At 35.9% G+C, this 130,160-nt stretch overlaps 5 protein-coding genes across 7 annotated transcripts; all 5 read left to right on the top strand.

Moving 5' to 3' along the window:
* Positions 1 to 23,371: 23,371 nt before the first annotated feature.
* Positions 23,372 to 27,976, top strand: LOC135651807 (UDP-xylose transporter 1-like). 2 transcript variants are annotated; one of them, XM_065172260.1, is made up of 8 exons: positions 23,372 to 23,603; positions 24,722 to 24,865; positions 25,147 to 25,331; positions 25,466 to 25,533; positions 25,848 to 25,980; positions 26,123 to 26,284; positions 27,107 to 27,379; positions 27,707 to 27,976. In XM_065172260.1, exons 2-8 carry the CDS (start codon positions 24,742 to 24,744, stop codon positions 27,815 to 27,817), a joined length of 1,056 nt encoding a protein of 351 aa, XP_065028332.1. In that variant the 5' UTR covers positions 23,372 to 23,603; positions 24,722 to 24,741; the 3' UTR covers positions 27,818 to 27,976. The 2 variants fall into 2 exon arrangements, with proteins under 2 accessions (XP_065028332.1, XP_065028325.1); XM_065172253.1 differs by having other exon boundaries at positions 23,373 to 23,603; positions 24,716 to 24,865.
* Positions 27,977 to 28,635: 659 nt separating this feature from the next.
* On the top strand, positions 28,636 to 32,197 carry LOC103981925 (glutamyl-tRNA reductase 2). Its single transcript, XM_009398691.3, has 3 exons — positions 28,636 to 29,271; positions 30,428 to 30,669; positions 30,764 to 32,197. Exons 1-3 carry the CDS (start codon positions 29,013 to 29,015, stop codon positions 31,898 to 31,900), a joined length of 1,638 nt encoding a protein of 545 aa, XP_009396966.2. The 5' UTR covers positions 28,636 to 29,012; the 3' UTR covers positions 31,901 to 32,197.
* Positions 32,198 to 34,964: 2,767 nt separating this feature from the next.
* Positions 34,965 to 106,679, top strand: LOC103981926 (fatty acid amide hydrolase). Of its 2 annotated transcripts, XM_009398692.3 has the most exons (21): positions 34,965 to 35,016; positions 35,104 to 35,216; positions 35,330 to 35,439; positions 35,576 to 35,636; positions 35,996 to 36,186; positions 36,273 to 36,402; positions 36,495 to 36,572; positions 36,651 to 36,798; positions 39,908 to 40,020; positions 40,108 to 40,183; positions 40,506 to 40,577; positions 50,761 to 50,812; positions 58,052 to 58,132; positions 58,211 to 58,294; positions 58,472 to 58,575; positions 73,398 to 73,490; positions 79,790 to 79,858; positions 82,093 to 82,157; positions 91,231 to 91,292; positions 93,655 to 93,750; positions 106,358 to 106,679. In XM_009398692.3, the coding sequence occupies exons 2-21, from the start codon at positions 35,135 to 35,137 to the stop codon at positions 106,418 to 106,420; spliced, it is 1,830 nt and encodes a 609-aa protein (XP_009396967.2). In that variant the 5' UTR covers positions 34,965 to 35,016; positions 35,104 to 35,134; the 3' UTR covers positions 106,421 to 106,679. The 2 variants fall into 2 exon arrangements, 1 of the variants encoding a protein (XP_009396967.2); XR_010501936.1 differs by lacking the exon at positions 82,093 to 82,157 and having other exon boundaries at positions 34,997 to 35,016; positions 106,358 to 106,501.
* On the top strand, positions 47,444 to 49,318 carry LOC135651798 (uncharacterized). Its single transcript, XM_065172226.1, has 2 exons — positions 47,444 to 48,929; positions 49,035 to 49,318. Exon 1 carries the CDS (start codon positions 47,496 to 47,498, stop codon positions 48,606 to 48,608), a length of 1,113 nt encoding a protein of 370 aa, XP_065028298.1. The 5' UTR covers positions 47,444 to 47,495; the 3' UTR covers positions 48,609 to 48,929; positions 49,035 to 49,318.
* An 11,798-nt stretch (positions 106,680 to 118,477) lies between the features above and the next one.
* Positions 118,478 to 120,417, top strand: LOC135672499 (uncharacterized protein At5g65660-like). Its single transcript, XM_065180976.1, has 2 exons — positions 118,478 to 118,998; positions 120,178 to 120,417. The coding sequence occupies exons 1-2, from the start codon at positions 118,723 to 118,725 to the stop codon at positions 120,310 to 120,312; spliced, it is 411 nt and encodes a 136-aa protein (XP_065037048.1). The 5' UTR covers positions 118,478 to 118,722; the 3' UTR covers positions 120,313 to 120,417.
* Positions 120,418 to 130,160: the final 9,743 nt, after the last annotated feature.

Below are 130,160 nucleotides of genomic sequence, written 5' to 3'. Positions count from 1 at the left end.
GGTGTCTCATCGGGTCAACAGAGGCGTGAGGCATCATCTGGGGCAGCTGACGTCACGCAAGTCTTATCGCAGTTATTACCCTCATCAGGTAGGCTTTGTCGATGAAGCGTTTGTGGAAGGTTTTGTCGACGAAGCATTCGTGGAAGGAAGGCTTCACCAGTGCATTGTCAAATCCTTTGTTGTGTCACTTTGATGAATCCTTCATCGCATCCTCCCTATTTGTTTGCTGCATCAACGTGCAGAGAGCTTCACTATGTTCGTGGAAAGCTTTGCTACCATCGTCGAAGGCTTCTTTACTACTATGTTGGTGATGCGTTGATGGGCGTTGCCACTTTGTTGTCAACCCGTTGAAGAAAGACATGGCCGCTACATCGTTGGATCCTTTGTTGTATTGTCGAAGCATTTGGTGCACCAACATCTCAAGCCGAAGAGTGGATTCTTGGTGTGGCGATCGTGGAAGCTGTCTTCACCGTGACCGAGCTATGTCACCAAGTGTAATTAGTCGTCAAAGCCTTCACTAGGTCACCCTACCCTAGCATTCATCGGACAACATTGATCGTTGAAGCTTGGATCCCTAGCGCAGCATTCATGGAACTCATCTTCATTACGATCGAGCAACTCATTCATTGATGTAAATGTTCATCATTCATCGTCCAAGTCATCGTTTTAGGTGTTCATTGGGTTTTCTAACCAAATTGATGCATTAATCCTGTATTCGTTGCATAGTTTTGTAAAGCTAGCAGATGAGAGCATGTAAAGTTAATATCAACTACTATTATCATAGGGGAACTTGTTATATAATCTTTTTTTAATGTTACATTAGTTATATATTTGATGCTATTGTGTTGAAACAATCTACAATATTAGATGAATACATCTTTGTCTTATTCGTATTTGTTTGCTATTATAATTTTCCAATGTCATTTGAACACAAATACTAGGCTACTTTTACATGGATGATCCTCTTACAAATGAAATGAAATATTCAGTATTCTAAATGAGATGAAGATTTTCAATCAAATACAACCATTGTCAATCCTGAAATAAAAAAAAAAATACTTTCGAAAAATAGTCATGAGATATGAGACTAAAATTGAAGAATCTACTTTCGAATAACTTCAAGCTTCAAACTTTGTTTTGAAAGCAGTCATGAGATACAAGACCAAATTGAAGGATCTACTTCCATACAATTTCAAACTTATAATTTTAATTTAAATGAGACATTTATAATGGATGACAATGAAGATAGTTATGAGACATTTAAACAAGACTAGGTTGAGCAAATAATAGCAGATGAAGTCAAATAAGATATAGATAATAATATACATATACATACATACATATATATATATATCTATATGTTGTGTATAATATTGTTGGTGAGCATATCAATTTCAATCTGGATATTTATGGAAACCTCTCATAAATAAGTTATAGAAAAAAATAACTTTACCTTTAAAGCTTTGGCTCTATATCAAACTAAAGATGGACTTATCTATACATTACAATTATGAATTTATGAAATCTAAATTTTTTTGATGTGAAATGAAGATTATTGTTTGTAGAAGTTACAAGCACAAAGCACAATATAAAGTTAGTTATTATGGATGGAAAATAATTGCTTATGAAGGTTTTACATGTTGAATTACAAAATTTATCAAAAAGCACCAATGCATTAATGCCTAGAGAAAATTGAGATCATCCATCTTGCTTTAGCAAATTTATAACTGAATAAATCAAAGAATAAGATCTTACAAATGAACAATAAACTTTTAAGATAATCATTACAAATATTTTAAAAAAAATTAGAGTAGTTGTTTCATATAGAAAAGTATATTTGGCATATGAAATTACATTGAAAAATAAAGTTCATGGAGACTTTGATGGGTCGTATAGTGAGTTAATACCTTTCCAACGAAAGTTAAAAGTTCATGTTTAATTAATATAGAGCATGGACATTTTCTTCAGGTTTTTTTTTTGGTATTCGAAGCATGTTTGCATGATTTATGCATTACATTCATCCAATTATCAACATAGATGCAGCATATTTATTTGGAAAATACCTTAATGTTTTGATGACAGTGATTGGTGTTGATAGTTCTAATAAGTTAATTTTTTGTTATATTTGGAGTAGCAGAGACTCATAAGAATAATTTTATTTTGAGTTGAGAAAATGCATTAGTGTGCATTGTGAATCTTTATTTATTTTGTTAATGATAAAATTTCAAGAATTCTTACAATAGATAAAAAAATATTTTCAAAAACACATTATGGTTATTTTATGGTATATCTTTTAAAGAATTTACAAAGTGATGCATTAGATAGGAAAACAACTAGAGTTTTTTAGGCTACCACAAGAGTACTTATTGAGATCAAGTCAAACTGATGAAAAAAGTCATTTCAAAAGTTATTATTGGATTTAAGAATTAGATAAAGAGAAGTGAGCTAGTGCTTTTTTTAATGCAATGTTAACAATGAATGAATGGTTTGAAAAATGTATGTAGACTTTCAATAATATATATGATCGAGATAAAAAAGAAATATCAAGTGATTTTTTTTTTATCGTTATACTACCAATGTTATTACTAGTATATTGACACCTTTAATGAAAAAAAAGTTTCTAGGTCACAAGATAAGGCTCGATTCTATATTGTTCACCTGTAATTAAGTAACATGTTCCAAGTTCAAACAACTATAAAGACAATTATAGTAGATATGAAAAAAAGAATATATTCATGTTAGTGATTTAATATATTTAGTATTGAATGCTTTTATGCAATGGTTGCTATTGGGTTTATGAATTCTAATTCATATCGATATTATGATGATTATTTTTTAGCATAATATTTATAAAATCCATATAATGACATAATCTTTCTAACAAGAAGCAATTAATCTCTGATTAAAAAAGCTAATAAGAAAATTATCTTACCTCTAAAGAGTGCAAAACAATTAAGTAAAAAGAAAAAGATGAATAAAATCAAGACAATGGCAAGATCTCTAGAAGGTTTACCATGTGTCAACAATTAGATCACAATGGATGCTTATATAAATTTTCACTAGTTGTATAAGTCAATATTATCAATTGTAAAGTAATATGGTATCTTTAGTCTTTTTGTATAATCTAATTTTGATCTTAGTTTTTTCTTGTCTATATTGGGTATAGGAGGTGATTTTTTTATATATAGTCTACTTATACAAATTGTCCATAAATATGCCACAACATTATAAAATATTATGAATTATTATTAATTGTGAATATAAAATTACCATTGTGCAATTAATCTAACAATCCTTGTATAATTATATTTTAATTGAGTTGTTAAAGTAAATTTTAGTTAAGTTAGAATCATGCTTTGGTTAAGGTATCATTGGGATAGGATTTTACAATCCTACCACAATGTGTCAAATTCTATCAATTATCCTAAAATATTTTAAAAATTAAAAGTCTTATTAATTATCTTACCAATATGTTCTAGTAGTTCTATCAAAGTTTAGATGGTTTTCGTGAAGTTTGACTGAATTGTGCTCGATTTTAAACTAAATTACACTTGATCATAACACATATTCAAAAAAAATTAATTTTGATAATTAATCATCACAAAATATTCAAAAAATAGAAATGACCTAGTAATCATCTAATTAGTACTATCATATCTTAGGATTTCTGTAGAAGTTTAGATAAGTTTCATGGAGGTTCACCTGAGTTACACTCATTCTTGAATTAAAGTATATTTGCTCATAGTATTTAGCTAAAAAAAAATCTAATTTTGATAACTAATCATCCTAAAATTATTAAAAAATAAAAAATCTGAAGAATCATTTTACCATGTTTTAGTAGTTTTGTAGAAGTTCACCTTGTTTTTTTAACTAAGTTATACTATATTACAATATTTATTTATACAACCTCAATTTTTATAATTAACCACCCTAAAATAATTAAAAAATAAAATATCTTACTTAAAAATTTTAAAAATAAAAACTCATATTAATAATTCTGAAACATATACTAGTATTTCTATAAAAGTTTGGGTTGCTTTAGTGGAAGTTCACCAAGTTACATTGGTTTTTGAACTAAGTTACACTCTATCGATATTATTTAGTCAAAAAAAATCTAATTTTGATAATAATCACTCTAAAATATTTTTTAAAAGGTATTAATCATCTTAAGATTATGTGTTAATACTTTTATGAAGGTTTAAATAGGTTTCACATGAATGAGTTATTCTTAATTTTGAACTAAGTTACACTCGATCATACTACCTATCGAAAACATCTCTAACTTTAATATTTAGTAATCTTAAAATTCTCAAAAAATAAAAAAAGATGTTAATCGTCTTGAAATTATGTTTTGGTACTTCTATGAAAATTTGGATATGTTTCGTGAAAGTTGACCAAGTTATACTTAGATGTTGAACTAAGTTACACTCAATTACACTACATACCTATTAAAAAAATCTTCAATTTTGATATTTAGTCATCCTAAAATCCTAACAAAATAGAAAAGAATTATATTAATTATTTTATAATCATTTGCTAGTACTTCCATAGATCTTTGATTAGGTTTCGTAAAGGTTGATCCAGTTATATTTGATTTTGAACTAAGTTGCACTCCATCAAAATATCCATCCAAAAAATCTCCAATTTTGATATTTAGTTATCAAAAAAATTAAAAAAATAAATAAAAAAGCAATAATCATCTTAGAATCATGTTTTAGTACTTATGTGAAAGTTTGTATAGGTTTCATGAAAATTGATCAAATCACACTTGATCATAATACATATTTAAAAAATCTCTAATTTTGATATTTAATCATTCTAAAATTTTTAAAAATAAAAATGGTATTAATTATCTTAGAATCATGATATCCTAATATCTCTATGGAAGTTTGGGTTGCTTGATGGAAGTTGACTAAGTTATACTCAGATCTTGAACTATGTTACACTCAATCACAACATATTTCTAAAAAATCTCCAATTTTGATTCTTAATCACCCTAAAATTAAGAAAAAAAATTAAAACTCCTATAAATCATCATCTTAGCACGTAACAAAGACATATCATTCAACTTTCATGACAATAATACATGATACAAATAATATTCACACCACAGTAAATATATACAACATTCACAATAGTATTATTCACAACAATAAAAATCAGATTATTCATAACAATGATACATGATAGTTGACACATCATAGTAAACATAAACACGTACCAAATCAAGTAAAACAATAGTGTTCACAATAGTAAACATCATAATATTGATTATAGTTTATGATACGAAAATGCATTTACATCATAGTAAACATATACACACCAAATATGAGTGAAACAAGAAATATTTATATAGTACTGATTACAATGTTTAAATGTCAAATAACATGTTACAACACATCCCAAATACAATCATTATCATTGTCAATTCTCTTCTTGAATCGCGAAACAATAAACATTAGCCAATATAGCATTTGCTATTTTCATCCAAAACAACATATCACTTTGTGTGAAATTTATTTCTTTGTTCATCAAAAAGTGATCCATATATTTTATCATGAATATGGTAAAATTATTCCTGTAAAACATGTCAATCAATTAGTACAATCACCACCATCATAAATCATCCAAGTGAATCAATCAGACACTTATGATTTGTCTTGCTGAGGGCATTTCACAACTTTAGTTTTCCACCCTTTACTAAAAATTAGCAGCTGGTATTTTCTTAAAAATCTATACCTGTTTTCAAACTAATAAACAATTAATGTTAGAAAAAAATATAATTCACTAACTAATTACAAGTTACACTTACTACTAATCTAAAAATGTTTGAATGTGATTTTTTAGGGAGAGAGTTATAATGAAAATAGAACTTCTCCTCCTGAAGGTCTATGACCATTAGATGTCAATGGTCTTTACTAAAAAGTGAAACAAAAAAATATATATCATATGGAGCCATTGAGAGTGGTTTTGCAACTGATCTTGAATTCTTCAACCTAAATGCACGATTTGCCTCCCACATTTAAAAATAAAAGAAAAAAACATATTAGTTGTTGATTTATCACAAAGTAATCATCATTAATGAACAAAATATAAATATATATATTAAAAAACCTCTCCATATAAACAATGATAGTCAAAATTCTTATTCTTTCAACAAAACATGACTGCAAGTTATAAATCCATACACATCAATCACCACTCTATCAGTAAATTCGCCCGCCTTCAAAATGTCCTAATACAAGTGTATTCATAAACGAATTTACATCTCTCCAAAATGTTGAACAACTTAAACTACGATTAACAAATGATATATATTTGAATACTTATTATAAATTCTTCAAATTTGAAGCTAATTAGCATCCTCTTATTTGTTGTTGTTCATCTTCTTATAAATCTGCAAAATGAAATATATTAGTTAACATAATAAAACTAATTATGTTAGAAGTAGAATTAAAGAGTAACCTTCACTAATTTATCTCTTTCATATTTCTATAGTGCTAAACGTGCATCCATCTTTCAGATTTCATATGACTCAGAAATATCAAATTTTCACCACTTAACTCAAATATCATATATCCCTTTAGGGAATACTTTACTCTTCCTAAAGATAGTCTGTGTTTTAGAGCTCAATAAATTTTCAACCTATACAGCTTATAGACATATGACTGTGCAGTCCTTTATCTATCCTTCCTCATGCTAATTTAGCATAATGTAGTAAGGATGATTATTGATGATCTTTGCATCTATCAACTTCATCGAGGTTTGATGTGACAAAATGGCTAAGTCCACGATATTAAGGGATCTTCAATAATTTCTTAATTTCATCTCAATACTTTTGACACTTGGCTCATACTTGTTCTATAACTATAGAAGTATTCTGAAAATAACATAATCCGATAAACGAACTATTAATGTTAAATACACCGAATGCGAAATACCAAGACACCGTACCTTAGTGTTTATATGACTAACCAATATTACAAAGCTTTCAGGAGGAAGAGAGATAAGCAATTGACATATCTATGTAACAATCATATAAAAGATAATAAAACATGTTTTGGAACTCCTAATTATAAATAAATAGTTACCTTATGAATAGTTATTGACTTTAATCCTAAGTTGCCAATTTTATAATTATTAATACTCACATGATTCCACCTCTCTAAAAAAGATGGAATAAAAAGATGGAATAAAAAGATGGACATGTTTACATAGCCATCTCTAAAAAAAAAAAATTAGCAAACATAAGATTAAAAATTATTCTATAACTATGTGATATATATCGAAATGAAATTTAGCTTACCATCAATACTAGTACACAACCTCTAAGATATCTAATAATCTTCATGTTATTATCCCATTTTATATTCTTTATCTGATCTCCGAAATCTTCTTGATGAGATAACAATGCATAGTTATTGTTAGGATCAAGAGCACTAAGAGGGGGGGGGGGGTGAATTAGTGTAGCGGAAATCTTTCAACGATAAAGATTACTTCAACTTAAGATCAAGCGAGATGACTTTAAAATCAATCTATGAAGGCAGTTTATAGTTATGATGAAAACCAGAATATAAGCGCAAACTGAAATACGACGTTCGTACGAAGAAGCTTATTTACGTCTAAAAGCTGATTCGTAAATCACTTGATTAGGCGAGATGCAGTTTAAGCAAGGATATAAAGGTAGTTTGCAGTTATGATAGAAATCAAAACGTAAACGCAAACTGAAATATGATGATCGTACGAAAAAACAGATTTACGTTTAAACGCTGATTCGGAAAGTGCAAAGCTTGAAACCCGATCGTATATGCGCAGAAAGCAGTAAGCTTTAGAGGACGTTTGCAGTAAAGATAATATGCTCAAAGTAAATGCAAACCAGGATTTAGAGTGGTTCGGTCAATCTTGACCTACTCCACTTTTGGCTTCCTCCACCGACGAGGTCACCGACGTCAACTAGAGGCCTTCCTTCAATAGGTAAAGGCCAACCACCCTTTTACAGTTTCACTCCTTTTGACGGGCTTAGGAGACAACCCTTACAGAATTTTCTCTCCTCTCTTTACAACTCAGAACTTGGAAGAAAAGAGGGAGAAGAACTTTTGGCTTTTACAATAATTTTGAGCTCTAAGAATCATAGAAAAAGATCAAGATTTCGGTGTGTATTCTGTGCTTTCTTAGTGCTGAATGGGTGGGGTATTTATAGGCCCCAACCCAGTTCAAATTTCGAGCTCAAAACAGTCAATTCCCGGAATTCCGGGATCAAGCGGTTGCACCGCTTGGCAGAGCTCGAAGACTGAGCCTCTGGGCAGTGCCACCTCCTGTCAGGGGCGGTTGCACCTCCTGCCAAAGCTCGAAGACCGAGCTAAGGCGGTGCCACCGCCTGACTGAGGCGGTTGCACCTCTTGCCAGAGCTCGAAGACCGAGCTCAGGCGGTGCCACCTCTTGTCAGGGGAGGTTGCACCGCCCAGTCTCGCTCGGAGACTGAGCCCAAGCGGTGCTACCTCCTGGCTGGGGCGGTTGCACCTCCCAACAGAAATCAGGGTCCGAATGGGTTGATTCATTCGGCCCAATTTGGGTTTTTCAGGGGCCCAATTGCCCCAAGATTAAGTTAATGGGATCACCTTCCATTTCCAACTTAATCATTATGCTAACTACGATATTTCCTAAGACATTTACTGCAACTTGCTTCGGTGCGTCAATCGCTTCTTCCGGTGAGCTTCCGACGAACTTCCGTCGATCATCCGATGAACCCTCGGTGATGCTCCTGCGGACTTCCGGCAAACTCCTGGACTTGCAACGATTCACTTGGCGAGTTCCGATGAGCTTCTTTGGCAAGCTTATGGACTTTTCGGATTTGTTCCCGCAGAACCTCCGACGACTGTCCGAACTTCCGTCGAACTCTCGAACTCCCAACGTGATCATTGTCTTGACTCCGGCGCAACTCCTGCTGCATGTCTTTCTTCCATCGTAGTTAATCCTGCACACTTAAAACAAAACTTCGATCGAGACAATTAATCCTAAGTAATTAACCAAGTTGTCCAGCATGTTATTGGTCCCTCGACGCTTCGTCCGATTCTTCGGCGCATGGTCCTCTCCTGTAGCCTATTGCCCAATCGGCCAGTTGACTATGCAACTCCGATATCCTTGGCACAATACCCGCTCTTCTTGTCCCGATGTCCGAGTCCACGGCCCGAAGCCTTCTGTCGATACGTCGATCGATCCACCGGCCCGACGTCCAATCTTCTGACATGTTCCTCCGGCACAACATGATTTTCCTGCTTTAATTGTCTCATCCTGATCGAAGCATCCTGCGTCACTCAAAACGCAGATTAAATCATAAACATATATCAAGTAGTTTCATCATCAAAATACGAGATTCAACAATCTCCCCCTTTTTGATGATAACAACCACTTGATGACGGAGTTAAACTTAACTCCCGGAGTTTAAACAAACTCCCCCTATCAATATGCCATATTGATAGAACCTTGAATTCAAACTGAATTCAAGTCATTGCAATATTCATCATGAATACTTGCAACTCGTCATCATGAACTTATGCATAAACTTATGCATAACATCATACTTCTCCCCCTTTGTCATCAACAAAAAGGAGAAGTATCACAATCAAGCGTTTGTGATATTGGTTCAACTCATTGCATGAAAAACATAATATCAAGTTTTATCATCATGCAAGTTTGCTATTATCAAATATCAACATGTAAAACTACGATGTAAGCTTTTGATATCATAACGCAAACATTTCAAGTGTTTATCAATTGTAGCATTTCATCACATGGTAAGATATCAACGCGTAAAATTACGATACAAGTTCTTGACATCTTAACACATGATGCAAACATGGCATAATGCAAATTTGGCAATCATAGCATCAGTGTTCATAGCATCAATTCATATATTTCTCCCCCTTTGTCGTCAACAAAAAGGAGAACGATATAAGCAAATTTTAAATATAAGTGCGATGCGTTCATGTCATTTTTCAACAAAGAGTGATAAGATACCAAATATTCAAACATTTCAAGGAAAACATGACATGGAGATAGCTTTGAAAACTTCTTCCATTTTATTTGTTATTTTCTTTTTGCATAAAGGAGGAAAGCTATTTCTGAGCTTACTCGAATGAAGTTAAAATCGATAAGATATTAAAGCACGCTTCATTTTTACAAGTATCAAGATATGTATCAAATCCTTGTATGTAAAAATGACTTCCTTTTTCAAGAAGGAATTTATAAGCAGGAATCATTTCATCAAATCCATTTCTCAAAACAAAATATTGTTCACATGATAAGTGTATGAGAGATGTATTTGCTAGTTGATTCCATATGTCAAAAATCAATGATATGAATTAAACTTGATATGACATATGCTTATTAAGTCTGGAAGAGGATAATTCGAAAATCTAATTGTTAGGATACCAATAGTTAAGAGAATCTGAAAATAAAATTAACACTTTCATGCATTCGGACAAGGCTGTGCTATTGATTTTCAAATACAATCATGAGGAAAAAACATGCTTATTGTCATGGAAATTTTTGTATCCAAAGCACATAATTTCCAACCTGTTATTAGGGCATGTAATTGTGTAAAATCATCATGGCAATCGAGTGATTTGATCATTCAATTAAGAAAGTCCGAAAAACATGTTCAATCATTCAGACATATTTTTGTCATAGTTTTTCAAATACAATCATGAAGATAAGACATGCTCATCATCATGGTAGTACGATAGCAAGTTTACAATATACAAGCTAGCAAAAAATTTTCAACATTTTAAGACACGCAAGCTAGCAATTTTCTCTTTGAGATATGCACATTAGCAACTCTTTCTCCCCCTATGTCATTGGCAAAAAGAAGGGAAGACCCTTTACATTAATTTCTAAATCATGACAAAGGTAGGTTTCAATCTTATTTGTGCATCATTATATTTTCAAATTCGAACATGCACAATTTCAAAAACCTTATATTTCATTCATGCATGATACTGAATAAATCAATCAATATTATGAGCATATTATACATGATACTTAAATTTTTAACTATTTATCAACATTTTGATCATGATACCAAACATTCATCATTTAGAGTATTCATGACATTAAATCAACATTTATAATACATCATTTTAGTAACAACTCATAGCATTTTAAATCATGATTTACATCATATGCAATACATCACATCATAATTAAAAAGCTCAAGTATTGCATGCATCATTGCAAATCATAAATGCTTCATATCATGATGGTATCAATTTTGTCAAATTATATCCTACCATGCATGATCATAACTTTTCATTTGTATACATCAAAATAAATTAATGAATATTTCATGTATTCATATCATCACATAAGGAATATCAAGAAGAATTGGTAATGAGATTTACGAATCACGTAGACAAATTATGAATATTAAGAGACATATTATGATTCTTTTTAGATAACTCAAATAGCAAAAAGAAAGAATCATCGTAAGTTATTTTGATTTATAAAAAGAATTCTCAAGTTATAATTCCAAGAAATTACGATTCATTTCAATAAATTTCAATAAGAACACAAAGTAGGAGATCTTGATTCATAAATGATTTCAAGTTATAAATCATGGGAAATTAAGATCATGATTTCGATAAAACCCATTAAATTCAAATCATCAAAATCTCAACATTACTTTCAAGAGATTCAAAATGGCATAGATAATTTTATTGATCTCTTAGTGAAAAAGTCAATAAGGTAGAGAAAAATAAATTTTCAAGAAAAATACTTTTCTCTTTTTAGTTGTTTTAATTCATATGATTTTATTTCATCTATGCTTAACATGTAGCATGTTTTAAAATCGAAAGTGCAAGTTTTATTATGATAAAGATCAATAAGGCACTTTCATTACCGTGAAAATTGAAAATCGCAAGATTTATCATCCATAATTATAAAACCAATAAACACGATTTTTAAAATCTCATGCATAGAATAAAATCATGGTATCAAAACATCATTATATCATCAAGCATGATTTCATATTTTCAATTAAAATTATTTTGTTTGGTTATCATAAAATATGTATTTTTTATGATTATTTTCAAAACTACTAGCATGATCATAAATTTTGCATTTTCATCATTTTTTTAAACATGTAATTTTCAAGAAAATTAATTCTATATTAAAAAAGAAAATACATTATGAAGAGCATCATGTAATTTCGAAATAGTTCAAGAGAGTTGAGTTACTTACCTTGTAGTCGAAGCCCATCAAAGCCCAATTCGTCGTTTCACCTTTGGAAGTTCTTGATTCATCCTTGGTTGCCTTCCTCTTCTTTGGCCTCTTCCTTCGTTCAAGTTCATTGTCTATTTTAGATTTTTGTTTAATAAACTTATTAAGATTTAGTGTTCGAAGTTCAAGTTCATCATTGTCCTCATCACTTGAGTCATTGCTCAAGTGGTATTCATTTGTCCGGAGTTCCAAATCCTTCCTGTTCTTTGGAAGGTGATTGTGTTCAACATGTTCATCATATGCATTGTGCACCATTTCATATGTCATCAACGAACCAACTAGTTCTTCAAGTGGTAAGTTGTTTAGGTTTTTAGCTTCTTGTATTGCAGTTACTTTTGAATCCCACTTCTTAGAAAGAGAACGCAAAATCTTGTTTATGAGTTCAAAATCTGAAAAACATTTTCCAAGAGCTCTTAAACTATTGACGACATCCGTGAAACGGGTGTACATGTCGCCTATAGTCTCACTTGATTGCATTCGAAAAAGCTCAAAATCATGCAATAAAATGTTAACTTTCGAGTCTTTGACTCTACTAGTTCCCTCGTGCGTGATTTCAAGTGTTCGCCAAATGTCAAAAGCCGTTTCGCACGTAGAAATCCGATTGAACTCATTTTTGTCCAAAGCGCAAAAAAAGGCATTCATAGCCTTTGCGTTAAAAGAAAAATACTTCTTCTCCAAATCTGACCATTCGTTCATCGGTTTAGAGGGAAGTTGAAAACTGTTTTCAACGATATTCCACAAATCCAAATTCATAGAAATCAAGAAAACTCTCATTCGAGTTTTCTAATAAGTGTAGTCCAATCCGTTAAACAACGGTGGACGAACAACCGATAAGCCCTCTTGGTTTCCGGCGTATGCCATCTCTCTTGGGTTTTAATCCGTTTGAGAGTTAACCCTGCTCTGATACCAATTGTTAGGATCAAGAGCACTAAGAGGGGGGGGGGGGGGGGGGGGGGTTTGAATTAGTGCAGCGAAAATCTTTCAACGATAAAACACGTTCGAACGATAAAAATGATTTCGGTGTGAAAGCCGATTCTAAGATTACTTCAACTTAAGATCAATCGAAATGACTTTAAAATCAATCTATGAAGGCAGTTTGCAGTTATGATGAAAACCAGAATATAAGCGCAAACTGAAATACGACATTCGTACGAAGAAGCTGATTTACGTCTAAAAGCTGATTCGTAAATCACTTGATTAGGCAAGATGCAGTTTAAGCAAGGATATAAAGGCAGTTTGCAGTTCTGATAGAAATCAAAACGTAAACGCAAACTGAAATATGATGATCGTACGAAAAAACAGATTTACGTTTAAACGCTGATTCGGAAAGTGCAAAGCTTGAAACCCGATCGTATATGCGCAGAAAGCAGTAAGATTTAGAGGAGGTTTACAGTAAAGATAATATGCTCAAAGTAAATGCAAACCAAGATTTAGAGTGGTTCGGTCAATCTTGACCTACTCCACTTTTGGCTTCCTCCACCGACGAGGTCACCGACGTCAACTAGAGGCCTTCCTTCAATAGGTGAAGGCCAACCACCCTTTTACAGTTTCACTCCTTTTGACGGGCTTAGGAGACAACCCTTACAGAATTTTCTCTCCTCTCTTTACAACTCATAACTTGGAAGAAAAGAGGGAGAAGAACTTTTGGCTTTTACAACAATTTTGAGCTCTAAGAATTACAAAAAAAGATCAAGATTTCAGTGTGTATTCTGTGCTTTCTTAGCGCTGAATGGGTGGGGTATTTATAGGCCCCAACCCAGTTCAAATTTGGAGCTCAAAACTGTCAATTCCCGAAATTCCGAGATCAGGCGGTTGCACCTCCTGATTGGAGCGGTTGCACCGCCTAGCAGAGCTCGAAGACTGAGCCTCTGGGCGGTGCCACCTCCTGTCAAGGGCGGTTGCACCTCCTGCCAAAGCTCGAAGACCGAGCTCAGGCGGTGCCACTGCCAGACTGAGGCGGTTGCACCTCCTGCCAGAGCTCGAAGACCGAGCTCAGGCGGTGCCACCTCTTGTCAAGGGAGGTTGCACCGCCCAGTCTCGCTCGGAGACTGAGCCCAGGCGGTGCTACCTCCTGGCTGGGGCGGTTGCACCGCCCAGTCTCGCTCGGAGACTTAGTCTAGGCGGTGCTACCTCCTGACTGGGGCGGTTGCACCTCCCAACAGAAATCAGGGTCCGAATGGGTTGATCCATTCGGCCCAATTTGGGTTTTTCAGGGGCCCAATTACCCCAAGATTAAGTTAATGAGATCACCTCCCATTTCCAACTTAATCATTGTGCTAACTATGATTTTTCCTAAGACATTTACTGCAACTTGCTCCGGTGCATCAATCACTTCTTCTGGCGAGCTTCCGGCGAACTTCCGTCGATCATCCGATGAACCCTCGGTGATGCTCCTGCGGACTTCCGGCAAACTCCTGGACTTGCGACATTTCACTTGGCGAGTTCCGACGAGCTTCTTTGGCAAGCTTATGGACTTTTCGGATTTGTTCCCGCAAAACCTCCGACGATTGTCCGAACTTCCGTCGAACTCTCGAACTCCCAACGTGATCATTGTCTTGACTCCGGCGCAACTCCTGCTGCATGTCTTTCTTCCATCGTAGTTAATCCTGCACAATTAAAACAAAACTTCGATCGAGACAATTAATCCTAAGCAATTAACCAAGTTGTCCGGCATGTCATTGGTCCCTCGACGCTTCGTCCGATTCTTCGGCGCATGGTCCTCTCCTACAGCCTATTGCCCAATCGGCCAGTTGACTATGCAACTCCGATATCCTTGGCACAATACCCGCTCTTCTTGGCCCGATGTCCGAGTCCACGGCCCGAAGCCTTCTGTCGATACGTCGACCGATCCACCGGCCCGACGTCCAATCTTCTGAAATGTTCCTCCGGCACAACATGATTTTCCTGCTTTAATTATCTCATCCTTATCGAAGCATCCTACGTCACTCAAAACGCAGATTAAATCATAAACATATATCAAGTAGTTTCATCATCAAAATACGATATTCAACGGTTATCACTCAATTATAATTTATCAATAAATCAAAATCATGGACAATATAAAGTAAAGCATGTGATGAAGTGTCTAGTTCATTTGATAAAAATAGAGTTCAAACAAAAATATACAAAATATACAATTGACAAAAATTAACGATGTATACAGTATCATCATTAGAAACAAGGCTACTCACGAGATTTTCTATATTTTTTCTATTTGTCAGCTTCTCTATAAAGTATTTCTAATACATGTATCCTGAAATTGTTCCTTAGATTGACAACTTCTCACAGTTTGGTACACTCAAAACAAGAGCAACATCAGTGAGATTAAAGTCAAATGGGACACTAGTGAATATAAAAGTGCATCCCTCCATCAAGTATTCCATAATAGAGTAGCTTAATAAGTCAAAATGTTAAGAATATCTCTAATATGATTAAATGGAGTCCTCATAAGTAATTTACATAATACTGCTTAAGATAAATGGAGAGCATATGACCTCTACTCCTAGAACTTGGTTCACATAGAAACCATTAACTACAACCATTAACTATATAGAATTGGTAGATGAGGTAGTGGGTGATGAAGGCATCATCCACTTCACATCTAGCAAAAAATCATAATTAATTAGTTGTATATAACAATAATAATACTTATTTTTGGTCAAAATAGAAACTCAAAACTAATGCATGCACATAGTTCTTTACTGATACAATGCAATGAATTTAAAAAAATATTTATTTTATGCAAGACCTGAGCCTTAGAAACATACACTCATAAAGAACACATTTTAATTGTTGGGGGTTTATTTGAAAGTACCCAGAAATACAGAATTGAATTTGTGCTACAAATGATATCCAAAATTGACCATAATTTGTAGGTAAGGTCTTTGTATAAGGTGCTTATGATTGTTCTTAGCCAAAGAACTTAAAACTAATGCATGCACACCAATTTTACTAAATAGCATAATGACTAGAAATCTTAGTCTTATTATGAGAAACTTGAGCCTCGCAACCTTACCACTCATTAAGAAACGTGGCCATGTTTTACAGAAAATGTATTTATCACATGAATCTTCTTTGATATGGTTCTTGGACTCAAAATCACAATATTAATGCATTTAGAAATCACAATATTCTGGTTTGCCAAAATAGTGTAATAGAAGCCCACCAATTATAAAGCACTCAACATGGAATAACAAATATGAACGTATTTGCATTTACTTGATACATTCATTTTTTAAATCACAAAACATTTCAGTATATACAGATTCTTTAGAGAAACCACAAAATGTATCAGTATAAATGCATTCATATAAAGGTTACACATTTTAAATGTCTATTGACATTCTTGTAACATCCATCATCCAAGTGTCTTTACTATAAATTAAGCTAAAACACATTTGGAACAGCTCATCAGTGAAGAAGTCATTGCATATTTGCAATCAAAATTTTATCGTATCTTCTTGGTTGAGATTCAAAGGTATGATTTATAATATTATTATTTAGTGGAAGTTGTAGGACCAATGAAATTACGAGAAAATAAATGGAATAGATTGAAGGATAGATAAGAAAAATTATCACGCACTTAAAATACTCGAGGGATATCGTACATTCAAGGAGTCTAACTAGAGATACAAGACTTAAAAGAACTCATCACTCCGAGGAATCCACCTAAAAGATACAAGTTGTATAAGAGGACAACATTTATTGAAAAAACAAGACTTGAATTTAAAATACTCTATGCCCTTAACGATTGCAAACATAAGATATGATGATGAGCTTGGAATAATATTTTCACCATTTTCATGATTAAAATAAATAAAAATTAATTACAAAAGTTATAAAATTATTAAAAGTCATCTAGGGACTCCAATGGTGAGAAGAACTTTCTTCTAATCTCAATCTCAGTAGAGCACTCATCAGGATCTTTGTAGAGAGAACTAAGCATAACTTTTTCTAGAAAATTTGAAATCAAATTCTGTAAAATGATTTTGACTCCTAACTCAATAAGCTTTTCAATGGTATATAATTCATCTTATCTTGACTATTGTTCTCATCATGGTAAGGTGAAATTATTTGAGATGCCAACATCTATAAGGAAGATCAACCTTGTATGCATTTTTATTAATTCGTTGTAGAAATTTGAAAGGTCCATTAGCTCTAAGATGAAGTTTACCATACTTTGTTTGAAGAGACCATTCCTTTCGAAGATGAACCCGAACTAAACCTCCTTGAAATTCAACATGCTTTTGATGCTTGTTAGCATTCTTCATATACTTCTCATTTTTCTTAAGAATCTTACTTTGAACTTGTTCATGCAACCATTTGATGATCTTTACTCGTTAATCTGCATCTTCACTAAAATGATGAGTATCAAGAAGAGGAGTCAAGTCCAAAGGAGTTATGAGGACTAGTAGTTTAGCTAGTAGACCGATTATATGTAAATATGAGCCAAAATAAGATCTCATTGACAAATATTTTTGCCCACATAACTTTTTAAAAGATTTTTGAAACTTCAATTAACAACATCAGATTGACCAGTAAGATGAAATGAAAAAAATATATATTATTCCCAATTTCCTCCAACGAGTATGCCAAAAATGACTCAAAAATTTTAAATCTATCAAAAAATAATAGATTTAGAAATACTATGGAGTTTCACAATTTCATGAAAATATAAGTTAGCAATTTAAGATGCATATGATGTTTTGTTGCATGCAACAAGATGTGTCAATTTAGAAAATTGATCCACCACAACCATAAATAATCTTTATTTCTCTGGGTTGGGTTCTAAGCAAACCTACATCAAAATCTAGACTAATATCCTTCCAAGGAGCATTAGAAATAGGTAGTGGATTGTATAAATCTGAATTGTGGTCATGACTTTTTATAATATAACAAATTTTACCACCTCACATCTTTGTTCATTTTTTGCTAATAATTATTTTTTTGCATGTGTTAAGTTTGGCAAATGAAGTGTATGAGCTTCCATAATGATAGATTTTCTTAAAGAACATTGAGAAATAAAAAAAATAATTAGCTTTAAAAAGATAACCATCGTAAGTAGGAAGATGGCCACTTTCACACTTTTTGAAATATCCTTGAAATAACTCTTTTAGAATTTCAAACCCCATAATCTTTCCTTTTAATTGAATAAGTAAGGAGTATTTTTGCTTAAAGCATCAACAATAATATTTTCAACATCAAACTTATGATTAATAGTAAAATTATAGACTTGCAAAAACTTAATCCATCTAGTATGTCATCTATTGAGTTTTTGTTGATTATTGTTGATTATTGAGATATTTCAAAGTTTCATAAATAAAGTAAAGGTAGTAAAACACAAATGGTTTTGGTAGTAGGTAATGATTCCAATAATTTAAAGTTTAATTTCTAGAATTCCTTAGTACAAGTAGAGTAATTCTATTCATTCTAACTTTTCACTAAGAAAAGCAATTAGGTTACCTCCTTGCTTATATTGCAAACATCACATTCAACTTAAGAACTTTGTCAAAAGGTGAGAATATTAGGATAGGAGCTTTCAGTACCTTACTTTTTAGAATCTCAAAACTCTTGGACCAATTTGTTAATTTAAAACAAACGAAATCAGAACCAAATATTTTTATAAATTGATTATAAAAAGAGTCAAGACCATGAAAACTTCGGATATCATATAGTGTCATTGGTGTAGGCCAATTCAAGATAACTTCCACTTTGCTTGGATCTATATAGATTCCATCTCTAGATTTAACATTGGCTAAAAAAATGAGACTATCAATGAAAAAATATATATTTCTTAAGTTAGCATATAACTTTTGTTCTAAAAAAGTATTAGAAACCTTACAAAGATGCTATAGATATGGCTTCTCGTTATTGCTATAGGTGAAAATATCAGCAAAGTATACAGCAATAAATTTTTCGAAAAGAAAATATAATTCATGAGGCACATAAATGTACTAAGAGCATTAGAGAGAACAAATAACATTATCATCCATTCACAAAGATAATCTAATATTTTGAATGCTATTTTTCATTCATCTTCAGGTCACATACAGATTTGATGATAGCCATTATAAAGATCAATCTTAGAAAATATAATTACCTTATGAAGTCAAGAAGATCATCTAAATGCAGAATAGGAAGGTGATAATATTAATCTTATTTATAGCTCTACTATCCTTAAACATTCACTATGATCCATCTTTTTTTGGAATAAGAAAAGCTAGCACATCATATGAGATGAAACTTTCTTTTTATCAAACCCTTGGTCAAAAGTTTACCCACTTATCTTTGTATCTCTTCATTTCATACTTACAGTATAAGTTATTTTTTTTTATAAAATAGTACTACATATAAGATTAATATTATATTTAATATCTTTCATAAGTGGAAGACCACATGAAATCTTTTCGGAGATAACATCATGAAAATTATGAGAGGGGATCTCCACTATTCTCATTCTTCTCTAAAACAATAGGTGCATATGTTTCATTGTTTATCTCAAGCTCCCTTTTGAGTCTATAAAGAGAAAGAAAATTATTTTCCTCTTTCTTTAAGGGTAAGTTTAGTTTAGAATATCCTAAAATAATCTTAACATCATCTTTGATGAAAGAATAATTATTTTTAAGGTTGCCATGAAATGTTTTGCTATCATACTACCAACAACACGGAAGAAGTATGTGACAAGCATCCGTGCAAATAACATTACACTATACTTTCTATACTTTATAGTTGTTTCCAATTGAAAATAAAATAAAATAATAATTATTTACCTTGATTCCATTATCTTTTCATAGCCATAAAAGATTATACGGTGGAGGATGCTTTGCCATCTTTAACTTTGATTGGTTCACTATCTCGGTAGACACCATATTTTTGAAGCTACCATAATCAATTATTACATATCAAACTTTTCCTTCTATTTCTTCCTAAATAATATTTAATTTTCTTTGAATCATAAGAGATTTGTCCATTTGCATATGCAATTTCTTTATCTTCTGTTAGAGTATCTGGATTAGTATGAGCCTCCTCATCCATTGTATCATCACCCACTTCCTCAATTAGGATAATAATTCTGTGATTAAGACATCATGAAGCAATATGTCCATAGCTGTGACACTTGAAACATTGATGAAAACTCCCACCAAAAGAGCTCGAGGGTAGCTTGGAATTAGCCCCACCATTACCCTTTGAGATCACATTTACTGTAGATTTTATAGTTAGGCTAAACTTAGATCGAAATCCACTCCCTTGAGCCTTTTTTTTTCGTCAACCTTAGCAAATATCATTATAATCAAGTTTCGTCATACCGTACCATACCAGCATTTCGACTCAGGCTCGGTATGATATGATACCGGTATATTGGGCGGTACATCAGGGCGTACTGAGCGGTACTTTTTTTTATACTGTAACAGTGCTACGGTATAGTACTGTAGCACTGTGGTAGTACTACGGTATAGTACTATAGCACTGTAGCGATACCGGACGGTCTGCATATCGGTAACCTATCGGACCGGTACGTACCGCCCGATACGAGCGGTACGCTTCGGTATGACAAACCTTGATTATAACTCCAATAAGATTGTAGTTGGATATTACCAATCTTGAGCCTTAGACCTCAAGATATCTTACCATAATTTGCTTCTTTGGTTCACTAAGATCACATTTTATCATAAGAATATTAAATTATAAAAGATCATTTTGTTTGAAGTTTTGGAACTCGAGAAAAGCATCTTCCTTGTAGATGTTAGGAAGATATTTCTTCTTTTAATTTTTCTTTTTCATATTCATGTTAAAAACTTCCTTCCAATCTTGTTTGAGCACCCATCAAGACGTTTGTAGGAGAGAATTGAGCATACTTCAACTTCCTTGTAAATCAATTCTAGATTTCTAAATCTGGAATTGATAAATGTCTAATTAATGTGATAAATATATTATAAATCATCTCAAAATTAGTATGAAATGAGTATTCTTGATTTATTTAAAAAATAAAAAATTAGTGTGTTTATCATGATTTCTCCGAATTCAAAGTCTAAAAACACTTATCTTTCTCAAAAGTCAAAGTATATATATATATATATATATATATATATATATATATATATATATATATATATATATATATATATATATATATATATATATATATATATATATATATATATATATATATATATATATATATATATACTGGCTTTATAGAAAATGATATAATCTGAAAAAGATGGTATCATCTTTTTGAAATTTTATATAAATAAGATGTATAATATGAAAAAACACACAAAATATGAGACCTTTTCCTAAGAAATTACTAAATCTCGAATGTCTTAAGATAATTTATTAGAGTATGAATTTCTTTTGAATTCATATAATTAGAAAAAGTATAAATCAGTATCCTTTAGCCTTCCTAAAATGAGGAATAAAAAAAATTTGCTCGGGGGTACGAGAAAGATCTTTAATCTCGAGTGAAAAAGGAGAAAAAAATATTGTTACACCCATGGAAAACCATGGTTGCTGAGAGGCGACAGAACATTGCTTAGAAGTCGAATAGATGGAAGGTGTGGAGGTAATCTTCATGGTTAATAATATTAGGTAAAAGATTTGAGGTTTATGCTAATTATAAAGTAACTACAATTGACTATTATAATTACCAAACATGAAAAAGGATATAACGCCATCATCATCTGGTGTGATTTAAATGGAAATATATATATCGTCTTTCATCAAAGTTTAAACCTTTTCTGATTTGGCATCTTTCACCTTTATGGAATGATCAAACGTTATTCAAGTTGGTTCATTCGCATGGAGAAATTTCTGGGAAGATATATTTCTTGTAGGCCCGTTGTGATGTTAGAGCAGTTTAATTATAGAAAGAAATTTTGTAATGACCTACTGGATCATTCATTGGTCATGGCTCATTTATGGAATCAGAGAGAATGAATATTGCACATTGGATTGAATTTTCATTTATGTTCATGTTAATTAAAGTTGAAAAAGATAGATAAAATAATACATTGATAACATCTCCAGCCTGTATCACGCCGCCGGCCGATCGGTCTTTGGAACCGTAAAAGACTACCGTGACGGACAGTTTTCAGGGCGATTCGGTCGTACTTGCCTAAACGACTTGGATATGGGTTTCAAGAATCTCAAGGGGACAGTGGTTGTCTGACTTTAGTTGATCTCGTGCAGCCACAAGAAGGGACATACAAAGACTTGAGATGCTCTCAGGATTCTCCTTGATTTCTAAGGAATAATGAACCAGAAAAGAGATCCTTACGTTGGGTGTTCGCTTTCGAGTAAGATCTAAGATTCACCAAATAAATTATTCGCTTCGGCTGTGGAAGACCCATCATGGCCTTTGCTTGCATTCCCAGCAAATCCACACTAAGCTACCGGCAGACGTAAACCACTTCTTAATTGCGAGCTGATGTTTGGTGCTACGAGTGGTCCTTCGTCCTTACTCTGAAAGAGTAAAGATCGCCTGCATGAAACTACATAAACTCTCTCTCATCCGAGGAACAGGAACGAATAAAGTGGCTAGCTGAATTATCTATCTAAATAGCAACAAAAAATTCGTTGGTCTTTAAAGATTAATGTCATTTACATGTTGGATAGGAACTAAGTGGTGTGGCAAGTTTTTGCAGTAAAAAAGCTGTGAGAGGTGTGTTTATGAACATCATGTACATCAATCAATCACGCCAGAATTGTGGTGAGGGAGTAGCAATCCTCACTCGAATCCATCAGATACACCCAACAATCAATTCGAGTTGCTCCTCCGGATTCGAAGATCGAGTGTTTCCGTGATCTCGAGCTTGAATTCCACTCTCTCTGTTGACTCGATTGATCCATCTTGACTTCCTCCTCGATCCTTGTGGCTCTGGTTTTGTCACAATGGGTAGTAGATTAATAGTGATCGGAGGCCGACGGGGATACAAGTGTCACTTTAGGCGTTAAAGAATACCATAACGACCGCGTGAGCTGTTGTTGCTTGCCGTCGCCGTCAACTCCCTCGCACTATCGGCGAACTGACTAACGGCGACTTAATGGCGTCAAAGACGTAAAATATAACCCCCAAGCTCCTCCCTCTCTCCATTTCAATAAGCGAGAGAGAGATCCAGAGAGAGAGAGAGAGAGAGAGAGAGTCGTCTGCCTCCTCTCTTTCTCCAGTACAGTTAGGATCAGAGTTGCGATCTTTCTTCACGCCATCCATCGATCGATCAATTTACTCAGTTCCTAGAATCGGATCGCGCGGCAGCCATCAGGAGGGGTGGACGCTAGTGGCGAGATCGTAAACGGAGAGAGGCTTACCACCTGTCGTTTGTTACAAGGTACGCCTTCTTTCCGCTCGTCCTTTCGGTGATGGATGGTTCAAACTTTTTGGCCTTACGGAGGGATTTTACCTTCGTATATATATGTATATACATCATGATATGCTATTTTGCTATTCTTACTCAATAGAAGAAATAGCACATAATAGCAGGGATTTTTAGATGGTCAATTTTTTGGTTTCGTGATTACTGAAATTTATGCTAACAATCAAACTCCCTCCCGTCGATGGACTGTGGGGCAGTTTGTTCCCTGCGTTGTTGTGTCTAAGTCATGTAGACGAAGATGAGGGTACGGCGTAGAAATGGGGCAGTTATGCATCTGGTGGAGCTCCTTGGTTTCGATAAAGACAAATATAGTATAACACGATCAAGCTGTCTGTGTGATTAGCGTTCGGTTAGTGGATCCCTCGATGGGACATGGGTTTGGAAAATATTTCTATTATTGTACCATAAGATGCCCATCGAATTGAACGAGCGACATTTTCTCTTTTTTTTTATTGGTGATGCTCAGGAACAAGTGGCTTACCATGCTAAGGCTTGCTTGGCATCGTTTACTTTCTGTGCCCGTCGAATATTGTAAGGAAATCGAGATGGGAAACACGTTCGCTAGTCCTAAAAATATCTATTTCAACAGTATGTTTTTGATTCTAATAGAAATTGGAACTACCAACATCATACAGATATATAGTATTTTCATTGACCAAAACTATTGCTAATCTTTAATGAAATAGATATAAGACTGTAATTGCGTGTTGGAAACAAATTATAATTTTTTGTCCAAAGAAAATAGAATCAGTGATGATCGCGTCATGATTATGATTGGGGTGGTTACTAAGAACTTGTTTCGCATAGTTGTGTTAAAAAAATACAACTGTTCATAGGAAATATTTGGTCTATCAGTCATGCAAGTCTGACCTAACTTGGTCTACAATACTTTTCATGGTATATTTGAGCAGGCAACTGTCTCCCATCATGTCTCTTTCTGTACCTGACCTGACTTGGTTTTAGTGTAATGTATATACTGATAGAAAAGCATGATAAAATGCATGAACAGAGCAGCGTTTACTGAACCATGTTATTCTGATTTCAATGGCTAAATCTCCTCCTTTCAGAAACAGGAAAAGCATCAGCAGTAGGAATGTCGGAGGGTACTACCGGCTTTCAGCTTGGCGTGATCGGGTCGCTGGCTCTCTCTGTTGCATCTTCCGTTTCAATCGTCATATGCAACAAAGCTCTCATCAGCTCGCTTGGCTTCCCTTTTGGTTTGTCCTTCGTTTCGTTTCCCACTTTGCATCCTCTTCTCTCTCTCTCTAGGGTCTGAAAAGCCTGACATAGTTAGAGAAACTGGTTCTTTTGCATCAAACTATGGAAGTTGTGAGAAATAAAATAAATTCACTACACCACTCAACAAGCATATTGTTCATGTGAACAGTAAGCTAGAGATGAATGCAGATGGGGGCAAAATAAATTCTGAACGATAGTATTCGTTAGTTATCAAAGCAAATTTAAGTCTCAATTAGTGTGGATTTTGAATTACGAGCAGCCTCGACCCTGACAAGCTGGCATCTAATGATGACCTTCTGCACGCTGCATGTGGCGCAGCGTTTCCACTTCTTCGACCCAAAATCTATCGACGCAAGGACCGTTGTCCTCTTTGGGCTTCTCAATGGCACGTCCATTGGCTTCCTCAACCTTAGCCTTGGTTTCAACTCCATTGGATTCTATCAGGCTAGTAATTTGTTTTACATCCCTAATATTGCTTTTATCATTCAGAAGATTATATATGATTTTTTCTTCTAGTTATATTTAATATCTAAATCCATTTAACTATATTCACACATTCCTATTACTGATAATGGCAGATGACGAAGCTTGCCATCATACCTTTCACGGTGCTGCTGGAGACCGTCTTCCTGAAGAAAAATTTCAGGTTCAATCACAGGAAAAATACTATAAATGCATTATTGTGCTTTGACATTATAACACTTGCTACATTTCCAACCAGTAGGGTAGACTCATCCTCAAGATAAGATATTACAAATATTATAACCTCATCCTAAGTAACTCAACTTAGAACCAATCCGTAAATAAAGCTAGACCCGAATGTAGCAATAAAATGACAGGTGAATAGGTCTGACTTGAGGATCAGTTGGTATAATCCAAGATATCTTGAAATTAAATATGGGTGTTAATTAGTCACAAATTCATGCTCTTAATGGAAAACTAACAAGGGCTTATTTGCAGCAAGGGTATCAAGCTCTCTCTGCTTGTGTTGCTCATTGGAGTTGGCATTGCATCTGTTACGGATCTGAAGCTAAATCTACTTGGCTCCATTCTCTCTGGTCTTGCTATTGCTACTACATGCGTTGGCCAAATTGTATCCTTGGTTTTAGATCTGATATTTAGCTGCTCGATCCGCTTGCTCACTCAGCTACAACAAGTAGACCAATGCTTACTTTTGGTGTCCGGATCGATCAGGTTGAAGACAATGTTTCCTTGACCATAAATTTGAATGGTAGATGACGAACACAATTCAGAGGAGGTTGAAAGTTTCATCTACACAGCTTCTGTACCAGTCATCACCGTATCAGGCGGCTATACTATTTGTTGCCGGCCCATTTGTGGACCAGTTGCTCACCAAGCGAAGTGTGTTTGCCTATAGCTACTCCCTTCTGGTTCTGGTATATTCTCCACCACATTCTTAAATATCTCACTTGCCTACCACTTTTAGTGGTATTTCATATATATATATATATATATATATAATTTTTTTTGGCAAAATAAAAGATGAAAGCAGGATTCGAGCCTAAGATCTTATAATAAACAGTTCAAAGCCTTTACTAGCGAGGCTAATTGACAACTTGAAACTAGAGACTATACTTATCCAAGCATACTGTCCACATTGAGAATAGTGTGCATCATAAGTTAGCTTAGCAAGTTAACAGTGATCTAATTTGAACCTGTCTAGATAGGTGTAACATATTTTTGGAAAATAATGTTGTTCACACTTAACAAAAGAACATTGGATTAATGCTATTCCATACTTGGTAATTTTCTTACGTGTTAACTTGGACATCACATAATTTTGTATTCTTTCTCTTGCTTCATATATAGGACTCTCGCATTACTAAACAGACATGTTTCATTCAGTCATGTAATCAATAAAAATCTATTAGAAAAATATTCAAGATAAAGATAGTCCAACACCGGTAACGAGATTAAATGTGTGGTTAGATGATATATACTCAAACTTTTCTAACTAAAATTTGTGTCTTAACACTCCATTACATCTCCTTTCCTTTTGGTATGTTCCAAATGATCAACTAGAAATAATAAAGAAGTAGAAATAAATTAATTATGCCCCACCATTCTGTTTCTAATAATTAAAAAATGTTTCCCCATATTTTTTTTCCTAATGCTTGACATGAATGTGAACATGTACTTTAGTAGGGACGTATGGTTGGATCTTGTTCTGATATGGATGTGAACATGTGCTTAAATAGGGATTTATCATCCTATCCTGTTTGATCGCGGTGTCCGTGAACTTCAGCACATTTCTGGTTATTGGGACAACATCACCGGTGACATATCAAGTTCTTGGCCACCTCAAGACATGCCTTGTTCTTTCATTTGGCTACATTATATTGCATGACCCTTTCACTTCCAGGAACATTATGGGAATCCTGGTTGCCATGTTTGGAATGGGTCTTTATTCATACTTTTCTGTGAAAGAGAGCAAGAAAAAATCAGCAAATGACGTTTTGCCCATTTCCCAGGTTTGTTTGACTTGAATTCTCTATGCTGACCTTGTTAACATAATCTTATTCTTTTGTGATTTAAGCTTCTAATTCCTCTAACAAATATTTTTGGTACGAACTTTATGATTCTTCACCCAGTCTTTCTGGAAAATCTCTAAACAGCATTTGGTTCTTAGTTAGAATATGCCAAGACATTATACACGATGCTCTATTATTTTGCTCTTTTATATGCATCACACTCGGATAAATGATGAAAATAAGTCATATGAGCCATAATGGTACAAAAATGAACGTTGAGCTCTTTCTCTTATGCACTTTGACATCTTCTGCATTTTGTTTTGGCAGATGACACACAAGGAGACGACGCCACTATTGACAACCAGAACCAATGACAAGGAAGGCAACGAGAGCAAGAAAGTGAATGGAGTACCTACAGCTGCCAAGGACTCCGAGTAGGACAGGTCATCCATAGCGATTAACAAGAAGAATAGGCTTATATTGTTCTACTGTAAAAGGCGATTGAGCTGAGCATTATAGTTGATTCATTTAGAGAAAGTATAAATCTCTCTTGTTATTGCCCATATATTATAAAATAAAAGTGATTTTGTTACATTATGCTGTTATGTAAACAATTTTAATTGGGATTGAAATATAAATTATTATAAATCAAGAATAGTATCATATATTTTTTGATAATATTATTAAATGAATATCTCGAATATCATGAAGGTTTGATAGATCTGCACATAAAATACTATGCCCTTCACTTTTCTTATGCACCATTATAATTGATATAATTAAAGAATGATTATGCAAATCCAAAGAACAAAGTACTTGGATAGAGATAAATTGAGAGAGCCACTCATCAAAATAATCTTCCAAGATTATGACTCTTTTTATTTTAAAAATAATTTTTAAAAATAAATTATTATTTTTTAAAGAGTATTATATATATATATATATATATATATATATATATATATATATATATATATATATATATATATATATATATATATATATATATATATATATATATATATATATATATGAATTTAAAAAAAAAATCTTTAGCTCAGGGCACAACCGTTATTAATGGCTTCTCATCTAAGTTGATATTCTTTTCATATATAATATCAAACGGGCTACAGGGTAATAATATTTTAAATATCCATCTATTTGACACACGTCCAATCAGAGAAACGGTGGAATCCCGAAAGAACAAACGGAGGCAGTGGAAGCGAGGGGAACGGAGGGATAAAGCGTGCCGGGGGCAACCAATCAGAAGCCCCAAATCTCCGATATCCCCATCTCCTCCTCCCCTCCCCGCCACAACCAAATCACCGTCAATCCAAGCGCCACACGCGTCTCCCTCCTCCGCCACAAGCACGGCGGTCGACCCAAGCACACCACACGCTCGTCTCTCCGGGTCCCCACTCGCCCAGCCAACACTTTCATTTTACCTCTCTCCTCTAGTATCTATCTATCTCCTCCCTCCTCTAGTGTTTGAACAAATCTGTAGTGTTCGCCCTCCGCAAAGGGATATTTAAGAAAGAAGGGTCGACAAAGGAGACGTTCTGCTTAGATTTCAGTTATTCAAAGAGGAAGAAGAAGTTGCATTTGCGAGCTCTCAATCCGCTTCTATTCTACAATGGCAGCTGCGAACAGTCTCGCCACAGCATTTCTAGGTGCGGCGGCGGCGAAGGCGGAGCCTTTCCGTGCAAACAGGTCATCCAAGTCCACCGCGTCTCCTGCTTTTAGCTTTAGGGTTTGCCAGAGAGGTGTGGCCTTCTTTGGGAGCCGGAGAGGCGCTGTCCGAAGGAGCCCGCGGTGCGAGGTTCAGGTTGATATCAAAGAGAAGGCAGCAGCCAGCATCTCTGCCATCGAGCAGTTCAAGATCTCTGCCGACCGTAAGTTTAAGATCTTTTCTCTTTGCTTTGACCCAGGAAATCTGATTTGCAGTAATAAAAAAAAGAAAAAAAAAAACCAACTTTCTTCATATTTTATTGATTTATTTACCTGCAGGTACTGTTAAGTAGCAGTCAAACATTTGGTCACTCTCTAAAGGCATAGGTGTTGCCTTGGGCAACAACTGGTAGAACTAGGGACCATGTTACTCTTGTGGATCCAGATGATGTTAATTAGAAAGGCTTGTTCATGAATTCATTTACTGTTATGGGAACTCGTCAGTTAACTAGCTTATTTATTTCGTAAGTTGCGACGATTGTCCATGCTGAAATGTTTATTCATTCATCATCATTTTGGAAGGCTTCTTCGAGTTATTTTAGCTATACTTTCTAATTTTTATATTCATTAATGTAAAGCATTAGTATGTCCATATTGTTTCTTGATGTGAAGTTTCCTAATAGGTTCATGCGTCGGTGGCATTTCATTTCATCATTGTGATTAGGAATTCTAGTTTGCTGAGTGAGGGATCTTGGAATTCTAGTTAGCCTGTCTCCCATGTAATTTTGCAGAAATCGTCTTTTGCAGTACTGATGCCCTTCTGCTTCTTAAGCTTGTCATTCAGTCGAGTCATCATGTGCAACATAAAATTTTCTGGTTTCGTGACTCTTCACTCACTGTTTCCTGGAACTCGTATTTGCTTGTACATCAACATAAGTGTAATTTAGCTTCAGTATGCCTTGATGTAGAACAAATATGCCCCATGCTCTAAGTGAATCCTCAGGCAACTTTCAGGATGAACTTTGTCTTATCCCTTGGATCATCACACCCCCATCTCTTTGTCCATATATACTGGCGTTCTACCGAGCTCTGATGTCTCCAGCCTTAGAGGTAGTCTTGAGGTCCTGTCTACACAACATTAATTTGTCTCATTTCTGTTCTCTGGATCTATTAGGATGTATGGAGGAGCAGCAAATTTATGACAAGTTTTATTAGAGAGCTAGCTGCACATTTTTAGAGATTTATTTATTTATTTAATCTCATCGTATGTTCTGGATGCTTCCATGGCTTCCTAATTAGAAACGCTACTTTCTGCTCCAGCACAATTGGAGGAGACATTGGTGTATCTTCTGACTCTCCTGAATTCTCACTCTTTTTCAGGTTACATGAAGGAAAGGAGCAGCATAGCTGTTATTGGCCTAAGTGTCCACACTGCTCCAGTGGAGATGCGAGAAAAGCTTGCTGTTCCAGAGGCACAATGGCCCCGTGCTGTTGGAGATCTGTGCGGTTTGAATCACATAGAAGAAGCTGCAGTTCTCAGTACCTGCAACAGAATGGAAATATATGTGGTTGCCCTTTCCTGGCATCGTGGAATCAGAGAAGTAACGGAGTGGATGTCTAAGGTAGGTAGCTAATGTTTTGGCCTTATGATTAATATGACATAAAAATGGGAACATAAACAGCGTGCCGATGCTTTCCGTATGGTGTCACTTACAGGCCAGTGGCATTCCAGTTTCAGAGCTTAGACAACATCTCTTCATGCTTCGCGAAGGTGATGCCACGAGGCATTTGTTTGAGGTATCAGCTGGGCTTGATTCTCTAGTCCTGGGAGAAGGACAGATCCTTGCACAAGTTAAACAGGTGGTAAGAGTTGGTCAAGTTAGTGGAGGGTTGGGGAAAAACATCGACAGGATGTTTAAGGACGCCATAACAACTGGAAAGCGGGTTCGTAGTGAGACCAACATAGCATCTGGTGCAGTCTCCGTAAGCTCCGCGGCTGTTGAATTGGCTCTTATGAAGCTCCCAAAGCCCCACTGTGGATCTGCCCGAATGCTGGTGATTGGGGCCGGCAAGATGGGTAAGCTTGTGATCAAACATTTGGCTGCAAAAGGATGCAAAAAGGTCGTGGTTGTAAATAGGTCGGTGGAAAGAGTAGAAGCCATTCGTGAGGAGCTGAAAGATATTGAAATAATTTACAGACCTTTCTCCCAGATGCACTCATGTGCTGCTGAAGCTGATGTCGTGTTCACAAACACAGCATCTGAGACACCATTGTTCTTGAAAGAACATGTCCAAGTTCTTCCTACTGTGAGCGAGGATGTGGGGGGTGTAAGGCTCTTCGTCGATATATCAGTCCCTCGGAATGTGGGATCCTGTGTTGCAAGTCATGAGCATGCACGGGTTTACAACGTTGATGATCTTAAGGAGGTTGTCGAGGCTAACAAAGAAGACAGGTTGAGGAAGGCAATGGAAGCTCAGACAATAATCACTCAAGAGTTGAAGAGGTTCGAAGCATGGAGGGATTCTTTGGAGACTGTCCCTACCATCAAGAACTTAAGGTCGTATGCTGATAGAATCAGGGCATCGGAGCTTGAGAAATGCTTGCAGAAAGTTGGTGAAGATGCTCTGACGAAGAAAATGAGAAAGGCAATTGACGAGCTCAGCACCGGTATAGTTAACAAGCTTCTCCATGGGCCACTGCAGCATTTGAGATGTGATGGCAACGATAGCAGGACTCTCGATGAGACCCTTGAAAATATGCATGCACTTAATAGGATGTTTAACCTACACACTGATCAGAAAGCAATCTTGGAGCAGAAGATCAAAGCCAAGCTGGGAAAAACTCAGGGTTGAGTCACCTAACTTCTTGTTGGATGGGCAACTCAATACATTTCTTCGAGACTCCTCTGTGTTTCTACATATTTTTGACATCTTTTCGTTCATGATCTCAGCACATTCGCCCAGTCGATCAATAAGAGAAGAACCTTCTCATAGACAAGCCAGATCGATGCTTTGGCAGTCCCACTGCTGTAGTTTCTTATATGATGGCAGCCTTTGTAGTTACTGATTGTGCATGACACATCAACTAGTTGTACATATATTACATGCTTCAACTGCTAAAATTGATCGAATATTAGGTTGCTTGATTCATTAATTATTTTCCCGCTAACATATTCATATATATTAGGTAGATAAGTCCTAAGTTTTATGTGTCCTAGTTGGGAAGCTAACTTTTATATATATATATATATATATATATATATATATATATATATATATATATATATATATATATAACTAGAATGGGTGTTAGTATCCTATTTGATGATAAATGTGAAAGTTTTGCATGGTTTGTAGGAACTTAACGAGGCCAAATTAGGGTAAAAATAGTCCAAAAATCCCGAATTTGATATGTTTTGAAGTTAATTATAATATTAAAAGTATTTTAGTTCATTTTCAAATATAACAAGATTTAGATTTTCTAAACCAACTAAAATTTTCATATTATTAGTCAAATATGACACAGACACTTGCTCCAATATTTTTTTATTTAGGAGGATTTTAGAATTATTATTTTTATTTTGACATATATTTAAGTTGATTTTGTAGTCTAATGTATCGTAGTTTATTTTCAAGTGTAGTGACAAAGTTATTCGAACCACTTGAAACTTTCCTAGATATTATTGAAATATGATACTAATATCCATTCTAGTGTTTTTTTTTTTTTCTATTTTAAGGGTATTTAAGAATTATTATTTCTCAATCATCACATATTTTTAGGTTGATCTCCTAATCGAGTATATTTTAGTTCACTTTGGTGTCTAATGATATGAAGTTCCTCCAAACCATTTGCAGCTTTCCAGTCAAATGTCATACTAATTCTCATCCCATTATGTTTTTCATTTTATGAGGATTTTATTATTATTATTTTTTATTTTGGCATATTTTAAGTTAATTCTGAATGTATTTTTTTTTATTTTGAGTGTAACAAGATATAATTTTTCCAAATGACTTCAAACTTTTCAAATATTAGTGTAATATAATAATAACATCCATTCTATTAATTTTTTTCATTTTAGAGGTATTATATAATTATTATTTCTTGATTTTGGTATGATTTTAATGTTGTTCTACAGTCAAGTGGATTTGAGTTTATTTTTTAGTGTAACGAGACAAAGTTTGTTCGAGCTTACATCATATAAAGCAAATATGACATAGATTATGCATCCATTATTTTTTAATTCATGGTTGACTTTATATTTTTTTTTTTAATTACTATGCTTGAGGCCGCTCTAAAGCATTTTGTCAACATTGAATTATGTAGTTATAGAGAAATATGTGAAGAATGATGGTAGAAGAGGAGGAGGGAAAGAAAAATGAATGGCTGAAGGGTCGACAAAGGAGGTGGAAAATTATGAAGAAAGAAGAATCAATAGAGGGTGGAGGAGGAAAAAAAAGGCGGAGGGTGGCATAAGAGGAAAAGGAAAAAATAAAGAAGGATCGATAATTAATAAGAAGAATGAGAAGAAAGAATAAATAAAAATAATAAGTGAAGGGGAAACCAAGAAAGAAAGGAGGAGAAAGAAGAAAGGAGAAGGGGTGAGGATGTAGAAGGAGAAGAAGGAAAAAAAAAGAAAGAATGAGCTGTTGGGGACTTCAGAAAAAACATATAACAGGATATATTAATTAGACTAAATATAAATTTTAATTTTTTGATTAAAAATACTCAAATAAGGAAGGGATTGTGATTTTTTTTGGACATTGATGAGTATATTTGTAATATATTTTGAATTGTTCTTTAGTTGATATTAAATAAGAGAAAGAATTTATGAGATCGAGTGATCCAATGGTCAAATTAAAAGTGTTAAAAAAGTGTTTAAGGTTAAATAGACATTCAAATAGATTCAATGGTCAAATTAAGCATCGGAACTAATTTAATTTTGGGCCTCGATTGATTTTGATAAAAATTTGATTATTATCGATCGATACAAATTGATAACGATTAAATTTTGATTATTTTGTTTGAAACAAAGGATGTCACGTTTGATTATGGATCGATACAAATAGATAATTATTTTGTTTGATTATTTTGATTATTTGGTGATTTACGTTTTCATAGAAGAGATGAGGAAGGAGGAGAAGGAGTAAATAAGTGGGGGTGAAGTGATCATGAATTGGGAAGAGAATAAAGAAAAAAGAAAGTGTAAAGGGATGATAACTTTTTACGATAGAGGATAGAGGTGCACGAAGAAAGATGAAAAGTGGAAAGAATATTAAGACGAACTGGATTGAATGAGACAAAACTGTTGTAGGTTTTTCATCAAAATTATATTATAATCCATAATGGGTAAGGGCATGTTTGTCCTCTTTCGTAAATTTTGGATAGAGGAATATATTTTTTTAAATCTTGGGTTGTTTGAATATTCAAAGTGGACAAACCAATGCTGCATCAATTCTCAACGCTGTCACAACGATCAAGTCAGCCAAAAGCCACAATAATATTTGACTGCAGACCGTGGCATCCCAACCACTGGGACGGCTAATTAACTTTTGACGATCGAAAGAGGGATGAAGGCTACTGTCCAGTTGTAAATAGTCTCATAATTGAGATAGACTTCGAGTGGATTGTAGAAGCTATTAATAAGGAAGTCTTCTTCTTACTCGTACTCTCTGATATTTTTGTTCTACTCAATCTATTCATAAAGTAGAGGTTGACTCAATTAGTGTTCTCACTGGTTTAATATTTTTATTAGAACGTCTATGAAGGGTCGGGATCCTAATCTTTTATTTTATGCTTGGATGAGTAAGTAAACTGTTAGCTGTAATCGTGTTTTGAGTTAATACATAGCTTTTATCGTTAAAAAAACCTTTTGTCGCACGTATAAGTTAAAATTACTATCCGTCGGTTCCTCGTCTTTCCTCTCCCCCGGCCCGCATCCGTCCGTCGGATCTTCATCTCCATCTGATCGGTTCTCAACTGCCTCCTCCCTAATCTCATTTAATCTGTTCTCAACTGCCTCCTGTCTCATCTCATTTAATCTGTTCTCGACTGCCAGGCAAGAGGTGGAAGAAGAAGGGCTTCAGGAGATGTCTCGGAAGAAGCGCGTGATGTTGCCGGTGGCGGAGGTCGATATCTCCAACATCAAATACACGCCGCAACACATACAAGGTTTCAAATAGTTTCCTCGATCTCTTCCACCGTCACGGTCGATCTCCCGATGGTGATTATGTGATCTATCGTTTGTTTATCTTCTTGTGATTTTATTGTTGGGTGGCTCGCAGCTCCACATTTGACTGGCTTTGGATTTATGCTTTTCACTTGGCTGATGGAAGCCCCGCTTATCGGTTCTCTCATCACGTCTTTCTTGAAGCACAAGAACGGAGTCACCGAGGTTCGTATCTTTCTGTATCCACCAAGTTTTTGATGCAACAATTCTCGCACCTTTTTCGTTCATCTCTGTAGTATAAAAAGGGTAAAGAAAAGAGGGAGATATTACTAATTTGGACATTGCTCGTTTTGTTACGCAGATGTTGAGGAATACTGTGATTCCCGAGCGACCAATGTTTCGGCCTGAGTTCCCACCTCAAGGTGCTCTTGTAAAAATTTCAGATGGAAATTATTGCTAAGTGCCTATCTTTTCCTTTATGATAAAAAAGGACTCATCGTTTTCCTAAGCTTATTCATGCTAAAAAAATGATTGACACTCTACTCTCATATCATGCAATTAATAGGTTATTTTTCTAGTTCCTATCCTATGGTTTCATAGTATTCAAGTGAGCTGCTGGAAAGCAACATGCTTAGTATAGTTACTGTACCTTTTCGTGTTCGATAGACTGAAAACTACACGAGTAATGGCTGTAATAGGCAAATTATGCTTGATATCTGCCTCATTAGCCATGTGACTTGGCCCAGATAAATGATTGAGTTCTGAATGTGATAAATTTCAGACCCAGAGACAGGTGTAGTTGTCTTGGATGAAGACAGACATCCTATTGCTCGTCTTGAGGCAGCCATGGAGTGCCTTCCATTATATGATCCCTCTCGCCACTGGAATCCTGACCGCCCTTCTAATTTTTTGTATTGGACAATTCGTGATTATGCACATGCTTATCGATCTGATATCACAACTCCATTAATTGTAAGTTGCTAAGAGATTTTGAAATTTTACTGTTTTATTTAGACGGGTGGACAGTCCATCATGGACTCAACTTGCATGTAATCTAGGTTGCGGAGCGCATCATTTCTGCTGTGGATGAATTTAATGGCAAGAAGCCACCTGTGCCACTTCTGATCTCTTTTAATGCAGATGAAGTGAGGAAGCAAGCTGCAGATTCCACAGAAAGATTTAGAGCAGGTGACACTAATGCATACATCTTCTTAGAGTGTTGAACTCTTGTCTCCCATGAATTCTCTGGTCTTAGAAGAGACTTAATGTGGACCATGCAGGAAATCCCTTATCCATCATAGATGGTGTCTTTATTGCCATTAAAGATGATATAGACTGCTATCCACACCCAACTAAAGGTCAGATTGGCAAGCATTTACTTATTTGTTAATGAAATCTTTAGAGATGAATTTATTTGTCGAATGCTTCACATTCAGGTGCTACAACATGGTTTCACGAGGTTCGCACTGTCAAGCAAGATGCGGTATGCGTTTCTAGATTACGAAGTTGTGGTGTGATACTTGTAGGAAAGGCGAACATGCATGAGCTGGGGCTTGGAACAACTGGGAACAATCCCAATTATGGGTATTTATTGCTCTAATGCTATTGGTTGTGGCAAAGATGGCTTCATGTATCACACTATATTGACTTTATTCACAGTACTGTGCCAGTTTGATATCACAATATTAGTATTTAGAAGTTTGGTGTCAGATATTGTTCTCCCATAACTGGAAATTCAGCTTCTTTTGCAGAAATTTAGCCTGAATATTTTTTGTTCATTTGGAACCAAAATTTAGGAATTTACTGAGCATTCTAGTTGTAATGCTTGTCATCAAGGATGTTACTTTTGGGTTTAAAGGGAATTACATCTAGATTTAATTCTTTGATATGGTTAAGAATCCCATGTTTGAGTAGGCATTGTTAATAAATTTAAATCACATTGTAATTACAAGGGAATTTGTTATGCTTAGTGAAAGACAATTAATGGGGATATAATTTTTGCATAATGTGATTTGTTCCTGGTGTCGTCTTTGTATTTCAAAGTAGTGAGATCATTTTGTTGTTTTGTTATCTCTGAACTGAATTTTTATGCTTTCATATTGAAGAATACTTATTTGTCCATAGAGTAAAAATCATGTCCATATATACATTCCAACAAATGGTTTCTGCTGTTCCATGCAGTATAGAGGATACATAATTGACAGACATGTTGGCATGTGCCGGGATTGATGGCATGGTGGTTGCATAATTCTTGTTGCCACCATTGTTACCATGCTAAATTGATAAGTCTCAAATGTTGAATCTTGAGTGAGAATGAATACCAGGCGGAAGCTTTATTTTGTGAATGTGATCATTGATTCTCTTGAGAACTCGACAAGAACCAATCTTCTTCTTTTAAGTTTGTTATAAGCTCTTGTTGGGAAATGCCCCTTTTGGAAAAACCCGTACAAGATTTCCTTCAAGGATATGATGATGTTTGTTGAAATTTTCTTTGTAATCTTGATTACTGCTTACTAATTTCTTTACTTTTTTGTGAATATTTCCCATGGTGATTGCAAAATCTTCTCCTTTTTGCTTGATAGGTGATTCAAATAGAGTAGCAAGTAAGGATTGCAATATTGTATTGAACCCCCATATCAATTTGAGGTCGGACCAGTATGGATCAATCTGTATTAGTGTCCTTGGTGTCGGTACATTGGTATGGATCGATATTTGGAAATCAGATAAAAATAGAAAAAACACATTATTTTAGAGTTCTTTTACCAAAGGATTTTAACTTCGAATAATACCGCCCGTACCAGGCGGTACGTACCAGTTCGTCAACAGATTGGTACGCGGACAGCTCGTTACCGGGCGGTAGCGTCGATTGGGGCTGTTTCCGCTCCGTTATCATCCTAAATTGATCACTGTATTAGCAGAGAGAGAAGAAAGGGAAGAGAGAGAAGAAAAGAGAAAACTTGAAGATCTGGAGCCGCTCTCTCTCGACGATCCCGATCCGTCATCGCCCTCCTTCGCTGGACGCTGCAGATGATGTCACCTCCTTGTCTTTGACGACGAGGCCTCAATGACTTCTCTTATCCGTGCGGGGAGAGAAGAAGCCTCGGCGAAGTCTCGGTGATGCTGCGGGGAGAAGTGATTTTTTCTCCCCATGCAGGTAGAAGAAACGAGGCATTTTTTTTTTACTTTTTTGCGCGGGGAGAAGGAACCCTCGGCTTCTTCTCCCCACGAGGGTAGAAATCGAGCGATGTTGCCTTTTTTTTTTTTTTCGCATGGGGAGAAGGAAATGGTTTCTTCTCTCCACGCGGGCAGAAACCGAGTGACGTCGCCCTTTCTCTTTTTTATTTTTTTTTCGTGTGGGGAAACCAAGCGATATTGCCTTTCTCTCTCTCTCTCTCTCTTTTTTGCACGGGGAAACCGGGCAATGTTGCCTTTCTTTTCTTTTTTTCGCGCAGGGAGAAGGAAACGATTTCTTCTCCCCATGTGAGCAAAAATCGAGCGTCGTCGAAACTCTGGTACGGTACGAAATTATGAACTTTGCTTTTACCTACTTTCTTGGATTTTAAGATCAAATTCTAAAGTAAATCTAATCTATAAAATAATAGAATACAAAATCGAATTGCTTAGGCTGAGGCTTGAAGGCAGGAATTCTTATCTTTAAGGATCCATCTAAGAACTCTATTGCACATTTTCCTCTTGGTTCTCCATCAAATAAAGATTGCTTCCTTCGGTTGAAGTGCTTTTCACCTAAAAAAAGAATAGAGGGGTTTTCTTAGGTGTGGAAACTCTAAGATGTGAGCCTTATTGTTATTAAATCTTAGAAAAATTATTTATAAATTGGTATAGGTAATATGTATCTTATGATTAATTTTTTATAAATCATAGGATCTCATGATCTTACGATCCTATCCTATGATCCGAGTGTGTGAAACCCTTTATAATCCTAGGTAGGAAAGTGAATTTGACAACCTTGGTTGAGTATCAAGACATGGTGGAAACTTTAACTTGTAAGCATTACCATTGATTCTCTCGAGAACTTATTAAGGATCACTCTTCTTTTCTATAAGTTTGTTATAGGCTCTTGATTGGAAATCACTCCTTTTTAAGAATAACCCATACAAAATCTCCTTCTTTAAAGATCTTTATATGATGATGCTTGTTGGCATTTTCTTTGTAAAGTTGCTTATTGGCTTCTAATTTCTTCTTCATGAATCTTCACCATGGTGATCACAAAATCTTCTCCTTTTTTTGCTTGATAATGATGATTCAAGTAGAGTAACAAGGATTAGATAATGAGATGGAACATGACCATAAATGATCTCAAATTGACTCTTGGTAGTAGAACAATTAACCACCAAAATATTGGCAAGGTCAGTTCTAAGCAGCATGACCCATTGTTTTTTGTCATCCTTAATGTTTATGAACTCTTTTAAGTTTTTGCTAAATTTTATAGTGGGTAGGAACTCAAATTCTTAACACATCTTATAACTAAGCTGATTAGTGACTGTAGTATACTTTTCTGTCTTGAATCCCAAATATTCCTTATTTTATGCACCATAAGTTGGTGACAGTCATTGTGGTTGTGGTTGTGGGTTTGTCCCTCAGAAATTTTATACGTATGTCATCCATTTTTTCCCTTTCTGCTCTCTCTCTTAGTCTTATGTTAATATACTAATTTATATTCTATTTTGTGTAGAACGACAAGAAATCCATATTCATTTGAAAGATACACAGGTGGTTCTTCCTCTGGTCCTGCAGCACTTGTTGCATCTGGAATATGTTCTGCAGCTGTAGGGACAGATGGTGGAGGTTGTGTGAATGCATTCTTTGAGTTGCTAGATACTAATGTTTCATAATGCTCGCACATATTCAGATTCATTTACTTTCTGAAGGCAGGTTCAGTTAGAATTCCGTCTTCACTTTGTGGCATTGTGGGACTGAAAACAACATTTGCACGAACAGACATGACAGGGTATTACTTTTTTGGACCCCTCCATCTAGTTATTTAATATCATAACTTCATCATTAAAGATTTTGTGGATGGAACTGGAAACTAGATATTATTCCTGCTGAAGTTCTTAGTTAAAAATCATTGTACTTTCCTTCTGCTACGAATCCAAGTGCCAATGTCAAATTCTTAGATTACTAAACATTTTATGTTTTCTACTAACAGAAGATCAAATTTAACGAAGATGTTTTTATATATTGTTGCCTCCAAGTTATTCTATTTATCACATATCAGTCCAACAACCCTTGTGAAAGATTGTGTACTAGAATCTGTGACTTTTGTATAGGTCATTATGCGATTATGGAACTGTTGAAGTTGTTTCTCCTCTTGCTGCCACAGTTGAGGATGCTATGCTGGTGTAAGAAGTTCCCCACACTGAATATGATATATACTTGAAATTATCTGCACTGTTTCATTCCTTTTTCTTCAGAACTATGTTGTTTCTTGTGTTTTGCAGCTATTGTGTCAATGTAGTCCGGTAACCCAAAAACTGCATCAAAATTTTGGTTATCTTTAATTTTTGGATATGGACCCATTATTACTGGATAATGTGCATGAATCTGATTTCGGATCCAAATTTTATAGTTATCAGATATGCATCCATACTTGAACCTTAGGGTTTCTTTATTTATGTCATTCAGATCGAATTTGTGATCCTAGGTGGATCTGGCCCGACAAGGCGACAACACCACAATTTTTTGGCAACTAGACTGGAAAATGCAAAGACAGACTAAATTGATCTTATAGTTGAAAATAAATTGTGTGCTTTAGTTTACTTCCTGCCTTTTAGAAAACATAACACATGAAGTGTTGGAGTTCTGGACTGGATTGCAAGGATATGAGACTAAAGTAAGTTGGTTTGAGAACTTTTTGTCGGCAAGGCAATGGATGCCTTCCTTTTTTGTCCCTGAAAATTTAGGTAAGGAGATCTTACAAAATGACCTGCCACAGTACCAGCAGTGCTAATTTTGGAGGAATTACAACTTGTTTTAGATGTAGTAGCAAAACTATGCACCACGTGGTTAAACTCTCCCTGTATACAAGTGAAATCTACGACATTTGACTACACTAAATGTCTGATATCTGGAACAAAACCAAGGAATCGGACCAGTTCCTTTCTCAAAATTTATGACAGATTCTGCATCCATCTCCACAAGAACATTTCTTAAGTTATTCTGTTTGATTCTCCTCAGCCTTTCCAACAGTGAAATGCACTCTGTCATGGAAGGTCTAGCTGCTCTACAAGGTCCTCCTATCACCCAAAGGTCACCATCAGCCTTCCTGATTGCATATCCAAAACCTGCAAGAACATCAAAACCCTTATAAGAGCCATCAGATTCCTGTATAAAATTGCATCTGGGAGCCAACACTCCCTTGAATACTCTCTTGAAAGCTGTTTTGCCTCCCTGAAGTCCCCTCAGATTCAATATATCTAGTGAAGCAAGCTTCTGAAATAGACATCACCTTGCATAGCAAGAAGGGGCTGGTGCCGTGGTTGCTAAATTTGACCTCATTTATGTTTGCCATATGGACCACAAGGAATTGGCAATAAGACGGTTTCCAATTAGTAGAAAATCATGTCCAAGGAGTGTTTGGTAATATAAAATGAAAAACAAATCGATGAAATTACCATGAAAATTGAGATTAATTTCTTATAACATTTATTTCCTTAAAAATTATGGGCTCTTGTCCTTCCTTTTCTTCTCATAATAACAGTTTCTCTCTATTTCACTGATGATCAATGATCAACATCATAATAGTGGTGGCCAAAGAAAACTAAGTCGGTTAGTAGCAGCATCTCCTATCTTTCAGACTTTCACAGTTATAACTGTAGATTTTTCACCTTTCATTCACCTCAACTTCACTCTTTTTCTCCTTTTCTACTGTTCTTTTTTTCATTTTCTCCTTCTGAGGTCATCAAATCACTTAAAACTAACCAAAACGATTTATTTTAGTTGAGTCTGATTGATTCCAACCAATGGCTATACAGCCAAGAAATTAGCCACAATCAGAGTGATCATTGATCATGGACATAAAAGGTGCTTATCATGTTGGAGTTAGTCGATACCATAATATGTGTTACAAAAGACATTGTTTGCATGTGAGAAAAGGGAGAAGTCAAGGGAACCAAGTTGTATTTGCATGAGTTGTCTTTTACAATACTGGGAACCATGAGACAGCTACATATTGTCATCAATAACATGGGATCTCTATAGTGGGTACAATTGAATTCACACTGACACTTCCCCAAAAATCATTCACATCCACTCTAATAAAGACTATTTCTTCAGGAACTACATCAATTTAACATATACTATAAAATTTCTAGAACTTCATACTCTTGTTTTGGAACCTCTTGGATAGTTCTTTTCCATAGTGGCTTAATCTAGTCTTAAGCCTAATCGACATCTATTTCCCTGAGTAGAATTTGATGTTTTTTATCAACTACTTGTTCTATGCTGATATCATGGATCTCCAAATTTTAAGTTGATAAGTGGTGTTATTCTGCATCCTAAATTTGAAATGGATGATGAGGTAATCAAAATTTTAGTTGTCTTCATATATATATGGGCAGAAAAAAAGTGTTATTTCTTGATATTCAAAGTTGAATGGTGTAAATCGTGCCCATGATGCTGCAAACCTTACAAAACGAATTCCTGTCACTCACGTCCATAATTCACTTAGTTGGCGTTTACGAAATGTAACTGTAAGTCTATAAGTAACTCTACGGGCTTAGTTACAAAGTGTGGAATACTTATATAACAAATGTAGTTTGAGTTTGACAAGCCAAAAAGTTTTCAAGGATTGTACATTGGAATCTTCACCTGGTGGTTAGCAGATAATGATCTGTTGTTGGATCTTTGTGGCCTAGATTAGAGGTCAGAAATTGTACAACATGATGGCTAATGCATAGTGCTGTATACCTAGTAGGCAGCATTTGGTTTGGAGTAAAGCATTAAAAGGTAGGTTCTATTTGGTTTTCCATATAGCACCACAGGGCAAGATTGGTTCATTTCTTGTTTCTATTCTTTATTTCAGCAACGAGTCATAGTTTCAATCTTATTAATTGTTTTTGGTACAAGTTCCTATTTTTATTTTGTAAGAAAAAGGAGTCTCTGAATACCTATGATGCTAGAAACTTAGGGATTTCTACTAAACATAATGCCTTATCTATAGTTTAAGAATTGCCATATGATTGTTCCAACATTATCTCAATACCAGATTATGTGATTTTGAAAATGCTATGGTTTTGACTTTTGAGTGGCTTACCCTTTTCTGCAAGAACTGTTAGTGTCCAAGATCCCATAGAAATTAGGTGGGTAATAGTAGTCTTTCAATCTAAGGTATGTCCTTTTCTATATCAGTTAATGGCTTTTTCTGTGCCATAGTAGATTACTTCAGGGAATGCAGGTGGCAAATCAAATATCTATATGGTCATGAGTTCATGATACCCTATTCTGCTAGTTACAAGCGAAAGCTAAATAATTCTGGGCAGCAAAAGAGAAAAAAAAAAGAATTATAAAGAAAACAAGGTCGCTTTAGTTTAATACTCAAAATCTGGTACAATCACTTCATGATCCTTGCTAAAAGAAGATTTATAGGATTTTAGTTACTAAATAATGGCCCTTCTAAATTTTGATAGTTTGAAGCATGTTTCAGAAACTCCACCATGTGAAGTCCAATAAAATGATCCAAAGAGAAGGGTAGTTTCATTATTTTCAAAAATCAAAATCATTCCTTGATCGACCAATTTTTAGGTTTCACTCAATGCTAGGACTTTGTTCTTTTGTAAAAATTGTACTCTAATGATAATTCTTAAAGTTCATATAAAGTTAGTGTAGTCAAAACTCAAAAGCACTAGGCACTAAGGTGCCAATACTAAAGGCCGAGTGAAGCGAGGTGCTTGCAAGCAAGGTCTGCCATACCGAATCGTACTGCCCGTACCGGTCCGATAGGCTACCGGGCGGTACGCTAAAAAAAACCTCATATTGGACGATACTGGGTAATATCGGGCGGTAACGGTCGAAATTTCGATCGTTACTGCCCGGGACAACTCTGTAACGGTCGATTTGGACCGTTATCGCCTGGTACCACTCGGTAACGGTCGAGGGCCGCTACCGGGCGGTACACTTAAAAAAACCCCGTATCGGATGATACGAGGTAATATCAGGCGGTGACGATCGAAATTTCGATCGTTACCGCCCGACACAACTCTGTAACGGTCGATTTCGACCGTTATCGCCCGGTACCACTCGGTAACGGTCGAAATCGACCGTTACCGCACTGTAGCAGTGCTACAGTGCTCCAACGGTCAATTTCACCGTTGGAGCCCTTTCTCCTTCTATTTAAGCCATTCTTCTCTCCCTTATTTCATTATACTCTCTTAAACTCTCTCTCAAACTTTTTTTTCTCTCCTAAACTCTATAAAACAACGATTTGTGAATTCAATCGAGGCTAATTTGGGAAGATTAAGAGGAAGAACTTTTTAATCAAGAGGTATGTATTCGTTTTCTTTAATTAGAGAGTAATTAAGATTATGATTAGTGTGTTTCATGCATATTAAATATTGAATAATATTTATGATATTAAAATAAGTTTAATTATGTTTTATTGAAGTTATTTAATACTGCAATTAGTCATTTTAATGATGATTTAATAGAAATTTATTCGATTTTATATCAATTCAATGCCTTTAATACCTATTAGGGTATTTGTCATGTTTATAGTGGTGAAAGAGAAGTAATTAGTGAAAAATTAGCTATGTTAATCGTATAATTAATGTAAATAAATGATTATTTTATCATAATTTGACTCATATTGGATTAAAATTACATATTTAATATTTTTTTTATGTGTTTAACATATATATGATGGTAAAATAAGTTTAATTATGTTTTATTAAAGTTATTTAATACTGTGATTAGTTATTTTAATGATGATTTAATCGAAATTTGTTCGATTTTATGTCAGTCCAATATCTTTAATACCTATTAGGGTATTTACCATGTTTATAGTGTTGAAAGAGAAGTAATTAGTGAAAAATTAACTATGTTAATCGTGTAATTAGTGTATTTAATGATTTTAATACTTCTTTTATGCATGTAACATATTTATGATGATAAAATATGATTAGTTATGTTTTAATAAAATTATTTAATGTTACGATTAGTGATTTATGATCGATATTTACTCAATTTAATATGTTTATACTTTATAGTTTATTTGATTTAAATTTGGTAGGATCATGGCACCAAAGGAACATCCATATGATGATACATGGGTTGATGCCCGAAAGCTAGATGGAAACCGTCATCATTGACAATGTATTTATTGTGACTACATTGGCAGGGGTGGAGGAATAACTCGGGTGAAAATGCATTTGGCTGGTGGGTATCCTGATGTTGCAAAATGCAAGAATGTTCCAACAGAGATCCGTAAATTATTTGAAAGCAAGCTTAAACAAGCAAAGGAAGATACATTAAAAAAGAAGGCAAGAGTTGAGGAAGAATATCATAGGGCTACACAGGAACCAGTTTATGATCAATATGAGGGTTGCAGCGATGAAGTCGACCCGGATCTCACAGTTGGGATTCGTGCATCATTGGAGCATCAGTATATGGTCGATGAAGCAATGAGACATCGACGACCTGACTCACAATTGGAGCATGGCAGTGGTAGTGGAATCCAGAGGTCAACCAGCATAAGGCAACTAACTGCTCCTTCTTAGTTAGGCCGAACTAGTAGCATGAGGTATGGTGGACTCCGTGGTTTTATGAGAGGTCTTGGCAGGAGGTCCGCACCAGATATTGTTGATATTGATCCGTAAGCCTATCCTCCACAAACAGCGAAACAGACACGGATTGACGATACATACACAAAAGAAAAAAAACGGGATATTGGGAAGGCAATCTCAAAATGATTCAACTTCCATAGGATTCCAGCCAACACAGCCCAAGGTCCATATTATCAGAGCATGGTATCTTCTATTCAAAAGTCTGGCACGGGGATCTAACCTCCAACACCGAAGGAGATTTACGGCGTGTACTTAGATGAGGAGGTGGCAGAACTAAAGGATTGGATCAAATCCTTCAAGAGGCAATTAGATGAATATGGGGTGACATTGATGTGTGACAGTTGGGCAGGATCAACAAGAATGAGTATCATCAACTTTCTTGTTTATTGCAATAGAAGAGTGGTGTTTCATAAGTCCGTTAATGCTTCTGAAAAGATTCAAGATGCAAACTACATTGAGAGCTTGATGGACACTATGGCAGAGGAGATTGGACCACAGTATGTTGTCCAAATAATAACCGACAATGGAGCGAATTTCAAAAAGACCGGTTTGCAATTGATGGAAAAAAGAAAAACTTTGTTTTGGACTCCATGTGCAGCTCATTGCATAGATCTAATGCTGAAGGATATTGGTGAGTTGGATGCGGTCAAGAAATGTGTAGCTCGAGCATAATCAATTACAAAGTTTATATATAATCATCATTGGGTCCACGCTTTAATGTAAAAGTATGTAAACGGTGAGATACTTCGACCTGGAAGTACTCGGTTTGCTACCAATTTTATTGCATTAAAGTCATTACAGCAAAAAAAGGCATGGCTTGAAGTCAATGGCTACCTCACAAGGGTGGTCTGAATCCAGATATTCGAAATTGAGCGATGGAAAGAAGATAGAAAAGGCCATTCTTTCCTCTAGATTTTGGGAGACTATAGTAGAAATCATAAATGATGTGGAACCACTTTATATTGTCCTCCGTAAGGTCGATATGGACAAGCGTCCACAGATGCCGTATCTTAAATATATATTGATTTCAGCAAGAGAGGAGGTCAGGAAAGCATTTAAAGCATTTAAGGCCGACTAATATGTACGAATCATTAATCGTTGGACCGAAGTTCATATGGATCAAGATATCCATAATGCAGGTAAATTCATATTCAGAATAATTTAATTTATTATTATTTAGATAATAAAAAAATCATACTAACAAAATTATGTTTTGCAGCGTATTATCTAAATCCGGCAATTCAATATCGATATGCTCTCAGAACGTAAAATAATTTCCTAACGACACTAAGAAATGTTATATATTGGCTCTTGCCAAACACTACCGAGGCAACTGATGCTCTTATAGAGAGTCGATTATTTCGAGAAACAGTTGGTTCATTCTCCGACGTTGTAGCTGTATCGTGTTGTTACACTATGGATCCTGGTGAGGAAAAGTTATGCATATTGATTATCAATTATATTTAATGTTAATTATTTGTTATGATAATAAAATCTTATTTATATATTTTTGTAGTCGAGTGGGGGCTACAATTTGGAGGCAATGCACCACATTTAAGGAAGGTTGCCGTTCGTGTACTTTCACAGACAGCATCTAGTGGTTGCGAACGTAATTGGTCAACGTTTGCATTGATTCATATGAAGGTCCGCAGCAGACTCTCCTACAGACGGTTAGAGAAACTAGTATATGTCCATTATAACATGCGGCTAAAATTGCGATGTGCTGAGTTGGATAAGGAGCTAGAGGAACCAGATATTGATCCCATTGACCTCCAATTCTACAACGAAGATTCAGAGCCAATGTTAGATTGGGTTGAAGCAACAGAGAACCAAGAGGATCCTCTATTTGATGAGGCGGGAGATCCTCAGTGTCCTTCACGTTTTATCCCCGAGGCAATGGAAGAAGAAGAAGCACAACCCCAACAGGTGGAAAATCCCCCTCGATTACTATGTGGTAGGAGTCAAGCTGCTCGAGGAACTACCGACACCCAATGGTCACACTCGTCCGCCCAACGTGCAAAGGCAAAAGGGAAGGCAGTAGCATCAGTTGCATCGTTGGAAAGAATCGAGTCAGGCGACGAGACACCTTCACAATCACATTCTCTTTCTCGCTCGGTCCAGAGACATGACAACAACACGGACAGCAATGCCTCGACAGATGATGGCGGTGATGCCAGGCAGTCGTTGGTCTCGTCTACACAACTTGAGGGTGGTGAATGGACTGAGGAGCAATATTTTACACATGTCACTCAAGATTTAGATCATGGAACTCGACAAGATACTGATCAAGTTTATGCGCGAAAGGGGAAGGGGAAGACAGTGGATGAATATGAACAAATGCGACAGAGCATACATGATATAGACACAGAAAGAGGCTCATCGTATTCACAGCCATCGTATTATGGAGAATCATACGGGCAACAACAGTGTGGTGATAGTTGGTCATCCTTCTCTGAGCAACAGTATGATACAGAACAGCAGATCAGTAACGAAAGTAGAAGCTTTGACATTCATCAATATATGCCTCAAGAGCTGCCTCGGACAAATATGATTCATGACGATCAATCTACGATCAACACCACATTGATGCATTAATGACATACGGTGTATCAATACACTATGTCATGGGATCAATTTCATGATTAGGTCCAACAAACGTATCATATTGATATGCAGATGTATCGGATCGAGGACCCCGATCCACCACCCGTGGAGGCCCGTTGTTCGTTTTGGTGATAGAATCAACAATCAGATATATCTACATATGTGATTATTTAATTCATTTGAATTTTAGAGTTTATATTGTAACAAAATAATCTAACAATTTAACTGATTTTTCTGTAGATATTTCAATCTATAATGGGCTGAAATACGAACCTTAAACAAGACTACCTCAAAACCCGAAAAAGATATGTGGTACTATTCTTACCTAATTTATATTGATTTTGCTAAACTTATACTTTTACTATATTTATTTGTAACTTGAAAACCCTATCCTAACTTTTTTTTTTTAATTTTCAGGTATTTTCGGAGGGTTAAATCTGTGAAATCAGGTGTACCGCTCGGTACACCGTACCGTACCATACCGAGCCCAGGTCGAAACGCCGGTACGGTACGGTAAGGCGAACCTTGCTTGCAAGTATTAGAATCATAAAAATTATAATTAAGGAGACACATCATCACTAAATTAAAAACAAGACAATAGTTGAGTTCCGTAGGGTGTTGTCAATTGGAGAAGCATGGAGGAGGGAGAGGAACAATTGGGGAGTCTAGGTAAAGGGTGGCGATCGAGGAGGAGAAAGAGGGAGAGCAACAACGGAATGGAAGAAGGGTTGGGGGAGAGAGAGGGGAGCACAAGGGAGGAAGAAGAGGAGGGAAGGGGCTATTGATAAGGCTTGGTGGGGGTGATGGCGAAGGAGGATGGGGAGGGAGATAAGGGGAGAGGGGATAAGCACGGAGGAGGAGCGAGGGGGCCTAACAGGGAGGCTCGACGAGATCCGAGGTGGAGGAGACAGAGGAAGAGCAACAATGAAAGGGAAGGATAGGCGGGAGTCACACCATTTCGTTGGGAGGGGGGAGAGAGGGAAAGGAGGAGGAAGTGCTACCGTTTGCGAGAGAGGAGGCATCATGGAGGGTCACCTTATGCATGCATGCCGATTGTTGGTCGCCTTTGCATGTGCAGGTTAAGGATAGTTGACTACAAATTATGCTTCCTTATCGATTATAGAAGGAATCAAACTTAGGCAAGGTTTGCATGGCGACAGTGGGCCTGGGGGCCATTGTGTTCGATTACCAAGGGAAAACAACATCGGTAGGGTTCGTGTGCCACATGTCGTAGGGGAGGGGGGAAGGAGGAAGGCAACATTAGTAGGTCTCACTAGAGGAGGATTTGGGTTAAAGGGATTCAGTTGAACCAACTTTATTAAGTCCAATCTTCCAAACTCATTGGTACTAATCCACTAAACCAAGCCTTATTTAAATCTGATGTGGGTCTGAGCCACCCGGTGCTTGGGCTCAATCATGCACCTGGGCTGCACCTGCTTCAATTTGTCCACTTGGACCAATTCGAGATGCTCAAGCATTGTCTTGCATTGGCGCCTAGGTGAGAGCGCCCATTAAATCACTGTCTAAAATCCTAAGTTTATGTGCATAGCTTTTGGCACATTAAGTGCATTGTTATTTGTCATTTTTGTCAATGGCAATCTATTGTAATGGTTATGTTGTAATATTTTAAGAAAGCTTGGCCCTTGAGGATTTATGATCTTAATGTTCATTAATTATGCTTATGGGCATTTAACTGTTGACTTTTCTTTTCCAATTTGATAGTAATAAGTGATGTTAGATGTTTTAGCTTTGTTAAACCACTTAAATATGTAAAAAAAATAAGTTGCATAAATGTGATTTATTTTTTGAAAATAAAAATAGGATATTATGCTATTATGTTCTCTAGTCAAATATTGAACTGAATTCAAGCATTTCAAAATTTACTAATTCTTTGTTTCCTGCAGATCTTTGTGAAGCTTTCTTGGCATGTTTGATAGTTTCTGATATAATTTGTTTAGATTTATTATTGAGTTTTTCACTTGTATTGTCTTTTCAAAATGGAATTAGCTGATTACATACTTCATTTATGTTCTATGTATTATATGTTTACCTATTTATAGACCAGATAGCCATAAGCTAGCATCATAATATTTCTTTCTTGATCAGTTGGTATGTGATTGTAAATGGATTCATGGTTTTTCAGTTATGCAGCAATGGCAGGCTCCTCTAAAGCTGATAGAATCAGTCTGAACCCAGTAAATATTTGTTCTTGCCTCATTTACATAAATTAATTGAAAACTTTATTGATTGTTTTATACAGAATTAATTATCAATGCTATATTGAAGCTTAAGTTCCATTTTGTATTTGTTCTGTATTAGAAAAATATGAGTTCTATAATAATTTTGGTTAGGAAGCAGAGTTTCTTATTGTAATATTACTAGAATTGATGAAAAATGTTTTGAAATGTTTTCATGATTTCTTGATGAGCTAATTTCCATGTCACACCTTCCATCTCAACAGACCTATGAGCATTTTGATTTCAGGCACATTAAATTTTTGGATTCAAATAAATGCAGACTTGCTAAGTTATTGTACAGTATATGGGATGGTTTGTAATGTACAATAGAGGTTTTATGGGATGATTAGATTGTAATTGAATCACTCATTCCTGTACAGTATTTGCTGTGAGACAGTGCTATGCAAAAATTTATTTAATCTTTTTCTTTGATAAATCTCACAAAGTGATTTACCCTTGAGCAGTAAATTAATTTCTGTAGTCTTAAACATGCAATTTTTTGTTGGAAAACACCCTAGTAGGTGTCTTGTCTAGCATGCATAAGAAAAGGTCTTATTCTGTATTTTTTTATGCAGTATATTATTAGTGCTTGTTGAGTGTATAAACATACATGTATTTGTCAATGTGTAGAGGTATAAAATAGTTATATTGGTAGATGTGAATACATATATGAATATAAGTATATGTATATGTAGTTATTGACATGTTTTTGAGTGAGATATATTTTTTATCAGTTATTTCTACTCTGGTTATGTTGCCAGCAAAGAATCTTCTTGGATTGTTGACCTTCGTGCATAATTTGAAATTTTAGCTATTGTGCCATTGGGGTTCTGTAAGATGCAAATATCATATTTCAATGATTAAAGGCATAGAAGTATTTGTCACATAACCGATCATTCTAGAACTGACAATCATATACTAATATATGGCTTAAATGGATGGCAGCAATACTCATACAAACTGTGTCAAAGATCACCTGGTTGTATGGCTTGCTTATGAACAGTATTTTTCTCCATTTTATTTCAGATTTAGTTTTCCTACTAATTTCATAAGCATCACACTTTTTGTTGCTATTGATTTATTGTATCTTGGATATCTTCCCTTGACATGCCAGTTATTTTTTATTCTTTTAAAAAAACATTATTTTAAAATCATATTTTAATTCTTGCTATGTATACAAGTTCTGTATCATCTTCAAGACTTCTTTTATAGTTTGTGCCATGGTTTTCTATATTTTGGTTTGTTACCAATATCAGTTCTTTAGCAAACTGGTCTAGTACTGGCATGATGGGATGCATTGTATGTTGGTACTTGGTATGTCCCATAGTTTATGAAATTTGATTGGAGGAGGATGCGGGAAGGATTGGTAGGAAGCGAAGAAGAGGACAAGGAGGAGGTGGTGACTGAGTACTCGAAGAAAGAGGAGGTGGTAATAATAATGCAACTGAAAGAGAAGTGGCTACCATGCCACAAGGAAGACATGGCATGATGTAGCAAGAGGCAGCAAGAGGAGATGTCCAAGGAGAGAAGAGAGAAAGAGAATAGAAAGGGAACGAGTAAGAGAGGGAGAAAAAGAGAGAGCAATAGTCAACTGGAACATGGGTATCTTGAAAGAGAAAAGACGAAAAAAGATAGATAGATGGATAGATGGATAGAGAGAGAGAGAGAGAGAGAGAGAGAGAGCCACTTGTTAGTTTTTTTTTGCTTAAGAAAAAAATGTGCGTATTCGATTGAAGAAGCATGGGCATGGACATAACATGACATGACATGGACACGATGACACATTATTTAAAAAAAATTAGGATACGGACATGGCGAGGACATGTGTGTGTGTATATATATATATATATATATATATATATATATATATATATATATATATGTATATAATATTCTATTAACATGAGTTGTATAGTATTTGTACTTCAATTTTATAAACTTTGTAATGTGAATAAATAAATATCATCATACAGGTTGAAACCATTAAAATAATCCAAATGTAATTATCCAAAATAAAGGTTAAGTACATCAAATAATATTTAACAATCTCTAGATTTTTTTCTTTGCGATGTCGATAATTTATCTCCACTGCGATGATTTTCAGATTTTTTTTCCTTGCTATGGTGATAATTCATCTTCTTGCAGAATGCGAGCACAGTGTCGCATGTGAGGGCCACACGATGAAGCATGCGGGAGCGAAGTGACAGTGGTGTCATGACACACAAATAGAATTGAAAATAAATCAAAAAGATATGGTTGGAGTCTTGGAGACGTGTTGGGCACGTATTTGATCGTGTGTTGTAGTCAAACATTAACACGTCCACCAAAAGAACGTGTTTGTACTTCTTACTATTCGATGGTAGTCTAACTTTTACCATGCATTACTATTTGATATTGGGCTGTTTACCATCCTCTAAGCTTGGTATGGTGAGTTCATGGAGTGAAAAAGGCCATGCCAGATTAAATGGATGAAATTGCTCTGTCCACAAAGGATGGGCCTCCTCGAAAACTCTTATTCTCCCTCAAGGACCTATAAAAGAGAAAACATGTTAGGGAAAGTGTTTAAGTTGGGATCCACAAACAGCCATTTTAGCAAGCACTTGATAGACAAATTACAAATGCTGACTTCGCAAGCTCTAAACGGTTTCGTGACAAAGGGTCCAAGGTGGTTCGCCACAGCCAAAAGTCCCCATAAGTGCTCATATGATACTATTGCAAGGCAGCGAACCAGCCCTATACACTATCTTAAAAGCTCATCTATCCATATACCACCTAGGTAGCTCCTGGATGCTATGCTTGTTGAACTCCGCACCACTTTACGAAGTTAGAAAACCCCTAAAATGGCTGTATGGATGGCCTTTTTTAGGCAGCTTTGCCATTGTGTGATGACTGAACACAACTTGCGTTTATAAGCTTGAAACGACCACAAGAGTTAATCAAAATGAGACTGCCAAGCGTACTGCAAGCTCTTTACATGTTGTTCAAAGTATAAACAAAATTGAACGACATGGACATACACGAGCATTACATCAAACATTTTATTTACAACTTTGTCGGTGACATTCTTCTCCACTTATTCCTTTGACGACCTTATCGAAGCCTTTGTAAAATATTCAATCTTCTGCTCCAATTACAATGCACCTCTTGGCTCCTAGTTACACTTCGTCGTTGTTGTTGAGTAGTCGAAGCTTGATTCGCTACGCTTTTTTAACTCTCCAATGACTTTGATCTGGTGTGGTGTCGATGGAGTTGTGCTGATCCTTGTTGGTTCCTGAAGATCCTTTAGACGAAGGAAAAAACTTTCCTTGTAATGCACTACTCTCTCAAATGTCTCATGTCGCTTGAATTGAGTGGATGCCTGTTGGAGCTTTAATGAGCATTGCCTCATAGACTTTGAAGTTTTTGAGGTCTTTCTTCCGTAAAATTTGCCCATTGATTCCTTTTCCATTTAGTTATTACCTCTAAGTAGGTTCACGTCACTTTTGCTTTTGATTGACATTTTGTTGGGAAATGAAACAGACAATTTACTCTTGATAGCATCGATCACCATTGGTGAGAATTTGACAACTGTTGTTTTCCACTAAGTTTCTTCGAAGGGTCTTTGAACATGTGTAGAGCTTATCTTTTGGATAAATAAGAGAATTGGGGTACTCAGTTTCGCCTATTCTCGTAAGAGTTGAGAAGGAAAAGGCTACTCGCTTCGCTTGCTTCCTCGACGGTTGTACTCAATGCATTGAGTTGATTACTAGCCCTCGCCTGCTCTTTGCTCACACTTTCGAAGCACCTAAAGTGTTTGCACTCCTTGTGTTGAGTTAGCAATTGTGATTCATCTTTTCACTATTATTGAACTTCTGAAATATAAGTTTTGTTCAAAAAGAGTAAAATTTTGTCTCGACTTGGAGCAAGTCTCGAATAATTTTGGTTGCCTTTGAGATTGTATTGTCTTTTCCAATATTTTTGCCGCCTACTCCTTTGAGTAGAAAAGGTACAACATAGGTACTGTTTATTTTATTCCCTAGTCGAGCACGTTTAAATCGATCTAATGTCCTTCACTTTTGACTATTTTGACGAGAAGCCCGTTGATATCGGTCTTACGAAGTTCCCTGGCCTTTGCCCTTCAGCCTTATCTCAGTACTTGAAGTTTGCTTCTGCATTCTCCATCTCCAAAGCCCCTTTCATGATCAAGCACTCTCCCTTCGTGAGAGCGAGGGGTCGATGACACCATGGAAGTCTCGCCTTTGTGATACTATGGCACTGTCATGCCTATCGCCCAACTATTCGTCGTCGCATATTTGCATCCCTTTTTTCGTGATTGGAAGATTCGCTTCTACGGCATTGTGACATTTCTTTGAGTCCACCTCCATTCTAATTGACACTTGATTTTAGGTAGCTGAGTCTATTTGGACTCGTCGTCGCTTCTCTCGTGGGATTTCTCCCGTGTGTTGCATTATTTCGAACTGTTCCACCACGATCCATTGCACTATATCGCCTCCTAGTGACATCTCTATTGCATTCTAATCCTTGTGGGATGAACTCGAACTGCAATCTCTTCATGTATGGCCTTTGTCAATACATCGTAAGGCCTCTGCTACCTCCAATTGTATTATCTCATTTGGTGATTGACCTTCATTCACTCGCTCTCGGGTCATACCTGGATAAAGCATATCTCTAGGACAATCCGTCGCCTAATAGTGCCTAAAGTCCACTGAGTTCACTAAAGTTGGTGCGCCATTGTCTGGATCCAGGGTCTCTACCCGCCAACACAAACTCCACTACGCCCTGCTTCCTTCGTGGTAACTCAAATGACATCATAACATATTCTTAAAGAGTACTTGCCTCCGCATCCTCTTACCTCATACTAAGGCCTTCTGACCCCAACTTCGCCTCTGTAAGTTGAGTCTTATTTGTTCCTTCGTTAAATGCTTCGCTGAGATAAGGTGTATGTGCCTCGAAGCTCCCTTCGACTTTGGCACCATGTAGGTTGAGTCAGCTCCATCAGAATGAGGGACCCATGGAATGACATGATCCTACTCATGCGTTTGCAAGAGTTCATGTCATTGACCTCTGTTCAAGGAAAGCTTTATATCTCCACTCCATGTTCCGTCTTCTATGTTGACTCCCTTCATGCGGCTTAGGCACTTCACTTAGTTCCACCCAAGTTGTTTCACTCCTCGGTTTGCATTGACTTGATAGTGACCCTCACGCCCTCTATTCCACGGGTCAACCCGTCGTTGAGTTTGATCTCCACATCGACTCTGAGTGTGTCTTCATTTGGTATTGCCTTGGATAACTCTCCCACTTGATCTCATAATGCGTTCACCAATGCATTACTTCATGCGAGATCATGGGGTGACTCCTCATAGCTCGTTGGGTCCGTTGAGCTTTTTGAAGTTGTTGTCTTGAGGTACCTCTCCTTAACATGTGTGATCTGTTGCACATGATTCTCTCTCTAGAGAACCGGGACTTATTCCTCCTGGATATCTGTGTTGTTGAAGTAACTTTTCTCTTTACATCTTTTCCTTTTAAAGTTTCGGATACCATTATCCCTTTAGACTACTCCGCCTTGTTAAACAAACTATGCACTGTGTCACCCCTACAAATGCACTTGCTAGATTGCGATTGTTTTCAATACAACCCTCGCTGTGCCACTTAAGGCCTAGCAATATGCTGAATTTGTTGTACACTTTAGTCTTCTACGGATGTATCCTTCTCATGTTGAAGAGAAAGTTTCAATGCTCCATGTTGTCGAGTTTCGATAGCCTTGGGATAGCCACGGACAATCCATCATCCATATACAACTCTTTGCATGAGTACCAAATTCTTCAAGTTAGCAATTCTTCTCACTTTTGTAAGCTTTGCATAACTCTTTCGGTTGCTACGCAACCCATCCCACCTTGCACGGTCTCATCCTTTGCCAAGTACCCCACTTGCCTTGAGCACCGTCAAGTTTGGTTACCAACATCGGGATGTAGCTCTAACTCAGCCATCCCAACTTTTGTGCGCTACATGTTCTTCCCAACTCACTTATCTTCGTGGTGCTTCTCGCACGAAGTGTTGACCTTTCCTTTGAATGCCAATCTCGGATGCCTGCTCTTCTAAGTAACTCCTTTCTCTACATCTCAATGTCCATTTCTCCAAATGGTCATGCGTGCTGGCTGCCCTCAACGCAGCGCCATTAGGTCCCTCATGCTTGCATGCTAAGTGTTTCTAAGTGTGCTTGTCCTTCTCTAATACCATTTGTCACAGACTTGGTTGGTTTTGCCTAAGTCGTGCGGCACCCTTGCGTGTCCGTTTGCAAAGGGTTTGCCTCCTTAAAATCTCTTATGATCTCTTAAGAACCTATAAAAGAGAAGACGGGTTAGAGAAAGCATTTAACTTGGGTTCCACAAGTAGTTATTTTAGTAAACACTTGATAAGCAATGCAAATTACAAACATAGACTTCGCAAGCTCTGAATGGTCACGTGATAATGGGTCTAAGGTGGTCCACCATGCCCAAAAGTCTCCACAAGTGCCCACATGTCACTGTTGTGGAATAAGATAGCAAACCAGCTCTAGACACTACCCTAAAGGCTCATCCAACCATGTGCCACCCAGATAGCTCCTGGGTGCTGTATTGGTTGACACTTTGCACCACTCTGGGAGCTAAGAAACCTCCAAAATGGCTGCTTGGATTTCTTGTTTCTGCACAGTTTTGCCTCTGTGTGATGATTATATACGATCTACGTTTACAAACCTGAAACAACCACAAAAGCTAACCAAAATAGGGTTGTCAAGCCTACTGTAAGCCCTCTACATGTTATGAAAAGCATGAACAAAACCGAAAGATACGAACATATACAAGCATTACATTAAACACCCTATTTACAGCTTTGTCAATGACAGATCAATACGGGGGTATTTTAAACCTTAGTTATGCTTCTTTTTGTTGAACTTCCATTTTAATTAATGTCTCCTTAGAAAATTCTAAGCAGTATTCGATTTGATTTAATGAGCATCGAAGTAGATAATTCTAATAATTTCACTCTTATAATTCTGCCAGGGAAATAACATAACTTGTTCTTGTTTTGGTTTCCTATCTTTATTTCCTATAGTGTTGGTTTACATGAATCATAGGTGATATAACAGAAATTATTCCTGATATATGTGTAGGATGCTGCATTTAATTGGAAATATAAACATATTTGTTTTATGTGCAGTCACCCCTCTGTTGTCCAAATCTATCTTCAAGTAATAATTTGAACATCTTACAATCAGTGAGACTGGGAAAATACACTGAGGTAAGGTAGAATGGCTTTTTACATTTTGATATATCTTTTTCATAAGAATGCTACGTGTATATTCATTTTCATATGCAGTGGTTTAATGATGTATCAAACAATGATATCTCAAATAAATGTGAGGATGCTGTTAATCTTCTTTCAGCAAACTTTGGGTGTCAGGTAAGCTTATAATTTCATATAATTCCTTCAAAAATTATTTTTAAAAGAAAATTCATAATTAGAAACCTTATTTATAAAGGTGGAATAAAGTCGATGCTTCATGGTTGATGTAACGTGCATTTAAATATGTATCTATATATGCCTTCATTGTAATTAAAGTTTCTCTTTTGTCTCAAGATAATAGAGATTACATTACCAGAGCTAGAAGAAATGCGGACTGCCCATGTAGTTTCCATTGGTTCAGAATCACTCTGTGGATTAAATGCTTATCGTGGGGAAAGGTTGGAATTTTCACCCTTGTGAATTTAGCTTCCTTTTGAGTTTATAGCTGCTATCACTAGTCATTTCTTTGACTTGGTTACATAGGCAATTTTGTCTTCTAGATCTATGACTAGGAACACCCTTTTGAAAATCAAAGGTTTTAATGCTTCACCTTGCCACTTCTACTGAGCTTTCTGCTTTTGCTTACATTGATGTCATACTAAATTTTAGTTAAATTATTAAGTTGATTTGCCATATGGTATTTTATGGCATGAAATGACACTGTTGATTCGGATGTATCCGTTCCTGCTGAACACATCAGGAGAAACTTGCAAAATCCATAGAGGAAGGTTCTTGTCCTAATATTTCTAGTAAGAATGTAGTAAACTAGTAATTATTTTAGAACCTTGGACTGAAATTTACAAAGTTGTGTTTTAGAAATAACTTAAGCAATCAGTGAATAATTGCAGTTTTTTGATTTATGTGTAAACCACAATGATATCAGTTTCCACTATATTAATTTGCTCTTCTATGAGCTATCTATTCAACCTCTTAAATTGAGGGAAAGATTGAGTGTGAATAGGTTTAGGAAAAATGACCATCACCATGCAATTGTTGGCCATGATATCCATATTAGTGGGGAGATTGTGAATACTAAGAATCCTATCAGGTTAATGTCTTATATGCTCTATCTTGTCTTCTTGTAATCATCTACTGTTTTTTCTTTTCCTTTATCCTCATGGCTATAAATGAATATCAAGGATTTGTGTGCATTGTAATTGATTAAGGACTAAAGTTTCAGTACTCATTCACTTACAAAGAGTGAGTGAGGGCTCTTGAATCGTGGAACTGCATAGTTCCACAGGATGCCAAGCATATTGAGAATTTCTCTTGGATATAGACTAGTACATTAGAGCGGTCCCAACTCGAATAAGAGGATTCCAAGGTGTCATTAGTGATAATGTATCTAAATGGTGATGTAAAACTTTTGGTGGCACATTTGTTGAGAGGATTGCAACACAATAGTCGCTATATTGTGACTTAGGAAGACTTAAATGTGAATTATGAACTTAGTTTATGCTAGAGAACACTAAATTCATTGCGTGGTATATGTTGAGGCATTTCATCTAACCATGATAATTCGGGAGTACGGAAGTAGTATTTTGCACTAATGCTGGATATACATAATGTGTTTGAGAAAGAAAAACTTTTCAACTTACTGAATAGTTCAAAGCCTAGGCTAATGTCTATGAGCTAGCAAGTGCAATCATGAAAGCATAATGACTTATGAATTTCTCTATAGCAACTATAGAGAAAAAATACTCATTGGAGAAGTGCTCTCTGAATGCTTTCGAATGAAAGGACTCAAAGATCAAAGGACTTTAATGGAACATTTATGTAAAAGGAACGACCTAAAATCTAAGATATTCCTTTTGTCGGGTGGATGTCATTCGATGATGGAGTGTTAATAGAGGAATAGAGGAAGTGGGCTCTCAATGCACTTATGACTTCTTTTATAGAGGAAAAGGGTAAGGCTAAGGGAAAATCATCCAACTCAAGAAGGTCGTGATTGAGTAATGACTAAGACGTCACCTAGACCTTATATGGGAGCTATACATTTGTTGACTGCATTGCTAGCTAAAGTCCGAGAGAAACTAAGAAGGAGCCAAAAGAGAAGGCTGACTCTCTAAGCTTGAGCGCACCAAAATCGAGTAGCATTGAAAGATTGTTGAGAGGACCTCTCCTGGGGATGGTGCATTTGTTGAATCCACAAGTTGGGGAGCATTAAACTGAACGAGACAAAGGGACATTACAACCTATTGATGTTTGTGGACATTAAATTAAATGAGACAACTTGCACATTGGACACACAAGCATAAACAAGTCCGTAGCAAATAGAGAGGCAAAAGACTCAAACTGAAATTAATGAAGCGTTTGAGCCACATGAAGGCAGTTAATTTGAAAGCAGATAAAGATGAGTTGATATCTTTGGCTTGGTGAAGGGATATCAAGATGAGAGTCAAAAGGACATTACTCCCTTTGCCAATCCTATTTTTGGAGTGGCAAAGGGAGTCAATATCAAGATGAGAGATTGAGTGGGAGTACCAACTTCATGAAACTTCCATTGCATGATCTCTATGTCATTCTCGGACTAGAGTTTCTTAAGAGACTTAAGCAATACCCATGACATTCTTGAATTTTCTTTTGCTGATCGGAGGTGACTCTCCATGCATGGTGCCACTTTTGAAGAACACATATGCTCTCGAGAAAGCAAGTGGAAGAATAATTTAGACAGGAAGACCTTACTCATCTTACACTGATATAGCTAGAGTTGGAAAGCCTTAATGCAGAGTGGGAGTCTATCAAGATGAACCTTCTTGAAGAATATGCCAACATCAACCCTTTCTTTGTGGATGCAATGTGGAATGATAGTTTGAACTCGATGAAGTTGAAGATCCTGTCGGCCATCTATATTGGGCATCACTCAGAATCAAAGAATTTCTAGGACCTCTCATACAAGTTGTTGTGTGATAGATTGTTCTAGAACTAATCTGCACTCCTGAGTTTCTCGATGTTCTCAAGAAGTAAGACCGATAGAGTGGACTTCAGTGCCAAGTAAAGTCTAAAGAATCAAAGTTGGAACTTGGAAGTGGCCTTGCAATAACTATTTAATCACCTTTCGGTGATTGACTATGCCAAAGGTAATATGTCTGTACACTATCTTCTCATCTCAAAAGCAGAGGATAACATAGACCTACTAGGAGGAGATGATGATGTATTCAAATGTGAGGGACAAACTTCACCGAACAAGGCCATAAACTCATCATGCTCAACGACACAACACTAGCAAAGGTCCAACTAGTAACACGCAAGCTCTTGCCAGGTGATAGCTCTAAGGGGCTTGAATGCAAGTATGAAGATGATCAACCTTGTTAACATCCCCAATTGAACTTAGTGGCGAGCTAAAAGAAAGTGGATGGATTAAAGTTGAGGACTTGTAAGTGGAAGCAGGAAAGCATGATACGGTTGATGATGATCAACTTGTACCTTACCAGAAGGCTTAGATGAGGAATCGATGAATTGAGGTCTTAAGTCTACTAACGAGGTATGAGCCATCAACAAGATACGTCAATATTATAATTAGTTGTGTCCAAGGTTTGACTTACCGGTCCAAGCTTGTGTGCCGGTCGATCGCTGTGCCGCTCTATATTGATGTACCGACACATGGTACGCTGGTGCATACTAATGTGTCGACGAGGAAGAAAAAGAGGTTGAAGAGGAAGGTCTACTGGAGGAACAGAGGAGGAAGGAGAAAGAAGGAAAAAGAATAAGAAAGAAAAGGAGGAGAAGTGCAGCGATACCCGGGAAGCAACGACAACAGTGGCAGGTCGAAGGGAATTAGTAGCATCACAATTGCGAAGTGGCAATGCCACTGCAGCATTGCAGCGGCGAAGTGGCGAAGACGTAGTGCCGCTGCAGCATCGCAGCTACGAAGCGATGAAGAGGTAGCATCGCAGTGGTGAATCAGCTAAGAGGTAGCATCACTGCAGCGGTGAAGTGGCGAAGAGGCAATGTTGCTGCAACATTGCAGCGGCGAAGAGACAGTGCCATGGCTTTGTGCATGATAAGAGCCCTAATATGTTTTGTTTAAAGGCTGAAATGGACTAGGGCCCACCACTTTTTGATTTTTTTATTATTTTAATGCAGACCACCCTAGACGGGGTGGTCTGCGTATTGGCCAATGCCCGGACTGGTATGCATCACCAAAACCGTACCGTTTCGGGTGGTATAGCAATTCTTGGTTGTCTACCTCAAGCTCTAAGCAATAGCAACTTAATACTACAAACTACAAAAGCTACTAAAGCCACACCAAAGGAAAACTTTCAAATTTAGAAGGCCCAATTTGGATCTCGAGGCTCATTTTGCTGGTAACATATCAATCATAAACTTTAAGGGAAATGATGTCCAAACTAGTTTTGTTAAACGGTGGTTGGACTCTTGCCTATGGTTTGGTTAAGGCAAAGGCAAGTTTGGAGCACCTCAAATGTCTTCGAGTGAGGTGCCTCTTAGGTGAGTGCCTCAACTTAGGCATCAAGCATTCTAGATGCTCGCCTAAGCTGGCCCAAGGCTAGGCTCAAGTTGGGCCTGCTTAGGTCTAAACCCGTTTTAGTAATTAAATTTGCTAGAGCATGTCCCATCATGCTTGATTTCTCGAACCTGGTTTAGGGTAGTCAAATAAAAAGCCACATATGGAAGTTTGAATGTGTCAACAAGAAGTTTTTCACCTAAAAGAGATGATGGTTTTAAAACAAGGTGCTTTTGATTCATAAAAGTGTGAAAGTATAAGGGGAGGGTTTGGAGTCGGCATGTTCACAAATACTCCTATTGACTTACGCTGACTTTGAGTCATTAGTTACAGAAAGAATAGAGTTCAAATCACAAAATGTTACTCATCTCATGAAGGGGATGCTTCGGCTTATGAACCCTCGATTGATGCCTTAAGTAACAAATGTTGGCTAGCATAGGAATCAGTTGTTGGCAGAAGAGTTGTGCCAGCATCATGTTTGAGCTTATCCTTGAGCAGGATGAAAATAAACTACTGGATGTATTAGTTGGATCATCTACAGGGACAACTGTGCTAAATAATACATTTAGATATCAAATTTTGATTGACTCAAAAAATGGTAAGTTGACATTGAACTTGCTATATTTTCCTCCATTCTCTAACTTGCTCAAACCTCGGTGACATACTTCAAGATGGCCTTGGAGTGGGTCGTAACTTCCATTTTTGCCTCTATTCTCAGAGCACATTTGACGAGTGATAAGCCTGCTCAAACTTCTTAGGCCATTTTTCCTTTTGATGTTATGATCGAGACAATTTCCGTCTCCTTTACAGAGGGATGTAGTCATTTACACTTTAACAGCCTCTCTGAGCTTGGACTATCGCACATCTATCTCTACCTAGATGTGGGCCCATAACACAAGCATTTATTTCTTTTATTTCTGAGGCTAATTCTCCAAGAAGAAAACTTTATCTTAGAGTTGAATGCTTATCTTTTAGCTAAAAATTCCTGGAGGCCTGAAGTTGGGGTTTCCTTTCCTCTTATGCTCATTTTCTTAGCTCGGTGCTTCTTTTGGGTTGACAATCACCATACACAAGCTGAGGGTTTAGAAAGTGCTTTAATTACTGGGCGGTGGTCTTCCTAATGGTTCGGGCTTTGTCTGATACATTTGGCACTTTTAGGTCCTACTTCGAATGAGATCCATGACAATTAAAAGAGAATACACACCGAACAACAACTTGGAAAGATGCAACATGAAAGCTCAAAGAGGACAGAACGACTTACCACCAGGAGTGGTGCGGCTGAAGCCTGTCCTTGTTAATGTATCTTGGTTTGAAATGAAACAAATTGTTGGATAGCAACCTATCTCTATAGTTCTCTTGCTTGAAGTCTGTCAAAAAGTGTTTGACATTAGATAATTCTGGCGTTTTCTTGCTTGGGCAGAAGGTAAAATCCTGGCCATGTCCAACATAAACAAATTACTCATTCCAACACATGGTAGAAGGGAGAGTCACTTAACTCTAGAGACTTGACACAAAACTACCATAGATCTGGAAGAAGGAATAAAACAACTTCATTGCTGGAGCTCTCTTCCGAAGATGTCTATCCTACAAAGTTGATCAGTTAGTGCTAGGAATCAACACCAATTGGTTTGGCATGAACCTCCACTCTCTCAAAAGGTATCGTTGTATGTAAACATGCATAGGGTGGTGCTATGATATATACAATAATGACAAGTGGTGTGGAATGTATTTCTTTTAATGAGTTGTTCACTCCCATTGTTTATATCTACAATAATGACAAGTGGTGTGGAATGAATTGAAGATTTCTCTAGGAGTTCAATCTCTCATCTTGTAACCACTTCCTTGGAGTTCTTCTATGAAGAATTCGATGATGAAGTCCCTAAGCTCTATATGATGTTGTCGCATTCAAATGAATAGAACCCTATGCTTCATTGGCCTATGGAACCATATTTTTTACCTCATCAATATTGATGGGCCTAAGATTCTCGAGTAGGGATGAGCAAAATTAAGAAGATAGGAAGGTGAAGAAGAGGAGGGAGAGTACAGAGGAGGGAAAATATTCAATACCAGACATAATCTTCTTTTTATGGCCTGAGTTGGAAAGAGTCTGAGATGGGAGGCTCTAAATGTTTTAGGAGATCAAGGTGAAAGTTGAAATTGTAAAGGTAGTAGTAGTAGTAGTAGTAGGAACTAAGAAAAGAGGGAAGCTCACAGGTAGTCTGCCTACTGAGGCTGAAAATTTCAAATGAGTGATTGTATCATCAGCCTTAAAAAGATGAAGAGGAACAACGGGTAAACCATAATCATGGTTCGCTTTATATCGATGTACAATCTGCCTACTGAGGCTGAAAATTTCAAATGAGTCATTGTACTATCAGCCTTACAAAGATGAAGAGGAACAACGGGTAAACCATAATCATGGTTCGTTTTACTGCTCTGTATCGATGTACCGACCGACTGTTGGAATGGTACGTACCGAACCGTACCAACATATCGACACACAGTATAGTGGGGCATACTAACAAACCGGTATATATCATCCATGCCGAGTGGTACACTACAGTACAACGAACCTTGCCCATGATTGACCGAGGCAAATAAAAAAATCAATGCCAGATCGGTGCATGATCATCTCAAATTCTAAGCAAATGATGCATAACTAGCAAAATTGTCAGGGCATGTCTCATTACTAGCTTGATAATTGTTAAATACTAGTGACAGTTATTTGTTAGCCGACTTGACATTATCCCTCCGATTGAATTTATCATGAATCTATATGGTCGGTTTGTCACGGACTTAGTTGGAATTGCCTAAGTCGTGAGGCACCCTTGTGGCCAAGACGCGAACTTAGCTTGAGTTGCCTAAGTTGCAAAGCGCCCTTGCGCTAACTTCTCGAACTTAGTTGGGATTGCCTAAGTCATGACGCGCCCTTGCGATATGCGTCCGCAAAGGTCAGCCAATTTGCAACCTCACTTAGGTCCCGAAGGACCTATAAAAAAGAAAGTTGATTAGTTCGAAAATGAGTGGCGGACAAGTCCCGACGTCTCGCGGAAAGGGAAACTTTACAAGCAATTCAACGAGATAAGAGAAAAGAGGGGAAGGAGGAAAACAAGGATTATAGAAGGTAGAACGAATAGTTGCAAGTCCACAAACAACTGCTCACCGGGTGCCGGGCGCGAAGGCAAGTTCCTGTCAAGTTAACGTGCGAACTTGTGAACATTTTTCAACGCCCAATAATATATCGAAGCCCCATCCAACCTTGTGCCACCCGGGGGGTTCCAGGGTGCTGAGATGGCTGACGTTTCATGTGCAGCTGCGGCTTGCAGAAAACAAGCCGTGGCACGCGAGCGGTCGCATTGCAGCGCTGCAACCTGTTCAAACATGCATTTTTACAAGCAAAACACACAAAAACTAAGGCAAAACATGCTGCCATGTCTCGGTACAAGCATGCAAAAGCGACGAACTGTCACGGCCTTAGCTGGAATTGCCTAAGGCGTGAGGCACCCTTGTGGCCAAGACGCGAACTTAGCTTGCGTTGCCTAAGTCGCGAGGCACCCTTGCGGTAAAGACGCAAACTTAGCTTGCGTTGCCTAAGTCGCGCTTCGCCCTTGCGATATTGCTCCGCAAAGATCAGCCCACTTGCAACCTCTCGCAGGTCCCGAAGGACCTGTAAAAGAGAAAGTTGATTAGTTCGAAAGAATGAGCGACGGACAAGTCCCGACGTCTCGCGAAAAGAGGGAGAGGGGGAAAACAAGGGCTTTAGAAGGTTGAACGAACAACTGCAAGCCCACAAACAGCTGCTCATCGAGTCCCGGGCGTGACAACAAGTTCCTGTCAAGGCAACGTGCGAACTTGCGAAGGAGTGTTCAATGCCCGGTACTATATCGAAGCCCCATCTAGCCCTGTGCCACTCGGGGGGTTCCAAGGGGCTGAGATGGCTGACGTTTTGGTGAGCGGAGGCAGATTTCAGAAATCAGCCCGCGACACATGAAAACAGAGCTGTTTTGGGGCTGTTTTGCTCGGTTCGGTGAGCGGTCGCTTTGTAACGCTGCAGCTTGTTCGAACTTACATTTTTACAAGCAAAATGACCCAAAACTAAGACGAAACATGCTGTCAAGCAGCTGTACATGTAGGTGTGAGCGACGAACGGTTCGTTGAACGGAGTTGTTGCGAGTGCGCGATGACCGTTCGTGACATTCTCCCCCACTTAAACTGTCGACGCCCTGGTCGACGCTTGTTGGTAGTTGTTAATGATTGTTTCTTCATATCGTAGGGCGTCTTCAGGCTCCCAACTGACTTCAGTTCGGGGAAGCTTTCTCCACTTTACTAAGTACTTTGTCTGTTCAGCCCTATTGGGTAGCTTTATCTTACGGTCCGCCAGAATGGTTTTAACTCGCTTTTCGTAGAAGGCAGTGGTGGGAGGTAGCTGAGTTCGAACATTTCGGGAAGCATCTTGCGGATCTGAGTGGTAGGCTTTTAGGTTGCTGGCGTGAAGAACGTTGTGAATTTTGAACCACGCCGACAGTTGTAACTTGTAGGAGACGTTGCCTACCCTGTTGATAATTAGGAAGGGCCCTTCATACTTGCGCACCATTCCTTTATGGATTTTGTTCCTAAAGAATTGGAGTGATGCTGGTTGGAGCTTTACCAACACCAAATCGCCGACCTTGAACTCTTGCGGTCGCCTTCCCAAGTCTGCCCACTTCTTCATTCTTCTTGCCGCCTTCTCCAAGTAAGCCCGCGCAATATCTGCATTTCGGTGCCACTCCTTTGCGAAGTGGTAAGCTGACGGACTACTCCCAGTATACCCAATTGCCATGGTGTGAGGAGTTGATGGTTGTTGTCCTGTAATAATCTCGAAGGGGCTCTTGTTGGACGCAGAGCTCTGCTGCAAGTTGTAGGAGAATTGGGCAATGTCCAACAACTTCACCCAATCTCGTTGGTTGGCACTCATGTAGTGCCGAAGATATTGCTCCAAGAGCGAGTATATTCTTTCAGTCTGGCCATCCGTCTGGGGGTGGCGGCTTGTGGAGAAGTATAACTTTGACTCCAACAATTTGAATAGCTCGGTCCAGAATTGTCCCAAGAACCGAGCGTCTCGATCACTGATGATATTGTGCGGGACTCCCCAATACTTCACCACATCCTTCATCATCAGCTTGGCCGCCTCTTCTGCTGAACAGTGTAGGGGAGCAGCAATGAAAGTTGCATACTTTGAAAACCGATCGACCACCACGAGTATCGATCCAAGTCTCCCTACAAGTGGCAAGCTTGATATGAAATCCAAGGACATGCTCTCCCACGGCCTTTCTGGTACGGGCAACGGCTCCAAAAGTCCCACCGACTTCCTTCACCTTGTCTTGTTGGCAAGTAAGGCATGTTCGAACATATTCCTCCACATCAGTCCCCATCTTCAGCCAGTAGAAGGCCCTCTCCACGAGAGCCAACGTTCTGTGAATGCTTGGGTGTCCAGCCCAAAGGGAATCGTGACACTCTCTTAAGAGTTCACGCCTCAAATTGTCCACTCGAGGAACATAAACCCGATCCCCTTTTGTGTACACGAGTCTCTCCTGGACCCAAAATCGTCGTGCCTTGCCTTCTTTGATGAGCTGCATCAGGAGAACTGCCTGGGGATCACCATACAGTCCATCCCTGATCCTGGAAAGGAAGTTGGAGTGCAATTGACTTGCTTAGCCTCTGCCCTCCAATTGTGCGACATTCACGCGCTCCACTTTCCGACTCAATGCATCAGCCACGACATTTGCCTTCCTAGGCTTATACTCCATTACTATATCAAATTCAGCCAAGAAGTCTTGCCATCGTGCTTGTTTTGGGGAAAGTTTCTTTTGTGTTTGGAAATAGCTCAAAGCGATGTTGTCTGTCCTCAGCACAAATCGCGATCCGAGAAGGTAGTGTCGCCAAACTCGTAGACAGTGGATCACCGCTGTCATCTCCTTCTCATGAACTGGATACTGCCGCTCGGTCTCGTTGAGCTTGCGGCTCTCGTAGGCCACCGGATGACCCTCCTGCATGAGTACTCCCCCAATAGCGAAGTCCGAAGCATCTGTATGGACTTCAAAAGGCTCCCCATAGTCTGGCAATTTGAGTACTGGTTCTTCCATAACAGCAGCCTTCAGATCTTGGAATGCTATTTCACATTTGTCAGACCACTTCCAAGGCTGCTCCTTCAGTAACTCTGTCAGTGGAGTTGCACGCTTCGAGTACCCCGCTATGAAGCGTCGATAGTAGTTGACGAAACCAAGGAAGGATCTCAACTCTGGCACCTTCTTTGGAGTTCGCCATTCCGCAACCGCTTGCACTTTTGATTTGTCCATGCGAATGGAACCATCCCCGATTCGATGCCCCAAGAATAAGATCTCCGTTTGGGCGAAGTAGCATTTCTCCATTTTTACGAACAAAGTGTTCTCCCTGAGAACCTTGAAAATTGTCCGAAGGTGCTGAACATGCTCCTCGAGCGTTTGGCTGTATACGACGATATCGTTTAAGTAGACGACCACGAACTTGTCCAAATACTCCTTGAATAGTTGGTTCATGAGAGTGCAGAACGTGGCCGGAGCGTTGGTTAAGCCGAAAGGCATCACCAAAAACTCAAACGCTCCATACCTGGTCACACAGGTAGTCTTCGCTTCGTCGCCTTCAGCAATGCGCACCTGCCAATACCCCGACCGAAGGTCGAGTTTCGAGAAATACATAGCTTTGCCCAACTGGTCGAACAAGTCCGCGATGAGCGGGATGGGATACTTGTTCTTCACTGTTACTTTGTTAAGGGCTCGGTAATCGATGTGTAGTCGGAGGCTCCCATCTTGTTTCTTCTGGAAGAGAACTGGAGCTCCGAAAGGTGCTTTAGAGCTGCGGATGAGACCACTGCTTAGCAGTTCATCTAACTGCTTTCTAAGTTCTACCAACTCTGGCGGGGACATGCGGCAGGGTGGTCTCGCTGGAGGTTTCACTCCTGGCTCCAGCTCGATGTTGTGATCCACGCCTCTGCGTGGTGGGAGAGTCTTCGGCAACTCGGGTGGCATAACGTCATTGAACTCTTTCAGGACATTCGCCACCACAATAGGTTCTTGAATGGCCTTCTCGTCGAGTGGCTCTAGCTTCACAGCAGCCACAAATGTTAATTCACCTTTTCGCACCCCTTTCTTCAGTTGTAATGCTTATATGTGTTGGGGCTCCTTGGTTCCTCTCCGAGAGACAGGAACCACGCAAGGGTCGTCACCTCCCATCATACACAGGGAGTTCAAGAACGGCATTGGCACCAACTTCTCCGCGTGCATAAACTCCATTCCAAGAATCACTTGGAAGTCATCCAGTGGCACTGCCATCATGTTGGTGTTCCCGCTCCATGTCTCGATTTTGATGGGAACTCCCTTCGCCAACCCGGAGATTCGCCTGGCCTCCGAGTTCACCGCCTTCATTCGGCTTGGGCTCTTCTCCAAGATCAACCTAAGTCGCTGGGCTTCTCGATCGGCTATGAAGTTGTGGGTAGCGCCCGTGTCCACCATTGCACAGGTCGTTTGGCCATTTAGCTTGATGTCCACATACATCAGCTCACTACTTCCTGCTTTTTGTAGCTTTGTCTTCATGTTCTCCCCCACTTGACCCCGCATGGCGTTCAACAAGCGCATTGCTCCCATCCGGGGTCCTTGCGATTCCTCGTCATCGCTGCTGGATTCAGAACTACTCGGACAAAGAGCAACAGCTTTGCCCTTGTCCGATCGGGGGGGGGGGTGGATGGAAGCCGTCAAAGCATTGAGTGCTTATTTTTGTGGGCACTCTCTCACCATGTGCGGTCCTCCGCACAAGAAGCATCCTCCAAGTTTTGAGGCCTTGCCTTTCGTGTTTGGCCCTTTGTGGGAACTCTTCTTCTTTTGTTCGCCCCCGAGCTCCTTCCCTCGAGAATGTTTTGGAGGGCGATTGCCTGAAGATTGTTTCCTTCTTCCTGTGTCTTCGGAGGAAACAAAGTCGGTGAGCCTTTTTGCAGCAGCAATTGCCCCGACCACATCGGTAACATTCCTTCGATTTAGTTCCTGTTGAGCGCATGGCTTCAAACCATCGAGGAAGCTGAACAACTTGTCCTTCTCGGACATGTCCTGTATGTCCAGCATTAGTGCAGAAAATTGTTTCACATAGTCTCGGATGGTGGTACTCTGGCGGAGTTGTCTCAACTTCCTTCTTGCGATGAACTCTGTGTTCTCCGGTAGGAACTGAGTTCTCAACTCCTGCTTCAAGTCCTCCCAAGTGTCAACCCGACGCCGACCTTGTTGGATCTCCGCCCAACGGGTTCGCCACCAAAGTTGCGCATCTCCGTTCATATACATTGTTACTATAGAAACTTTGGTATCTTCAGAATCGGGCCTCGTAGCTCGAAAGTATTGTTCCATGTCGAACAGAAAGTTCTCGAGCTCTTTGGCATCTTTGGCCCCTCCATATCCATGAGGCTCGGGTGCCCTCAAATTTTGTGGTGGTGCAACGCGGGTGTTGCTTCCTCCCGCATTTAGTGCTTTAGTGAGCATAGTCACCCTTGAAGTGAGTTCCGCCATAACTTCCTACAAGTGTTGCACGGAGTCTTTGGTGTCATCTGACAGTCGGTCGACTAGGGCCTCGACCTTGTCGATCCTGGACTCCGCTTCCTCTTGCGAGCTCTCTACCTCGACAAGCCTTTGTTGGCCATGGTAGAGTTCCTCCATGCTCACTTCAAGAACATCCAGGCGGGTTTCCGCCGTTGTGAGTCTCTCCTTGTGACTCTTTTTCCCAGTTAGCGCTCCAGATTGCGCTTCCTTCGCTCGCGGAGAGTAACCAACTTCTCGCTCATCATGTTCGCTACCGCTCTCCTCTTGAGTGGCTCCAACAGCATGAGAGCGAGTGTGCACATGCAGCCCACCTGCGGCTGCTTGGGGCAAGGGTCTGGCTTGCCCCGTCTTGCTTGATTCGCCACGATGCTTTGCCATGGCGAAGTTGCGAAGTTTCTTCGCTGCTCGCTCGAAGTGCTTGCCCGCTTTGATACCACAATGTCACGGCCTTAGCTGGAATTGTCTAAGGCGTGAGGCACCCTTGCGGCCAAGACGCGAACTTAGCTTGCGTTGCCTAACTCGTGAGGCACTCTTGCGGCAAAGATGCGAACTTAGCTTGCGTTGCCTAAGTCGCGCTTCGCCCTTGCGATATTGTTCCGCAAAGATCAGCCCACTTGCAACCTCTCGTAGGTCCCGAAGGACCTGTAAAAGAGAAAGTTGATTAGTTCGAAAAAACGAGCAACGGATAAGTCCCGACGTCTCGCGAAAAGAAGGGAAGCTTTACAAGCAATTCAGCGAGCACCTTGCGTGCACAAGAGAAAAGAGGGAGAGGGGGAAAACAAGAGCTTTAGAAGGTTGAACGAACAGCTGCAAGCCCACAAACAGCTGCTCACCGAGTCCTGGGCGCGACAACAAGTTCTCGTCAAGGCAACGTGCGAACTTGCGAAGGAGTGTTCAACGCCCGGTACTATACCGAAGCCCCATCCAGCCCTGTGCCACCCAGGAGGTTCCAAGGGGCTGAGATGGCTGACGTTTTGGTGAGCGGAGGCAGATTCCAGAAATCAGCCTGTGGCACACGAAAACGGAGTTGTTTTGATATGTTTTGGGGCTGTTTTGCTCGGTTCGGTGAGCGGTCGCTTTGTAACGCTGCAGCTTGTTCGAACTTACATTTTTACAAGAAAATGACCCGAAACTAAGACAAAACATGCTGTCAAGCAGCTGTACATGTAGGTGTGAGCGACGAACGGTTCGTTGAACGGAGTTGTTGCGAGTGCGCGACGACCATTCGTGACAGAACGGTTCGTTATTGCGTGTGCGCAACGACCGTTCGTGATAGGTTGGTCTAGAGGAATACATAATATTAATGAAAGGGTTCAGGCTGAAAAAGCTACTTGCAAATTTGCAATACTTTGAACAATATAAAATTTTGTTCATTTCATTTACAAAGGTTTACTTAGAGAGAAAAGTGGGATTGGTTGACCTCATTCGAAAAAAGCAGAGTGGGAAAACATGCCTTGAAACATGAGGTCCCTGAGTTAGAAGAGTGAAACTTGACCAGCCTAATCAACTCTCTAAAAATATCCTCCAGTTCCTTCAGGTCCACCATAACCAAAGGTTTCTTGAACCAATCCTCTATAGCATCAATGAAATAAAAGGGAGGTGGAGCTCCTTGGGCTGAGCTCTAACTAATTTTAGGGTATTCTTGAGATGCCAATTCTACCATAGTACCTGTACCCGTAGTACCCGTTGCCGGTAGGTACCTGAAGCAAATCTTGCTAGCCCGTATACATCTATCCACCAATGAGAATGTCCACAACCATTCAAATTCACATGGAATTCAAAAATTGCTGAAATAATCAAAATTCACTGAAATTGGCTGATTCATTTTGGAATTGGAGATACTGGTTGAGTCCAGGCAATTCCAATATTTTCATCCAATTTTGACTTATTCCTTTCATTTCTGCTGGCAAATTGATGTTCTCTAAAAATTGCAGTTCCTACATTTGGGAGGGATCAGTCTCGAATGTAGATTGGGATTGATGGAAGATGAAAATTATGGTCTTTTTGCCTTTTTACATGCTTTAGAATCACTTGATGAATTACTATAGATGCAAGGGTTGTCTTATCTTGATTGATTACAATTTTTAGCATTGCTAATTAATTAATTCTTTAGCTGCTTTTCTTTCAGAAGTATAATGCACTGAGAATAGTATATTTTTAGGAAATATTCCGAGTTAACACTTGATACTCGAACTAGTTTGGCTCTTTTCCGGTCATTCTCTGCGGCTGACTATGTTGCTGCTCAACGCCTTAGGTGAGCATATACAACACTCTCTTGTTATTTGTGCATCTAGGATTTGTAGGTTGATATTCCAGACATCCTTCTACTAATATTTGTCATATGCATATTGTTAATGGATACTTCTTTTATCATTGTGTTACAATATCTTGCACAAATGTATCTTGAACTTAAAATTCAGAGTTGTATGTATTTATGATTTGTTAATTTCTTATCTCATCTCAAATGAGATAATTTCTTTGATATTTTTTGCTACTCTTTATCAAGGATTGCCAAATCGGTCCATACCGATGTATCAACCATGTGTCAGTATGGTATGTATTGAGGAATACTGACATATTGTATGTCGGTATATCGAGGTGTATCGATGGTATGCTAAAAATCACCAAAAATGGCTCTAAAAATATCTAAAAAATAAAAAAAAGGTAGACTAGGGTTCTAATGTTGAAAATAAATATATATTTAGTATAATTTTAATAAAAATAATCTAAATTAAGAAAAAATAGTTACGCATCTTTTTTGGATTTTATGGAGTAGTTTTGTGGTACGTTTCGGATTATTCTTTCGTTAATATTAAATTATCTACAAAGAAATGATTTGAATTGTTAGGTTTTTTTTAAACAACGTAAAATTTAGGATTCAAATGAATTAAGTAATTAATTGGTGAATATATTTGGTTCTACCATAAAAAAGAATGACGGGACTCCATGAGTGATGGATCGAGGTCCTCGATCTTATATATCTATATATCAATTTGTTATGTTTATTGGATCTAATTTTAAAATTGATCCCAAAACATAGTATACTGATACGGTGTATGTCATTAATGCATCAATGTGGTGATAGTCGTAGTTTGATTGTTGTAGATCACACATATGTCTAAGATGACTCTTGAGGCAAGTACGATTGTGACAAATATTGGTGCGGAGCATGGAGAATAATGTAAGAACTTCTACTTTCATCATTGATCTGCTGTTTCATATCATAAGATCGATCATTGTACTGTTGCTCGGAGAAGTATGACTAACTATCACCGTATTGCTGTTGGCCACACAAGATTCTCCATAATACGTCGATTGTGAATGCGATGAGTTTCGCTCTATGTCTACGTTGTGTAGGTTGTTGCATTTGTTCAAAATTATTCATTGCTTCCCCTTCCCTTTTTGCTTCTATATATAACTTGATTAGTATCTCGTTGAATTCCATTATCCGAATCTTAGGTGGCATGTGTAAAATACTACTCGATCTATACACCACCCTCAAATTGTGTAGACGGGACAATCGACTCCCCGACATTGCCACCATTATCTGTCGAGGTACTGCTGTCCACGTTGTTACTATGTCTTTGGATTGTGTGGGTTGTTGAATGTGATTAAGAAGGTTTTTCGTTGCTCAACTCGATTCTTTTCAACGGTGTAGTTGATGCTATTGCCTTCCTTTGCCTTTGCCTTTGCATGCTGGTTGGACAATTGTGACAATTGGGTGTCTCTAGTTGGTTGAGTAGTTTGACTAAATGTTGTCCGACTCCTTCCGTCATGTTTTGATTGAGGGGAATCTTCATCCTACTAGGGATGTACTTCCTCTGCCTCTATTGCTTTTGTGATAAAACCTAAAGGACATTTAGGATCTCCTACCTAAGATCCTACTAGGGATGTACTTCCTCTTCCTCTATTGCTTTTTCAGTGACATCGTCTCTCTTCTCCCCATGCGGGGCGACGTCGAATACCTAGAATCGAACCTTTCCTATAATGCCATTACCGTGTGGCCCTACCTCTTTTGTTGTATTGACTTTAAGGTAATGAAATTTATATTAAACCGAGTGATTCTAAGCCAGAGTATCTAACCATTTATATACTTTTGAATTAATGAGTAGATCCAATGATAATTATATATAAACTTTATGATCGACTATGCTTGAGCTACCCACTTGTTGATTGATGGTAGCTCACCAATATCCTTCAGCATTAGATCCATACAATGAGCTCAACATGGAGTCCAAAACAATATTTTCCTTTTTTCCATCAATTGTAAACTGGCCTTCTTGAAATTGGCTCCATTGTCAGTGTCTATCTGGACAATGTATTATGGTTCGATCTCCTTTACTATAGTGTCCATTAATTTTTAAATATAGTTTGCATCTTGAATTTTGTCAAAAGCATTAACTGACTTATGAAAATTCACCCGTCTGTTGTAATAAACTAGAAAATTGATAATACGCATTCTTCTTGGCCTTGTCTAACTATCACATATCAGTGTCACCTCATATTCATCTCATTGCCTCTTGAAGGATTTGATCCAATCATTCAATTTTGCCATCTCCTCATCTAAATATATGTCGTCGATCTCCTTGGATGTTGGAGGTTGGATCCCCGTGCCAGACTTTTAAATAGAGGAGATCATGCTCTGATAATATGGACCATGGGCTGTGTTTGCTCGAATTTTATGGAAGTTGAACAATTTTGCAATTGCCTTCCTAATATCCTATTTCTTTTCTTTTGTATATGCATTGTCAATTTGTGTATCGTTGTTTCTGAAAAATAGGCTTGCGGATTAATATCAATAATATCTAGTGCTGATCTCCTGTCAAGTCCTCTTATAAAACCACGGATTCCATCTTGCCTCATGCTACCAATTCAGCTTAACTAAGGAGGGGCAATTGGTTATCTCATGCTGGTCGACCTTTAGATTCCTTATGGCACAGGCCCACTGCCACCACCACGATCCTATTGCGAGTCAGGTCATCGATGCCTCATTGCTTTCTCGTACATGTACCGATGCTCCAGTGATGCATGAATACCAACTCTGAGATCCGATCGATTTCATTGTCTCGACCCTTATATTCGTCACAAATCAGCTTCCTCAACTCTTGTCTTCTTTTTTATTGTATCTTCCCTTGCCTATTAAAACTTGTCTTGAAAGGATTTACGGACCTCCGTTGGAACTTTCTTGCATTTTATAACATCGGGATACCCGTCTGCCAAATGTATCTTCACTTGGGTGATTTCTCCACCCTTGTTATAGTCACAATAAATGCAATGCCAATGATGATGGTTCCCATCTATCTTTCGAGCATGATCTAGAAAGATATCAAACATCATATTAGACATTAAGTCATTAATCACAAAGAATAGGTTTAATCATCTCATAAATCAATAAAATTCTAGAAAGTGAGAGTAAAAATATGAGAATGAGAAAGAGATGTGAGTGTGAAAGAGCTTGAGAGAGTTGAAGAGATTGGGAGAGTGAAGTAAGTTGAAAGAGATTCAAACGGTCAATTTGACCATTTAAAATAGGGCAATCTCAGCCATTGGTCGGTAATAGTCGAAATCTGATCGTTACCAATTTGTACTGGTCGGTAACGATCGGATTTTGATCATTATTGACTGATACAGACCCTATATCGAGCGATATAGGGTCATGTGACGGTACTGCCTGGTATAGGGCGATTCACGGACCGGTCACTTGTCGGACTGATATAAACCGCTCGTACCAGGTTGTATGCTTCGGTATAGTAAACCCTACTCTTTATAATTGTTACACCTTATAGATACTAAACAGGAACTTTTGTTCTTTATCAATTTTTCTTGGTCTTCTTTGAAATATTGTCTTCATAAATTGTCAGCCATGGAAGGTAAAAACTGATTGTTATTGGAATTCTAGTGTTTTATAGAATTTAAAAAGTATTGATGCTGTTTTATCTAGGAAAAAAGAAATTTACTTTTCATGGCTGCTCAATTTTTCTGCTATAATGGTTTCGGAACTCTCTTAAAGGGTCGTTGTCTCATGTGGACCGATAATGTCAATCCTGGCTTGGACCGGTACGTTCCATATGTTGATATGTTGGTACATATCGATTTAAAAAAAAAAACCAAAAAATATGTGAAAAATAATTTTAAGTGGTTTTTATACTAATCTAATGCTATTTCAATAAGAATAGAATGCAAATGAGTCATAAGTCAATAGTAATTCTAGGATTTTAGGATGAGATAGTGAATTTATCCTTTTTTGGATCATTGAGAGGAGGAGAGGTGTTGCTTTGGCTTGAGGTTTCGGATCAATTCATCACTCTTGGGATAAAATTTTTCTTAGGCAAGTGTTCTAACCTATCCTACATAGATTTCTATTCTTGATTTCTTCTTGTTTATGAGCAATTTATGGAGTTTTATCCTTTCTAATGGCATCAATCTTATTTGAGCTATAAATTTGCTAATCTGAAAATTTTGAGAATCTTGACCTATATGTCTTGTTTTAAATATAACATATTGTATAGAATTTTGATTTGGGTAAATCTTAATTCTTTGGAAACTAGACTCTTATATCTTTCTTTCAGTATCTTACTTGAATGATTTGGAATGCAAATGCCTGCCCAAATGTTTGTTTCTTTTGATTATTTGGATTCTACAAAACAAAGTTAATATTTTCTGATCTCTCCAGACTAAACTGTTTGTAACTCTCTATAGACAACTCTAATTTGTACAAAATTTACTTCATCTGAAAATAGACTTATATATCTTTCAAATAATATCTTTCTTAAGTAAATTGAAGTTCAATTTATTATCTAAATATCTCGTGCTATGTACCTCATAGGTTTTATAGATGTAAATGAGAATTTAATGTTTTTATTGTCCTCAAACATAATATCTTAGATCCTGGGTTTAGATTGTGGATGAATTATAATTGGTCCTCCAACTCGGATTTCGGGAAGATTAAACTGTGCATGAACTAAAGTCCTTTTCATAGAGTTGTGTAACTATTTTTTAATACAATTTTCTAAAAAAATAATATATCTCTTACAACAATGATTAGTTATCAAACCTACCTTCACATTGATAATCTCTTAGCTTTCACTCTCGATACCACACTACCTTTAAACAAATATGTAGATTTTCTTTTTTTAGCACAAATAGAGTCCAAAGGAAGTACGTAACAATATGCCGAATACATTTTAATAAATAAAATAGTCTATATCATGCAAGAGTAGAGTATCAAGGAAAAAGATTATCAGATTAATATAGTGGAGATATGCTCAAAACAAATGATTCATAAATACCACATGTTGCTCATATATTGGTGCAATAGAAAGCTATCATATCAATCATGAATGATGCCAATTACCAGTGCATTTATTTCAATAACACATGACATATCATCTCTATATTGCATGACATAGAGTAAAGCCACCTAAAAAGTAACACATATTTAACTTAGGCAAATGCATGAGAAATATGCCACTGTCACACATGAAAATGTACGATAATTGAGATCACAAGCAATGCAAAGCAACCAATTTTTATTAGGAACAAAAGACTCTTGAAAACAAGCTGAATGGTCATATACAAAGGGCATTCCGAAGGTAGGTGCAACCCCAATGTTCACCTAGCACTTCCATAAAATCAAAAAGTGAGCACATTAAAAATGTATCACTCCTCATACATATAATCAAGGTCCTATCTGGTTTGGTGCCACCAACAATTGACGTTTTACGTTGTAAGACTATCAACCAGAAATCAACCCGTGGAATACAAGAATAGAACTGTTTTTGAGTTTTGGACCATTTTCCCCTTTGTATGATGCCACACAACTAGAAACGTTTTATAGCAGAAATAGAAAATGAAAAGACTTTCGATAAAGAAAAATGAGGCTGATAGTAGTACTTTCTGCCCTGTACAATCTGCCTACAAGAAAACACTCGAAAACACCAATAAACAATGGAAAACAACAATAACCGAAAAGCATCATGGACATGTGTTGAACACCTTGACTGAAGTGCTCCAGGACAACATGTCGAGTTATGGGTTCAATACATTTCTCACAGGATGATATTAGTCACCATTATTCATATAATATTTATGAAAACTAATCCATTTTTGTAGAAATATTAATTTTAATTCTCTTAAGGCTACTATTGAGTACAACATATACTATCCCATTGCCTCTACCTTGGTAGACTTGAACACTATTCCTTTGTTGGTCCGAAGGTTTACCCCCCTTGGAATCCACAATGGGTATAAGCATATGGTAAGTGAACTATCAAGAACCTTACTTAAAATTAAAATTATATATATAATAACTATAAATGCTCAATTACATGTCTCACATCAACACTACAAATTATGCATCACTATGTAACACCAAATTATGGTTTATGATTTCTGATACACAATATGAAACTAAATAATTAATTATTTAACTATATTGACTTTCATAACATTAGCAAAACTTAATAGCTTCACTGGATAAGAATATAGGTTTTGGTATATAATGGTTGGTTTGTTAAGTTATTATTCATTAATATACATAGTTGCCTGATGCAGGAGAAGGATAATGTATTATTATATGGAAGCTTTCAAGAAGGTTGACATCATAGTAACCCCTACAACTGGGTAAGCATTTTCAGTTTGTGTTCATATTCCATTAATCATCGTCTACCTCTTATGGGTTGCAATTTCTTAGCATCTTCCTTTGGTGCTGTCCACTTGGCCATGTCTATATTGCTGGCCCATGCTATGGAGCATAAGTCATAAACCATAATCAATTAATATAATCAGATTCTAATTATGTTAACCTGGGACACATGTTCAAGTAAAAGTACTAGTTCGAGAAATGCACAACACGATCATCATATTAGTGATTTTGTTGATTTGTTTGGATGATTTGGTCGTTTGGTAAATTTGACGCAACAACATTTGTCCTTCCTCATCGTCATCTTGATTCTGTTGGCCCTTCCTGCTTCAACTAAGTTGCCTGCTACTTCTCGGAAACCTCTACAATGACGAAGCAAAGTTGTTCCAAGAGATTGAAGATCCTCTCAATGGAAGCCATCTTTTGAACGAGTGAGAGGGAGAATATGTGGTTGGCACTTGTCCAAATGTGGTTAACACTTGAAAACCGATTACTGTTTTTATATAAAACAGAAATGTTAAAAAACTTGATGAATCACCAAACTACATGTTAGTCATTTGTTCCATTAAAGATTTTAAAGCCACTACACTGACTAGCCACAACCATCTATTGCAACAAAGGGAAAGACCATGACACATAGTAGTGTCATAGGAGATCTTCAAATTTTTAGTAGAAAGCAACCAGGATTTACTGGAAATCATGGCACAGTCAAATGAACTTTGCAATGTCCAGAACAACTTCCATTCCTAGAATGATGACAAGGACCCATCATTTGTGCTCTGGCACTTCATATCTGAACATGGATTCCAACAATGTCCTTAATTGCAGACTCATTGTTATTTTACTCTCATGAAGCTTGATAATAATTTCATAATTAGCTAAGAACTCATAATCTGTCTGCATTCCACTAGAAATCACCACATAAGAGTCAACTACCTACAACCAATTGTTTGGTACCTTCTGTTGAGTTCTTAGTTTGTGTAGTGCTCAGATTATTGGGTCATTTTATAGGAATATGTTGTGTCCTGGTCCTTTCCATGTATATTGTGCATGTGTTTCTGAACTAAAATGACTTAATTATCCTTTCTAGTCATCTAAAGCATTTAATTTAAAGGTCTGATAGACCATGACCAGGACAACTTCTTGTTCTCATTCTAAAGTTCTTTAAGTTACATGAAATTTCAAATTTGAGGAAGCTCCTAACAAAGTGATAATAGCAGCGAAATAATGTTTAGCTGGCTCTAAAGCATGCATTCCCCCTTCTTTCTTAAAATCTCCATGTAGTGCTTTGATTTATCGGTCTTGTTCTATTGTTGACACAGCTGTCTCAGAGTTAAGATCACTTTGGATCTTTCTTCCTCGAATACTAGGATAGCTTTGTGGAACTGTTAATAATTTCAATCTCCTCGATGCAGCTGGCTGAGTACTTCCTCTCTCTAAATTCCTGTCTCTCTGGTTATGGCTTTTCCTTCTCATCTTATATCCAATGACCCTTTATAGCTTTGTCTCCTCTCATTGCTCCTTTCACTTCTAATTTAAATACAATGGTGTTCTTGAATGTTACACATCACCATGGCTGCTTACATTCCCAGGTTGGCCTGCTTTCTCTCCTTGAGTGCCTACTCATACTCCATTATTTCTTCTAACACACATTGATTACCTATGTGTGCTTTGTTTGTGAACGTGCACTACTTAGTTGCTTGTTCACCATTATTTAGTTCAGACAATATTTAGATTTCGAATGATAAACTTTTAATTATTATTTACACGGTAAATTGGTTATATCATGATAATTTTAAGTGATCATGATTATTATTCACATTTTATTTTTTGAATTGCGAAGGAAAAAAAGGTTTGGGCTAAGTTAATAGGATTGGAGCAATTACTTATTTGTTATTCAATAATTATCTTTTATGAGTTGTATTTATATTTTGTAGATCTAATATCAGGATTCCTAATTTTTATTCTAGAAACATATCTAATATAGGTTTTGACCTTGTTACCATATAGGGTTTCATCATGTATTAGCAGATATAAATTGTAATATAATAGTGGTGGCATTTTGTGAATGAGCTCTGAGCAAAATGTGTGATAAACATGAAGATTTTAATGTTATACTGTTGCATGATAAACAATTCTATTTAAATGAAAATTCACTTTAAAGACTATCTTTCCATGTCTTACAAGTAATTTCGTTCAAAATTTATCTTTATAGCATAACTGCACCAAAAATTCCATTAAGTTCTCTTCAGTATGGGGAGTCAAATTATGAGACTTCAGGTAAGTTGGATGCTATAAGCCTATAAATGTTCCTGTTGCTACTATTACTAGGTATGCTGAATATTTCATGAATCAAGTCCATTAAAATTTAGCCCTTTTTCGCAATAATTGTTGCATATATTTATAAATTTTGTCTAGATCATGATTATCTAATGTGAGCATGCTTAAAATCAAAGGTTTCTGTAATTATTTTACTTTAGAAGAGAAATTCACATATGTTTCTCTAAAAGTCCTTTTGCAAGCACAAGGAACGATGTGGTACCCTAATCTTATTAATTGTAAGCTTAACTGTTGAGTATAGTCTGGGTGACAGAATAGACAAAATAATTGAGTACTAGGAAAGTATGTTCTAGACTTGGTAAGTTTGATTTAACAAATGCAGGTCGTCTTTCTTTTCTTATTTGATGTATTTTGTAAGCTGATACACAATAGAATATAGCTGAGCAAATAGACTATAATACTTCATCCATGCATAAATAAATCAATTTGCTATCGGACACAACACATAATGGTTAACCTCAAAATCACTTGATCAAACTTATTTAAACTTTGAGAAGCATTTAGGATCTAATGCAATGTGAAATCTGTTCTAATCAATGTATGCATGCTCATTGCCATAAATTAACCTTATACACAAGTCTGCTAGCACCTTTTTGCCCATTCTTCTAGAGGACTGCTTCTTTTTGCTGCAAAAATATACTTAAAAGGAGGCATTGATACTCGTATATACTTTGAAGAGGATTTTGGAAAATTTTCTACATACTTCAACTTCAAATAACCAATAACATGAGTATATTATATATATTATATTTATAAAACATAAATATCACAACATATATCGCTAGATAATAATAATAATTGCAATGGTACTTGTGTTTCCATTGGCTTGCAAGGTGTATAATCTAAAAGCCAGAAAACTACATAAATTCAAATTATGAATCTTTATGAATTGGTGGCATTAGACTCATTGCATCACTGGAGAACTCAAATCCACAAAATATTGTATTTTCCTAGAAAAGGATAAGGAGGAAAGTATATCATATACCATTTTCTAAGGCTTGATCAAAAATATATATATGTACAAATTACGAAAGTTATTTGTACCATTAGGAAGCAATGTGGACCTTATAATATTATAAACAAAAATTAAGCTTTAGAGTTACCTAATTTTGAAGAGATATACTTTGGAACTTCAAATGGAAGGTTCTCTTTTGACAAATTTAAGAAATTTCAATGGATGAGAGGATATTTGAGAAGATAACTATTGAGAGTAGGGAAGAGAAAGAGAAGAGGCTTCAGAATACAAGTAGAAGTTACACTTAGAGCCTTTGAAGCTTAAGAAGCTCAACTGAGCTTCTTTTAGAGACTAGTCATCCCTCTTTCGAGCATTGATAATAACTCAAAAAAGCATTAAAGGGGGAGATGTTAGAACCCTTGCAGATTCTAAGCTTGGGGTTGATCTCTTTAGGGGATCGGCCTCCTTAGAACTCTATAGGGGTTCCTTCCTCCAAATTGTTGCTCAAAGGCTGCAGAAAAGATTCATCTATTGTTTATCAAAAGAAGATGAATACATGGCTATTTATAGGGTTTCTAAACCCTAACTCCTAATAGGACTCCTACTCAAGACTCCTACTTCTAACCAACTCCTAATAGGATTCTTACTCAAGATTCCTATTCTTTTACAACTCCTAATTCTTCTCTAAGAAATAACTTTCAAACCTTAGTCGGCCTTTTCACATCTTTAATAAAGGTCGGTTTAGGTAGGTTTTACATGAATGCCCCTCTTAATTAGGACTCTTCTAGCTAGAGTCCTAACAGACTCGCCCTCTTCAAATCAGCCTTGTCCTCGAGGCTGACAATCCATGAATTTTGGGAATTTGATTTTCAAGTCGTCATAGTTCTCCCAAGTGGCACCTTCTGCTGGTAAGTTCGCCCACTATATTAGCACTTCAGTAGTGGGTCGTCGTCGTCGAGTCACGATCCGTCAATTAATAATGGCACTCGACTAGGTATAGAGTTCTCCTTGGGTAGTCATATTTGGTGGGTGGCTTTGGGTTGTCTCCAAGCACCTATTCACCACTTCCATCTGGTCGTCGGTTTGTGGGTGATACGCCGTACTCCTTTTCAATTTAGTTCTCTACATCTGGAATAACTCTGTCCAAAATCTGCTCGTGAAGATGCAAGTAGAATTTGGCACAAGCACAATGCGTCTCTTATAGCGCAATTCTTTTGAGTCCCAACTATAATGAGTCTCCGGATCTTCCTACCATTCCCTCTTAATATCTTTAGGGATGTTGCTAGTCGAAAGTGAAATGACTGAAAATTCAGCTTGCTTGGGTAGCCATGAAAGCGCATCTGCTACAATATTCTCTTTCCCTTTTTGTAAGTTATTTCATAATCATATCCAAGAAGCTTTGTTACCCATTTTTGCTGCTCGGGGGAAGATATCTTCTACTCCAAGAAATATTTTAGGCTTTTATGGTCGGTCTTGATTTGAAAGCATCGTCCGATCAAATACGATCTCCATTTGGCCACCGCATGCATAATCGCGAGCATCTCCTTATCATAAATAGTCATTTTGAGATGGGAAGGAGATAATGCCTTACTGGTATAAGTGAGGGGGCAGCCATCTTGCATTAGTACAATACCAATTCCGACTCTGGAGGCATCGACTTCAATAATGAAAGTCTTGCCGAAGTCGAATAGCGCTAGTATGGGCGTTGTCGTCATTGCAGCTTTAAGTTTGTTGAAGGCGTTGGTGGCTTTGTCCAACCATTGGAAAGCATCTTTTTTCAACAAGGAAGTAAGTGGTGCACTGATCTTTTCATTGTTTTTTATGAACTTGCAGTAGTAGCCTATTAAACCGAGAAAGCCACATAGCAATTTTATGTTCCTCGAGGTCGGCCAGTTCTTCATTGCTCTAATTTTGGAGGGGTCCATTGCCACACCTTCCTCTGATATGATATGCCCAAGATATTCCATCTTCTGTTGAAGAATGCAAAAATTCGTAGTGGTCGTTGTGTGTAGGTGGTTTTCGGTATGTCTTCTTCGCACACTTGTATTTGATGATACCTGGATCAAAGGTCCAGCTTTGTGAAGATTTGTCCTCCCTTTCATCTAGCAATTCATCTACTATCGGAATAGGGTATTTTTCCTTGACGGTTATGTCGTTGAAAGCTCGGTAATCAACACACAATCGCCATGTTCCGTCCTTCTTTCGTACGAGGAGCACCGATGAAGAGTAGGGGCTGCAACTTGGCCGAATAACTCCTATTTCAAGCATATCTTTTACAATCCTTTCTATTTCATCCTTCTAGAGATGTGGATACTGATATGACTAAATATTTGCTGGAGGTTTGCCTAGAAGAATCGTTATACAATGATCATGCCGACTGGTAAGAGGTAGGTTGCGCGGTTCGTCAAAAATTTCTAAAAATTCAGCAAGCATAGGAAGTAGATTTGGATCTTCAAATTCTGTTGGCTCTCCCTTAGTTTGCTGCTCAAGTTGTATCAAAAAGCCGCTGCATGCTTTATGCAAAACCTTCTCCATTTGTTGTGTGCAAGTCGTCGTTACGTCGCCCCCATGTTTCCCATGCAGTATCACTTGTTTCTCCTTACTGTAAAATTTCATAATTAGTTCATAAAATTCCAAGATACATCACCTAATGTCGTCAACCATTTAATTCTGAGCATGGCCTCATGATCATCAAGAGGGAGGAGGAAGAAATATGCAATTATCTCTTGGTCCTGCAACAACAATTTCACCCGCGGGCGCCTACGATCATACTTCAAAATCCATTCGTCGACGACCTTAACGTCAAACCTGTTGCAATTCTCGATAGGTAAGACCATCCGGACAGCAACCTTACTGTTTAGGAAGTTATTAGTGCTGCCCGTGTCGATGAGAACAGTGATCGGTTGTTGTTTGAGAAGGCCTCCAACTTTCATCGTTTGCGGGTTTGAGTAGCCGGCTAGTGCATGTACCGTAACTTCGGTCGGTTGTGGCTTTTCTTCTGCATCTTCTTCTTCATGTTCAAGGCTCTCTTCTGGATGTTCAATGACCTCTTCTTCTATTGGTTCAATCATAAGAAGTCTCCTTTTACTACAGCAATGCTCATGGCTTCACGGCTCGTCGCAATGCCAACATAACCCCTTTGCAGATCGCTCCCGAAGTTCTTCTCTTGTTAAACTTTTTAGTGTAGGGACTCGATTGATAGTAGGGGGGGCTGAGGGCTTCGATATTGCTGGTTGGGGAGCAACCCTAGTCCTTCGGGCTTCATGGTTATATCGCTCTTGAAATCGTGCGAAAGAGATGGCTGCCATAAGCGTGTACGGTTGTCGCGCTTTAACTTCTCCCCGGATCTCTGGCCTCAAGCCCTCAGTAAAGGTCCCCAATAGTTGTTTTTTAGACCAATCACGAGTTTGATTAGATAACCTTTCAAACCTGGTTTGGTACTCTTGAATGGTGGAGGTTTATCGGATCTTTTCTAGTTGTCTGTCAATGTTCTCGTAATCGGTTGGTCCGAAGCGGATCAGCAGTCCTTCTTTGAATTGTCGCCATGAGAGGACTCCATGAGTGTGTTCAAACCAGTCAAACTACTATGTGGCATCCCCTTCAAGATGTATAGCTGGAATTTTCACCATAGATGCGTCCACGGTTTTGTGGTACTAAAAGTATTGCTCTGCGCGCGAGATCTAACCAATCGGGTCTCCTTCTTCCCATCTAGGGAAGTCCACCCTCATGCGTGGATAGTTGGGGTCAGTCATAGAGCCTCCCCTCTCTTGGAAGTCATCTCTTCAGGCTTGGTGCGATTGGTTTGATCTCTCTCCTTGATGTGATTTCTTCAGGCTTGGTGGTTGGCCCAAACTGAGTTCGGTAAAGAGAGTTCGAATCTTATCCTTCATTCGGGCCTTGAAGGTTTCAAATTTAGCATTGATTACCTCCTCAGATGCCATAGTATATGCCTCCAAATCTGTGATGTTAAGATCTCTCTTTTGTTATCGGGTTAAAGACATGTATAGGTTAAGAGAAGTGATGGTCGAAAGGGTTGGTGGATTAGTGGATGTAGGCTGCGGTTTAGGCTTGTTTTGTGGCTGTTTTGGGTGCAATTTGAGGGTGTGGTTTGGTGGAGTTTTAGGGCTGTGGATGAAAGTTTTGGATCTGTGGTAGATGGCAGCAAAGGTTTGATATAAATCAGTGGAAGTTGCTGTAAATATGTACTGTCTTGTAAAAGCAGAATTGTCGTCGAAGAAACAGTAGTTTCTCGATGAAACTTCCGCCAAAAACTTGAGAGATTTGAGGAGGGAATTGACAGCAAAATCTCAGTTTATATGACAGCAAGGATGTCCAATTTAATCAAGAAAATTTTGGCAGTATTACAGCAAGGAAATTGGTGCAAGTTGCGATAGCAGAATTCTCGTCTAAAAATTTCAGCGGTTTGCAACGAAAATTTGCAACAACACAAAATCGTTTTTAGAGATGAATTCCTCAATAGATCAATATTAGATGGAAGCCAAGATGATCTATGAAGTGTATAAGAAATTTTGTTCAAAAATGATTGCAAATAGATCGGTTAAGGCAACAATATGTGGCTGAAATTTTTTGCAGATTTTCAAGTATAGCAGATTGGACGTAAAAGATCAGTGGTTTATATTAAATATTTTTCGACGAAACAAAAGGGAAATCCACTGTTAAGAAGTGTCAAAGCTATTATAAAAATTTCATAGAGATTTGGATAGAAAAAACGTAGTAGCAAGATCAAATAAACTGTGCTATGCGGTTGGAATTTTACAGTACAGATTTTCAAGTATAGCAGTTTAGACGTAAAAGATAAATTGTTTATATTGAGAATTTTTTGACAAAACCAAAGGGAAATCTGTTGTTAGGAAGTGTCAAAGCTGCCATAAAAATTTCGTAGAGATTTGGAAAGAAAAAACGCAGTAGCAAGATCAAATAGACTGTTCTTTGTGGTTAGAATTTTTCAATGTATCTTTCGTCGTAGAGATGAAAACTTTGCGACGAAAAGTTTATGCAACAATTTTGGAACAATTTTTTTTTTGGATTTTCGAATAAGGATAACTAAATTGCAACAGCAGTAAGGCAGGAAACTAGAACCTGTTGCAATTCACGGGGAGATCAAAGGATGATCTGCGATGGTGGAGATGACGACGGAATTTGACGACGATCTTTTAAGCAATTGTGGGAATTGCTTTAGGCGATTGTGGAGGGTTGATGGATGGCTGTCGAAGGGCAGCGAGACGCCAAGAATGATGCTCTGATACCAGGTGTTAGAACCCTTGCAGATTCTAAGATTGGGGTTGATCTCTTTAGGGGATCGGCCTCCTTGGAACTCTATAGGGGTTCCTTCCTCCAAATTGCTGCTCAAAGACTGTAGAAAAGATTCATCTATTGTTTATCAAAAGAGGATGAATACATGACTATTTATGGGGTTTCTAAACCCTAACTCCTAATAGGATTCCTACTCAAGACTCCTACTTCTAACCAATTCATAATAGGACTCCTACTCAAGACTCCTATTCCTTTACGACTCCTAATTCTTCTTTAAGAAATAACCTTCAAACCCTAGCTGATCTTTTCACCTCTTTAATAGGGGTCGGCTTAGGTATGTTTTACATGAATGCCCCTCTCAATTAGGACTTTCCTAGCTAGAGTCCTAATAGGAGAGCAGTGGGACAAGGAGGAACTAATCAATCCTGCGAGCAGGATGCTCGATTTGGGTCATTCCACATATATATACCAATTCTCCAACTATCCCACCCTAAGGACATTCCAAACACAAATACCAACGGTTGAAAACAACACATGATAATCTTTACATTCCATAAGTCTGAAACTCATTATAACAATAACGGTCCAACTTATTACATAAGGAGTTCAATATTATTTAATTATAGTTTGAAAACTAACAAGAAGAAGAACAAGTCGATTGTTCAATAATACTCATACTGAAATGGCATGCACTGCTCCTGTTGTTCTGGGTCTCTGAAAAATTTTACAACAATAACATTAAGCAATAATGCTAAGCAGAGGAATCCCGAATAAGCAAAAGGTGTGTCAAGGCAAATGCTACAGATAAGTTGATAAAAGGATTTCACAAACGATGATTAATGCATGAAAGAATGCAACGTACAATCCACACAAGGATAGTATATATACAAATACATCATCATATACACCAGGGTCTGTCGTACTGAACCGTACCGCCCGGTATGGGCGGTACGTACCGGTCCGACAGGTTGTCGGTACACGGACTGACTATTACCGGTCCGAGTGCACTGTAGCACTGTAGCAGTGCTACAGTACTCGACACACCTGGGTGTACCGCTCGGTACACCGTACCGTACCGGTACCGAGCCTAGGTCGAAATACCGGTACGGTACGGTATTGCGAACCTTGATATACACATCATCATTAGCAAATGGGATGCTCGAATCTCTCAAGATAACTCAACTTTCATAACAGCTGATAAAGAGGAATCATATTGTACTCCCGACAGCTAATGGAGTAGTGCCTCACCTGTCACATTGATGACACATCTCCCTTGTCCTTGGCAAGAGACCAAACAATTGCCATGTCTGACGGTCTGCTAATCCCATAAGTACTGAAGTCATCTAGATAATCGACCTACTAGTACTGGTCTACTGTCATAATAAAAAATCAAGTGTCCCTTTACTCAATATCATGCATCAATCAACATGACCATATCACATCAAATCTTGCATCCGCATACATTTACATATACATATAACATACAAGGTGGGAAATCATTCCATGAATCTTCCTAAAAGCTAGTGAAAGGCCCATTTCTTAAAATAAAGAATCAAACGTCAGAAAAAGGAATCATTGATTTAAACAATTTTTCCAAACTTAGATCCATTTCTGTGCTTAACAAGTACTTGAAATAGCCTCAAACTGAATATTAAACCTTTCCAAACTTTGCAAGTAATGCAAGTTCAAGGGTTCATTTGCTGGCTTCTTAGAATGACTGCATCCACTTCACAAAACAAATGAATTTTGCATGTTCTGTATGATGATCAAGATAGGCAACAAGTCAACTAGATCGAGCATAACATTTTTTAGAAAAGGACATTGGCATTCGGTTGTGATGACATGAGATTTTTAGCCCTTTCTCCATCCTTTCTCATATGTTTTACACTCCACTTTTTTGTTTTTGCCTGGATTAAATTCTAACTGATCAACACTAATTATCACAAATATATGCCATTTAGTATAGGTGTATTAAGGTTTACTGAAAACTGGCAATAAGTGTTGAGATCACATTCTATTTTCTATAACAGAAATTGTCCAGAAAGCTCAGATGATTCTTTGACAGGTCGAATTTGCATCCATTTATTGCTAACATCTTGTTCATCTATTGTTTATTTGGATATTGTTAAGGCGAGCCTGAAAAGAAAAGCATTAATTTTGGTAAACCTTATCATTGATACTGTAATTGTTACAAAGATTCAGAAGATATTCTGGTCATTTCAATTTATTCAAATTGGATGTCTAACTATAAATCTTTGCTGCATGAAACTAGTATGTTTAAGTATCATGATTTCAAGTGAAGAAGCTTTTTACTACTGGCATTCTTTTGGGTGAAAGTTCTAACATTCTGCGAACCCTCCTCCCTCTACTTGGTCCAAAAATAAGGAAAAGAGAAAGACAAAGAGAGAGAGAGAGAGAGAGAGAGAGAATGATAGAAGAAAAAGAAAAATCAATATCTTGTTTTAGACATATAATATTTTCTTACAATTATATCAACGCTGAATGTGTCTAGAGTAGTTTATGATCATATTGTCCTGAGAAGAAAGTTCATCATGAACATAACTAGATTGCTGAGAATAAATCCATCTTTTCCACCACACCAAATGCATTATGCAGGTACAAATTTTAGTTGAGTTTGAGTACCACCTTAAGCTAATTTTACTTTTTATTCTTTTTGTTTGACTTTGATTTCGATTTTCTGCTAATGCATTTATTTTTAATATCTAATTGAATTTGACCTGCACGATTTACTGATTCACTCTATTTTACATTTATTGATTATAGGGTATCTCATGCGGTTCATACTAGCAGGAAATCTTCTTGGGCTCCCAGCTATATCAGTGCCTGTAAGCAAATAATGTTCTTTGTTGTACAACAAGAAAATCCCTGTAGCTTCAGTTCCTTTATTATATATAGTGAAATAACAAATGAAGTTCTATTTAGATAGTATACATGGACTGAAAATATTTTCAAACTTTTATTACATGAAATGGTATACTTGTCAAGTCAAAATGACACCGTCCACTACTCATGAAAGCTTGTCATAATATCAATGAAAGAACTAACCGGTGAAGATTCATGTGTTACTTGGATTTTAATTTACTAATTCCATGGGAGAGAGCCCCAGATTACTAGTGCAATATGTACAGTTACATGAAGTAGCATGTAGACAAGTACAGCAATTGAAATGTACGGGATTCTTCTAAAATAACATAGTGAACAATGTCCATTTGGAAAGTAGAAGCAAAAAGGAATGCATAAAAGCAGAAATGCAAGCACCTGTGTTATGAGTCAACTAATTGAAGAAAAAAAAGTCAACTAATTCAAAAAGATGGTTGTGAAAAACTGACAGACACCATCAAGGACTGTTATCTTGTGCCAATGGTATCAGTCGTGCACGGGACTAGTGAACAGGGACGATCTAGTCGAGTTCAAATTGAACTCCAATATGGTCCAATTGGAGTTTCAATCAGACTACAATTAGATCCTGATCAAACTGAACCAATCTCAAGCTCGATTCCAAGCTTAAGGATCAGATCAAAGTCAGTTCAAGTCTCACTCAGGTGCAGCACAAACTGAGTTCTAGTCGAAGTCCAATTTGGCTCAATCGGACTTTTACTCTACTCCTATTCAAATCCAATGCAGAGTTTTAATTACAACAGCAAAGTAATTAAAAGATGTACCATATGTTGATATCTTGATTATCATGAAAAAGGCCAGAAATAGCTGAAAAATCACTAAAAACCTCTTTTGTGAGTACTTTTAATCAAGGATTGAAATATCGTATCGTGCCAGAGTTTCGACCTTCTCTTCGGTACGGTATGGTACTATATACCGAGCGGTATACCGTTCAGTATATATATATATATATATATATATATATATATATATATAATTAAAAAACAATGTGTGACATCGTCGAGGCGATGTCGTAGAAAAACGAGGCGGCATCGTTTTTCTACATATATATATAAATAATATATATAAATTAAAAAAAAAAGTGCAACGTCGCGTCGCTTTTCTCCCCAAGCGGAGTGACGTCGTCGTTATATATATATATATATATAACGACGACGTCGCTCTGCTTGGGGAGAAGAGCGACATGATGTTGCACATTTTTTTTAAATTTATATATATTATTTAATACTAATTTAGTGATATTTTTATTCTATTTAAATAAGAATAGAGTTTAAATGAGTCATAATTATCCCTAATTTTGTTTTTAAAAGTAAGATAATGGATTTAATTGAGCCAAAAATAAATAGGGACACAAAAGTCACCCTTAACATGCTGCAATTAGGCATAATTACCCCAATTTCGACCTAAAAATATGATAATAGTCCTAATTGTGCCTAAACTTAAGAGAAAGATACTAATAACCTTAACATGACACGATTAGGCAAAATTAGCCCCAATTTAAGCCTAAAAGTAAGATAGAGGAACTATTTAATTCTAATATTAAGAGAAATACACTAATCACCATTAAATATAACCAAAAATGGAATAATAAGCATCTAATTATGTCAAATTAAAATTAAAGCATAGAAAGAGCATGAATACCTTTAATTGAAGAGAATTTGGTGAAATCCCAAGTTTGAATCCCTCCAAAGGAAGAGCTCGATTTGCACTAATTGTCAGTTAGGATATTTAATCAAGTTAGAGTGAGAAAGAGACTGAGAAAGTGAGTGAGAAAGAGAGGGAGAAAGAGACTCAGGAGTGAAAGAGGGGTAGGGGGTTTTAAAGTTTGACCATATTGGACCAGTACGATCAAAATTTGACTGTGTCAAATGATAAAGGGGTTGTATCGAGCATACTAGGAAGTACTCCCCCACTTCTTGTTTTCTGCCCAAAACAGGTTCACATATTGGTTATCAGGCAAACAAATACCGCTCATTTTGTATAGTTTATGATGGTATGACAGTCCTTGGACACCACATTAGAACATTGCTTTTGTTGAATTTTGTTTGTTTGCAAGATCCAATAAGCCATAATCTCATGTAAAGAGTTATAATTTGAGAACAATCAAGTGATACATATTCAACAGTCTGAAAGAACAAACAGTGAGTAAACACTTGAAACAGCCATCCTTGTTTACTCGTATTCATGAAATGGAAAGCTGGAAACTCTTCAAATTTTTATGCTTCTGATGATGTAATAATTATCGCATTTGAAGTAACCGTGTTTATGTATTCAACATGTGATATGCAGATTGGTTATGATAAGCAAGGACTTCCAATTGGTTTGCAATTAATAGGACGCCCATGGAGTGAAGCCAGCATCCTTCGAGTGGCTTTTGCTGTAGAGGTATAAAGTTTGTCTTGCTTATAACTATATATATTTTTAGAGCATGTTCTTTTACTTGTTACCTGCCAACAAAGGTTCATCAGAACTCAGAAGTTGTCTTACATGATCTTTGACTTTATTATTTAGTTTCTTTATGCAAGAGGTTGAGATAACTTGTTTGAACTTATTGTATAGCTTGCAAGATTGATCAAATTGACCAGAGATATATATAACTAGGATTAACAAAATCTCAGATTGGGTCAGAAAGATTAGAATTGGTTGAAATTAGTTAAAAAAATGAGATTGTAAAGCATAGCAAAATATTAGAAAATGATAAGCATAAAATTGAAGGAAAGCTAGATGCTAAATTTGTTTATATTTCATAAAATATTAACTTGCTAGAAAGATTCATGAAATCAAATTGTAAAAGATAAAAACTACATAAAAACATAATTGATTGAGAATTATTGTATAATTTATTAAAAAATTAGTTTTAGTAAAACATATATAAAAATTAATGTGCAAGAATTTTGTACATGCCACATAAAACATGCTTCATAAAATTGGTACTGGAAATGGGATTGATTAGGTTAAATATCAATGGCATCACTAGAATCAGTGGAATCGAATCAACTTGATCGACATCAATTGAAATAATTATTTAAGTCATTAAAATATGGAAAATAATATAAAATTAAAAATAGATAAAGTAAAAACGTTTAGAAATAAAATATATTTGATGCAAAAATATTCTTATATCTTTAATACCTCAAACATGAAACCAAAATATAAAAGATAAGAGGTTATATGAAATTATAATAGAAAATTTTAGTGAATATAATTATTTCGAAATAAATAATAATCATTATTGTGGCTTTATTACCTTTCTATTTACCATGCAGGTGAGGTATTTGGTAATGCAAAAAGTAAAAAACAAAGTAACTAATTCTTAGCCTTGTGCATCCTTGTTTCCTTAGTGATCATGGACTACTAGATTGCAATTGCTTCCTTTACATATAAGATAATCATCTATCATTCTGTTGTCTAAATTTTTTGGGCCATATAAAATTATAATAATGTGTTGAAGGTTCAGATGCAATTGCATCTAGATACCATGTGATGTCCTACTTCTACATACCATATTGATCTGTCCATATAATGTTTTTCTTGTCCATGCTTCATAGGATTTAATGTCCAAGTTCAACCTTGAGGTTGAAGATGTATACTAATACAAAACTCTTTAGACAAACTCCCTATAGTTTTAATATTAGTGGCTATATTATCTTTAATAATTTCAATTTACTTAGTGCATATACCTTTCTTTTCTAAAATTCACCATAATAAATCTTTAGAAATTTCATTATAGACTTTCTCTATATTAATAAAATCCATATACATTTTTTCTTCATAATATTTTATTTATTTTTAAATAAATAGCTTATATTGTTGATCTTTCAAGTATAAAACCAAATTGATTTTAAGATATATTCGTTTCAAGTCTTATACAACTTTTGATAACTCTTTCCCAAAGTCTTATGTCCTCATATCAAGGGGCACAAGGGTCCTCCGAAAGACCATGGGCTAGGCAAGGTTCTGAATACCATGCTGTATCAATGTATCGATCAACTGTTGGTACGGTATGTACTGAGCTGTATCGAGCTTATTGACATACAGTACACCGAGGTGTACCAATGTATCGCCCATACCAGTCCTCTATTGGACTATTATATATCACTCGTATCGAGCGGTACGGTACGATATTACAAACCATGGGGCTAGGCTAGTTCAAGTATGAACTTAAAAAAAAAAACCAATCTAACTTATAGTCACCCAATTAGGTGGAAGCTTATGAAACCTATTGACCCTCCCCAGACCTCGTATTGGTGAGAGTCTCTTGTATTGGGTACACCCCCCTTTTTACTACATTTAAAATATTAACATGATACAAGAATGATAAAAAAATTATCAAATAAAAAGGTCTCATTTAACTATTTTATATTTTTTAATCACATATTTTTCTAACATTAATTTTTCGGTGGACCATTAACATAAAAGCCTTTTGGTCAAACATGGAATACCTAGATACCAACCTTAGATCAACCATGTGTATGTCAATGAGTCATTTATGGAGATGGGGAAATGGGTTAGCATTTAAATAAAATACCCAATAAGTGAACAAGCCTCTTTCATCGAGTAGGTAAATAAGACTTGAAACACTTTTAGATAATTTATAATAATTTTATAAATAAAATATTTATATGCATTAGGCTTTGAACATATTAACATAATTTATAATGGATCAATAAGAACAATACATGCATTTTGCATAAGAATAAATTAATATATATCATATACTCAGGTACTCATCTTCTTCTTTTTAGAAAATATAATAACTAGACACTTAGGTACGTATTAAATCCGTGAGGATCAACCCCACCCTATGAATATCCTTGCTGGACTTAAACGTCATTCCACATGTCGGGTCATGGATTTGCATACATTTCTCATAGGATGACAATATCTTAACCCTCAAATTCATCTGATAAGATATTTTTTCTTTAATTCTCCTATAAGGCCACTATCAAATATAACTCATATTACCTTATTGCCTCGACTTTTTTAGACTTAAGTATCATCCCTTTGTTGGTCCGATGGTTTACCACCCTTGGAATCGGCAATGAGGTATAAGCCTTTTTATTTGAATTATTAAGAACCAACTTGATTATATATATATATATATATATATATATATATATATATATATATATATATATATATATATATATATATATATATATATATATATATATATACATACATACATACATATATACATACATACATACATATATATATATATACATATAGTATTTATTTATTTTGATTGCATGTCAAATTGTTACCATACATGCACTTCTAGAAATGCTAGATTCATATTATAAAACAATCATGTCACAAGTCAGGAAGACTACTGCTATATAATTATAAGAAGATAAATAAACTATGATATATCATGGAATTTAATCAACAAATATAAAATACAAGCTCACCCAATTTTGATATTCAAAATAATATTTAAAACTTACTAAATAATGGAAAATATTTTTAAAACATCTAATCAGGTCGACAACTCATTTACCGCCGATCCAAGTCCAACTCTAAGCTAATCACTTATAACTCTAGTCACTTTATTAGAATTTGTTAAGGTATCCAAACCATTCAGTCGTTGCAGAGTATCATGCTAATTTAAAATCCAAGTATTTCATGAATGGCATGTGTCTTTCTGTTCTAGCCTGCTTCACCTAACAAGATTCTACGCATTATACATGCATCCAACAAAACCTTTGCCTTCCCATATCTTGTCAACTAGTATAACTTTCTCTGTAGACACTCGAAAAACAGGACCTTATCAAAATCTTTAAATATAGGTGAAATAGCCCACAAGTTAAAGAACATTTAGATAATCTTTTGCAGAAGCAATATTTGATGCACAATTCTACCCATTGATCTACAATGGTGTACTGGTTACAGCTTCTTCAATATTCTTCATCTCTATAGCATTGATCCCCACCTAACCCCGTTGTTTTTGTACTGCATTAATTTGGGGCATGAAGTCACCCCTTTCGAACAACTAAGACAGATTCTACATATGTCAACCAATTAAAACATCTTTTTCTAGTTTGAAAACCAATGCAACAAGTGACCCAGATGGGGTTTCAGATAACGAAACCTTTCTTCAAAGTTGTTTCAGTCAAGACATAGGTTTCATGAGTCCATCTTTGTTCCAACATCATCCTTCTCTCTAGCTTCATAGGTCTCATGGATCTTGCCCATGTAGGAGAGGGCCTAATTGATGAGAACTTTCAGATGACGAAGCCGGGGTAGAGACATGGTAGAGATATTGATGTTTCACCTTCTCTTCATCACATGTTTCCATCATTTGACACTTAATAGCATTGTCGAAGTGTGTAAGAGCAGAGTGTCTCGATCTCCAAGCGGTTAATAGAGAAGAGATGGGTAGAGGAAGTGATGTATGATGGTAGCCGTCACTTTCAGTTACATTTTGTAGGCTATAGTATATTTAGGATTTTCTCCCAAGGCGAGGAACTTATTAGCAAATCATATCCTTTTCTTTCCTAAATTAGGTCTTGTCTCATAATGTAAATCTATTGATCTCAATGGATAATTTAGTCAAACAAAGAGAATAATAATAAATAAAAATAATGATAATATATTATCACCATAAAAGAAATCGACAATTCTTTAAATAAATTTTTAGCTAAATGTGCTCAAGCAAATGTGTCAAATAAGCTGAAGTTGAACAATAATTTCCACCTCTTAGTGAGAAAATTAAATTATTAATTTATAATTTGATTGTTTAGTAATCAATCAAACCAAGCCAAAGTGAAAATTAAGTCTAGTAAAAGAGATATTCAAGTTTAGTCAAATCAAATCTAATTATTTGGGGCATCACAAAGTTTTATAATATGATTCATGATTTTAATTCTTTTATAATTAGAATAGTTTTATATGTCACCCTTATTTTTGTAAATTTATAATTAGAACAACTTTGTACGTTACCTTTATTCTTGTAAATTAGCACTAAAAAGCTCTTTCTCCATTCATGAAGCATCTTCCTAAGTCTCGGTTGTTTGTTAAATAAAGAAGTTAACAATGCTATTCCTTAGTCTCCTAAACTTTTCTAGACCTTAACGGCATACCATTAAGTCCCTCACTCTTAGTTACATTTTTTAAAGCATTTTTTACTTCATTGTCTGTAATTTTATGAGCAAACTAAATCTATGACTAGACTCTATCGTTAAAGCTAAGTTATCCGTGGAATGTTCATTAAATGCTTTATAAAAATAACTTCATTTTTAATTTCATGTTCCTCTATCTTTATCATTAATGCATCTAATTTTACCTAAATCCTTGCATTTTATTTCTATATCTTTAGTAATTCAATATATATCTTTTTCCTATCACTAGTACCTATCTTATTATAAAAATTATTATACTTTGTACCTTGCATACTAAGAGCCCTTTTAGCCTTTTTTTTTAGATTTTATATAGCTTTTAAATTTCTCCTTATTTTTATAATTTTGTCAATCTTTAAAGTATAATCTTTTAGTGATAATTATTTTTAGAACCTCCTCATATCACCACCAACTCTCTCGTAAGGCTATGCATCTACCTTTAGTCTTGCTAAGAATCTCCTTCATTAAGTTCGTAATCTTATTGCCAATTATAGTCAAAATAATGTTAGTATTAGCCTCGTTTAAGTTCTAAACCACCACCCTTTTCATCCTATTCTTAAAAATCCTTACATTATTATTTTTAAATTTTGCCATCGAGTCCTAGTAAATTTTTCTGCTACCTTTTTCCTCTCTTATTTTCTAGAACAAATATAATTTCTTTTTCCAGTTTAGTCACATCCCACCAAGATGATTAATTGTGTTTCTTTTATTCATATTATTAGGGTTCACCTTATTGGCCTATATTTGTGTATCGATCGATCAGTGATACAGTATGTATTGTTCTATATTGACATACCATGTGTTGGTACGGTGGTGCATACTGATGATACAAAAAAATGACCAAAAATAACTGTAAAAATTCCTAAAAATAAAAAAAAGTTAGATTAGGGTTTTTAAGTTAAAAATAAATATAAATTTAGTACAATTTTACTAAAAATAATCTAAATTAGGAAAGAATAATGACATATCTCTTTTTTGGGCTTTAAAGAGTAGCTTTATGGTATGTTCCGAACCATCCTTTCATTGATATTGAATTATCTACAAATAAAATATTTGAATTTTAAATTATTTGTTAAGCAACTTAAATTTTAATATTCAAATGAATCAAGTAATCGATCAATAGATATACTTGGTTCTACCACCAAAAAGAATGATAGGACTCCACGGGCAGTAAATCGGGATTCTCGATTCTATGTATTTATATATTAATTTATTTGTCAGACTCAATTTTGAATTTGATCCCATGACATAATGTACTGATACACCTTATGTCATTGGTGCGTCAATGTTGTGATGGTCATAATTTAATCGATGTGAGCCACACATGTCCGGGGCGGCTCTTGAGACAAGTACAATTGTAGTATGTAGTGGTGCGAAGATTGGAGAATAATGTAACTTCTACTTTCGCCACTGATCTATTCCTCTGTATCATAAGATCGATCACCGTACTTTTGCTCAAAGAGGAATGACCAGCTATCATGTACTGTTGTTGGCTATAAGATTTTCTATAATATGATGGTTGTGAATACAACAAGCTCCGCTCTATGTCTACTTCGTGTAGTCTCTACTACTTCTGCTCAAAATCATCCACTGCTTTCCCCTTCCCCTTTCATGTAGAAACTTGACCAGTATTTCGTCGAACTCTATGATTAAATCTTAGTTGACACATATAAAATATTTCTCGGTCTATGCACCACCCTCAAACTGTGTATATGGGACCATTGACTCCTCGACCGTCATCATTCTCGGTCGAGGCACTATTGTCCACATCGTTGCCATGTCTTCGGACCGAGCGGGTTGTTGAATGCGATTGAGGTGTCTCATCACCTAATTTGATTCTTTCAAACGGTATGACTAATGTTATTGCCTTCCCCTTTGCCTTTACCTTTGCACTTGCACGTTGGGTGGACGACTGTGATGGTTGGGTGTCTCTAGTTCCTCGAATAGTCTGACTCGATGTTGTCCGATTCTTTTTGCCACGTTTTGACCGAGGGCGATCTTCCTCATGTTAGGGATGTGCTTCCTCTTTTTCTATTGCCTCGGTGATGAAATACGAAGGATGTGGAGGGTCTCTCGCGTCATCAAATAGAGGACGAGGCGACGTCTCCTCTTTTTTGCCCGTAACGTCGCCAAGGCGACATCGCCTCTCTTCTCCCCACGATGTCGAGGATTCTTCTCCTAGCGTCGAGAGTAGTCGCCAATAGATGAGGAGGGAAAGCGGCGTCGATCTCTAGGTTCTCTTCTCCCTTTTCTTTCTTCCCTCGATTAATACCACCCTTCTCCCTCTTCTTTCTTCTCCCTTGATCACTGCCCGATTTAGGACGGTAGCGGGGCGGAAATAGCCCTAATCAACGGTACCGCCTAGGAGTGGGCTGTCATGGACTTAGCTGGAATTATCTAAGTCGTGAGGCACTCTTGCGGCAAAGTCACGAACTTAGATGAAGTTGCCTAAGTCGTGAAGCACCTTTGCGCCAACTCCTCGGACTTAGTTGGGATTGCCTAAGTCATGAGGCGCCCTTGCGACATATGCATCCGCAAAGGTTCAGCCTAGTTGCAACCTCGTACAGGTCCCAAAGAACCTGTAAAACAGAAAGTTGATTAAATTGAAAACGAGTGACGGACAAGTCTCGACGTCTCACGAAGAGGGAAGTTTTACAAGCAATTCAGCAAGCACCTTAAGTGCAAGTGAGAAAAGAGAGAAAGGAGAAAACAAGGACTTTAGAAGGTAGAACGAATAGTTGCAAGTCCACAAACAACTGCTCACCGGGTGCTGGGCGCGAAGGCAAGTTCCCGTCAAGTTAACGTGCGAACTTGTGAAGATTTTTCAACGCCCGAAAATATACCAAAGCCCCATCCAGCCCTGTGCCACCCGCGGGGTTCTAGGGTGCTGAGATGGCTGAAATTTTGCGTGCAGCTGCGGCGTGCAGAAAACAAGCTGTGGCACGTGGAAACGGAGTTATTTTGGGGCAATTAGGCCCGGCGCGGCGAGCGGTCGTACTGCAGCGCTGCGAACTATCGTTGCTTACATTTTCTAAGCAAAAAACACACAAAACCAAGGTAAAACATGTTGCCATGTCTCTGTAGAAGCATGCAAAAGCGATGGACGATTCGTTGAATGAAGTTGTTGCGGGTGCGCAACGACCGTTCATGACAGGGCAGTCCGTGTACTGGTCTACTGACGGACCGGTACGTACCGCTCGGTACAGGCAGTATTATTCGAAATTCAAATCCTTGCTCTAACATCAATTGTGAATCTTCATTGTAGTATTGTAGGTCAATGGTATCAGTCTCTAGTTCCTTTGGCGCCTTGTCCAACTTGGCACACCACAACCTTAGCCGTATATTATAGTGAACATATAAACCAATTTCTCCAACCGCCTATGCGATAGCTGTTGCGGGTCTTCATGCGAATCAATGCGAACATTAACTAGTTACATTCGTAACCATTCGATGTCGTCATTTGTGAAAGTTCACGGGCATCAACTTTCTTTAAATTTGGTGTGTCCCCTCTAAATTGTAACCATCACTTGATTGGAAAAAGATATAAATAGGACTTTATTATCATAACAAATAATTAATGTCAAATTTGGTTCATAATCAATATTTAATTGACCAAATATGGATCAAATTTCGATCAAATATACTAAAAAATACATTAATTACAGCAGTAACATAGTTAATTAAACCCTAATTTGTCCTCTTTCACTACTATAAACATGTCAAACACCCTGATAGGTATAAAGATATTCAATTATCTTAATATCGATCAAATTTTGATTAAGTCATCATTAAAATCATTAATTACAGCATTAAAAAACTTAATTAGAACCTAATTAAACCTGTTATACCATCAGTAAATCACCTTAATATGCATGTAATACAAAGACTTAACCCATTAGGTATCTAATTTAAAAACAATCAGCATTAAACACACTAATCCCAACATTGAAGATTTTAATTATTCCCTAATTAACACTATTCTAACAATATAAAGACCTCAAACAATATATTGGACATTGAGAACATAGAATAGGCTTAATATTCTTATAAATCATCAAAGATCGAGAAAAAAAATACCTTTAATTAGAAAGTTCCTCTAATTTAGGTATTAACCTTCCCTAATTAGCCTCTCAAGCTTGATCTAATCTACAAATTTTAGCTTTATGAAGTTCAAGAGAGTGCAAATGAGAGAACAAGAGAATATGTGAGTGAGAAAGTGATTAAGAGAGTAGATGAGTTAGAGAGAGTGAAAAGAGAGAGAACGAGGGAATAGAAAGGGTTTTTAGATTTGGTTCAAACAGTCAAATGGATCATTTGAATTCAACAAATCCTAATCATTGATCAGTATCGGTCGAATCTGACTGTTGCCGATCAATACAAGTCAGTAACGATCGGATTTTGATCGTTCCGATCATGACAAATCCCGTATCAAGCGCTCTGGGGTCCCTTGTTATGGATTCCCCGGTATAAGGTGGTCTATGTGCCAGTCCCCTGTTGAACCGATATGTACTGCCTGTACCGTCCGGTACAGGTTAGCACAATGAACCATGCATACTATATCTTAATATCATGGAAAACTTGATTATTAAGCTCTTTAAATGTTCTTCCTTAGATATTCCTTCAAACAAGAAGACTACAAGTGTTATGATCCGACTTCAAAGAAATTACATTATGGATGTTACTTTTGGTAGAAGTCTATATTTTTCTATAAACTCTTCTTCAGCATAGTTTATGAATTTGGACATTTTAACCATATCTTCCTGTTTAAGACACATCTAGCTCTATATCCAACTAATTCTATGAATGTGGATGGGATAAATTGTGTCTTCTCTGCACTGCCGCTGTGTTTATTGCAAAAGGTGGCCCAATCACTACTTGAGCATGTTCAAGTATCCAAGTTTGATAATAGGTACTAAATTTAGTTCTAGCTCCTTTCCTAAAATAATGATTTGAGCATGTTCAAATAAAATAATCACTCACATTTGAGGACCTAAATCTACCAATTGATAACTTATCTTCGTAACATAGAACTGTCTTTACAATATTATGTCCATTTGAAATTCAAAAAATAGCCCATGAGGTATTTAGAGAAAGGAGTTGGAGAAAAGCCATGACGGAAGTGAATTCCTCGGAAAAACAATGAAAATCATTGAACTTCCAAAAGGAAAGAAACTAATTGAATGTAAGTGGGTATTCACTATAAAATATAAGGGTTGTTGGTACTCCAGAAAGGTGAAATTATACGAGATTCGGTTTGTAACCAAAGGCTATACTCAAACATATGGGGATAGACTACCAAGAAACCTTTCACTTAAGTTATACAAAATTAGAATATGATACATGTATTACTATATTTTAATAGATAATTTGGTTGATCTCTATAGTAATTTGATATTAAAATTGTGTTTTTGCATGGTAATCTTGAGGAAGAAGTTCATATGGAAGCACCTTTCGGACTTGATGAAGGATTTAAATATAATAGCGTATGTAGAGTAAAGATGACATTGTATGAGTCAGAACAATCTCTTGGAGAAATGGTTTGGTAGATCTGCAAAATCAATGAGAGAGATGAAATTTCAATAGAGCTGAAGTGATCATAGACTTTTTATCAAAGGGTGACCAATTGGTAAAATTTCATCCTTAATTGCATGTCGATGTAATTATCGGAGTCTTTTTTTCAAAGGGTGACCAGTTGGTAAAATTTTATTTTTTAATTGTATATGTTGATATAATTACTATTGGCAATTACCTTGAAGAAATGGAGACTCCGAGATATACTGGCAAAGAGTTTGTGATCTAAGATTTGGATAAGCTCAAGTATTTCTTGGGTATTGTGACAGCTCACTCATGGAAATGAATTTTTATCAGCAAGAAAAAATATATCATTGGTCTTCTAAAGGAAATAGGAGTGTCTGGATGCAAAGTGCAAACCAACTGGAAACACTTATTGAACAAAATCACAAGTTGGATGATGGTATGGAAGACACGATTGTAGACCAAGGGAGATGTCAATTATTTGTTTCGCATAAGGTTTGATATCACTCATGAAGTATGGTAAGTTGGTTCATGCATTCTGCTAAAAATTTCTTCTACAAGCAGTTCACAGTATTCTATGATATCTAAAGTCCATTCTGAGCAGAGGTATTCTATTCAGAAAAAATGTGCAGTTGGGTGTAGGCAATATAAATTGGGCTGGGTTGCTGACATGGAAGGGTAAGAAGCAACTAGTAGTTACTCGATAATGCAAAGATACAATTTAGAGCCATGATATTCATGAGCTATTATGATTGAAAAAAGTAATTGTTATTGAGTTGGAGTTAAATGGGAAGGAAATATGAAACTATATTGTGATAATAAGAAAATAATCAGTATTGCCTATAATTTCAACATGATCAGATAAAGCACGTTGAAGTGAATCAATATTTTATAAAAGAAAAGCTAGATAGTGGATTAATCTATATTTTCCCTTATATCAACAAGTAGACAAGTAACTGATATCCTAACTAGAAGTCTTCTGAGTCATTCTTTTCAAGATATTATTGGCAAGCTGGGAACTGAAAATATTTATTAACCATCTTCCTATTTTGTTTACTTTCTTGTAAATCTAATCCTAATTTACAAGGATTATTTAGGATTTTTCATAGTTTCCCTATTGTGGAAATCACTTGCTTAAATTTGAGGAGATAGTTTCCTAATTTTGAGAAGATCAGTTTCCTGATTTTGTGGAGATTAGTTTGTTGATTTTGTATGATTGAGTCTCCATTTGTGCAACTGTACTCTATAACTTCTGTAAGTTTTCTAAAATCAAGTGAATGATAAAGAATTTCTTTCTGCAACCATTAAAACGTAAAGGAAAATAAGAGAGAATAAAAAGAATCACATCATGTGCACTCATATAAGATTGATCTAGCTAGGACTAATTGGTTGCTGCAAAGTAAAATGAAAAGTATTCGAGTCTCAGAAGCTTCCTTGAGAGCAGTGATCATCTTCAATGGAAGTACAAACCAAAGAGGGTCAAATATACCCAAGTCTATTCAGCTTTATAGCCATGGATGGAGATCTCTTCGAATTACCTGCCATAGAAATTTGCATTTATTTCTTCCAATTTTTAACTATTAACTTACATCAGAGTTGGCAAAATTTTCTTGTATTCCAAAGTGGATGAAGATACCTTAGACATCTGGGACACTTCTTATATGTTACATAATAATGTTCTAACAGATTTCGAGTTTATACACATTTACTTCAGTTTTCTTAGGGGGTTCTGTTTTAAAATGTTCCACAATTCATGAAAATTGCCTCCCTGACAAAAAAAACAAATAAGGGGAGTGGTGGAATTGCTCGGAGCCTTTTGGCACTCTAGCATGATTGTGTGTCTCAGGAGTCCCAAGGAAAGAAACAAAAAGGAAATTCCCAATCGATGAAGTGCTATGCAGTTCTCAGTGCCAGAAGCATTTGAGAAGGATCACAACCATTTTGCGGTGAGAATGGATTGGTAAAAGGTTAACCCACCATTGTGGTGACGTGATTATTGCCACCAATGCAACCCCAGCTTCATTTATGAGACTCGCTCGGTGTGAACTCAGAATTTGCTGTGGCGTACCTTTTCCGTGAGCCCTCCTGGATATTATTTTATATACTTACTGCTTGTTTGTTAAGTGTCAAATCTGTAAAAGCCAATCGACTCAAGGTAGTAAGTAACCTGACAATCGATGTCCAGGAATGATGTGGAAGCACAATCATGCAAGTCCATATAACGCTTTTCACAGCACGATTCTCCTGTGACGAACAGGAATCTTATTTACTTGTTATATTCAATGGTCATAGGTCGTGGCAACCTGTTAATCTAACATGTTTCGCTATGCTTTCAGGAACTCTATCTAGGTCATAGGAAGAGGCCTTCCCAATTCTATGATGTTCTCCAAGCCACCTGAAATGCCCCATCTGCATTGTATGTATTGTTCGCGCCAATAAAAGATTCAAGGGCCGGCACCTTCGGAGCCTTTCAATTTTAAGATGGGATGATGCTTAAAAGAAATATTCGTAAAATATCGAAGATTTGGATTTGTTGTTGTTGTTGTTGTTGTTGTTTGCCTGGTTTGTGTGTACCGCGAGGACACGTGTTCCTCAAAGCAAATGGAGTTTTCAACAGAGAAAACCAAACTAAGGTTATCTTTTCTGTGGGTAGAGAGAGATTTGGTTTCTGTTACTATCCCTATCCACCACCCGTATCTTTTCCTTGAAGTCGTACCGCGTCATCATAGCAGTTCTTAAAAGTCAGTCGTAGCCGGATAGGATCGGCATCCTTCCACTTTGGTGTAATGAGCCGAAGCCACCTCACCAAGATAAGATTTTACCAAGAACCGCACTATCTGCTGTCGCCCCACCATGCCTGTCTCGATCTTGGCTCATCCACCGTACTTCCCAAGGACACAGTGTCGCTTCCACTTCCCACCAATGAACCCTCCTTCGAATTCATTTACATGCCGACTTCTTTAGAAAACGTAACGCACTATTTCTTGTTTCCCCATGCCCTTCGTCAACAAGCGTGGCTGTTTAACCGTACTCTGCAAGGACGTATAAAGATATTCCACTTACCACCACCAACAAACCCCCGCAAGCATCTCAAGGAGATAAGACCTTTGAAGAATGCACTCTCTTTTGTCGGTTCATGCCGTCTTCAAAGCTCATTGATTGTACGCTTCGAGGACACACCGTATGCTATCTTCATCTTTTACGGAAAGAAATGGTATGATTAATGCATGGTGGTATGTCCAGTTAGATGTTCTAGAATTCAAAGCCCCTGGCGGGCATAATCGTAGATATGGTTTACTCAAACTTGAGCACCAAAATGATTTGTTTATGTGCTTTTTGTGTGTTATAATGTCTACTATATTACACCATGGAGTTGTCTATCAAATACAAAATTATCGTTAATTTTGAAAGAATAAGAAAGCTTTTCTTATCATGTGAAAATATATTTTTGTCATGATTTTTCATCATTTTAGAATAAAATCAAATCGGAGTCAATATATGAAGTTGGGATATCACTGTTTTCTTTAGTACAACTTTACAAAAAATAGTATAATCACATTCATTCAGAACTAGTGTAATTGGAGTCTATATATGATTTTTTCCACTGAAACTTTCCAAGCCTCCATATTAGACAATGGAAGGGTTCTTCAATGGATTAAAAATAATAATAATAATATACTTCATAAAATATTCCAAAATCATATCGAAAGCAATGTGCAAGGTCTTCAAAGGAATTCAATTGAATATTACTTTATTTGATGTGATTATACTATTTTTTCGAGAGGGTAATGCTGTTCATAAATACTCTTAAAAGAATAGCATAACTCAGATCTGCATATATTTTTTAGCCAAAAACTTTTTCAAATCTTCATATAGGAAGTGCTTTTTCTTAAGAATAAATGGATTATATTGTGCATATATTTTTATAAAAATATCAGATTTAATGCATCATAAAATCATCAAAAATCAGTGTAGCCTTGCATTTTACATCATTAAAAGTAAAAAAATACGAAAAATAAAAATAAAAAGGGATATGGAAGGTATTGAGAAGAACTCAATGGTTTTGATACAGTTCAATTTTTTGTTCTTTTAAATCGAAAATCTTTTAATTTTGGGATGTGTTATTAAATGCATATTATATTATTTTTATTCCTTAGAAAAACCCTTTCATTACCTTACATGGAGGTTTGAAAATTAAGTTATTTCTGTACACTATAAACACAATATAACCTTATTCAAAATTAGTTTTACTCGATCCATATATAACTTTTCTATTCAAAAACTTTCCAGACCTCCATATAAGATAATGGAATGGTTTTCGAAGAATAGAAAATATTACATGTTTTTGGATAAAAAATCTCAAAATTATCAAAAAGTAGTGTAATTGGGCATCTTATATTGAAAATAAGATTAACAGCAACCCGAAAGGTATTTAAAAGAATAAAATAAAATAAAATTTTATTTCACCAAATTATATTATTTTTAAATAGAGATACGTTATTTTTTAAAATTACTAAAAAACAATATAAGTTCATTCAAAATCATTATAATTAGGGCATATATACGAGTTCATTACCAAAACCTCTATATAAGGTAATTGAAGAGTTCTTATGGGAATAAAATATATGATATGCATACTTTTTTAATGAAGAATCTTAAGATTAACACACTTTCCAAAATATCAAGAAAATAATGTAACAGGTCATTTTACATCATAAAACACATAAAACTATACGAAATGATTTCTAAAGTCTTGTTGAAAGCTTATGAAAAATTCAATTGAATATAGCTTGACACACTAACATCGAAAAGGAGTTACCTTGTTTTTAAATACTATTAAAAGATATACCATATTCAAAATTAGTATAACTAGTGTCCATCCGTTCACCCAAAACTCTTTATAACCCATATAAGGCAATTGAAGGATTGAAATATTAAGATTGATAAGTATTCTGAGATTTATGAAGCTACTATTATCATAGGAGAATAAGATATCCTAGAATGAGAATGATTTCTCGAAGAAAACTTTAGAAATTAGAGTTTAGTTCTTATATAAATATCTCATTTATTTTTAGGTTTTGATGGAGATGAGTCAGATGTGAGAGAGATTTTGGATGCTCTTGGATTTTTTTCTAGAGTGTCTAGAGAGGGTGCTCATTAGAATTTCTAAAGAGAGTGAGAGAAAATATATAAATTCTTTATGTTTTATGTAAGAGGTAGTTTACTTGAGTGGGGATTTTAATGGTCTCATATAAATGATATCACATGTTGAAGAATTTATTTATTTATTTATCCTGAATATAGGTAGAGAATTATCAAACTATGTTAATCTAACGTGGGTTTCTTGATATATTTATTATTTATAAATTTTTGAGGTTTTCTTTAGTTTACATAAAAATATAATATGCATTTTTGAGAAAAAAATCAAAATTAACACACTTTCAATTTAAAATTATCAAAAATCGGGTAAAAAAGAATTTTAAAAAAATTCAGATTCAGCTGACTATGACTTCATTTGATTTAGTTATATTGATATGAATAAAGTCAGATTTAATTACATTGGTTCTGAATAAAATCACAGTATTTTAACTATATAATCTCTTTCAAAAATAGTGCAATTAAGGTCCGCATAACTTTTTTCACACACACAAAAAAATAAAAAAAAAAACTTTTGTAGAAGGGTTTCTCGATGAATATTAATAAAAAATATTAAAATTAATACACTGTCAACTTAAAATTATACAAAAATTATAACATGGCATTTTACATCATAAAAATTATAAAAACCATCAAAGATAATTTAAAAGCATCGTGGAAGGTCATCAGAAGAATTTAACAGAATCTGAAAAATAATTCTGGTTTATTTTTATTTTAATTTACTATTTTAGATTTGGGTACTATTTATAGGAATAAAATATTTTTATAGGCATAATTTAAACCCTTTTGGATTGTAAAATGACGAGATAGGAGTTGAAATCTGAGCATATAAGATTTAAACTAGTTGACAAGAGTTTCTAGCGGATCTGTCTCTAGATACTAGTAGTGCCTAGTTAACACTTAATTACTTCTTCCTCCATGGTTACCTTCTTCATCCATTTATTTGCAGAGCATAAATTTTGCTTTGGCTATTAATATTACGTCGAGGACTAGTTTGAGACTGTGTGTGGAGAGATGGCCAAAGACCTATTTTGAGCTTGATTTTGTGCATCAATTCAAATTAAGGAAAATGCAGGTGATTTGCGTGTAGCTGCTCATTTAAAACTTTCTATCGACCTGACAATGATAAACAATAGGCTCTTAGATGATAAGAGAATCTCATTTTTGCATTATGCATCATACATCACGCATCATGTTGAGCATTCATCCTCATTAGTTAATAATCATCTGCTTGGTTTGAACGAGATTTCAAGTCTTTGTACTTTGCCTTGATAAGAGAGAGAGAGAGAGAGAGAGAGAGAGGAAGGACATTGGTAGCTATTGGTGAGGTGAGGCCCCAAGATACTATAAAGTGAGCTTCACCGTAAGGGAGAGAGGGCTACAGGAAAAACTTACAGCGACAACCTCCTTGGCCACAAACAAAATGTCCCGAAGGAGAGAAAATAGGTTATGTGAGCTCTCTGTAGCCCTTAAGGATGGCAACACCTTCGGCTTGAGTGGAGCAAGTGACAAAACATAGAGAACATTCAGCTGCAATCAAGTTACCTTGTACATCCCTAATAATATATCCATAGCTTTAGTGTTGATGGACAAGTTCCCATCACATCTCTTGTTGCATCGGAGGAGGTCATCGGTCGAAATCACCACCTTCCTCCTCCATAATGAAGAAGCTTTTTGTTTTGGAGGTTGCGAAAGCAGGAGTTGTTGCGATTTAACTAGAGACGTTAAAGTGAAAGGCCACTGATACTTGGTCGATCATAATCTGGAATAAGGTTGGAAGGATGCATTTCAAGAGGCCAGGAAATCTTGATGCCAAGTTTACCATGTCTACAAGGGTCAGAATATTGCTTGCACATATGACAGATATCCGTTTGAGAAAAAGTATTCTAGAGATATAGATAAAGGTAGGTGATCTGTTGAGCAGCAGTTTCAAAAGAAATATTTTGGTTTTGGGTTAAACATTTAGGCTCTACATAAGCTTTCATCATCAGGGTGGGTTAGTCATCTTCGTTTTTGTGACTCTCTTTTCTTAACACAAGTGATCAACACTTTTAACAAAGGCTTATTACCCATTTGGATTAAAGGGCAATACCCAAGATTCATCATCATCAGGGTGGATCGAAATATAAATGCTTTGAATCATCTGAATTATCAAGGGGTGAAACGATCTTTCAAAAATGTGAAAATTCCAATTGTTTTAGGAGAGTTGAGATTTAGGGTTGAAGAAGATGGACCATTTAAAGAGAGGAATGTTTGAGATTGCAAAGGTCATCTAAAGTATTTTTTTAAATAATAATAATAATAATAATAATAATAATAATAATAATAATAATAATAATAATAATAATAATAATAATAATAATAGTATATAGCATATGTATATTGATCAACTAAACTAATCAACATTATCATTAAAATCTAAATGTTCCTATAAGTAAAAACCATTGATGATAATGGGTATCACATTTATAATGTTCGTCCGAGTGAGAATAATGAATAGTCAAGTCTCAATGGTCGAGTCTCATCCTACCTTAGGATGAATCCACTAAAAGATCTCAATGGTATTCCGAAAAATATAAAAAGCTTTTACGACTTTTGCGATGACTTTTTTTATGCTCAAAGTTAAAATATTATAATATTTAGAGGGAGGTAAATCTTCATGATCCTTGAAAGAAAAAAGATATGTTATATTTTTTTATTTTTTTAATTATTTTTTTAGTTATTATTGTTGCTTGTTATTATATAATCGCTTTGCTTTATATAGAGATAGATTTGTTTAGTATTAAGAAAATTATGATACGTCATGGGAGAGGATCCTCTTTATCCTATATAGTATTTAAAGGATATTATTTTTGTAGAGAAGAGTCATAGTGATAAAGTATCCTATGAGGTAGGAAAGGGATGACTCAAACTCACCTAGTTGATGAAGTTTACCATGGTTCCAGAGGTTGAACTACATGAGCATAGATTTGATATAACAAAAGTATTAACCTAAAAACATAAAACAATGACGAAAGCTATCTATCTCAACAAGGCTTTCTTATTAATTTCTTAAAAACATAAAACATAAAACATAAGCCATGCCCATTTTCTCTAGTGCATACATGCCAAAAGCCAAGAACACTGGGAGTGATAAATTTCTTTTAAAAAATAATTTATTCTATAATTATTATAAAATTATAGGTCATACACGAGAAGTGTTAGAAAGTTCACTTAGAACTCTTCCTAAAAAAGTGGAAGAAGAACAATTAAAATCAACATATGACAACTACGATCATAAGGAATGATCAAACTAAACTAGCAATAGTTTCATACTTGAATTAGAATCTATATTTTCAAATTCTACCCATAGTCCAAAAGTTGTAGAAGAATTGTTCACTCTCAAGATTAGAATGAAACAAAAGTGACATTGATGCGATCATTAACGTTAGAAACTAAAAGAACCTCATTTCAACAAGCTTGGACTCAAAACCACTTCTCATTTGAAGCTAATATCCTATCGGTTGAATCTATAAAAATATTAAGACAAAGATAGATCGTCGATGCATATTCAAATTTGTGGTCACTAACAAATACATCGATAAGGTGACATACGAGATAGTGTCTCTTAACATATGTCAAATAATCTTCAGCAGTTTATACTTGTGGGACTGCAAGCCATCTACTACCATCAACCCCAATTATATATATTCCGAAAGGATGGAATGAATATCACATTAAGAATGACAAAAGCATATGGTTAATCGACCTAGTAATAATCATCCAAGCAAAGAGGATGGTGAATACGTGCCAAAAGTTTATATTGCTCATCTGATCGATTATAATAGCGAGACAAACATTAGCTTTGTCTTCAACACATGAAATCATATAAGATAAAGACCTATAGTAGTTCATCAAGTATCTAAAGCTATTGAAGAATACAATGGCCTTCCCCTGGAATATGTAATGGAGTATGAAATCCAACTTATCTATGATAGATGAAAAATAAAAAAAATTCAGAGTTAGTTTATTATGATTATTGAGAGTGGCATCATTCAACTAAGTAATTCTCCTTATGGCTCGCTAATAGTGATAGTGCCAAAGAAAGACTAAGCTTGGCGTATGTACATTAACTATCATATCTTAAACAAGATTATGGTGAAGAACATGTCGGAAAATCTAGGGGGCGACATCACAAGCGCAACGAAAGAACATTAAAAATAAAATCTTCAATTTTCCAAAAGATGTGTTCATCATCTTGCGAAGATTGGTGCGTAAAAACTATGAATATGAAATATTGTGTTACCTATGGAGATCGTATATCCCTAAATCCCTGTAAATCTCTAGGAAATGGTGAAGGAGGTCAAGCGTCCTCCTCTCTAGTGATGATCCACATAGCAAGGCTTTGACAGCCTACTATTTGAGGAGGAGAAGGGGAGAAAAATAGGAGAGACAACCCAAAAAGACTCTAGCCTATGAACCATTAGTTTCCTCCTATTTATAGAAGTCTCCTATCAACTTAACCCTAATGGATCCTACCCTATTGAGTATTATATCTCCATCCAACCACCTAAGCCTCTTAGATTAGTGGATCTCTATCCAATAATCTCTTATTGGCTCTTATTAGATCTCATCCATAGGATCATTGGATATCTAATAATTCAGGGGCTTATTGGATATCTAATAAAATATGGGTTCCGACGGATATCTCATATCTGAACATATACTCATCACAATGCCTACCATATATGTGTGACCCTCTAGGCCTAATATCGAGCTGGTCGTGAGTCATACCTGTCAGAACTTCTTTTGGCTCAGTGAATTATTATCTTCATAATAATTCACTCGACTCATCGACTATGGATGTACTAGGTCACTACGCCGTAGTCCCTAGACGATACAAGGGAATCCAATCCATTAGACTTGTCTGTTCTCAGTTACCATATATCTATAGTCCCTTATTCATCTAATATCCCAAAAATCGTATACTAGGCATGGTGTTATCAAAACCATACGATTTTTGCTTGAGTCTCGCTCTAATCAGATTCTCCTGGAAAACTTTTTTTCTCTCAATCTGAATGATCCTAGCTAGAGATTTGTCTAAGCAAGAATATATGAAATATTTCTCTCATTACTCTGAGAGTGGATGATTCTCTATCGACACTTAATAATCCTTGTAAGGTTGGCTACCACTCCCGATGACCAATTGTATTAGATTTGGAACCTCCAGACCTATAAATCTGGTATCAAAGAATGGAGTACTCATATAGGACATCCTTAGTATCTTAAGTCTAAGGACTAGATACACTACTAGGACTATGAAATCATTGTATGATAATAAGGCATCATCAACTATCCAGCATTCTGTAAGCGGATCAATCAGTGAACTCATTCTCCAATAAGCACTTGTACTGTATCTCCAATGTCCTCACACGAGCAGTTATGAGACTAACTGCATCCATCATATGAATGAGTATACAACATACCAGTCTGTCTGGTTATCTCAATGTCCCTCTTGAGTAACCTATAACCGAGATTATTTAGGATCTGTGTTTAAAGGCGAATTGGTCTCATTATCATGAACTCATCACGATCTGATTCCCATTTTACAACTCCATGGATACCATAATATATTCAAGCAATAAGCAATATAAAGTGATAAAATATCAAATTATAATAATAATAAGCAAAAAGACTATGTGTCAAGTCACACGTGCTATCCAGGGCACCTATAACGTGATTAACTTACATGGCACCTATAACTAGCAGAACCGATAGTCGCTATCATAAATCAATGACTTACTGGACCAATTATAACTTATCATAGTCTTCTCAAAATTGGATTTCAAATCAAGATATCATCAATTTTGAATCCGAAAAGAAGATACTTGAAAAATAGTATTAAAGATAAGTCAAGGCCCGTTTGAACGATTGGTAATGCCTTTTGGCCTATATAATAAACCAACCATTTTCATGTGACCCATGGATGATGTGTTGTGCTCTTATATCATAGATTTCATCATTTTCTACCTCGATGACATCTATAACAAGTCATAGGAAGAATGTTGAGCACGTGTGAAAGGTATTCGAGCTCATGATGAAATACTAACTATGGCTTAACATAAAGAAGTGTGAATTTGACAAAAGAAACCTTATCTATCTTGGCTTTATCATTAATGGAGAAAGAATTCATATCAACTTGGACTAGGTCAATATAATTCGAGAGGAGCCAAAATTAAGAATGATCATAGAAGTTTGAAGCTTTCTAGGCACATGTCAAAACCTACCTGAGATCATTTGAAACTTCTCTATTCTTACAGCTCCCTTACTAAGGCAAGTAAAGATTTGAGTGGATGAAAGAGCATGATGATATGTTCCACTTGTTGAAGATGAAAATCAATGGGGCGCTTGTGCTAGCCTTGCCAAATTTATAATAACCATTTGAGTTAGAAGTGGACACATCGGGATGTGCAATGAGAGTTATTTTGATGCAAGATAGTCAATTTACGACATATCAATTTGGGATGTTATAAAAATTTCAGAAGAATTATTTAACTTATGACAAAGAATTGAAAGTGCTATACCAAGAAATTAAACATTGACCTATATATCTCCTAGGAAAGGAGATAATTGTCTATGCCACAATTGACCATTTCAATACCTTCATATGTAATCTAAATTATAATAAGAACAACACATGAAGTAGATGTCATATATATAATAATTCAACTTAGTGATCATTGCGACCCCCGATTGTGAGTATTTGCTCTAAGGAGAATTGCTAATTAAAGTAAGAATTGACATGAAATTTATACTCCAAGGTGAATTGCTCTACAAAGGCTCAACTTTGCTTATCAAAGAAAGCATATCACGTAAATTGAATACGAAAAGCATATGCATCAAAAGTTGATGACACTTCACTATGAACAAAACTGTGATGATTCTACAACATGTTTACTAGTCCGGCATGCAAGAATAGATAGCTAAATTGGTGCAAGGATGTGTCCTTGGCAACACTTTAAAGTTAGCCAATGGGAAATTGAAGTTGTACACTCTACTGTGCATTTTGTTGCAACTATGGGAGAGCATATCTATTGATTTCTTGATAGGTCAACTGACGATAAGATGAGTACATGATTATCTCTGTGTGATGGTCAATAGGTACACAAAGATGACTGTAGTCATGCCTTGCCTTGCAATCACCGAAAAAGGAGCAACCCGACTATTTTTTTTTTGATAACTATGGACACATTTTGGCCTTTCAAGTTTCATCATGTCTGAGCATTTCTTAAGCAACTTTTGGAGTTTACTATCAATCACGATGGACACTAAGATAAAAAAAAGAGCATAGACTTCCATCCACAAACTGATGGTCAAATTGAAGTAATAAACCCACATCATGGTTCATCTCCTTCAAAGATACAACTCTTTATACTTGAAGACATAGGGTAAAAACCTATCGTACATTCAATTTGTTTTTAATTAAGAAGCCCTTTTGAGCCCTTTTGAGCTATGCTCTTTTGAGCTATAGTTTATGATCGATTTAGAATTAGCTACATCTAACAAAAGCAATACAGCACAATAAGTCGAAAAATTTTTAACGAACATTTATAAGGTGCATAAAAAGGTTGAAAAGTAGTTTCAGCGAAACTAACAAAATTACAAGAAATGGCATGATTGATATATGTTGAAAGATGATTTCATAAAAGAGACCTTATTTAGCTACACCTTGGAGAAGAAAAGCTAAATGGAGAAGGAAAGAAGCTAAAGGCCATTTGATATAAACTGTTTAAGGTCTTGAAATAGATTGGAGATAATGCATGTCATCTTAACTTGTCACCCTACTTGTCACCCTATATGGAGATGTATTTAGTTGTGAACATTAAAAACTTGAAGTCATTTAAGTCTTCAATGCTAGATGATGAGTCAAATGAGATGCTATTATCTATCGAAGAGTTGATGACCGATTAAGAAAACTTCTTGAAGAAGGCACTATCATAAAAAAAGAAGTCTACTACCATCTAAGAAGCATTTAAGTTATCTTCTGAATTAGATGCAAAGGGTAGAATCCAAGTGTAGCAAAATGGTTCAACAAAGAAAGTGTTGAAGCTGAGTTTTTCCTATTTCAAAGTAAGATTCAATAGGATATGAATCATTTAAATAGGGGAGCTATGATTAGGGACGATCATAACACCACTCAACCAATTTAGTCAACCCCTATCCAAGAGCTTCTTGAAGACTCGAAGCCCTATTTGGCTAAGCCAAATCTGAAACATAACAACCTACTTACCTTAGTCCAAGTCCTAATAGAACATGGATTATGGCAACCCTCATCCAGATATGGGGCAGCCATCATGCAATGGAGTATAGTAGCCAATGAGCAAAGAGGTGTAGTAGCTCTACAAGAAATGTTCTTAAACCCTAAGGACTTGGGGTGCCCCTCGCCCGATAAAACAAGTGGTGCATCTCATCTAAAGATAATAAAAAAGTCCTAACTATTCTAGACGTCAAAGAGAAAATAGAGAAGGGAGAAACTTTACATTTTTCAGTCATAATTTTCTTTCTCGAGTTTTCCATCAAGCTTCGCTCAACTGTTGTAGTAAGAAGTTTCTATTTCTTGTTGCCTATTATCCAAACCTAGGGATGAGGTTCTAGTAACAAGAGAGAATGAGAAGACTGAATCCAATAGCAATATGCAATCTGTTGAGAATTCTCAAATGCTGTCCAAAGATAACCTACACTCTACGCTTTCATAGTCTCTGTAAGTACTTTTTAATTTTGCCATTTTAAGACTTATAATTAGTACTTTAGCTTTACAAACAATAAAGATTATTTTTTATTCTAATCTTATGTTTGATCTTCTAATAATAGTTCTTTTCTTATCAAAATTTTGATTTGAAGGGTGATATCGAGTTGTCAAATCATCAAACCTAAACCATATAACGATAAGTTCACGTAAAAAGCTCTATTAATATTAAGTATAATTCAGATCTATCAGAGTCTATCTTAATGTACTAAAATATATATATATTATTTTTCCGTATTCTTTTAGAATACAAGATTTAGTGTCGTTCAGGATGCATAGTATCATTATTCTGAAATATTATTTGGACTTTTAGTTTTACAGTATGTGCTACAAACTTAAATCAAACATCTATTTTGCAGTAACATAAGTATAATATGAAAGGAATATATCCTTCAATCCATAAAACTAGTGGCAATCCATCATCGTGCAGCTTAATTTGCTTTAGAAGAAGAAATCTAAAAAGCAAGGCGGAGTACATTATTAGAGTCCTCCACCTCAAGGAGCATCATTACCGAACCACCAGCACTACCGTCTCCGTGCTTGTAAGGACCGTACATGCTCGGTGGGCGACATTTCATTTTCAACCGCACCATAATAACAAAGAGATCCGTCTTCCACACCCACCCTCTCTTCATCCCTACCCAGTGATCCCTAAGTAGCATGCATGCAGCCGACGCAGAAGAAGGCGACTGTTAGGAACTAGGAGACGCGGACACACAGTCCAGAGAGAGAAGGAGATCAAAAGAAGGCGAGGGAGGAATGGACGGCGCGGAGCTGGCGACGATGCCAACACCAGCTTTGAATCATCCCTCGAGACCGACGCTGGGGTTTCCGCTGGGCACCGCGCTTCTGCTCATCGTCATCTTCTGCCTCAGCGGCATCTTCTCTTGCTGCTACCACTGGGAGAAGCTCCGTTCCCTCCGAGACCGCCGCCGCCGCCACGGAAACCAACCTTCCCTGGCCGCCGTGGAAGATGGCCAGCTTCCCCAGTTTTCTCTATCGTCTCCTGCGTCCAAGGTCGCACTCCAGCATCAGGTACCAATCACCACCCGTTTCATTGGCAACTGTCACACCCTCTTTTCTTTTTCTTATTTTATCTTCTCTCTTAGATTTTTTGTTTTTTAATGTGTGTTATTTCTAAGGCAGAATTTTGGATCGGATTCCCCTTCCCTTGGAAACTTTCTTACATCTCCCAACAAGTTAGATTCGGTTGCATCGCTAAAATTCACCCATGATCCATCTAAATTCCACAAATAGCACTATATATATATATATATATATATATATATATATATATATATATATATATATATATATATATATATATATATATATATGTGTGTGTGTGTGTGTGTGTGTGTGTGTGTGTGTGTCTTTATATATATATATCCTAAGAGGTATTTTTATATATATATAACTAAATTTGTGGAATTTAGTTATATATATATATATATAAAACTAAATTCCACAAATTATATCTGTCTTTATATATATATCCTAAGAGGTATTTATTTAGGAAAAAAAAAACAAATACTGGTCATGCCCGTACATACTTCTCTTTTATCAATTTTTGCATGCTATTTCGAATTTTATTCTCTATTGATAAATAAAAACTATAAAGACAGATTTAGTAAATAAAAATGATAAAATCATCCATTAACGGCAACCATCTGTGTTTTGTCCTTTTAAAATGTTTGTTTCATTTTAATAATAGATGCCTTGAAATTGAGTACCACACTCATCCAGAAGTAAAGATTTTAAACAAAATTTACTTTGGATATTGATTGATGTATAGGTTATAGTGATTTATTTTAGGAGAGAAAAAAAAAGGGCCTCCCAAATAATGAATCCCCCAAAATTTTTAATAATTTATAAAAAGGTTTATAAATGCAAACCATTTTACGTACGTCCGAAAGAATAACTTAGTTTGATTATGAACTATATGAAAGATCATTTATTAGTCAAGTTTTAACGGAGCTACTTAGTATTGTGAAAAAGAGCCTTAATTGTTTTTCAACCATGGATATTTGTGTAAAATAAATTGAAGATGTAGAGATGTTATTCCATATGTACCTCTATCTACTAACAGTTTAGTGAAAGATAACATGGAGAGCGAAAGAGTGATCTATAGAAAGAAACATCTGCACTATGTATTTTATTTATTACATACATGCAGTAACAAATTCTCCCAACTTGTTCCTTCCTTGTGTGCAGGAGAATAAGGTGGAAAGAATCCCAAGCTTTCCTGTCATAATGCCGGGGGATAGAATGCCCAAATTCATGGCGTGGCCTTGTCCACCCGGAGGACACCAGGAGGCATTCTCGAACAATCCCTCCTCCATTTCGTAGAGCAAGCAGTCACCTCCTTTTTGTGTTAGTTGAACTACAATATGCATTGCTTCTTATTCTTGTATTATTTAAGCAGCAGTTGTAACCTTATTTATTGGTTCTCCAGCCGGTTGCCTACTTTCTAAAGAAGACTATATCTTGTCATTGTGTATAGTTTCAAAGTGCTACTAAAAACAAAAAAAAGGGGTTAATTTTCTGATAATTCTATTTTTTTTTCTTTATGAAGAAAAAAATTACAGAAGCAAGATTTGTAGCTGTCGCACAGCTAAAATAGCAATCATCAATATATCTCCACGAACCTTTTACTCTAAAATTCCATCCAAATTAGCCTAATTCTTGGAATTTTCCATGGGTACCATATTATCTATAAGATTTTAAGTTGTAGAATTTTTGCTGATTAACTCTCTCATAGGTCTTCAATAAATTTACTATTTCAGGCTAATTCCACATTGACTTAGCTGAATCATTAAATCTGATACTCATCTCATCGTCGCATAAGTATTACATACACACATACAATACATACATACAAGATATTCGTGAAGATAGAACAAATATAATATGAGGTTATGTGTGGTCAGAGGCACCAATATCTTTATCCAACTGAATACTCGAAACTAATTTAACTTGGCGTACCTGTAAGGTTTGCTGTAGAATATTTTGGTTACCATCAACGTTAACTCGCTTATGGTGATGAAGCGAGTTAGATGTGCTCGAGACTGATCATTTGGTAAATAGCTATAAAAAGCCCAGTTTTTATCCTTGTAATGACTATGAAATATGTAATAATGTTCCAATGCCATAAGATCAGAAAAGGGTTGTTCTTATCTGTATCTAACATCATCTAGGATCAATTTTTCAATCACATATTTCAGAAATATTAAGAATCCTCATTCGTAACCTAATTCATATAACTCAATATACCTACCTTCTCTCTAATTCTTATCTATATAATTATCTTTCTTCATCTCTTTTTATTATAACGACCTTTAACCCATATCTTTTTATTTTTATTTTTTTTATTCTTAATTTTGTGGAAATATTTATATTAACGTGCATGAGAGTGAGCAAATTGTAAAATTGCTACTCAGCAAACCTAGGTGATCAAAATGCTAATATTGAAAACATTCTCAAGTTTTTAGCTAGCTTAGCTAGGCTTGAAAGTATTAGGCAGCTTAGTTGGTAAAAATCTTGATAACTTATCACAAGGTCTTGGGTTTAAATCCCATCTTCACTACTTATCCTTTATAACAAAAAAAAAAAACATTAAGTTCTCATTGGCTAAAAGATGACTTTTGATGCGGTGACATAGCGGGTTTTGGTGATAGATGCGGTAAGAAAATGAGAGATGTAAGTTCCAAAGTAGATTCGACTCAAAAACGTCCAATGAAACCATTAGACATTCATCCACAATCGCAACCGCCACCGTCCACAATCGCGCCTCTCGCTTGTAAACCATATTTTGCATCCATGATAGAAGATAAGATTTCCCCACTATATGAGGAAATCTTATCTATTCTGTTGAGGAAGATAAGATTTCCTCGTATAGTTGGGGAAATCTTATCTTCTATCAACATACTTATCTTCTTTTAATACTTTCTTCTTCTTCTTCTTCTGGATATGAATGCATCAAGAGTGCTTATGTAGATTTTATAGGTTTTTTATAAAAGTAAAAATTAGAGTAGCAGAACTTCAATATCCCGAATGTGGCCTCTTTATAGCAATCCCTTGATTTTTGGTATGATAAATGCTCTTTTCTTATTTAGATTTGCTTCGAATGGGGATGCTTTCTATGACAAATTTCTCAATCTTATCCCATGGAAGCTTAATTTCCAACTGCCCTTATGTGGATCCATTTGAATATTGGAACAATGAATCCATTTGAATATTGGAACAATGAATCCATTTTTCAATTAGCTTCTTTTATTGGTCGGTTGGATAATCCATCTTTGACCTTTGAAAGGGGTTGTTTTGTATTCATTTTTGTAGAGATTATATTAAGTGAATGCTCTTCTTTGAACCCAATGATGAACAACAATAAGTTAATTATGAGGGTTCCAACATCAGATGAGCAATCGCTGAAAAGCTTCGATGGCTCATCTATGCCTTTCATAGATGAAATCTTATCTAAATAATTTGCTATTCAGTAGTTAATCTGTCTTTATCTCAGGTCATAATACATATGATAATATTTTAGTTATCCAAAAATTAACCAATATTATGTTTGATTTCAAATGGAAAGAGACTCTTTAATCTTAATTAAACTAGACATAAAAAAGGCTTATGAAAGACTTTCATTCATGGATTTATGAGTGTATTTCTTCACCTAGTTCCAAATTCCATATTAATGGTGATCTCTTTAGAGAATTCTAGTATAAGGCAATTTAATCCACTCTCACTTTATCTAAATATTATTACTGCCCATACCCTTTCATACTTCATTAATGAGGTTTGAGATGATATTTTACTAATTTTTAGAGAAAATAAAAAAAATCAAGTATTTTCATACAAAAGATCTTTTAATATTATGAAATATTGACCAACTAGAGGATTAATCTTAGAAAATCGATTTTTTTTCCCAAGAAATACTCCTACAGCCACTAGACATGTCATATGTCAATTTATATATATATATATATATATATATAGGGGTAATTACCCTTTTAAATATCTTGGTACTATGATTTTACCTTATAAGCCTACTTTATTTTTATTGTTTATGAATCCCATATTACTTTTCTAAGCTGGAAGAATATGTCTAATCTATGACTCTTATATACTATGTAAGTGTTACTTGCATGCCTAAGAAAACTCACCATCTCCTATGTCAAAATTTCTATGTCAAAAGTATTTTAATATTAAAGGAATTCATCTCCTAGCCTGGGACACTATTACTAACACTAAATTGGATAGTGGTTTAGATATTAGTGATCTTATGACTGCTTTGCATGTTAAAAGAATTCACTCCCAAGCTGTAGGAGTGTAAACAGATGACGCCACTGCTATCATAAAATTAAATTTTGAATGGTGCTATAAGTGATCCCACCATCAATATAAGCTAATAAGCATAAACAAAACTTGTTGGTTGACTGAAGTGATATTATCACTTAGGCCTAGCGGTACCTTCACGCATGCTTATTTTATTGATATTATCGCTTAGAACTGAAGTGGTATTATCACTTCAGTGGTATTATCACTTAGGACTAAAGTGGTATTATCACTTAGGTCATCAGTTTGACCTTTTAAGAAACCTAATTTGGCCTTACTTCAAACCCAATGATTTTCTTGATAAATTAATATTGTTTCGGCTCAATACCAAGTCAAATTGATTCAAAATGATCTTATCAAGACTTTGACAAATCATCCAAATATTTGATACATTTAAGAAGCTTTTAGCATATCGTATGCTCTTCTAGCAACATCTAATCTTCCAACACTTCTGTGGCACATCGCACTTTCTTTCATTGTATTACTCATTTCATTGGCATATTGATTTTCCCATGACATCCAATCTTTTGACGCAATATCCGGTCCTTTCGGTATGATGCTCGAACTTATAGCATAAAGTTCGATCTCCGACACATCGACCAATCCTTTGGCTCAACATTTAATTTTTGATATAATAATTTTTTAGCATGACATCCAACTCTCTTGCTCGATAGTTAATCATTTGAAAGTCTAAGTACGAAGTATTTCCTACATTATTTATCTTAAAAGTATATTAATCTAATAAACCCATCAATTGATCTCTTCATCAAAATTTAATATTCAACTCATCAATTTATGAATAAAACACAAGTCAAAATCATAAAAGAAAATATTGAAAAAAAAAATTAAACCCAAGTCAAAATCTTTTGATGTCATGAGACAAGGTAGTGATTGAATCATAAGTTTTTTTTTAATTTCATTCTTACAATCATATATATTATATTAAATATTTTATACAAAAATAACATGATAAAAATATCTTGGTTTCTTTAATCTACATAGATACAAAGGAGAGTATACAAAAATCTTGTGGTACTCATCTTCCTCTTTCGCCTCGATGCCCTTTCCTTCGTTGCTTTGGCTCTCAAGCCCCTCAATCCAAGCAAGAATAATTCTAACATATTTGCAAGTATCAATTGTCTATTTCACATCATATACGTATATTCACAACATATCTATGCACTCCTATATCATACGTCATCATATATGTATACATATAATATATTTTTATTACAATTTATATTTTTATACTTATACAATACGTATATTAACTTTGAGCTTATGACAATCTTATCATTCAAATCATACCTTTCAAAATACATTATGAATATAATAATTTATATTGCTATTTTATAGTAAATTAAAATTATACTTACATCATTTAACTAAAAAATGATCGAGTATACTATATAGTAGTAAGCCTATCAAATTAAGAGCATAGAGTCATGAAATATCTTAATTAAGAATCCTATCTCTTGAATTATTGATTTATAATAATTTATAGAAATAATTTATAAAAATTTTGATAAATTCCCTTCAAAAGTAGACTTGTAGTGCTCAAGTCTTGCCCACATTAAATTACAACCAGCATATTAATATGTATATATTACCCTCACTTAGTAATATGATTTGTGACGTCTATGTTTAATAAATACAATAAATGACATACTCATATTTTTAGCTTCTAAAGTTGAAGTGCATGTTTTTCAAAATTATTATTCTCGATATTTTTTTGAAAAAGATACTATCAACTTCTAAAGTTGGTTGAGCATGCATATTAATTAATATTTACTTTAAGGATATTTTACAATGAAAAAAGTATAATCCTTCGACGCAATAATCTTAAGTGTACTATCAAATTTAAGTATAAGATTAAGTTATAATAATAAGCATACGTGTAGTAAGTAGAAATGATGATTGAATTGTAGTTGACCTTAAATGAATCTCAAGACTTGAATGAGTTTGAATTTTAGACATAATATATATAGAGTATAAATAAGCTACCTAGTATGGATGAAATAATATAAAATTAAATAAAAATATAAATCAAAGAAGAGTGTTATACTAAAAAATTTTATGATACATAAGTGAGATTGAAGGATGAGTTTAGATCAAAAAATATCATTTTTATCAAACCAAATTAGACTTAATTGAAGTTATTATAACCTTATAATTATATTAATAAAAAAAACTTGAAATAAAATCCAATGAGATTGAACACTAGACCTCAAGGTAACCTCCTAAATACCTCTATATTATTTTAGCCTCATCCTCTTTATATCAACCTGATAACTCATAACCCTTTCTTTCTTTCTTTAACCATTCTCTTAAATTTTCTCGTAAAAACTAGGAAACCCCCGTTCTAAAAAAGGTTGAGGTAAGAAAAACCTAAATCTTCTCATGCTATATCTAGGATTTTGATTTTATAGATTATGGACTAATATTTTCAGTTACTTTTGCATAATCTAGACTTCAAATTAATATTTAAATTTTGGATATATTTTGTACAATTATCTTATAGTTCAAAAACATTTTGTATGATTTTAATTTGAGATCGGTGTGTAGAGTTTTGAGTATCTCAATATAAGGTACTCAAGATCTACTATTTTCTATGAAAGGGTTCTATTTGAGTTAAATTGACCTGTGTGGTGGGATATGATTAGACTTTATCATTTTGATATGTTTTAGAAGATTCCTTGAAGGTACTGTGAGATTTAGAATTGAGTAAATATCACCTCTACACACTAAGATATGAGGTTTATAAATTCATAATTCCTAACCCAATTTCAATATAATAGAATAGGTGTTAGTAACAAATTAAGAGGGTAGTTTAGCCTCCAAATGATCCTTTTTCAAAGCTAAAAATTTATGTGCATTTAGTTATATATCTTCTAGTTTCTTACAAAATTTCATAATAATTCAATATTGTTTAATCAACTAAAATAGTGAAGTAAATTTTTTTATAGGCTTGTGTGATGGTTTGAATAATACTAACTAGTTCATTGATTATAGAGTGAATTATTAAAAAATTAATAGTAAAATTTAGATAAACTTTTAAGTTGAATATAATCTGTCTTATTAGGGATTTTATTAAAATTTTTCTATGAATTATTGTTATGAGTTATTATAACTCAATAATTTAAGAGGTATGATTCTTAATTAAGGTATCTCATGACCCTATGCTCCCAATTTGATAGGTGTATCACTCCCTATCACACTTAATTATTGAAAATTTTAATCTTTCACTAACATCATTGTGTTTAAATTAAATTAGGTAAGTATAAATTTAATTCACTATAAAATAATGGTCGTATAAATTTTTGTATTCATAATATATTTTGAAAAATATGTTTTAAATGATATGATTGATAATAGCTATACATGAGTAAACATGAATATATATATTTTATAAGCATAAAAATATATGAATTAAGATGAAAATATATTGCATGCATGTATATATGAAGGTGTGCGATGTAGGAGTACACATGCACATGTTTTTTATAGCATATGGTGTAGAAATGCACAGATATGTTATGATGTATAGTGCATGTATATACTATAGCATGCAGTGTGAAAGTACATGTATGTATTATGACATATGGTATGAGAGTACATGTATATATTATGATAATATGTGATATAGGAGTGCATATGTTATGATATTTGATGTATAATTATACCTATGAATTTATTATATTTCCTATGTGTGCACATAAATATTTTAAATTATTTTAATATAAAATTTTATCTCTTTATTTTGCATATGCAATGTTATAGGGTTATTTTTGCTAAAGAAGTCACAAAATGAAGTATTTACCATTAAATATCTTATGCCAATGATTTTTAATTATTATATATATGACATGATACATGCTCACCTAAATAAAATTATAAAGGCTTATACTTATTAAATAATTAGTAATTATAGACCCTATTTTGTTGGTAAAAATACTAGTAGCCGACCTAAGTGATTGGGTTAAGAAATAAGCATGTGTAAGCCAATGTTAATACATATATAGATGATCTATAGGCATTTATATATGTATAACTTTTAGACATATTATATGGGTATATTTTTTTTTAAGATAGAGGTCAGAATTATATGTACAGGTGTCAAAATCACTATGTATAGAAAGAACATATTATTTTGTTTAGTAAATTAGCATATTTTACTTTTTAGATTGCCTATTTTTTTTGCTATACACCTATTAACAGTAACAAAAAAAAATTGAAAAGTGACATTCTACTTTAATCATACATATAGGGTATACATGGTATGGATGAGACTAGGAGTAGGGTGTTACAAGACTATACTCAATTAAAAATTTATCTATATTCTATCATTAATTTTTTAAATAATTTACTATATAATCAAATGAATTAGTTAATATCAATCAAACCACTACACGATTCCATGAAATATTCTTCACTATTCTAATTGACCAAACGATAATGAATTATTATAAAATTTTATAAAAAAATAAAAGATATATAAAATAAATACACACCAAATTTTACCTTAAGATAGAATCATTTGGAGGCTAAACTATCCTCTTGATTCAAGTATCATAATCTATCCTATTCTGCTAAAAATGGGTTAAGATCATTTAAATTTATACACCTTATATGATACATAGAAGTAGTATTCACTCAATTCTAATAACTATAGAACTCTAAGGAGTCCCTTTAAGATATCAAAAAATTATGATCTAATATTATCCCTAAAGAGATCAATTCAATTTGAATAGAAATCCTTCGTACAAAATCGAAGATTTTGCATACTTCAAATGGACATATTCATAACTTAAATTAACAAACTCATATTATAGTGATTCTAGAAGCTATAAAATTCAACTTAACCATACAAAATATATCAAAAAATCAGATCTTAATTCGAGCCCTAGGTCACACAAAATCAATCGAAAATAATAGCTTGCAAGTTGTAAAACTAAAGTAGGTATAGTAAGAGAAAAATTAGGTGTTTTTTTTATCTCAATTCTCCTTAAAACCAGGGTTCTTAAGCTTGAATGCAGAAAGGACTTAGTATTTTAGGGAGAAAAAATAAAAAATTAGGAAAAGGGGTCGAGCTGGTGAGGTGGGTAAGGCCAAGATAGGAGGTTGTTATTTAGAGTTGCTTGCTTAAGAGACTACCTAGAAGTATTGTATTCAATCCCACGAACCTCCGTTAATATATATTTTATTTTCTTCTTGTTTTAGTTATAGTTCTAGGGTTGACATAGCTTAATATGAATTTAATCTAGATTGATATAAAGAAAAGGTTTTTACTTTAAAATTATCTTTCAATCTCACTTATTGATCTCAATATTTTTTTTAGGGTAGCACGAAATCTCATTTATTGATCTCATTTTTACTTAATCATCTACTACTCCACTTATGCATATATAATTAAGTTGTTATCTTTTATACAAATGATGTTTAAACCTCAAAGTCATTTATTTTAATTATGATCAAACCCATTCAAACCTTGAGATTCACTTAAGACTTATTATAATTTAATCATTATTTCTAGTCACTATATATACATTTATTATCATAACTTAATCTCATACTCAAGTCTATCAACACATTTAAGCTTGTTATGCTAAAGAATTATACATTTTTGCTATAAAATATGCTTAGGGTAGATTGATATTTATTCATACTCAATCAATATTTTATAGAATATTATATATAATGCCTTTGAAAAGCATATATTTCAATATTAAAAGTAAAAAATATGAGTATATTATTTATCATATTTATAAAGCATAAACATTATAAATCATATTACTGAGTGACATAACACATATATATTATTTATGCTTCGATTAGCATGCGATTGGATTCATTTCATGGTAGACTAGAGTGCAATCGAGAACAACTTCAAGTTTTCATCACTAATCTTGAATCATGATTGTATAACAGTACCCTTACTGCAACATCCAACCTCCCTTTATGATTATCAAATAGCTTTGATTAGGCATATTCAGTCTTAAATGGTGGACTAAGGCTAAATGATTTTGGGTTAGTGACCGTGATAAAAATGTCAAATATTTTTAATGTACCATCATCATAAAAATTTTATTAAAGCTATAATAGGTCCGGAAAAGGGTCTAATACATGATACTAATAATATTATGGCTTTATTCTATCATAACTACACTGAGCTTTGGAATACATCTCACTTTATTCCTTCACAAATACAAATGTCTATCCTACGTTGAATAACCTCTATTGTAAGCTCCTCACTTATCAAATCTTTTCACTCTATAATCCTCTTAACTAAAGTTCACTCACAGCTCCTCTTAACTAAAGTTCAAGACATGACAATTTCACTAGTGAATTTTACGAGGCTTATTGGGACACTCTTGCACCTTCCTTTATTAACATTTTTAATTAGTTTCAACAGCATACTCATATCCCAACGAGTTAAAGGTTAAAAATTCCTATTGTCGTTATGCATTTTGGACCAATTGTTCTATCTATATAATCCATGCTGAAGCTATTTCTAATCACTTAAAACCTATTTTATCTAATCTAATTTGTTTCAGTGTATATATATATATATATATGTGTGTGTGACGATAATATTCTTTTATGTTTTTTAGCTAATAGGAAATCTTGTTAAACTATTCAATCGATTTTTTAAACCTATGAGTTGCTCACTAATCAACATGTCAGTCTTTCTAAATCTAAAATTTATTGTCTCATATCCATACCCTAACATATTCGTGTTAACATTTTTTCTTGACTTCGTTTCAGAGAAATTTTCTTTTGAAAATTAATCCTAATACTAAAAGTATTCACCTTCTTAACTAGACTAGTGTGACCAATGCCAAAGATGTGGGGGTCTTTTA

The sequence above is a fragment of the Musa acuminata genome, chromosome BXJ1-4, assembly GCF_036884655.1.
Source record: "Musa acuminata AAA Group cultivar baxijiao chromosome BXJ1-4, Cavendish_Baxijiao_AAA, whole genome shotgun sequence".
Lineage (NCBI taxonomy): Eukaryota > Viridiplantae > Streptophyta > Magnoliopsida > Zingiberales > Musaceae > Musa > Musa acuminata.
Note: the sequence above shows the minus strand (reverse complement) of the source record. Positions and strands in the feature narration are given on the sequence as shown.

Bases quoted from the DNA above. Each gene is read 5' to 3' on its own strand.
- LOC135651807 (XM_065172260.1), top strand. From the start codon at position 24,742: ATGTCGGAGGGTACTACCGGCTTTCAGCTTGGCGTGATCGGGTCGCTG. The intron at 25,534-25,847 runs GTTCAATCACAG...GCTTATTTGCAG, and splicing joins TTCCTGAAGAAAAATTTCAG to CAAGGGTATCAAGCTCTCTC. The intron at 25,981-26,122 runs GTATCCTTGGTT...TTTGAATGGTAG, and splicing joins CTACATGCGTTGGCCAAATT to ATGACGAACACAATTCAGAG.
- LOC103981925 (XM_009398691.3), top strand. From the start codon at position 29,013: ATGGCAGCTGCGAACAGTCTCGCCACAGCATTTCTAGGTGCGGCGGCG. The intron at 29,272-30,427 runs GTAAGTTTAAGA...ACTCTTTTTCAG, and splicing joins GTTCAAGATCTCTGCCGACC to GTTACATGAAGGAAAGGAGC. The intron at 30,670-30,763 runs GTAGGTAGCTAA...TGTCACTTACAG, and splicing joins TAACGGAGTGGATGTCTAAG to GCCAGTGGCATTCCAGTTTC.
- LOC103981926 (XM_009398692.3), top strand. From the start codon at position 35,135: ATGTCTCGGAAGAAGCGCGTGATGTTGCCGGTGGCGGAGGTCGATATC. The intron at 58,295-58,471 runs GTAAGCTTATAA...TTTTGTCTCAAG, and splicing joins CAGCAAACTTTGGGTGTCAG to ATAATAGAGATTACATTACC. The intron at 82,158-91,230 runs GTAAGTTGGATG...TATTGATTATAG, and splicing joins GTCAAATTATGAGACTTCAG to GGTATCTCATGCGGTTCATA.
- LOC135651798 (XM_065172226.1), top strand. From the start codon at position 47,496: ATGATAATAAAATCTTATTTATATATTTTTGTAGTCGAGTGGGGGCTA.
- LOC135672499 (XM_065180976.1), top strand. From the start codon at position 118,723: ATGGACGGCGCGGAGCTGGCGACGATGCCAACACCAGCTTTGAATCAT. The intron at 118,999-120,177 runs GTACCAATCACC...CCTTGTGTGCAG, and splicing joins AGGTCGCACTCCAGCATCAG to GAGAATAAGGTGGAAAGAAT.